This window comes from Lonchura striata, chromosome 13, assembly GCF_046129695.1.
Source record: "Lonchura striata isolate bLonStr1 chromosome 13, bLonStr1.mat, whole genome shotgun sequence".
Classification (NCBI taxonomy): Eukaryota; Metazoa; Chordata; class Aves; order Passeriformes; family Estrildidae; genus Lonchura; species Lonchura striata.
Window position 1 is genome coordinate 12529380 of NC_134615.1, and position 144179 is coordinate 12673558.

Genomic DNA, 144179 nt, shown 5'->3' on the forward strand with positions numbered 1-144179 from the left:
CAGGGCTGACACTTGCTGGTTTTAATTTTCATTTTATCATAAGCAGTTTAAGATTGTTGCCAGTGGTAATTTGCAATTTTTATCAAGACCTCTTCATTATAGCTTCTGACAGGACAGATGCTGTAATTAATCATGCCAGACAACTGGGGATAGTGGTCAAACTGCACTCGCAGCACAGATACTGCAGGAGAAGAGAAACAAGAAAATAGAGGGTCTCTCCTTTCTGTTCAGAGCAAAAATATATGAACAGCACTAATAACCTGACAACACACTGGATGTTAATGCTTCCAAAGTCTTCATGTGAAAGACCTGCCCCCTCCATCCTCCCCACTCCATCACGTTGTACCTTAACGAGAAAATAAAAGTCAGCCAGCTCAGGACTGGCCCAAGGGAAGAGCCAAGGCTTACAGGGGGAAGCCCACAGCAGTAACTGCGTTTACATCTGGAACTCTCAGATACAAAGAAAGAATTTGTGCTGATTTCCTTTTCTGAAGATTACAGCTGAGAGACAGGTTCACTTCCCTGCTCCTGCAGATCACCAGCACAGGGCAGCAGGGCTGCTCTGTGACTCCAGCACTTGCTTTCTCCCTCTCAAGTCACAGACACCTCACAGAAGTTGCCCACAACTCTTCAGCAGAGCATCTTGGAGGGTACAAGGGCTGAGTGCTTGCTCTGTTCCCACTGGTACCTGTTCACCCAGAATGTCTGATAAAAATCCAAAGGAGTTTTAAAAAGTCCAAGAAAGCATTTGCAGAAGGAAACCTTTCTGGTTTCTCTATCAAAGACTTACAGCTCGTCAGTTTTACTGAAATGTGTTTATTCTATAGCAAGATAAAAGCATTTATTTTAGATAAGCAAAATACAAACAACTTAATTGCTGCTATCATAACTCATAAAAAAGTATAAAACAGCATAAAAACACAATAAGCAATGTAGCAATTAATAATTCATGTTACCAGTGTTTACATTAAAGCCTCATTTATGAAAACTTTACAACACATGATATGAAAACTTACAACTTTTAAAGAAAATATTTACATTGATTATTCGGTTGTGGAGTTTCATTTAAATATTCTACTGGTTTTACAGCGTATTAATAACTTGCATTTCTCATCTTAGCTTTCTGTAATAACAGTTTTATTTAAGTGCATTTCCCTTTTAAAAATACAGTGTATTAAATCTGAAACTCATCACTGCGACACAGAATATAATATTCACATTTGTTCTGTAATTGGAATTAAAGTAAGAGGGTAAATGTCAATATATATTTTCTTGCAAACTATGGCAGGTTTATTTGGACAAATGAAGTGAAAAGTTGGGTCAAACATTTACGTCCAGTTACTTGCTATTGTTTTTCTGAAGACATGTAGGAGAATAAAAGAAAAAAAAATAAGAGCTTTGGCAAAAATCTGTGATTTACTCTATTTTTTCATGACAAAAAATGCCATCAACTAACTCATGTCATACAAGTATGATTGTATGAAATCCAATCATAATTTTACAGGTAGTTACAACTGTGCTTTAAGGGCTTCATGAGTTCACACTGCCTTGAAGTGCATTACTCACTTTTAGAGAAAGAAGGGCTATAGCATATAACTCTGAAAGGCCATTTTGCAGTCATAAGGTCCAGGTATTTATTAGGCCAGTTGATTCACATATTGTAGGTAAAGCTTAAATAAATTAAAAAGGCATCACATGAAAAAGAGAACAGCATTTTTTCTTTTAAACAAAATGATTTATAGTCAGCTAAAAGATGATACACAGCTACATTGTAGTTCTTTATTGCCTATCTAATAGACACTTTAGAGGATCATTTGATCTGTTATGCATCCCTGCATAACTACCATCAACAATTTACAGTTTTCAGCCAAATATGGTTTACCCCTACCCCCTCCATCAACACAAAGCCATGTTGCAAGATCGTTTATCTTCAGAAAATACTGACCTGCGACAATACTTGAGTCTGTGTCTGAGATTGTATTTGTGACTGGTGCTGCTGAGGTGCTGGCTGAGGGCTCCCAATGGCAGGGATGGGAGAAGTGATCTGCGGGGCTCCCGGGGAATGCTGCTGAGGAGAAGGCTGGGACTGGTGTTGCATATGCTGCATTTGCTGCTGCTGCATTTGCTGAAGCTGTATGTGCTGCAGTTGCTGTTGCATCTGCTGTTGATTAATCTGCTGCTGGAGATGCTGCTGCTGCTGCAAATGTTGCTGCATGTGGTGCTGAAAATGCTGCTGCTGCATTTGCTGCTGTATTTGCTGATGCATTTGATGCTGATGTAGTTGCTGCTGTTGCATCTGCTGCATCTGTTGCTGCTGGAGCTGCTGCATCTGGTGCTGCTGGCTTTGCATGGAGGGGCTGACTTGAGACGAAGACGGCGCTGCCACCATGTTTGTGCCCATGGAGCTTATCAGCGGAGCTGCAATGTTTGTCGGCATGGTCGGGGCAACGGTAACAGAAGCTACAATCTGATTCACTGGCAGTCTCATGGTCAAGGGTTTTGGAGCAATTGCTCTGGAAAGGGGCTGTTGAAGAGTTGGGGGAGATGCCGATACCGTCGCGTGTTGAGAAAGAGAGCTATTCAGAATGAGGGAGGAAGACAAATTTGTGGATGCCAGTGTTTGCTGAACAGAACGAATTGTCTGGGCCTCAGCAGATTCTGCAGCAGCCTGTGTTTGGAAGAGAAATTAATTGTCTTTTCAACAGAAAAAAACATTGTTACTGTTTACACGGTAATAAAAGTAACGGCTACTCAGAGACCTTTGCCATCTTGTGTTTTCTATCAGAGGAGATCAATCTGCAGTCTGAAAACAATCACTGATCAGCAATACATTGCATCTGCCTCCCTGTATGGTACCTCCAGGTCTTACTTGGACAAAATCTAGCTTGTGCCCTTGATCAACACCAGAAAGTCACAGATGTCACATACATTTTGTCACTGAAAAAGCTAGAACAGGCCCAACACATTCACATGTTTTTAAAAAAACCCTGCTTTTTGGGAGTCAGCAGCACACACACTCCCCACCCCATGAGTTATCAACCAAAGAGCAATTAACTGACACTCTTTAGACCTTTACCTGAGCATGTAATAAACTGTGCTGCACAAGTTTCTATCCCATCCCTACCCTGAGCAACCATCTCATTTTCATGTGAAAAAGCTACAGCAAGGATGTCTTAATTTAGAGGAGATGAGATACAATGACTTTGAGTGTCATTTCCACCTGCAATCTACCCAGAAGTTACTTGGCAGTCCTGGTCCCATGGATTTGGAGAAAAAATATGATTCCTGATGGTTTTGAAAAGGGAACTTAAGATTCACAAAATAATATTCCTCAAAGGTATTTAGAAATCCTGCTGATCTTGCACTTAGCATTGTGACACTAAAGGCTTTCAGAATATTATCTAAGTCCCAGAGGCAGCAGAAAAACACAGCTTCTTAACACGAGAAGAAATCTTCCAGCTTTCAAAAACATGTCTATAATTTCTGATGTTGTATTTTTAATAATTAATTAAGATACACAGCAACTTTCCATACGATTTACTAATGTTCTGCAGTTGTACATTCAAATAAATATTCTCAGGAGCTAAGACATCATGACCCTCTTGCTTTCTTGTGATTGAATATATTTTTGTAATTGATCTTTATAAAATATCATCAGATAAATAACCACCTTGGTAATGTTTTACCCATATTTTAGATGTCTATAGCACATTTCCATTTATGATATTCAGATGCAACAGAACTACAACCTGCATAGTGCTGCTGTCTAGAAAGGTAACTTCTCAACTAAGACAGCAGAGCTTTGTTTTCTTCAAAGGTTTTATTTTAACTCAGGATCCATTAAAATACTCCTTGTGGCTCACTGCCAGCTAGTCTGTTTTTTAGCACTCTCCAAATTCAGAGCCACCATGCATTTCTTTCCCCTCACCTGCAAGAATACTTGAGCTTTGTCACACAACAACTGCTCTCCAACTCCACGCAAAGCAAGCCTGTCCTTTGAGAAGCATCACTTGAGGAAAAACAAACCTCTGCAAACAGCTCGCAAATATTAATGTCAAAAGGTCAGTATATTTTTCATGACTGAATTTTATTTTTGTGGTGAAGTGTATTACTTTGCCTCTGCAGTTCAAGGAAGATGTACAATTACAAAGATGTTTTCTGGTAATCATTAGTATGCCAGTAGAGAGATGAAATTATTTTTGCAGAGACTAAGCAGGGTTCAAGCAGCAGCACAACATCTTGTAGAGCTGTATTACAGAAATCCTAGGATTCTACTTCTACTGTGCATAACATCCCCCCCTTGCCCCAAATATTTCAATATCACTGGTAAAAGCTCGCTTGCATTACATCGACGGCTTACCTTAGAAACAAGGCTTGCTCTGTAGGCAGCAAGTGCCTTTAGGTATTCTTTTTTGGCAGCTTCAGTTTTTCTTTTATATACCTATTAAAAGAGACCACAATTTCACCAAATTAAACTATAAGGATGTTCTTGCCAGAATGCTCTCAAAATCACTTGCACGGAAACAAAAACCATAGAGCAAAACCCCTGAAAACACTGTACTGTTAGATGTGCTTTTTCTTCCTTTAAAGTTCCAAATATTCTTGCAGGTGGTTACAGGCTTTCAGGCCTACTTGCAGGACTTGTAAGTACTGTTTATGTTGATTATAATATAAACAGGAATAACAAAAGGCTGCTATTTGACATGAGCCTGAGCAGCCAACTGATTGAAAAGACTACCTATGCACTCTTTTCTTGCCCGGAAAACAGTGTTTTATTGATTCCAAGTAGCAGGGATGTTAGAAAATTGGCTATTACAAATGCCAAAATGTATAGCAGTAGTCTAGAATAGCAAAATATGCCTGTGCATTTTTTTTTTTCAAAACAAATATTTGAACTACATATAAAAAAATCTGTACACCTTTAAAAAAAAGTGGATCAAAGAGCTTGGACTTGCCCCAAAACCCAGCATGAGAGAATCCCATTGAGATAAAAAAGAACATTTAGGAAAAAATTACTAAATCTGTATTTTTAATCATGAGTAAATTCAAAGTTCACCTTTAGATCATGTTCATTATCATCAGACTAAAAGCTCCTAAATGTATTTCAGTAACAAGTACCATTAATCTCTTGCCAAAAGGTGGGAATCTATTTTCCCATACAAGCTTCTATTAACTGTTACTGGGAACAAAGAAAGGGTATTTTTTAACCCCCTTCAATCCATGTGCAGCAGTTCCATGTGTATAGAAGAAGAATAACCCTCAAGGAAGTACAAGACTCATCACTCTGTACCCAGTGGAAGTTGGAGATAGCATTTCCCACACAACATTGTAATGAGACTCAGAGGATTGGCTTCAAAGGTTAGAAATCAACACGCTTTGTAACAAATTCATAAGGCAGATCAAAGGAAATGGTAAATATGCTGTACCTTCCTCTTTTCTAACTTATTAATAGGAAACAAGGGCTTTGAAATAGGAATCATCAAAAGATGGTTTTAAGAGGACTCTAGGACACTATAACCTGAGCTCTTTTACAAACTGTCCTTTAAAATTTAAAGACAAATACAGTAATTTAACACTACCTCTTGGCTCTTACCAAAAAATAATTCTTATATGCCAGGTCTTCAGCAAGTTCAAAACTCAGTTTAGCTCTACAGAGGTGGAGTTCTACATCAGCAATTAGTATGGTCCACTCAGAGAAGAGGTAGGAGGATTTTTTTTTACAAGGATTAATATACTCTTGTGAGACAACCTGCATCAATTTACCTGTTTTTGTTCTTCTCCTAAACTGTCCCACATAGATGCCACTATTTTTGAAACATCTCCAAATGTAGCATTTGGGTTCTGTCCTTTAATTGCAGCTTGTGTATCCCTGAAGAAAAGGGCATATGCTGAGACTGGCTTTTGTGGCTCATTGGGGTCTTTCTTTTTCTTCTTCTTTGGGGTCTTGGGCTTCTTGCCAGAATCTGGGGCAGCTCTTTTCTCCCCAGTAGCCTAAGGAACAGTAAATGAAATAAATTAGATTAATTGCAAAAAAATATTTACAGTCAGTCGTAATATTATATGCATAAAGCTATTATGTAGGCAACACTTAGGAGAGTCCTGTTATGCAGGCTCTTCTCTCTAGTCTCAGCATAATCTCATTGGATCTACTGGAACTAAATGCATGAGTGGTTACTACTCATTTTAAGCATGGCTCTGAGAGTCACAGCTTACAAGCTTGACCTGAAAAAGGACACCCTAATGCTAATTTGTATTAAAAAAATATTAAGATTTAGTTCATAGCATATTTTGAAGAGGCCATTGATATTTTTCTATTAAGATACAATCTTAGCAGTTGAGACTCAAAAGGCAAAACCTTGGAGGCATTTCCCAATTCCCAGGCTTAGACTGGCAACTTAGACATGGGCCAGGGGTTAGAAATCCCACTCTTCAGGCAAAAAGCAGCAGCAGCACTTGGCAGCACGTGCCCACTTGCAGGAGCACTGGCTGTGCCCCCCAGGCCCCCAGGGCAGGGCAGGTGCCCGTGGGGGAGCACTGGGAGCTCTGGCCAGGCACCAAAGCCCCCTCTTCCCTCCAGGATGGGGATCTCAGCAGCTCTGCCCCCTGTGTGTGCCTCATGCCCTGGACCCTCTTTTGTTGAACTATGCACAGATTATTGCAACAAGGAGATCAAGTGGCTTTAATATGATATGTAATATGATATATATCTCTATGATAGTAATTTACTCTGATATTTTGAGGATCCTGTACAATGAGCTTTCCACATGTATAACTTCCATCAGCTTAATGAGAAAACCTTTAGTGGAACAGTCTTAAATTAGGCTTTTACATATACAGCTATAACAACATTTGTTCTTCATTTGGTCAATATTTTTTCCTTTTATAAGATATTTATTTAAAGGATGATATAAGTTAACTAAACTTTCAGTTCAATCAAAGCTTATTTTACTTCTCTCTAAACACATCTATGTTTTACATGACTCCAGAGAATACCAAAATGACAAAACTGTCCAAGAATGATGCCTGAAGAGATTGAACAGATCTGAAAACCTGAGTCAGTTTAGACCAAAAGAAATATATACGTTATTATGTAGGTTCATTATTATGCAGGCAGTATGGAAACTTCTTAAGTAAAGAAGGTAATCAGCAAATTAATCATATTCTACTTTACTGTAACATTTGTATTTTAAATGGCCACACTGCAGCTGAGCTGATACTGGCACATCCGTGAAAACGCAGCGTGTGGATGTGTGAGGCTGCTCGCTGCAGCACATGGAATAACTTACTCTGTTTGATTCATCTGCATCTTCTTCATTGATGGAGCTAGATGGGGAGGGAGTGGCTGATTTACTTGCAGGAGGGGAGGGAGAAGTGTGTGGCAAATTAGTGCCTCCTAAATTTAGCCCCAGCTGCGCGCTCAGCTGAGACTGGTTAATGGTGGTGAGCTGAGATGGAGGCATAATTCCCGAATGAGCAGCATCAGTCATGTGGACAATAGATCTCATAATCAGAGAGTGATCCTGGCGGTACTGGGAAACTTGGGTGTGACTCTGATCCTAAAAGAGATGGAAATATTGGTTAGATATTAGCAGTTACCATACAGCAGTAGCAGGTGAAGTTATTTTCACAGGCTTACAGAAGCAACACTGTCAACATGCAGTTTTCTTCCTTCCATTTTAATGAATTAAATATATTTTTAAGAAATTAAGTGCAGCAACAATTACTATAATTTCCCCAGACTTCACTTTTCCCCTGACTGGAGCTGCTAATTTTGCTCTTTGACTAAGAATCCCATTTCTTTATTTTTAAACATTTCTTCTCTTGAGGTAGTGAGAGATACCCGCATAAACAATAGGGAAACAGGATGACTGAGGATTCAGGAAAACATTGCAAATGAGGAGACACAAACTGTAGTCAGAAAGTAAACAAAATTGAGGTGGGATGAGGGGATACGTATATATAGAGAAAAGCATCTTCCTTTACTGAGTTTCAATTATTCTTGGCCATCACAAGTAACAGCAGTAGGTATGAACCAGTCCTCTCTGGGTGGGATTTTAAAGCTGTTTTAAATACAGAACACTGCCCTGCCTGTCTGGAGTGCATTCACTGCAGCATGCTGGAGAACCAGTCCAGTAATCCTAAACACTCCTAAGGTCCTTCTTGGCAAGTACCACATCAAACTGCACATTTTTATCTTTAATCCAACAATCAAACATGTGGAAGTAGCAATCGATGTACAAATCACCGACTTTATTTTCTTGTACTCCACGTCTCAGAAACACAAGCGCCTGCATGGTTTGGTTTCTACTGTATCTTGAGGGCACAAACTCTGTCTCCTACATCTGCACAACATTTACCACATTTGTAAATAAAAAGAAGCAAGACCCTGAAGGTAAAGTCAGCTGCAATCTGCCTATGAAAACTTTTTTTTTGACCACACACAGATCAATACACAATGAAGGAACATGTAAACAGAAAATAAGATTTTTTAAGAAGTTAACAAGATAATAAATAGCTCACAAATTGATTCAGCAACCTGATTAATCTACAGTCATTGTTTGAACAGCCAGAAACATGAGAAATAAATTAGATTTTGAAAACTCTTTCATTATTAATAAGCCACATTGCAATTAGTAGCAGGTGCAATGATCCTTAATGAAATGACAGAGAACAAAACAGCAATTGTGAGAGCCCACTGGACTTCCACAGCAGAGTCTGACCTTCCTGGTACTCTCTTATTAAGTATGGATAAGTACAAACCAGTTTTCAAAAATCTGTGTCAGCATGGAGACAAAAGTTTAGCCCAAATGACTTTCCTTCACTTTTTATAACTTTGCCCTCAACAGAGGCAGTGTTTCTGTGCTCCTGGAAGCCTTTCCTTGGCTGGGACAAGGGTGGCCATACAAAGAAGCAACATGTGTTAGAGGAGATGCACACCCTGCCTCATGGATCTTTATACACAAATACTGCAGCTCACTGCTTCCCTACAGCAGTAAATCACATTAATTGGGAATCTGACAGTTGTGTCTCTTTCTGCTGAAACCTATACAGTAAAATTAAATCATAGTTTAGCACAAAAATGCACGTGCAGCTGGGTCCAGTACAGATCAAGTTAACCTCACAAGCTCACGATCCAGATCCTGCGCCCCAGGGCTCATCCTCATTTTCCCCAAGCTTGCCCAGCCATTGCCAGCTTGGCTCAGCATCCACACCATACCACACTGCTTTTCCTACTTCTTAAATGCTTTTAATATTTTCAGTAAAGGACTGTAGTTCCTTAGAGATGAGTGTGTGTGCCAAAAGTGGAGCACTTGATACAGAAAGATCAAAACATCAGACTTATTGGCTGAAATACCCATTTGCTTCAGGGCACTTTTCTGTGAAAATCTACTGCTGTTAACTACAGGGTCATTTTGATTGTGACTTGTATTGGCAGTGGCATCTGGAAGTCATTCAAAGTCTTTTGTGAAACGATATCACTCTCCCATTACTCCAATCATTTTAGCTTACTGACGTTATTTTATTGCATGAAGAAAAACTCTGCTGGTTTTCTTCAGCAAAGCTGAAGATGATCAGAATAACCTTCTCTCACAAAAATAACTTTCTTTGTTATTGTGCACACAGTACTTTCTTGGAGGTGTTCTACCCCTAAAAGCCTTGCTTTTGTTCTCCCTTTATTGCTGCACAATACAGGCCTTTCTGGCCTTTACACTGAGGCAACAAAATGTGATGACAAGGGTTACAAACCATTTACTCCAAGTCTTGTCATTTCGGTTGCATCTATGATTTTATTGAGACTAAATTCTCTTGACTTGCACTGACCCAGAATCTAATTTTATACACAAGCCCATGAATTCTTAACTGTCCCTTTTTCTGATACTATCTGATGCTTGTGTGGGTTTTCTGCATCCACTTACTTAATTTCTGTTTTTCTTTTCTGCATCTTCTCCTGATTTCTTAGCCTTTTTTTTTTTTTTTTCAGTCTTAAGAGCTTCAGTAAAATCTCCTTAGGAATGGCAACAACAATAGTTTGTAACTGGCCATTTAGAACTAAACTGATAAGACATATATGAAAGAAAATGTTTCATATAATATCCAATCCCTTATTGTTCATATTATATGTCCATATGAAAACAAAAAACAATGTGTTTTCTGCACTTTGAGTTAAACTTATATGACTGATCAATATTTAAAAAGAAGAAAGTAACAGGGTTTTCATGTTTTTCTCTGTGGTACAGTGCTGTGGCCCTGAACAACCTATGGTACCTATATAAGAGCTTTCAGACAAAGAAGTATAAGCCATTTTTAATGTGTGTACAGTGGTTTGGAAAGAAGGCAGGGAGGCTAGTTCATAGCAATATTAAAGTCCATGGCATTTTCCTATAGCTCCTGAGCAAACAAAAGTCTTCTGAGAAAGGAGCTAAAATCAAGAAAACAAAATTTCCACCAATTATCTTCACTCTTATTTTTTCCCTGATACTACCAAAGGCCAACACCAAACAGAAAGGATCAGTAGCATTTCATTATGCTTGAGATGTTTATCAAAGAAATGTTTAACAATGAAAATCATCCTATATCAGAAGCACACATGGAAATAAATACAAGTGCACTGAAGCACCCATTACATCCTAATTAAATTATAATATGAAAACTGAAAAGCTCACATATCCAAAAATAACCCATTGAGAATATTAGGAGAATATTACCAGCTCTTTTACATAAACTTTAACCAAAGTAAATGTGATACACGAGTATTAAAAGCATTCAAGATTTTTGTAACATTAAGCAAAAACAAAGAGATTATTTCTGGCAAAAACTCATTAATTTCTCAAGCAGACAGTAGCAAGTTTTGATTGAATCTGTTCTGTTTTACACCCTTAGATTGAAGTTAGGCAAAACCTGGTGATCTTAAAACAAGTCAGGCAAAGCTCAACCACTGGTTTACTCAGCATGACAATCAAACAAGGACATGATGTGTGGAGCCAAAACCAAAAGAGAAATAATTTGTCTAACTCTTCTGCAGGCTGAAATGGCTTTGACTCAGATCAATCCTGTCATGCTACATGAGTGCTACAAAGCCCTCAGGTACAGAGACATTTATTGAGGGGAACATTGGCCACCTCTCTGGGCTCTCCAGTGACAGGGCAAGGGGAAAGGCTCTAAACAGAGAGCAAGGGGGTTTGGATAAGGTCTTAGGGAGCAATTCCTTAATGTGATGGTGATGAAGACAGAGATGCTCAAGGCCAGGCAGGATGGGGCCCTGAGCACCTGGTCTGGTGGAAGGTTTCCTGCCCATGGCAGGGGGGTTGGAATGAGATGATCTTTAATGTTGCTTCCAACCCAAATAAGTTTTACCCTTCTATGATTCTAATTATATACCTGGATTTTAAAAAAGCAAAATATAGTCCAAAATGTTTTCCCCTTCTCAAAACAACTTTATGGTGACTGTGTAGGCACAATCTCTTGCACAGCTGTCACCACCCTGTTGCACACATTATAAAGACTTTCAGCACTTTTCATAGAAGGCCTCATCAAAGGAACCATAAAGATATCTGTCCATCAAATTGTCCTGCTCTCAGCATTCTAATCACTTTAGACAGTCATGCCATAAAAGTCATATTTAGTCCTATTGCTAAAGGACACATCTCACAGCCTATGACAAATATATAGTTTATTTTACTTTGATTTGTAAAAGAACAAGTTTTCAAAACTATATAAAATATCAATGCATCAACAGACACTGGAGAGCAAATAATGGAGTAAGGAGACAGGAAAAAAAAAAGAAAAATAAAGAAATGTGTAAACTCCCATGCTTTAATTTATTCAGTTTTATCAAAGGTGTTTCTTGAAGTAGCATGGAATACCTAAGTGAAAAATTATATTAATAAAAGATAGTTTGCTCTTCTATTAGCAACACATTAAGCATCCAGTACTTAGTATAGCTTGCAATAGAGTTAGTATTTATTTTGACAGAGAAATGCATCTAGCCATTACATTGAGAGATGTCCTAATTTCCACTTACTTACCCTGCATTTTAAGAATCATTTCCATACAGTAATTCTATCCTGAATTCCTACCCTGATATAATTTTAATCTCTGGGAACATTCAACAAGACATTTAAAAATAAAACTAGGAAATTACTTTTTAGAACATTTTTGAGCAACACTGAAGTCTTGATTAAAATCAATGTCCACAGCCTTCCATCATTTAAATATGTAATACCTCCAGTGAGACTCTGGTGATGTGAGGACTGATGGAAGTGCCCCATGGAAGTGCCTAGAGGAGGATGTAGGGCTGGGATCTCACCCCGCACTGCATGAGATAGTAAGGGAATTGAGAAATCTGCCAACCAAATAAATAAGAAATAACCAAGCAAAATCCAGCATTTATGGTTATGTTCACTGTGTCCTGGTTTCAAAAGTTGACTTAAACTATTATATATTCTATTGCCTGAGGAATTCATCACTGTCAATGTAACATAAGCTGATGCAATATTTTAAAGGATGTATTTAAGTTGAAGCAAATGCACTTCAATGTAAAGAGTGAAATCCTCAGTTGTCCCTGACTGTAAATTACTCCCTTTACTTTTAGTCAAGTCAGCATATCTCTAAAAGAAATCCTCAATATTCTTTTTCTCCACAAGTAAAGCATAGATAAAAGAATCCATTAATCTAAATTTTTACAGGATTGGACTTCACTGCCAATCAAAACAAATCAAACTAACAGGATGCTTTTCTCTGTCAGAGATTAAATCCTTACTTAATAGAATACAAAACAGTTGTACTTGGTGCTGCCACCACTGAAGAAGTGTCCTTCCTCTCCCCTCCACACACACCATCATCACTAATAGAGCTGTCAAACTGCAGTTATCAGGAGATCCTACAAGCAGCAGCTTCTTTTCTCTGGCAGTGAAAAAACTCCCATGTTCCACTCCATGTCTCTGTAGAAAAATTACCTAATTTGAGTCCCAAAAAAAGCGTACAAGAAACAGTACATGTCAATTCATTAAAAAAAAATGTGTCTTCATCTGGATCTAAGAGATGGGTTGGTGACAAGAAGTTCACACATGTTCTGTTTCCTGAAGAACATGAAGAACATGTCAGTTTTTGGCCTGTGTGCCCATCCAATCCCTCTACTCTCCTCTGTTCACACATAAACCACAGAAGAGACATGAAAAGAAAAAAACAACAAAAAAAAAACCAAAACCAAACCTCAAACCCAATGAATATGAGGGCCCACTGATTTGTTCCTTAAAACTGAGTAACTTATTTTGTGGGTCATTGGGGACTACTATGGGGGGTCATACAAGACAGGAATTCTCAAAATCAAGTCACTCATTGGTGGCACCACTTGCACATATAACATCCTGCATAATCTACTGCATATATATACTGCATATATAATGGCACCTGGCAGTATGAAGTATCAGTTTTGTTCCTGCCTACTCCAGGCCCAAAATTTTGTCCCTTTGTAGTTTGTACATAGGCACCCAGTATGTTTCCTGCAGAGATTTTCACCGAGCACTTGTTTAAGGCACATACTGCAAATGTCATCAATGCACCACTGCAATAGGAGACCTGCAAACCACAAGTGAAGGTCTCTTCTGTGGAAGCAAACCCAGGGGCTGGGAGCACAGTGACCCCAGGCAGTGCAGCACCCCCAGAGATGTGATTCCAGACAGGGAGGTGCCAGGGCCACCCCCAGGTCCCTGCCAGAGCAACACAACTCCAGGAGCCAGCACTCACTACCTCTGCAGTGTGGGGCTGTGGCCGTGCGGGAACCAGTCATTCACAGCACGCTCAGCTGTGCATCTCTAACACACTGTGTCACGTGGAGAAAAAATACACAAAGCTCACAGCAAGGTCAAACTCACACAACCACCAAACTATGGGACAAGGACTTGTCTCTAAAATGCTTACAATTCTTAATTCAAATTTAAATTCTTACTGGAGATGCCCCACCACCCTATCCTGGCGTGTTTTCTCTTTGGGAACTTTGTTCTTACCCAGTTACTGTCCTGTGAGCCTGCAGATTCCTCACAGGATCCCCAGTGCAGGCCAGAGAGGTCACACTTCTTGGTTGATCATTTGCTATCAAGTCCTTCTGCTCTTGCAGACAAGGACAGGCTGGTCACAGCCCTCCACCCACCCACAGCAGCTGCTGCTGCTGTTTTAGCACCACCTAATTCACAACTTCTTTATAATTTAATTTTTACACTATTTTCTTGAGGCATTTTAAACAGACTCCCTACTCTATTCCTCTCAGGCTTCTACCATACTTTAAAGCATATTGAATCACACTCCTCTTGGACAAGGCACCCAACAGCATGATCACAATACATGTGTGACTCAGATCACAGATCTGGGCTCTGATCTGATGAGTCTCTTGGCATGAGGAGCTTCTCTCCAAATTAGCAGTACAAGCTTAGGTCTGCTGTATGCAAACAGCGACGACACATTGCAAACAAATCCTGGATAGTTGAAATTAAGTCCCAGAATGTCAGATAAATGCTGTGAGCAGTTTTGCTACAACCTCCTCAGCTCAGGTGCTTCAGCTCCCAAATCAAAGGCAGACTTCAAAGGTCCTTATTATGCAGTGAGGAATGTAGGGAGAGTGTGAGGGAGCATGACAACTAACAAACATTATCAAAGGTAACAAGAATTCTGCAAGGAATTGCAGAGGGACAGACTCAGGGCTTACATGGCATTTTTATGTTTAAAAATGGCTACAAGTGTTGGTAGCTATGTTCTGGGATAAGTTTTCTTTAGGTTTTGGGGGATTTTTCTTTTCTATGAGGTTTGTTAATTTACTTGTTGGTTTCTGAAGTAAATCAGAAAACTAGGTCTCCTTATGTTTTTTATTACCAGACACAGGTATGTTTTTCTTCCAGCTACCTAACAGAGTAATTAAAAACTCCAGAGAGACTTCACATTTCTTCAACACTTGCAAACTCAAAGTGGAAGCTGAGTACTGAGTAAGCTGTCCAAGGGAAAACAGGAGTGCTAACAGCAGAGAATAGCAGGAATTTCCAAGTTTTCAAATTACCCAAGAGCAGGCATGGCTGGACCCAACAAAGCCTTTGCCCAGGTACAGCACATGCAGCCCAGCTGCAGCATCTGCCTCATTCAGCTGACTTATGAGAACAGCACCTGATTTTAGAGTTTCAGGCCAGGATGCAGAATAGCCTGAAAGCACAGTTGGTGTCCACAGCCACAGACATCTGAGTTCCTTCCGAGCTCAGTTCTTAGGAATATCAGACACCCAGCTTTTGCTCCAATTTCTGACAGCTTTCCCAGTGAGCTGTATCCTTTCCCCCAGATTCATATGGCACCTCACAATATTTTCTGGAGCTGATGGATCTTGATATAGGTGCTATTATTATAAAATAGTCATAGTCTATTTTGCTGGACTGGTCTGCCTGTTACTGTGCTTTCACGCAGGAAGCATGAACATGACCTCAATAGGCAATAACCTACCTGTTTCAATTTCTAATATTTTTTAGCTTCTTTTAGTGCTTGCTATTCAGACAGGCGTCTTTGGCAACTGCTGCCACTTTGTCTCCTATGGACAGCTCCTTTCTAGCACTTACTATGAGTGGCCTATTTTTAAGAACAGCAGAAGTCATTTCCCTCTCTCATTAACAGGGGCCCATTTATTGGTCTGTACCAATGAGCGATGAGAAGTGAGTATGTCTCAGAAAAATGACTCTATTTCATCCACACTGAGAATTACAATGTCACTGAGGATATGAAAGTGTTCACACTATTGTTTAGCAGGCCAGCACCATCTTCCCATCAGCCCAAGCCACAGCATGGCCCTGTGCCAGAGCCACTGCTGCTTCCAGGGCTCCCAGCCTGTTCCCCACTGCCCCCAGGGCCCTGCAGCTCTGGGAGGCAACTGCAAAATGCCAACTCCCTCATCAGGTGCAGAATAAAGCATTTAATTCCACACCAAACAAAAAATAAGTGTGAAAAGACACCGAAGTTCATCCACAGAGCACCCAGCTCTGAGCTGTGTCCCAGCCCAGCTGGGAGCAGCCACCAGAGCTGCCAAGGGAGTCCTAAAGGTCTCAATTTCCAGAGCGTCCCCCTTGTTCTGTTCACGGCCAAATGTCACTGCTCGGAGCCGCCCAAGCATCCTTTCATTCAGGGCTGCTTCAGATTAATTCTTCCTGGTACCACAAATTCTGCAAAGCAGTGGCAATAACAGCTGCCATTTCTGCTGGGAAAGGCCAATACAAGCCAGACTAACACTGCTGGTTTAAAGCCCGAGCTTAGCAACTCAGCACAGAAATCTAAGAAAAAATAAAAGACTCTGTTTTTCTAGTAACAGTAATTGCTACTTCTATAAGCTAATACCCAGAAACTTGTGAAATTTGTTGTACATTTTGTATCACAGATGACAATAAACACATTCATAACAATAACAAGGGCTTGTTTTAAGAAACCATTCCAGGCGTTAAACACATTAATGACCCATGAAATAACTGTTTCATCTGCGACACATTAAACAATGTTGTTATAACATTTTATTAATTGAAAACCTACTCCATGCTCTCCAGATAGGAGATTACTGACTGGATATTAAAAGAGAGATGTAGAAATAAGTTTCTTTGTAAAGGAAAATGAAACATATAAATGAGAGGCAGCCAGCCAGGTGAGTATTGAAATAACTATCTTTTGCCAATTTCAAAGCAACCTTTTTAGCTTTCAGTCTTCCAATTTTATGTTAATCTATTCACTTAAAGTTCATTAGTAATTTGGGAATTTAAATTACAAAAAAAAAAATTTGAGCTATCAGTAAAAGGCACCACTGTTCTGAAACATTGATAATATTTCTATTGTATGCAGCCTTTAATAAGCTCAAATTTGCACCTCATCTTTTTAAAGTCACATTCTTGAGATGTTTATTTTTAAGTTCTCTTCTTCAAATAAAAGCAATAGTCACCATTGTGTTTTTGATTTGAGCACAGTGCCACTCCTAAGGAGTAATATAATTAAAGATGAGCATATTCCACTATGAATTAGCCTTATCTCTGCAGAATCCTGACTGTGCTGGCAGCACTGCAACAATTATAAAATATAAACAGGCTGAAATCTTCATCAAATAGGAAACACATTTTCTCTAGCAGCATAAGTAATGTAGTGAGCAATATATATAAAACTATCAGTCTGTTTTGCTAACAATTGTACGTTTTTGAATAAAAGAAAAAATCAGACTGAAAAAAGACAATTATTTTACTGTCTATTTCTTAGATATCAGAAAGACAATTTTGAAATTCATCAAAGCTAACCTTCTGTTATGTACAACAGGCTAAGCTGAAAAGAATGTTAACAAGTTCAATTTTCATTCAATCAGCACTACTGCTCTCTGAAATGTTTCATTGCAGGAAAGAAATAAAAATAATCTATATGGTAATTATGAGGATGAATCCCCCAGTAACTTTCAGCTACATGAAAGGTCAGTTCTATTCAAGATATTTTATCAGTCCCCTGCACATACTCCTGTCCTGTCATTTTAAATCTGAACAGCATTTTATTTTCCCATTTACAGCTACCTGCAGAATTAAGTACTTAAGCCAAATAAGAAAAAAAAAAAAAAAAAAAAAGAAATGTTGAATGCTGGCAAAGGCTATAATAGCATGGAGATAAATCGTTCAGCTGCTCTCTCTCAAGCCTCTGGGGCTGCAGATTTTTCTTCTCCTGGTGCACTGTGGGTATTCAAAACTTGTTCAACATGATTTCATTTCATTTCAGGCACTGCCTGAGAAAACTAAATTACAGAATCAATCATACAGAAGGTCAGAGTGAGACTTCATTACAAGTATTGCATGCTTGCATGAATATCTTTCATTTATGACTGACCCAATATGTCACAATAGCTGTCTAGTAAAAATAATCCACTTTCTGAAATTGATGTACTACTGATGTCAATGCTACTCAGCAGGCTGGGCAGATTAGAGAGAGGTGTTAAAAAAAGGAACCCTCAGGAGCAAAACTTGTAGTTTTATAGAATTGCCACAGTTTGCAGATTAAAATAATTTTTTATGGGCAGCTCAACAGAAAACAGAGCATTAATATAAAATATCGGGGGTTGATTTTTAATAAGGATATTACTGTTGATTTCTGCTTATTTATATTCAAGTATTTATAGGGATAATATTTGCATCATGTAAATCCATGCATTCTTTGAAGTCAAATGTACATCAACACTCCATTTTTCAGTGACTCTTTTTTGAACATTAGAATTTTATTTGCATGTTATTAAAATATTAAAATTAATCAAACTGCCTCCGTTTTATCTCCTCTTTTTGTTGCTGTTGCCTGTTTTTGAACGTTAAAAAATGCTGTAAAGATAAATGTGTTGTGTTTGTTGCCAATAATAATGAAGTTAATCAGCATTGTGACAAATTGTCACTCTTTCCACAGAATGTATACCATGATAGCATAAACAATGGTTAACTCACCAATAACAATCTTTAGTAATTCCTAAGTCACATTTATGCTGAGTATAAATATATAAATATCCTTCTTGCACTATGAATGCTATTTTCAATATAATAGTACATAAAGGATATGTTAAACCTTTTTTCTTTCTCTTTTTTTTTTTCCATGCGTGTGTCTTCCTGTGAGTAATATGTGAGATCCTTGCAGAAGCATTATGTGGTACCTAGCCAACTCCATACCCTAAGGGAGACATAGGAAAACCTTGACATAACCTATTTTTAAACGTGCCTCTGGCGATTCTGCATTCAAGTTTATAGGTGAACATGTCAGGTAGTACATAGAAAAAAGCCAAAGACACACAGTATTAATCATAATTCTGTCCAAGCCCATTTTATTTTTTCAACATTTGTGATTTAAAATCTCATGACATTTCTCAAGGTGAAATTCTTGTACCAGACTTTGCAGCAGGGTAGGACTACATTTACCTAAATTAAATATTGCTTACAGTAAAGCTTCACAAGATAAGGAATAAACTCAATGCAGTTAATATTAAAATTATTTAAGTTTGTATTCAGCTCAAGAAGCTTTAGTGATTAGCAGTACACCATTAATACAGCATTTAAATAAGACTATCCCAGTGTCGCTGGATAAGAACATTGTTCTGTAAGTGTATACGAACATCATAATTATTTTACAACCCCATCTTTAGTTCTTTCAGATATAGTAAATTCAATTGACCATGAAATGAAATTTCATAGTCAAAATGCCTCCTTTACATTTTTTTATTACTGCAATAAAGTTTTTATAGCTCCAAGGCAAGGTAATTCATGAAATGTCTAATTTAAGGATGAATTCTAATATTATTAATAAATATTTACCAGTTTAATAAAGTGCACATTTTCAACATAAAATATGATATAATGTTTCCATTTTTTATTTTTGAAATACAGATTAACTGCTGGAAAATTTGACTACTAAAGAGAACTATGTGAGTTCAGGGGAAAGCTATGTAAGGACCCTTGGTTAATGTTTTTAAACTTCCCAAAGCTACCTAGCATTTATGAGCAGATGAGAAAAAGTCTAAGTAGAATACAATGGCAGGGCATGAAACAGCATGAAACAAATCAAGTAGTTGTGGGCAATGTCTGCCATACAAACCTCCCTATGTGCCTCCTCCATATCAAATAATTCCTCATCAATTCTCTGCAGCAAAACTGTAGCACACAAGTTCCCAATCCATAGCTTGAACTGGAAATAACCCTAAAAATGCCACTGGACTACTGGGGCAAAAGGCAGGAGCTTCTCTACATCTTTTCACTGACCTGTATGGGAACAAATCCTACAACTGGAGTCAGTCTAAACTGTGCCATTAATTTCTACATTGGGAAATTAGGGAAAGGGAAAAGGCAAAGATGTGAAGCCTCCCTTTGAGCACCAGAAGAGGTGAGTGAAAGAATACATAATCTAGAGGGTTGTTCTGGTTGGAAGTGACAGCATTTACTCATGGAAGAATCACATTCAGTGAAAGGTTGCAAAACTAAAGGGTAAAACTGGGTCAGGCTACAAACCACTCAAGAACATTGAGGGGATACTGGGACACATAACATCACTCCAGCCCACAATACTTTCTGACCAAGTTGCATTGTATTCTGTGCACACACACTCCATTACTTTTGTTTTCAGGCACAACATTCCTAACTCTCAGGTTTTATTAATCTGATCTTCTTTCAGAAGTTACACAACATGTACAGTGCAAAATGAGATTAAAACAAATACCACATCCTTCAAGGCCTGTTTTAGGCAGCGCCTGTTTTGGATCCACAGAATAACTAAATTTTGTATCTCCTAAGTAGTGACCAGCACGTGATTCATCCTGAATTAGTACAAGCTACACTTTATGACCTCCAAAGAAATATTAAAAATTTGCAATGAAGTCAGCAGCCTCTAGAATTACAGAAAAATATTTACTGCCTGTTGGTTTGTAAATCTTTAATTAATTTTCACTTGCCATGATAATAAAAAAGAAATCACAACATAACAACACAACCTTTATTACAGTCCAGCAGTAAATATGTATTTTCACTATGTCAAGTTCAGCAAAAGGTCCTATATAAAAGGGCTAATCAGAAAAAAATACAGTTGATGTAAAATATCTGTTCAAGCTAAACATTCACTCGCTCTTCAATATGCAACACAGAAACTAATTCTAATTGTAAGCACTGAGTTTAAAATGCTGAGTAGGATGAACTGGCTCACAGCTGTGTCTCATGGCTGGCTGTGTGGATGTTACTGCACAAAGCTCTCAGAAACCCACACTGGGAGATCCCCCTGAGCCCAAAGGGAAACTCTGCAATAACACTGCAATAACCTCCCTTGGAGACTGCAGCTCTACAGTGTCTACAGGTTCTGGAGGAAACTCCACACATCCCTGCTTCTGATTGGTCTAATTAACTCTGGAATTAGCCTCACAGTCCCCATCACTCAGCTCTTCCACACTCAGATCATGCCTCCCTATTCTTGAGGACCCAGACACAGCTCAGGAAGAGAAGACCACCCTGTCCCAGCCTCTATGGCCAGCAAGAGCACTGGACACATCAAAGCTTTTTTATGGCCCTGTATTTCTGAGTATTGTCAAGGCAATACATCCCTCTCACTTCTATTAGGAGTTTGAAAAAAATTAGTGAATTCCCTCTTATAAAGATTTAGCCCATGGAATATACAGGATAGAGGGAAATACACTGCTTTTTTCCTGCTGCCATACTGTGTCTGGCTCTCCTTCTGAACTACTCTCAATACTGCACTCTCAAAATATCCTGATGGATGTCAGATCTGGGTCCTACACTTCAAATACAGACAAGCAATTCATTCTAAATGTTGTAGTTCACCCTGGCCAACACTATGGTCTTTCAATTCTTGATGCCAGTGCCAACTGCGTAACACATTTTTGAACTTTAGGAGCACTTGGGATGCACATGATGCCAATGGATATGGTCTTCCAAGTCCATTCTCAAAATGAAAATACTGTGTTTGTAAAGCCTGACTGCTTCTTCTCAAGAGATCTGTTCACAAACAGTATAGCATGGCACTGTACATTAACAAACATGTTTATCTTGCTGAATCCACCAGTATTTAACCCTTAACCATTTGGCAACTGCGTTAGGGAGCTGAGCAATAGCCAATCATTGTTTGCTGTGTAACAACACATGTGTCATTGTTCATCCAGAACACGCCTGTAACATGACACAGAACAACAGCTTGGTCAGGCACCCAAGGAAACACACAGATCTTCTGAGGGGTCAATGAAAATTGAGAGATGGCCCAGATCTAGTGAGAGGTCAATGAAAACTGAGAGATGGCCCAGATCTACATGCGACAGACACCATTAGGCAATGGGAACACACAAAGAACCAGACCTACCATATGCAATCCACTGCTGTGGATGACTCCGTCTTGCTCCACGAGATTCCGGGATATTGTAATAGAGGGAAGATCCAAGCTCTGGGGGGGAAACTGAGGCGTAAATTCATTTCCTTGTGCAGGCAGCTGGTCACCAAGGCCCTGAAAGGGGAGCAGTATGTCTGCCATGCCCAGTGAGGGGTCTGACTCAGGTGGGGGGGTAATGGGTGGGATTTCGAACTCCTCATCCCCAAGGCTCGGCGTATGGAACGTCTGCTGGAAAAGGACACGACAAGGCAAACAGTGTTAGGGCACACAGGGCTCAGCAGTCACCTCCACACCTGAAGTCCAAATCTTAGTTTTTTCTCAAAAGCAAACTCTATAATAACCAGCAAAATTTTAAAGTTTCGTATGCTGAATGAGTCTGTGGATCATTCTGATTAAAGATTTAAGTCTCATTATCATATGGCTTAAATGGAGTATCAGTATTAACAGTTTTTTAATGTGCACTTAATTAGCAACATCTGTCTGTTGTTAGTCCGAATATCAGCTACATTGGATTTGGCTGAATAACAAACTGCCACTTTATTGATATGTTAGTAAAATAGCACAAACAGCTTACATTACTCTCACGCTTCATAAAACACTGACAATTTCGTAGCATACAAACAACAGGAAGTCAGCACTGACCATTTCACATCTTTTGTTTGCTTTTATCCACTAACAAACATGAAATATTACCATTCTTTATTTGTTTTCCATCCCCAAAATATAGTGAAGCCTTTTAAACAGAGGTTGCAATTTGGAGGAGAGACATATGAAAGCGTGAGGGTGATTACAGCAGTTTCCAGTGCTTTCTGAAGCAAGCCAGCTTTGTTTGAACAGTAGGTTTGTTATGAACTAAACACCTGTTAAGATGCCTTGAGCAAAACATTTACTGCCAGTTATCTTCAGGGTTTGTGCATGTCTGTACGTGTGCATGTGTCTGTCAAATATAATCTTTATTCAGAGTCTGTGTCTGGCTTCAACGTTGCTGACTTTTATTTGGGAAACAAATGAGCTACGCTTATTCAAATTTTTTGAGAGTTAAATGAACTTTCATGTATTATTTCAGGTCCACTGCTACTTAATAATTGAAATTCAATGCTTGAAATTAGGCCATTTCAAATGTACCCAAATCAGGACTGCCTTGATCAAATTGGGCAGTTGGCAATCCTAAAATAGGCACTCTTGTCTTGTTCTGGACATGCAAGGCTGCTCTGGGATTTGTTTGTTTGCATTAGTTCAGGATTCAGGTTGGGGCGGAAGGGAGAATTGTTTTATGTATTAATTACATTGTTTGAAAGAGTGACTTAATGCCACTTAATTTAAAAATGATAAGTTCAGTGAAAGATCTCATTAACTGCTGCAAATTGTCATCCTTCAAACTGTTAATGATGATATAAATTAATAACCGCTTGAGAGAAGATGGAAACTGAAACACAAGAAAAACCTTTGCTTGCATATAGAACCTGTCAGCTGTCATTATTGGTCTCACACCAGAAATGATGGGGTCCCAGATTGCTGCAGTCTGCAGCACTGTCAGAGTCTGCTGAGACTGTGCCCATCTCGCTCCAACTGCAAGGCTGTAACTCAATTCTGGATGTGAAGGCTGGGCCTGGATTAGGGAGATGTTTGACTTCCCCACTGCTATATTATAAAAGGTGTGAATTTTTCTTCTCATGGACCCCGTGGTTCACAAACACAAAGGATGGATTGGCCAGGAGAAGTGGTTGGCTAATGAACATAACCCTATGGCTGCATTTGCAGTTATTTTGGCACTAATGTGGTCTAGTAACAGATGCAACTGTAATTTGTGACTCATTTGCTACCCCATTACTGCTTAATGAAATCTAACATATCACATTAACAATACGGATAAACACTCATTCTTGATATGTGGCATTTGGCTGTTTTCATTACCACTGTAATTAACACTTGAAATATTATTTCAATAAATATTTAAGGTGCTTTAAAATGAGTCGTAGTAATCATGACATAGAGACAGGAAACATAAAGCAAATGTGTGGCTTCTAAGCCTGAATGTGCTCTAAGATTACACTCTTAAGGCATTATTTACAGAAATAAATGGGATTCTAGCTCAGCAGTGCTCAGGCCCAAAATAATACCGAGAAAGCTACATTCATGTTAATGCAAAACCACTATAATTAAATACATTGTAATGCAGTAATTGCAAAGTAAGGTTCACGCTTTAATACGAACAGTAACACTTAATCATATTTTTATTCCTTGTTCAAGCAAAAGGGTTCAGTGAAATCAGTATTATTATAGTACATTTGAACCTCTCTTTACTTGACATATTTATGAGATATTAGTAATTAGAAGAACTAGATCTTTTTTCCCTATCTAACAGAATAATTCCAGGACAGCTGCAGAAATATATAACACAGCTAGATAATAATACATTCTTTTACTTAGAAAAGTAGCATCCATCTTAATACTTAGGTCAAATGGGAGAGTAAATTGATGGAATACCTTAAGATTTTTAAATCTGAATTTAATTCTGAGTGTATAATTTATCCTGATATGTGTATATCTTTAAAAAAAAAACAAAAACAAAAAACAAACATATAACAGGAATAAGATTGAGAATAAAATAGATGTAATCTAAGAAGAAAGCAACCCCCTTAGTGAAGTAGCCTTAAATCCAAATCACTGGGCTATTCAGTCTGTAAAAAGAGCCTGAATAGTATGCAATTTGGGACTGCAGAAAGGTGGTGTTATGACCAAAAGATGGTATAACATTTGTGAGATTTATTTTACCAATCATATTTTTTTAAGTTATTAACTTTTCAAATATTTATATCTCACACATATATTAAAAAAAAAAAAAAAAACAAAAAAAAACTGTGTGCATGGTTAAATGCCATCTGTACTGAAATGTTCAAAACATTTGTTCCTTTTGATAAAAATGCAAATCTGGAGAACTGTTGTATCAACATATAACAGCCAATGTCTGACACGGTGAATTATCACAGCTGGAATTAAATTGTCTCTGAACAGCTGCTGGCAGCAGAGCTTTCATCAATGTTTGATTCAAATGTAGGAAAGAAATTCTACAGAAAGAAACATCATGTTGTCATTACAGATGGGGTTTGTGTTCATTATCACAAATAACACTGGAGCTAGTGCCAAATAATATTCCCTTATCTAAGCAGTCTTGCTGGGTAAAAAGAGATGGTGACCATTGTATAAATGATTCATAAAATCTTACCCTAAATTCTAACCTTTATATTTATTGTTACACCTTTTTGCTTATTTTCTCTGAGGTCATTGTTTTAGAAGTGCACAGGAATACCTGTGACTGAGTCCCCACTTACAACACAAAAATCAGGGCTGCCTGGTTTTCTACCCTTTCCTCATGTTGGGCAGATCATTTATGACATGCAGCCTCTAAACAGTTCTTGTTCTCCATATTGCTGTGTACATGCAAGGCAGTGCACGGAGTAAGAGCTTGGGTTCCATGGATGAGCAAAGGCAGATTCTGTCTGCACTGGGGTCAGGATTAGTGTGATGATTGTCTTCTATAAGGTGGCCCCACCTAGCAGATACATGGAGCCTGGAGTTCCCACACTTTCTCCTGTCTCCATTCTCAAAGGCAGTGATCAAATGCATCATCTCCACAGCCCAGCCAGCCTCCATCAGCCCAGCCTCTGGGCTTGTTGTGGACCCTGGATTCAAAAGATTCCTTGATGTCGCACATAAACTTCAGGCAACAGAGCTGGCTTTGGTTTTCTATCTCGTATGAGTATTGAGAACCCAAATTAAACCATTTGTATCTATAACAAAAATTAGAACATTAGCTAGTAATGACTATTACTAAGCTTGCTTTCAAAGTGTACACCTACTGTGCCTTTTATTTGTTTCCTTCTGTTCATAATTTTTTTCCATACATAAAGCAGATTTGTTTCTATTGACATGCTATGTAAGTAACAGCCTTATGGACAGCTAAATTGACTAGTAATGGAGAGCTGTCAGGTTATTTTCTTTCTCATTAAAGTCTTTATTTTGTGCTCCATAAAACACACAGAAATTCGGCACTTCACTCTTCATCCATTCAAAGTCTGTTAAATTATCACCGCAAACCGCAGAATATGAGCATAGATAAAAAATAAAAACATCTACCTCATTTGCAGCAAGAAATGCATTATTTGCCTCTGCCATGTTCATGTAGTTGTTATTGTTTCCAAACTGAAAGAAAAATAAATATTTCGATTTAATGTATGCCAAGATAAACTTTTCTTTACCCCATCACTGGCATAGAAAAGGTTGGGGTAAGAAAAACAACAAAACCAAAACAACAAACAGATAAAAAGTATTTGCAGATGTTCTTTGAAGTCAGAACTCAATTGGTTTCAACAACATCATCATCATTATTATTATTATTACTATTATTATTGTTATACATACTCTGCATCCTCCAGCCTTTACAAGGAAGATATTCATGTGTATCTCTCCAACATTTTTTGCCCACACAGCAAAGCCACCCCAGAGACCTAAAGGTGACTTTGGAAATTAAGAATCTGTTAGGAAGAGACCCCCAGGAAAGATATTTCTACTCTACTACATGTCTTTTGATGCACATTATAGCATTTCTGCCAGTGATCCTGATTGCTGTAGCTGCTGTATTCCTACTCCAAGTAGACCTGGCTCCAAGGAGCTGAAGGCCAGTAAGGGGAAGAATGAGAATCTGCAATGCTGTTCCTGAAGTCTCTTTCTTTCCGCAACATTGAAAAGCCAAACAATCCCCCTTTGTTTATCTTTCACTGCAATGGAGCTCCCACTCTCCCAGTGAACATTAACACAGAACATTTTGCAAATCAGAGAAATTCTCCAGTATGAACACTTGTTGAAGAAGATAGGTGCTTTTACTTCTACAGACTGAACACAGACAAGAAAGAGAATATCAGCATAATACTGTGCCTTATGCCCTTGAACAGCACTTCCAAAGGCTTTTAGGCTCATAACCAGTCCTATGCACGTTCCCAGAGGAGGGAGGCATCCAAAGTCTTCGCTTCAAGGAACAGACACCAGGCATGTCAGGCACCTACAGCAAAACTTTCCCATGTGCACATCGCTGCTGCCAGGCACAGAACAGCACAAAACAGAGTGTTGAGGGAGGGAAAAGCCCCTGTCCCTACCACATCACTGCTGCTGAACTCACACTGAGCATTCTTCCCTTAACTCCCATTTTTTTAGTTTAATAAAACTAATATTTTTAGGAAGACTTTATCCTATCTTGCCAGATCTTGGTGGACCTGCCCCCCTCAGCCCCACAACAGCAAACACTCCCCACAGCAGTACAAGCTCTGTAAGCAGTGCGTGGGGATGGGTGACCATGCACTTGTTTTTTCCAAGCAAGAAACTCTGCTGTGCTTTCAGAGCAGCTGAACCTGTCCTGAAAGGAAAACCACTTTGCTTCAGCTCTATTTGCTACAGCTGCACTTGTGCCTGACTGTTTTTAGCAGTGAAATGTTTCAGTCTCTCCAGTTTCTCACTGGAGGGACCAGTGATCCTTTCAAGAAAGGCTCTTGCTCTGAAAACTCATTCACTTCTGGCAATAAGACAAAGTTAAAAGGAGATAAAAAAAAAAAAAAAAAACCAAAAAAAAAAAAAAAAAAACCTGGAGTCTTGTGTACCTGATGAATTGTCAGATTGACTAAACAGGACATCAACCAAATTAAAAGACACTCATAGGGGAGGAAAGGAATACAAGATGAGATCCCTCATTGTGAAGTAACAAATTCCATTTTTGTACTTATTATTCTGAATCTTTCAACCTATAACACATGTTAAGCAACAGAGGCCTTAGCACAATATGTAGGCTGCCTCATAGCTATTAAAACTCTGTTATCCCCAGCTATGCAGATACTCAAGTAATGTCATCCATTTTTTAAAAGCCCAGATGTCACCCATGTTTGGAGATTAAAAAATTCAAGTAAAATTGCACATTCAAATGACTGTTTTGGCACTTGGGGATGTGTGTGTGGATTTGTTGCACAAAGACACTACTTCAGCTCAACAGTGCGATCGACAGGATAGAATTTTTCATGTCAGTTAGAGGCAAACCAAGAATGATTTACATGAAAAACTCAAATGGCTCAAATAGAGCTGTTCTTTCTACAGTAACAAAAAAAACAAGGAAAAAAAAAAGAAAAAGAAAAAAGAAATTAAGTTTTCAAAGGATAACTAAGGGCATGATGGACATATATTGCTCTCAGCACAGCTACTGCTTTCTGATTGCTAGGGTGGTTTTCTTATTTTTTGTTTTATCAAAGTAAGACAAAGGGGACACTGACACTTTAATTTTCCATTTTATTAAGACTGTGGAAGCAAATGATATAACAAAAAATGTCAAAGCTAAAAGTTACAGGTACATATCCTTCAAGTCATTCTGTTCTTAGGCTATAATATTTAAGACCCCATTGTGTATGACTCAGGCAATGATGTCAGAAACTGGAATATTTCAGCTTTTGTTAGTATGGATCACAACTAATATTCTTCACATTTATTTTTTGCCTCTAAACTAGAAATCCATTGAAGGCACATAACAATTATCAGTGAGTATTTCTAAGATTAAACTTCCATATTATCTAATGGTACCTATAACAACAAAAGAAAATAAAATGGTTATTATCTTAAGGACCTAAACAATTCAAAAAACAAATTAAGCTTAGAGTGAAATAAGAACTGGGTTAGAAATCCTCTTCTGAACAGTTAGTGTGCGAATGTAATTACTGAAGAAACTACAGCTAATCAGCTGTGAATTGTATCCATTAATTAGTATTTGCCCTGGAGAAATAAGAAAAATCAGTAACAATGTTAACACTGCAATGCACTGATGAGTACTGAAACACAGGGCCCTCAGCATTTAGTCAAGCAGGTGGCTCCAATGGTCCAAGTAATTTAAAAAGCTCTCACCTGAAGTGCAGAGCTGGAATTACAAAGCACTTCTTGCATATCTTTGTATCTATATAAGGCTATAATTAATGGCTTTTAATTTAGAAACACTTTGTGATCAGCTGGGAACAGTTATAAATCATTCTAAATAGAACAACGGGTCCTTGCCTATTTTAGTAAAATAATTTTTTGTGAAAAGATTCTTGTTGCAGACAATATTTTCCTCCATTTATTTTCTTAAGGAACATAAACAGCTCAGAGCATCGGTATGGTTGCCAGCAGGGATCCAAATTAAAGGGGAGACCCAGCAATTTGGCTGGCCCAGGTAGACTCCCAGAGGCTCCCTCCTGTTGGGTTTCCCTGGGACAGAAAAAGATTAAGATGCAGCACCTAGTACAGCTGTTCTTGTGTTGGGAGGCTTTGCAAAGAACTTTGCCAGAGCAGTTAGCAAGGTTTTGGTTAAACTTTTTCATCTAAAGAACCCTTGCTCTGTAACTAGGAAAGAGTAAAATGTCTCCAGCTTCCTTTGGCAATAGACACCATTGCATTACAATTTTTTTCATTTGGTTCCAGTTCAAACTCTCTGTTCAGTTTTGATGAACACATTAAGTGGGAGTACCCAGCTGACTGCCACCACCAACCCATGGAAACCACACGCATCTGCCCATTTCAGGAAATGAACTGCACACAAACAAAGCCTCTTCTGAACTTGCTGTGAATCACAGCTTCATGCAAATCACTGCATTAAAACCACAACAGTTCCATACCCTGCTCTTGTATTTTGGAAGGGCACCTGAATCTTTGCACTGCTGAAATTCCCCTGGACAGACAGGAAGACTAGAATGAGACTGGATGCTTGGTTTACTAACTATTTGTATAAAGCATGTCCAGAAAACTCATTCATTCTAAAATATCTGGTTGAAGCTCTTCTCTTCTCTTGCCAGACCTGAAGCCAAACACCTGACCTTACTGAGCTTCTCTAGCAAGGCTGTATATTTGTAAAGCAAGGGGGAAATTCATTCTCTTTCATTCCTCACCACATGCTCTAATGAAGACCAAATCAACTCCTGCCCAGCACTGGGGATATAAAAACTGTATCACTGCCACACTTCTACCAAATGTGTTTTCTTAGACCAAACCTCTGGGGCCAAATGTTAGGCTATTTGTTTGTAATCAAGGAATAAGGCACTTGGAACGGGCACAGCACAATGCTATTTGGATTTTCAAACTACTCTTTGTACTCACCAGAGCTTAAAAATTGGTTGGTTATGAAAGCTGAGACTAATGAGCAGTTGTTTTAAGGCAGAATTCTGATATGATGAATGCCACAGAAAACCCTTGGCAGCTTGGGATAAAAATCAGTGATTAAATGTCCACTGAGTCTGAATTCCAGCTAAAAAAGTCTTCAGAAAATTGCAATTGTGGCCACTCTCTGGACTCTTTGGCAACTGTGATTGACTCATCACAGCAAGAGATAAAAGACAAAAGAAAACTTCACAACACAAAACTATAATAGTTTTAAAAAAGCTGCAAGATTAAAGCAAATAACATTTGAAGGTGTTACTATTATGGACCCAAAGAATAACATTTTGAACTTATAAAAGTTAATCAGAATTTTGCTACTGATTTTCATGGAGAAATCATTTTACTACAATGTTCATTCATTAATATTTTTTACAACCTGTTTTTAAATCAACTGACTTATGGTGGAATTCTAATCTGAAAAATGTTAGAACTCACATCCAACTATCCATTTGCTCAAGTCAAATACAAAAATACATAAGCTACATGAAACCACACATAAAGGAGCACAGACTTTTAACTGAGCATCTCAACAGAAGAAAAACTGAATGTTTAAAATAATATTTTTACACTCATAAAGAAAATTTAATTCAGCAGGTAAATTTGTTAAATATGCCAAATAATTCTTTTTACAATACTGCTGTTTAATAGTGCAACCCCAAGGAAGAAACACAATTGGGAAGGTTATTATTCCAGCACAGGATAACAAAACATGAAACGTGAATAAATGTCCCAAATGAAAAACTTAAAATATATATCCAAAACAGGAATGAAACACATTTTATCATCTACTCATAGATAATACATCAACTTACATTTTGCTTAAAAGGAATGACTGCAATTCTATGCTCAAAGAAAAATTACATATCATATATCTGAGAATAAATTTTACAATGTATAGTTATGACAGAATCCACTCCCTACTGCCCTTTTTTTTTTTTTTTTTTTTTAATTAAAGGGAACTTTATCCCAACCCTTCCTGGAAAACAGAATTTGAACTTAATTATCATGACACCAGCCATCCCTTCATAATTATTATTTAATGTCTAGTCAAAATACACATTAAAGTTTGTCAGGATAGTATTTGTAGTCAAAATTCTCACTGCCTGTAGAACAAGCTCTAAATCAGTTCTGTCACAGCATTACATGACCTCCTGTGTATGTATTTTAGATAGTTACACATCCAAATTCTATCATTTCTGATGCCAATTTACTGCTTATGGAAAATGGCACCCTCAAATGATCACACAGTATTTCTGCAGTAAAATTAAAATCCATATTTTTTTTAAATATAGCCATTCATAAAATCATTATTTTATGGTGTGAGCATATTTGTGGTTTTCAAATACCAACTAGCACAAATATATATTATGGCAAGAATCTCAGTTTTATCTTCATATTTGGCAATTTAATTCCTCTGAGGTTACACTACCCTTATGAGTAAAATGAAAGATAACAATCCCAAAAGATGTAATTACAGACCAAAACTAAATTACTTTGCAGGTCTAAGTACTGTATCTTAATAATTTCACCAGAGAACATCTTCACTGCATTTGGGCAGATTTGATTTTGCTGCCTGACCAATAATTACAGCTCTGGCAAATACAATGTCTGATAAGGACATCAATTAAGAATGAGCATTGTGTTATTTAAAAAAAAAAATTCATCATGTTCACAGCCTGTCTGATTGAATGAAATGCCAAATTAAATTAATGGAGATTGCTAAGTCTAGCTGGCTGGTGGGGAACCATGCAGAAAGTGGGACAGCATAGACAATAAACTGTCTGTAATTAAAAGATGAGAAGCTGGACTAATGCTACTTCAGCCTGATTATTCCAAACAAAACAATATACACTAAAATTATTCTGGCAGAAGTGGAAGGAGTGGGAGGAGGGCTGGGATAGGGGACTTTTTTTTTTTCAATAATATTAACTTTTTAAATTTTTAATAATATCACCATCTACGAACAGCAGTGTCCTCACCAGATGTATTAAATACTGGGGGTGTTCTCATCAGAAAACACAAATTATTTTCTCAATTAACATAGAAAAACATACAAGAATTCTCCAATCCTTTCTCTTCTAGATGGATATCCAGCTAATCTCTGTAGAGGCTTTACTCCTAAGTTATTATGTGTTCATAGTAGAAGCAGAGAGTTCTTTTCTGGAAGAGCATGGAAGTTTCAATACTTCAGAAGCACTAGACAGTATCCATATTATTTTATAAAATACAAGTATTCTATTTTGATTTTGCTGCTAGAAAAAATAAGGCAGAATATTGAGAGGTGCCACACCAGCAACGTTGTTAGGTATTCACATCATTTTAAATGAATGAAGCACTGTTTTAAACCTTGCAAATGAAGAAGACATTTTATTTCAGGATAAATGCAAAATGGTAGCCTTGATTTTGACACTGCGTCAGTACCCACAGAAATTTTGGGACTCACTCCTCTGGCAGGATGCCAACGATTCACCACAGACAACAGGCAGCTCTAGGAGGTTATGGGTTGAGTCACTGGGCACAAAGGAGATTGAGAGTTGGACCAGAAGACGTTTGGGTCAGCCTCTGACCACATATCAGTGAGCACATAAGGTATCTCAGTTCATCTAAAAGCAAACTCTCTGTGTAAACACACAAGGGTAGGGACAGTGTTTCTGTCAGCAAGAGATACCATTTTGGAACACTTTCATGAAATACTGGACCATTAAGTAACAGATACTATATGTGCCAAGTTTATACTTGGGACTTTCTGTTCAAAATTTTAGAACAAATTTAAGATTAGTTATTTTTATAAAATAGTACAGAATCAATCTGCTTTCTGAGACAGATTGCAGTGTTTTCCTATTTTCAGTAGTTCATGTCTTCTGGAAGAGGGTTAATTTCCTGCAAGGTTCTGCCTAGAAATCTGCTAGGACATGTCTTCATGGACTTGTGAAAAGCCACCCAGGAAGTGACAGCCTTGGTGACTTTGGCCACCAGAACCTGCTATACAGCAGTTATTTCTCTCCATTTCTTCCCCACCAGGATTCTCTATCACACCATATCATGATCCTGCAATGGAGGGGGGGGAATGCAGGCCCTGTAGAAAACCAAAGGAGTTCCTATAGGGGGTCTCATGCCAGAAAGCCACATTTGCTTACAACCACATCACTGATGATCAACAAGCCAACACACAGCAGCACAAAAGTTTAAAGTATGAAGTACCCATCTTTACTGTCACATTCTCAATCCTGAATTTTAGGCAAATGAATAATCTCATTAGTGTTTCATTAATTATTGAATCTGTTCATAAATATGTGTAGAATCACACATGTGATGATCTTTTGATATTTAAAATCTTAAAGCTTTTAATTCAGGGGACCATTTAGATTCCAATTTTTGAGTCTCAAACATCTGCCACACTAATCATTATATATATCCTTATATAAGTGAGGCTATGCCTGTATATATATGTATACATACACATTCTCTAACTCTGCTTAGAGCCAAAAAAATTCTTAGTGGGATAAAATACTTGAGTAAGATCTGAAAGAAAAATAGTCATTTATATTTTGCTTATATAGTCTCAGTATCCATCAGACACAGTTTGCAGATAGTAGAGATTTAAATTTTTTGGAAAGCAATTAGAATGGAAACATTTGAAGTTACTTTAAAAGCTTTCAGCCAGCAAATAAAAACTTTGACAATAACAATAAAAAGCACTGACTTAATCTCTGTGATTCCAGCCAAAAGCTTTAATATGAACTCCTTCAGTGAATTCCACAGCCAAAAGCTGTAACTGAATAATATCTTGCAAAGTGTGATACTGAAAAGAACAGTAGTGAAAGGAATATTTAATGGTCTCATGTTAGACATTTTCAGATCTCTTAACAAGGACACATTCTATAAATGTTTTTATATGCAAGAAGTAACTTTGTATGAATATGCACAGTATTATTCTGCTGACTGACAGTCAAGGCAATTCAACATACGCCAGACTTTTAATGGTACTTGTTCCATATTTCAATGAATGCATATTTAAAGATGGTTCAAGGAGCAGTCCTGGTCCTAATATTAATACAAGATTAAGGTGTTATAAAATTCATCTGAATCTTGATAATGTTCTCCAAGACAAACATACCAATAAGTTTTCTGTTGCATGTTCAAAGAGTTTCAATTCACCATTTTGACTCTTTGTAGACAAGAATGCCTATCCAGAGTCTGTGCAGTTGTGCATTCAAAGATAACAAAACTCAAACATAGATCTGTGTCTTCCTACATACGCTAAGACTACTTCTCCACTGTACAAGGATAATGCAAATATCAAACTGAGACCAACCCACTGAGTTTCACATTAAAAAGACCTTACAAGATCTACAGATGTTACTTCCCATAGTTCTGAATTACATTCCCTATTATCATACCCTGTTGCTGCCTGAAGCTTGAAACACAGAAAGATACCAGATGTTAAGATACTCAGTTATAATGCCAAGAAGAGGCCACTGAAGTTATTCAAGTCTTTGTTTAAAAATATATGAATATTTAAAGAATGTGTTTTCTTGCTTTGCTTTCTAACCTAGATGTGTTTGCAGTGATGAACTACAAAATTATTTTCCCAACCACTCTCATGAGCACATACTTGTTGCTACAACAAATAAGATTAGGCATAAATGTCATGGAAGGGAAATATTGCTAAAATGCAAAAATAACTTACTTTTATTGCTCCTGTTTGTATGTATTTTTCTATAATTTTGTGGCAATTTTGATTCCACATAAGCAAAGGACTTCTCACACATGCAGTTTTCACATCACCCATTTGATGTACATATTTTACATTATTTTAAACAGCTGAAATTCTACATAAGACTTCATTTCTGATGACATCTGAGGACATATGGCAGTTACAATATGCTCTTTTTACACAGCTGCTCTAAAGAATGACACAAGGCTAAAGCACAACTGAGCTTTTCCATGGTCCTGTGAGAAGATGGAAATGTCTCTTTTCTCCATTACATTTACCAACAGAAGATCAACAGCTTCTCAGAATGGCCTCCAACACACCCACAAAATAATTTGAAAAAAGGACCCAAGCTAAGTCTGTGGCCCTGATGCTGGGGTTGCCCCTCCTATCTGGTCCCCTAGTCCCACAGAGGTTGTGGCAGGAGCCCTGGTGCCGTGGAGCACTGGTGATGTGGAGCACTGGTGCCATGGAGCCCTGGTGATGTGGAGCCCTGGTGATGTGGAGCACTGGTGCCATGGAGCCCTGGTGCCATGGAGCCCTGGTGCCGTGGAGCACTGGTGATGTGGAGCACTGGTGCCATGGAGCCCTGGTGATGTGGAGCCCTGGTGATGTGGAGCACTGGTGCCATGGAGCCCTGGTGCCATGGAGCACTGGTGCCATGGAGCTCTGGTGCCATGGAGCCCTGGTGATGTGGAGCCCTGGTGCCATGGAGCACTGGTGCCATGGAGCCCTGGTGCCGTGGAGCACTGGTGATGTGGAGCCCTGGTGCCATGGAGCTCTGGTGCCATGGAGCACTGGTGCCATGGAGCACTGGTGATGTGGAGCCCTGGTGCCATGGAGCACTGGTGCCATGGAGCTCTGGTGCCATGGAGCCCTGGTGCCATGGAGCACTGGTGATGTGGAGCCCTGGTGCCATGGAGCCCTGGTGCCATGGAGCACTGGTGCCATGGAGCACTGGTGATGTGGAGCCCTGGTGCCATGGAGCACTGGTGCCATGGAGCTCTGGTGCCATGGAGCCCTGGTGCCATGGAGCTCTGGTGCCATGGAACACTGCTGCCCTGGAGCCCTGGTGATGTGGAGCACTGGTGCCATGGAGCCCTGGTGCCATGGAGCACTGGTGATGTGGAGCCCTGGTGCCATGGAGCCCTGGTGCCATGGAGCACTGGTGCCATGGAGCACTGGTGATGTGGAGCCCTGGTGCCATGGCTGCAGCCACAGCCTGACACAAGAGGAGGACAAGAGTCCTCCAGCCCCCCCAGGACCTGAGAGCCAGCGAGATCCTGAGGGAGCAGCTCAGGGCACCAAGGACAGCATCAAGGGCCCTTCTTCGACTCCCCTCCCACACCTGTGAGCCCCCTTCACCTCCCAGCAGCTCAACAGCTGCAAGGGATTTTCCTACAGGGAGTTTTGTTCGGTTGGGCTTTTTCAGGAGGTAAATGCATGAACACAGAACTGGTTTTGCCATATTAACATTTCTGTTTCACTTCCCTCTTAGAGGCATTAGAATCATACAATCAAGCTGTTAATCATGCCTACCCCCCTTTATTTTATATAAACTGTCTAAGCATTGAACCTAAGCATTTCTTAGCATAATGACAGCATTTTATACTTAGGATCCCAAGAAATACTTTTACATCACTATATTCAAGATTACTGTAACATTTTCGCACACGAATTTAAAGTGATGTGATTATACTGCAATTGGGGCTGTAAGTAGCTTTTCTTACAATCTTCTATCAAATTTCACTCACTTCAGTGAAAATTGTAAATTCCATTCTAGACTGTGAATCAGCTCTACTACACTAGCAAATTATATCAAGTTTTAAATGTAAAATTGATAGAGAAAGGGTGAAGCAGATGCAGACATTTTATAATCATAATGGAGGATCAGTCAAGATACTTTCGGGCTAAAATCAGCACATATATAAAATCTTAAATATTTCAACTCTTAGCCCTGTTGACACCATGACTTCCTGCATTTTTAATGAAATTAAATACTTTCCACTTTAGAAGCACTAATCATAACAAAATAGATAAACAGGATTTTTTGAAGTCTCCATTAACTCTACTTCACCATGTGCAAGGCTGTACAAAGCAAGTCATTGCAAAGACAGCCTGTGGGATGTAACTCCTCTTGTTAAACACACGCCCCAAGGAGAAACGGAGGAAAGCCACTCAGAAATGCCCCAGCCCCAGCACCACAGCTGGAGTCAGTCACCCTCAAATATTCCTCAGGTGACAACATTTTTCAGTTTGGAAAACTTGCATGTGTTAATACACATGTATTACACAGGTCACAGCTGTATTTTGTAAACATGCTCAGAACACATCACTTCCTCCTGTTCCTTTATTTCACATCAACCTGAAACCTGGAGGATTTCTCCACTATTTTTAGTTGGGGCATCATTACAAGTCCCACAGCAGGGAGGCCTCTGGAGAGTCTTCAGCAGCATCTGACTTTATTTAAACATTCAAGGTGGAATTGGATGCAATGCTCTGAAATAACAGTACAGGAGAATTAAATTTAAAAGTGGAATAATCCCTCACGGTGGTTTGTATTCCTAATTTATGCCACAGAGACTAATCAGGCTTAATTTATCCATCTTTAGCTTCCCACTGTTTCATTCCAACCTAAAGGCAACATTTTGGGCAGCAGAAACTTTATTTTGTAGCTGAGTAACCTACTTTAATTGCATTTTCATCCATTACTACAGCATAGCATTTTCTTCACTTAATTGGGTCACTGTGTTTCTTCTTGAAAGTGGGCACAGAAATTACTTCAGATATTGATTGCACCCCCTGAGTTTCAGCTGGGAGTTGAGGACACACAAAGGGTACACAGCAAATTCCATTTACGATAAATGAAATGAATAAAGTTTCACTCAAACCTTCATATTAGGAAAATTCCAGATGTTAAAATATGGAGATTCTCTATAAAGCATCTCACACATGCAGGGCTGGAAATGCCTGGCACCATCACAAAACCAGGCCTCTCAAGTCTTCAGGTTATCTTCAGCATTGGTGTGTCAAAATACTAATGAGCAATTAGTGTTAGAATTAAGTGCATATTAAAAAGCATACCAGTAATTCCTTCTCTTAATTTTCAGATGCCATAGAAAAAACCAAAGTTTTTAAATATAAAACTAAAACTGGTAATAAAAGCTCACTTGAACAGTCAAGTACTATCCTTCATGTCTTGATGTAAGCAAGCAAGAGCTTTGATGCATGCAAATTCTTGCATTTCTTTTCTTGAAGTATGAGAGACACCAGATCCTAGTGGCATTTCTGCTGCCAAGCTGTTCCACAGCTCACAACTCACACTCTGAATATATTCTCCTACTTTAGTGGACTGAGATAATTCAGTCTCATGCTATTCATATCAAAGATGTGCAAGAAGTTGAACACTTCTTAGTTGAATCTAAAATGATCAGATGTAGCCTTATCATGAATTCAAAGTAGATGCATGAATTGTAATCATAATCAGTAGATGCATAAAAGCTGTAATCTCTGCATGAACTTTCTTTGTCTTAATGTTAGAAACTATGCAACATATTCCTAGGGATACCTGTTAATTCCAATCCATGATAACTGGATGTCAAATCAGAAAAGTCACAAGCTTATATACATTTGGAACTCTTTTTCTTGTCAGCTGATGACATGACCTGAGCTCTACCAAAAATATTTCTTTGAGTGTCTCTGAAATTGTATTTTTGATACAGAAACCACTCTGACAGAACCAAGTAATACTTTGCACTATAACTACATGCTTCTGTCAGGCAGATGCCTGCTACAAGTAACTGCAAACTCCTGGGAGTTCTCTCAATTTTATTTTATATCTTGAACCCTACCACTCCATCCCACTTTTGTAATGGAAAATTCCCCAGAGATCAGAAATCTTTGGGCACTAGAAGTGAGTCCAGGTGTCAGGGCTCTCTCACAAAATCGTGTCTATTCAGGGTTTTGTTTCCCAAACACTCAGGGCTACAGCTGTTTCATTACTGTATTATATTTTGGATCACACAATTAACTTTAGCCAAGATTTATAACACAGACATTGTGTTGCTTCTGTGATATCAAAGCTGTGTGAAGGTCCAGAACCTCAAATCCCACATCCAGTTCTAGTAAGCCAATGAAACAATGCAAAGCCATGCAAGGGAGCACAAAACATCCAAATTGCTCTGCCTGTTCACAGAGAGAACAAATCACAGGAAATCCATTCAGTTGATTGCTACATCACCTGCCAAGCTGGGGTGATTTTGCTCTGCCATAAAGTTCCTCAGTCACTTTTTCTACCTAAATTGGGAAATGCTACACAGTGTTAGTGTTAATGTAATGGAGAAGGCAAGAACGGGGCAAAAGCATGTGATGTTCTGGCAGCTTTTTGCTACCAAAAGAGGAAAATACTAACAAAAGGTGGGAAAAATAACTAGTGTGTCAGTTATAAATAAAAGGTAATATAAACAATGGCTTTATTTTCATTTGTATAAGCATCTAGAATGGTTTCTGATAATAATTGTCCAGTGATTTTGGAGTTAGAAAATCCCAAAACCAAGCCATCCTCACACTAATGGTTTGGCCTCTTATTCCTTTTCTGATCTGCCTTGGAATAATAGCAGTTTTCCAGTGAAAGAGTTTTCCTTTGGTAATCAAAACAAAGTCGCTCAACTGTATTTTCAAAACTGGTGAAGAACAATAAATGCATTTTAATTTAAGAAGTGAGTTGTCAAATAAAATAGACATAGTATGGTTTGAAGAGGAATAAAAAGATATACAAGTGGTATGAAATGCTGTACAAGTGCTCAGTACTAGGAGGCAGATAAAGTGCGGAATAAATACCCATAGAAATGCATAGTAAGGCAATGATTATCAGAGGAGGATAATAAAAATTAGCTTATCAGATAGATAAAGAAAAGATAAAATAAAACACACAGATTAAAATGAGATTAAAATAACTTGAAGAAAGATTAACATGAAAAGGAAATATTTTCAAAATTAAATAGAAAATATAGTATTTTGTAATACCCTGTAAAGCATGATATTGAGAGCATCTAGTAAAAATTTAAAGGATACATTTTTACACCCACTTTCATATAAATGCCTTTTTTTTCATAATTTGAAAAAATGGATAGCTTGTAACAACAAATATGAAATTTAAATTAATCTCATCATTCCAGACCACTAGTAAAGAAGTCTAGAGCAAAGAGATCTCTTTCCTTTGTCATCCACACAATCTTATAGTTTTTTCTTCTCCAGCACATGAAAGCTGTCCATGTCTAAGTTCACATACAGCCATGGGAAATTCTGGGTAATATGATGTGATGACCCTTCACACATTTCCACATGGGACCTTCTTTAACACCACCCAAAACACCAAGGACAGATTCCAAGGACAGAGGAAACTCTACAGTGCTATAAGCTCACCTTCATTCCAACCTTACAAAGCACTGATTGTAAGAAACTCCTCTGCTTCTGTTTACATACCAAACCCCCAAACCCTCACACCTCTCATCAAATCAAAATTCAAACAATAATTTGTATAAGAATTACCTAGGAAAAACAGAAACCTGCTGTGGTATTTACTGGGGGGAAAAGCACTGAAGAGTTATTTGCCAGCATAAATCAGGCTGTGCCATTTGATTCAGATGGTGGTGCTGGTTTTGTGCCATATTCCACTAAATGGAGTATCAGCTGTAGCTAAAATAAGTACTATAAGAAAATAAAAGGGTTATCAATTTTCATGTCAACATATAAATATATCATCTTCTGAGACACGAAAAAAGTTTTTGCATATTGTTACACCATGCATGTGTGAAAAGGGGCTAAGGAGTATTAACCCTTCACCATTCTCAATTGTAAATTCTCCTTCTATATTCTTCACTCTTCCTATGTTTTCCTTCATAAACATAAATTTAGGGAAATTCAGGCCCATTTCCAGTTTGCTCCTCCCCTCAGAAGCACAGCTCATGCTACTGGCTCAGTAATTCCTGTTTGCGTCAAAGATATGGAATTTTGTTCAGCTTGAGAATATCACAGCCCTTCAACTTCATTAATAATTTCTTTTATTATCAAAATCTTAAAGTGACAATTACACACACTCCCCACACCAGAAGTTCCTGGGTCATATGAACAGAATCATCAACATTTAGAATGGCCATCATCAACAAAGGAGATTCACAGCATTTTCTGCTTCAAAAAAAGATTAATATGCCATGTAACAATAAAATGGTTATATCAGCAGCAGTGGGAATGAAACTAAAAGACATTCCAGTGACTCAAACTCCTGATGTCAGCACTGCCACCAGCAGAAATGATGCTAAGTGACCCCAAGTGCCAGAGAACATCTCAGCATGCATCATGCTTCAAACCTCCACCCACTTGCTTATTTAGTTATTTGTTCTAAAACTCAGTACACCTTGCCTTATGCTGATACAACTTACTTCAGGTCCCACTGCAAAAAATGAAACACAGAATATGGGGAGTTAAATGCAATTAAAGATTCTTTTTAACATGGGGCAGAAATGAAGAGTTGATGAAGGAATGTGTTGAACTAACAGCAGTGACAAACATGGCACATTGTGTGAAACCACAAACTTATTCACCAGTAGAAATGGTAATATTTTAAATATTCATCTCACTGCCATCAGGGGACTTTTTCAAAAAGTCAGCTTTTACAAGCTGAATCATTAGAGAAGAAGCTGAATCATTAGAGAGATGGTCCAGAAAGGACATGCTGGACGTACAAACCTGACTTACTGAAGTACATCAAAAATTACAATGAGGAAATGAGGAAAAAGAAACACACATGACCAAATGGAAATAGTGATTATTAAGATTTATATAACCTCTAGATAAATTATACTTTGCTGTCATGCACTAGCAAGAAGCTTACAGGACAGAAGCAGGATTAGTTCAGGACAAGGGAAATTTTTCATGCAACATTGAAAGCTTAAGAAAAGAGATCTGGTTTATATCAAGTTGAGGTTTCAGATAAGAGACTGCATTATAACAGGTTATAGTTGCAAAAATAATTTTGATTGGCATATCATTTATACTAACTACTGCTTGGAACCCACCCAGAATGCGCAGCATATTATAAACTGCTAGGAAATATATCTGTCTATTGTTCAATATTTACAATGTGCTTTATTTTGTAAATATAAGACCTTGCAGAAAAATTGTAGAGTATTAAAAATAGTTCTGATTAAAAAGAATGCTCCTCTTTTTCCTACAAAAAGAAGTATTTCACTAACAGTAGTTCATAATTCTGTTCAAAAACATTCACAGCAGAGCTAAACAAACTTTCAATGAGGAAAATTTGATTGCTTTGTTCAGCTGCTCACACAGATTTCTATCTGTACTTATTTGCATATTTCTGAATATTCTCTTACAGGCCCACACCACTTTTGTTAGCAAAATCAATTTTCAGTTGGACAAAAAGTGAGATTTGCTCTAAAGATTTTAAGCTTTTAAATAAACATGAACTGAATGGTGTAAAGAGCTCGCCTTTTGAGAAAAGATTCTTGCTGTTTGGAAAGAAAAGAATTCTTTGCATTCACAGGTATCAATTGACAGCAACAGATTTTTACATGAAGAGAGAAAAAAATATACAAGGGCAAAACAAAAATGCAATGTAATTATGTAGCTGTAACAGACTGATGCTAAGTTTCATTTTTAAGGAACACATGTCCATATACAAAACATTAAAAATACTAAACTCTGATATAAAAGCTTTATTATTAGCTTTATTATTGATTTTCCAAAGCTCAAAGAATACTCATGATTATAAAATTGTATTGTCTGCATCTGAAGAGATGGATTGTTCTAAAATCCAACAGTTCTGCAGAATCCTCAGCAAACACAATTTTTTCTAGGTCTCTTCAGCTCTGCTAATAGTTATTGTTTGCACAACTGTAACTAAGTACATTACCAACTAGTTGTTCAATCTATATAAATTTAAGAAACACACATTGCCAAGGAGTGACTCATATATCAGTCTATTATATGCTACAGAGCTGACTGTATTAAACAAATCACTTTCCCTACAGCTGAAGAATAGAAGCTATATACAGAGCAGAGGTTATTGTCTAATTTAAATCTTGGCTCCTTTCCCAGAGCTGTACAAGATTCCAATTTGTGGAAATGTTACTCTCTGCTACTGCCAGAAAGGCTACAGAAAATGGTATTGGGTGCCTTCCAGAAATATGTCTGCAAAATGCCAATCAACAAGTCACTAAAGATTAACAGTATGACTGTACCAAATTAATTTAAATTATAGAAACATATGGCTAGGATGTTTGCACTGCACTTAACACAACACCTGCTTCACAAACAGCTAAGTTTTCTTCCACAGTATAAAATAATATATGTCAAACACCTTGAACCCAATTCCTAAAAATGGAAAAAAAATCAGCAGTAACCACAAGGTACCACTATCAGCTATAAGCCACCATTTTGTAATGGTTAAATCCCTTATTTATTTTAAATTCTACACCAACCCAGACTAAGTAGAGTCTTTTCCCATCACAGAGAAAGTAATTAGCAACAACAGAAATTAAGGAAAAAAAAAAAAATGACAGAAATAAACATCTTTATATTCCCTTTTAGAAATCAAATATCTTAAGTTGATTTGGCTAGACTACTTCCAGACTTATGACAGTCCTTCCAACACAATGTTATTGTGCCTTCTCTCTCCCCCTTGTTGACATTCTTAAGCAAAAGCCTCTCCTGAAAGGCTCTATAAGCTCACAGAAAGTTAGAAGATTAACAATCACAACCAAAAGTCAAATATTTTGTATTTCCTCAGTGTGTTTTTTCTATTATTTTTTAAATTCCTCAATATATATGATCATGTCATCCAATAAAGAAAAAAAAAATAAAATTTGTGGCAGTCTCAAAAATATTTACACATTAAGGTATGCCATATTTCAGCTGAAGAGGAAAGGAGCTGTTTTATGTTTCTCTCCACTGCTTTTCTATTATTGCCTAGCTAATGGAAATACATCAAACAAATGTTCTACAAGAGCAATAAATATTAAAGTTGACCTATCCATCTGGAAGAAATGAGAACAATACTGCTCACTTTTAGCCCAAATATGACACTGATAAATGAAGCTGTGAGATTCCATCACACTTTCAGCAACCTGGGCTAAGCACCCACCACGTGATTCTTGTACCAGCAATTTTCTCCATTCATCTTCATTAGGCAGTCACTTGACCTGCCTCCTAACATCCCTGTCAGATTTGAACCTTCAGGGGGCTGCTTGGAGTTTTTAACCACACACTCTAAAAGCTTTACTCCCTTTTGGGAAAAAGCCCTCAGATGAACATAAAAGAATATATGAACCATTTCTTCTGGAGAGAGAACCATGAACTGCTTGTCACAAGTGAAGCAGGAGATAACAGGAACACATTGGCTGCTGTGTCCTTACAGCCCAGAACCAAACCACGGCCTGGCAGGAGGCACAAGTGGGCAAACCATCACCCTTTCAGCCATCAAAACACAATTACATGCTGAAATCAGAATGTGTGTAACCTCATGCCACAAATGGAACGCCCTCTACCTCCTCCTTCAATCACTGCTTGAAGAAAGCTGGGACAGGCAAGCCAGAGCATCCTTTACCCAGCAGAGTAAGAAAGCTTCATCACATTAGCAGTGTTGTTACATTACATCCTCGTTATTTCCTTTTTCAACTGTAACAGCACAAATTTGATTATTCTGTAATAGTGAAAATGAATACCAATTCAACATGAATTTGACAGTGCAATAAAAAGCTCCTAAAAGGATTTTTAGCAACTTCCTCAAAAAACTTCATAACTTTATGATCACTTAGAGAAATCAGAAAGGCTAAAAGCACCAAAAAGCATTAAGCTTTTGACATTAAAACTATCTCAGACATTCATGCAATTGCAATACCTTCATTAGGGTAGCTCTGCAATATTTATCTGACAAGCATCTGATGTATTGACTCTTTTCTATTGCATACAAGCAGCTTATCTTTCTGGTTTCAAAGAAGTCTTTAGAATTATAAATATTGTAGACTGTCATGGTAATGTAGCAATTAAAATATACCCACATAGATTTCTTTTAGGCAGTAAGTTCTTCAACCCTTTTTCATGTTGATCAGGTCTTACATGAGTGGTTCCATGCAGCTGCTAAGCACACCAGGGACTTACTCATCCAGGAACACATTGCTGAGTTCAACTAAAGACTGCAGAACCAAACAGAAGATAGGTACTCCTGACACAGGGTTGAGATGGATTTCACTGTGATCACCAAAACATGAACAGAAATTACTTTCATGCAAACCAAATAGAGTGCATTCATGGACAGGCACTTCAGTCATGCTAAGCTGGATTTATACCACTACATTTTTTACTTTTCTTTTTAAAAGCAATCAAATATCTTATTCTCTGTCATAATTTCAATGGGTTCTGCAAGTATCAGAAATGTTGCTGGCAATGTGAAAATACTGCCAAAAGTATGGGCAAGAAAAACTACTGAGATGTGCTATTGAAAATCAAGGCCTCACACAGGCGTATTTGTGGTAGGTACATTTGACTTCCTGACCACAGAAGACATTACAGGTAATAAGTAATTGCTGATAAGGTGTTGTGCTTTCCATGCACCATACAAGAAAAGCTTGAGTCTAAGCTGGACTGCTGATCTCAGCTTCTTTTTAATCACAATTACATGTTCCTACACCAGCATTAGAGCAATTGCACAACCACCCCGGGCCAGACTGTCACCAGGCTTTTCTGAGGCACAGACAATTCCCAAGAAAGCCATCAGTGGCATGAGGCTTCACCCGAGCCAGTATTACACTGTACTGGTATTACCTGCCTTATCATCTGTGACTGCAAATGCCTTTATCAACACCCACTGAGCCTCTCTTTGGAAAGAAAATAACGAGCTGGGCTCTTGTCGTGCTCGTCTGAGACGCTGAAGATTTCAGCTGCTCTGCATCAATTCCAAGCTCAAGGTTTGTCACGTTTCCTTCACTGATGACATGGCCTCGGTCATTTTCTCTGAATGAACACATTATTCTCAAGAATGAACAAAAGTCTCTGTGATGACAGAGATCTTCACAGGGGGTTTTCACAAGTGGGTCAGTCTATAACTGCTGCAGAGAGCTGATTCTCAGCACAAAGCAACTTGGAAAGATGAGCTTGTAGATCCAATGCTCTTCAAAATCACCCACAAGTCCATTGTCTGCCAATTCTCTTTGTCTGAGTGACTTCCTCCAAAAGATTAATATCAAGTTAATAATGAAACAAACTGCTCTAAATGAAGTCTCTGTTTACAGGATGACAATGACTTTTCAATATTTTACTGTAATCAGTTCCTGAAGGGGCCTGATAGTGACAAGATTGAAAAGAAAAATTGTTTTGCCAAAGTTGGGAGCTATAAAAATCAAAGCACAATGCAAGGAAAAAGAGAGGACTGAGGCAGTTTTCAAAGAACTTGCCAACAAAAACAAAAGTGAGAGAGATCTCAACGCAGCATTAAAGATGATCCTATATGTAGCAAGAGATAAAATGTACTGAGAATTCCTATCTGTTGGAGTTGAGATGAAAAAAAACCAAGCAAACAAGAAAACAACAGATATTCCAAGAAGGAGAGTCAAAGAAGTGAAGCAGTTTCATCTGTAGCTGATGTGTGCTGGGGAATGTCTTATCCAAAGTGATGATGATGTGCTATGATAACGTCAGCTTTACCCACACCATCATCTGTCATGCCAGAATTATTCCCTGGCTCTTGGTGATGAAGAGGCTCTTCAATTCTTCAGGACTGAGTGACACTGAAGCAACCTGTAAAATTATTTGCTAAAGACTTTCAGAAAATGAAGTAAAAGTATTCTACATTGCATTAAGCTATGCACACGTTAGCACAATATTCTAGTTGGAATTAGTCTTTCTCTGGGTAGAAACTTCAGTAAGTAGTTGTACCTCGACCACAGGCAACTCATCTTAAATTTCATTAACTTTTTACTAAGTTACTTTCTTAACTTTATTCAGAATGCCCCTTCCAATGCAGTTCAGTCATGAACTCTATCATTCACAGTGCAGCATTGTTTGTGTTGAGTCTTTGCAGCAGGGTTATCACGACAGGTTAATGGATTTGTGTTCTGAGAAGCCATGATTAGAATAGGTGACCTGTGTTCTGCATTATACAGTGAAAAACATATCTAGCAGCACGATTGCTATCAAGTGTCAAAAGAGATACTGAGAGCTGTGTGTACAGACAGCACTAAACTCAGATGGTTTTCTTACTCCTAGGTATTGTGCAGTGGTTAAACCTGACATGTACAAATTGCTGAAGTGAAGATTTGCAAAGAAACAGTATATATCAAGGTTAATGGCTTAGTTAAGAAATTATGTGCAGGATTTCAAGCACAGCATGAACATGCATTTAAAATATTTCTGACACTTTAATGGACATTTTTATTAGCAGGGGTTATAACAATGGCAAAAATCTGAAATTTTAAACCAGGAGTGATGTTATTACAATAATTCAACAAAATTCAAAGAGATAAATTCTTACTGTTGGAGAAGACATTAAAATTAAGACCCTTGAAGTCCCCTTCCAACACAGATATTCCAATAGAAAATTCAAATACAAATAAAGGAATAAGTTTTATTGACCCTTCTGTTAAAATGTTTCAAGCACTATCAAGTAGAAAGTAGTAGAAAACTTAAGCTGTCATGGCTTATCTCTTCCTTTTTATCATTACAATACATGAGCTGACATAGAGGAATAAAAACACAGAAAACCCATTTATACCTAAAGTGGACTATAGAGCTGCTTGCCATGCTAGCAGGGCATCAGAAGTGGTCATTAGGAGAGAATTTAATAGTAACTATAACATTAGAAAGAAAAAGTAGCACATTCAAGGGAGAAGGCAAACTAATCACCTAGTGAATACTAACTTCTGCCAGAACAAACTGCACATATGATGCAGTCTTGGACTTTCAAACCATTATGTATGCACAGCAACAGCCTTTCCTTCCTCAAAATTGGCCTTTCACACATCAACTCTTTTAGCAAATACTGTCATACTGCATTATGACACTGAACCCAATCAGTTATGAAATGTGCATCAATAAAAAAAGATGCAAGGAAAGACTTCAATGGACACATTCAAAATTTAAGCACTTTCATAGCATTGTGCCTAGAAAGTCATTGACTTTCATGAGAGCTATACCTAGCGTGTTTCCAGATCCTGCAAAGGAAAGAATCCTTTCCAAGTTATGTTCAGCATGCTTGGAACAGCCTGGGCTACAAGAAAGAGTGAACTCAGCCCGTCTGCATCAGTCTCATTCACAGATATGGCTTAGGGAAGCCCAAGTTTTAATAATTGTTTGTCCACTATTTCAACTGCTTGCAGGCAGGCATTGCTGCACTCCCCAAGAGTAGCAACGATGTTGTGCTCCACACCTTCTGTCCACACAGCTGAGTTCTAACCATGACACTTAAAATTTCAGGTTCCTTTTTTTCCTCCCCAGTAATCAGCCCTGAATCGCCAAACCACTTAGTTAAGCCAAATGTTTATTACGCTTAAACAAAATTTAAAAAAAACAAACAAACAAACAAACATCAAACAAACAAAAAACCAAACCAAAACAAAACAAAACAACCCAAAAAAACCCCACAACACACCGCTTCCCTTTAGAGGCAGTAATATATTAGCATCTGAACCAAGTTGTCCTCGGGATATAATTTTATTGAGCAGCTCTTCCTCATTTATTGTAGTAGCTTAATCTGTCTTAGCTCTTGTTACAGCTTGTTTAAACTGTTCTCAAATTTTTTTTGCCTACCTAACACTTCCTACACTGGCTGTAGAATACTTTTGACATGACATGCTGTGCTAGGAGTTGCTGGTGATCATTTCCAGGGCTGTCACTGACACAATGTTTTCAGTAATTCTCATAACAGCACTTTAGATGGAGCTGATCAAAAACTGCTAGAAAAGGTCCTTTGTCCCTTGCATATTTTGTTAGCAGGGATTGGACTGGAGTCTTCATGCAGCACAACTGCCAGCTTTGAACCAAAACACCTGTTTATGACTTCCAAGACAGTAACACCTTGAAGCATCATCTCCCAGACTTGCAATGTGAACCTCTGCTACAATGAAATAATGATCTCTGGGATAATGACTACAAAATAATAACCTCTGTGAAATACTGAAAGACTGAGCCATTAAGTAATTGTCTCAACTTCTACAGTTACCACAATCAAGTAAACTGCCCTAAAGGCTCTATTTTCAGAGCCTGGAATTTGTCACACCACAATTGGTGACAATGTGTTCACCATCACTTGCTCAATGGGATAGTACAATTCAAACCATTCCACTCAAATAAGCACTTTCAGCATTCTGTTCAAAAGTCATTACACTCATTTCTGTAGCAAAGATGGTAAGTACTGTCTACAGAAGAGCATCTTTCTTACTTGGAACCACTCTGTTTAAAAATAAAAATAAAAATCAATGTGAGTGATAGAAAATTAAGGCATTTGGCGAACTGAAACACCAACCACATAAAACTTTTATTATCCAGCTATTTCCAGGCTGAAAAGGCCCAAGATGTCATTGAGTATGAAATATGGATTATTTTTAAAAATCCAGATGCTACAAATAAGCTGCTTTGAAAAAAGTGGTATTTTGAATGCCAAGAAATCAATTTAATGCAATGTGAAGTAGAACACACACTTCAGTATTTTTTTCAAGAAAACATTCATTAACATTACCTTTTCTATTAGGGCTCAGTGTATTTTGAAGTCTACATAAGAAAAAACCTCATAAACTAACAATTTGATTTTCAAAGGGTAATGTATTAGTCTTCTACTGCTTCAACAAAATATCTGGTAGTTCATCTCTCTTTTTATTTTGGAGAAAATTAATTTGCAACTTATTAGATGCTAAGTTCTGTTCTTGAAAACAGGATAAAAGAATATTAAGAGCACCTACATAGTGTCCAGTCCAAGTAAATGCATTTTACTAAAAGTACAAATACCCAATGAGAAACTCTACATAACGTGGATAATTTGAATCTGTATGTCTATGTTTGCTCATTTTGAGCTTTTTTTCTTTAAACAATGTTAAGTGCCATTTAAGTTAAAATCATATCTGAAAGCATTTCTATAATTGAGCAATAACCAAAAGGAACATATTCCTGTGTATTTTTAATTTTTCTGGCAGAAGAAGTACTCTCACATCTGTGAGGACTGATTTGGAATCGCTACTCTTGGAAGACAGATTATTTTATTTATTTCTTCAACATAATTCCCTGAAGAGTTAGAGAGGCTTCAGAGCCACAAATGGGGTAACCCAGCAAAACCCCAACCTGTGCCAAAGGACAGGGGAAAATAGTTTTAACACCACAGTGCAGTCTCCTGAGCCCAGGGAACTGTAACCAGCCTGGGGACTTTTACTGATTATAGTCCAAGGCAGCTTTTTAATTTCTTCTCTGGAAGCCACTGATACACATTTAACAATCCCAGTGGAGTTACCTGCAGATTTTTACATCTTGCTAAGAAACACTCACTAGGAGAGGGAGGATGGAATTACAGCTAAGGAAATACATGTACAATTCCTGGTTCTGCCACCTGAGTCTGCCTGACCTTGAGCAAGTTACTTAAGTTCTCTGTGACTCTTGGCCCTGAGCAATTAATGAAAACAGTAACATTTCTAACATCACAGGGTATAGATTTGACATAAAATCTAAGTAGGAAAACTTAAAGGACCATTGCTCCAAAGGCAAGGGGAATAAGCCAAAAGAACCAAAATCTCTAAGGATAAGGAGAAATGGTGGCATTGCTGGCTACCTGTAGAACACAGGAACTTTTTTCTAAGTATAAAGACTTTTAAGAAAAATTAAAGGTTCCTATGGACTGAAGGGAAAAGAAAACTGAAGCAGAGAATTTTAAAGCTCATACTTGTGGATTTAGACAATTTCCCTCTAGACCTCAGTCCAACACACTAGGATATAAACTTTTAAAACATTTAAGTTTCTAGATGGCAGAAAAATTATTTGGTTAATTAGTTCTTGCCCTACAGAGTCAGCACTCATAAGAAACAACTGATGGATTTTATAGTAGCAACTGATCTGTCTGCTTCAATTAAGTTAAAGCTTCTTTTTTTTCCTTAGTACAAGGATGATTGTGCAATGCAGGATATTAGGGAATATGAAGCTATCTTAGCCATACATGCAGTATTCATGTGCAATTCAATATCTCCCTATATATACATATATATATATTTATATTTTTATATTTTATATATATGCACTGAGTAGCAACTGCTGCTGCTGCCTATGCCAGCACTGGAGAAATCTTCAGAAAGACTGAAGATTTATGTTCTTTAAACATTTGCTTAATTCTCTTTAACAGAGACTTTTTTCCATTATTCAACTTGATGATTTAAAGTAAAAGTGATACTACCACTGCACTTCGAGTTAGTGAATGTAATGAATAGTTTATAGAGCTTAAGAATGGCTGCTCCTTTCAAGCCAACAAAGAATGAATGTTAACACTGGTGTGAAACCAGTCAATGTCCACAGCCATTGCTTCATGCAGGTAAGAATTCCAAGCTCACTTCACTACCACTTAACTTTATTCTGGCGTGAAGCTGCTGGCATTCTTTTAACCCAGGAAGAACAAAAAGGTCTATGTCCACTGCACAGCCCTGCAAGGAGAACACAGAAGAAGCCATGCATGTTCAGTGTGAGATAAAGTTTGTATCTAAAGCCATGGCACTTGCATGACATGTGTTATCTATTCCCACAGATGCTGCCACAGGGGCTCTCCTTGGGCCAGGACCAGCCCCAACGTGCCACATTCCTGCAGATGAAAGCCAAAGCTTGCCCGGGCCAGGAGCTTTCCTTTCACTCCTGTCAGCTGGATAAGGTGATGCTGAAACTTCCAAAAGGTTGCCAAGGACAGAGGAAGGAACAGTAGAAACTGCTGCGCTGGAAAATTGCACTGCAACAGAATAAATCATAGGAGAGCCACAGGAGTTGCATTTTTCTCCTTCCCTTTTTTTGCAAAGAGAATGAGACAGAGCTTGGCCCAAGAGACAGACTCCAGACTGATTCCTCTATCTAAATGTGAAGACTCTAACAGGTAAAAACAACTCCCTCTTTTAAGATGTGAGAAGTTAGCGTTTTCTCTTCAAAACTGACTTTATTTGTTTGGAGACAATCTTCCCAACTGCATTTGGAACTAATACTCAACACAGAACTATTTATACTGCTCTAAATCCTTGGCTTGCAAGGCCTGTTTCCTTTTTGAACTACCTGCACTGCAAAAGGAGCACTGCACAAAGAATTCTTCCCCAGGAAAGCAAATCAGAAAGCACAAAATATGCTACCTTTGCAAAAAACGCACCATTCAGATAAGAGATTATAATTAGGTTTCTATTTCAAGTGTTTCAATGCACAGTTAACCTTAGATGACTGTGCATAAACCTTTTAATTAGCATGTTATCTTTGGAGCAATTAATATCTTGTACCTCATATGTTATCTTCAAATTAAAACTTTCAGTTGCTCAGCATTATTAATTAATCATTGTGAATCTGAGATGAAATAGACATCACTCAAGAGAATGTCAGTGTTTTTGGAATGTCACAGGCACTGACATTTCAGAACAATTATTTAGCTGTCTTCCAACAGCACAAGGCTATTGCCTTTAGCTTACACTGCCTCCATAGAACATACACAAACCCATGACACACATAAATTACTTAATTTGTTTTACATCTCCAAACAAATTTTATTGTTGCATTTTACAAAATTTCTAACTATTGCAGTCAAGATGAATCTTAGTCAAAAATGCAAAAGTTCATTTTTTTAAATCCTTAATAATCCTCTCAATACAATCACAAATCTTCCCCTCTATCAGGGCCTGCAGAAGAGCATATAGCCAGTAGCAACAATTCAAAGTAAGAAGCAATATGACTATTTGACCCTGGAGATATCAATATAGATGAAGATCTTTTATAAGCCACCGTGCCAACCTGATTTACTGTGATGAATGGATAAATTCATAGCCTTATAGTTTCTCTCTATATGTTTGATTTGAGATATTAAAAGAGGAAATAATTTCAAGAGGTGAGCATCGTTATTAAAGAGTTTAAACTCTGGAATATTTAAATTTTTATGTATCACATATCGCATTTAATAAAAGTAAATACAAACCAGTGTAATGAAGCTGCTCTCTATTAACAAATAAAGCTATATTTTATAACAATAAATTTCCTGTGCTTAAGCTAGAAACTGTCTTTTCTGTTTACAAGCAAATAAATCTTCATCTATATTGCACCAAAGGAAATCAGTATATTTCAAAGAAAACACAACAGGAATCAGTTGCAAAACATTGTGTTTTCTTGAATTGGCTTAGACAGTGAAGAGCATGACCTATAAATATTTAACAGACAAGATGAACATTTTCTTAAGGCTGCAGCTCATCTGATTCCCAGTTTTATTCCACAATTACATGACTCCATACAGACTTAAAAATGAAAATTTTCCACAGAAATAAATGTTCTGAGTCAAAACACCCATGGATTTAAGAAAAAGAATTTGCTCCTACTCCTCATACCTTCATTCTACTATAATCACAAACAGAAACAAAAATTTCAGTAGTGTCAGAAGATGCCTCATTGGTGAGTATAATTATACAGGATTGTGGTGAAACCTGCTGATATAACACACCATATATACCTCATCTATGCCAAAATATATTATGCACAGTTATAATATGCATGAAAGTGTAGCAATGCCTGCAGAGTCCAACATAACAGCCAGGAACTGAGCTTCAGAGCACTACCAGGAGGTCCCTATACATCATCATCATCATCATCATCATCATCATCATCATCATCATCATCATCATCATCATCATCATCTCCACTTTCACAGAACAAGTCAGTGAGGGACAGGCACCACAAACAATGCCCAAGGTCACACAGCCATGGGATCCTAATGGGAACCCTTTTATTTTTACAAATACACAGTGTCCCTTCACTTCTGTAAAGGACAGAAACAGAACATGTATTATTTTAAGAGAATACACTTCCTAGCTTGAAGTAATCAACTTTAATAAGTTTACCTAGAAAAATCTTAAACTCCATTTGGAAACGTAGGATGAACAAGAACAGGACAAAAGACTAATAAAAACCACCATGAATTTGATAAGAAGTGAGCTAGATTTATATCATATCCACATCAATGTAAGTGAATTTTTTTTAAAAGATACAATCGTTCAAGCATGAAGACTTACAAAAAGTTTTACCAAAATCAATATATTTTAAATTTCCTACCATGAAACTAGATAGCTTTCACTAGATGTTCATAATAAAATGAAGAGGAATTCTGATGGTAGTAGTTTTAAATCAAATATAATCTCTTTTTAAATGCATTTTCTTTTAAAAAGTCACTCTCTTCACACAATAAACCCTCAGAAATACATTTCCTGCTGAAATTACTCCACATCTGTAATGCCACAGGGAGAAATGGGAGTAGAACAGTCCAAATGAAGTTCTATTCACTTAAACCACGACTAGCAAAGCCCAGAGCCCGAAGTCACTTTACTGCTGCCTCACACCCATGCACATCCAGAACTGTCTGTTTGGATACTGCTGCCTTTCAAACACCTAAAAATCAGGATAATGGCTTATTACTAATTACTACAGCACAGAAACTACAGATTTTCAACTGCTGCCTCAAAAGGAAATCAATTTTCCATTGAATTAATCAGTACAGGTAGCAACAAGGTAGCAAATTCCACACGTAACTGAAGGAACTGGGGGGGCATCAAAGACACCTCTTTTGTGGTCTGCCAAAGGAAAATTGTTTGGAAGAACCAAACCAGAAAAGACTCGAGCCCTCTGCCTGCTGTGCTTTGGAGCACAACCTCCCCATGACCCACACTAGAACACATCCCACCAAATTCCCCTCTTCAACCATAACCAGAAATCTTCTCCACGGTGTAGCAGTGCAGATGGATAGAGTATTTGGTTTTGCCCTCACACCTGATAATTGGTTAGTCTTTTTCCAATGTTTAGTGAGAAAAATCAGCATTTTTACATGTCTCCATTGAAATTCCAAAGAATTGTATCACAAAATAACAGGAGCTTCATCAAACCCAAAGCTATGCCAGAAGTGACTCCTTTTCCTGGCATACCTATAAACATTTCAATTCTCAGCCTAGTGAAATTGTCACATACAATAATTTAAATCTAATCTTAAACAAACCAATGTTGAACTCTAGATGAATGGTAGACATAATATATTTTAACTTTATTTTTTTCTTTATTTAATCTGCAACAATTATTCTGTATTTTCCTTTCCAAGGATATGATGACTCTGATTAACAAAAGAAATTTACAGAACTTTTTAACAAACAGTTTTCAATTACCTTTAAAAAAATCTTTGGTATAAATGCGAATACCTTCTTATGCAGATGAAGAGCATTAAATAATGAATTTAATGCTACTGAGCAAATGTCATTAACATTTTTTGAAGACTGGATGAACATTAGCTTTGTTGGTAAATGACATTTTGAATATTTAGGGTTTTAGAAAGGTGGTTCATTTCTTTATACAGCAACAAATCAGACAGTACTGGTGTCTGGTTGTAGAAAACTACAATTGATATCTTTTCCATATATACTTAACCTCCTACAGATTTATTTGATTCTCAATAATTACTATTCTCTGGTAAGAGGCATATGTTATTACAGCACACTGCACTCCCACAAGCTGTCCACTCAGTGTATTTTAATAAATCTCTGCCAAAGCTGTATAAATTTGATCCTGTTTAAATTTAATAAGGATCAGAACATATCAAAGCACAGATTCCCATGAGAGAAATAGATATTTTGCATAGTTATTGAGTGCCCTATTCATAAATACAATGTGTAAGACCTAGACCATCAACCTTGAATTAAAAAGAAAAAGAGATTAATGTGTGCAAAGCCAGCTACTTCTTAAATAACTAGTGAAATTAGTGTTTAATAAAACATCTTCCCCATAGAACTGTTAAAGACAGCAGTACTGCCACAGCTTTAGTTTTGTGGTTCTAATACATAACTCGAATTTCTGCAGTATGGAAAATTGAGAGCACCTTCTCAAGTACCTTTTACAATTCTTCCATTGAAGGTTTACCCACAAAAGGACACAGATTCCTAAACATGCTACCAAAGGTTCCTCTTTGGGGCTGTGCTTCACCCTTTCTGTTCCTTGGGAGCACTGCCTCAGGCAGGAAGCAGCTCAGCCACCAAAAGCCACAGCTATTGCAGAACCTGAACTACTTTAAGACAATGAAGAGCATACACATGTATTTGACATCCATTTCCTTCCATTTTCTGGAAGGATGTCTTGAGGAGGAAGAAATTCTCAATGCTCTATTAATTCTAGGTAAATTTCACTGATATTATGTAATAGCCTACAAAATTTTATGTTCTATTAAGTAGCTCATGTTTCAGAACCTGCCAAAATACCAGGACACGTAACTATGCCATTACGTGCTGATTTAGCAGCTTATGAAAAATTTTGAAGATCACTGTCATAAACAAATACAGCATGTATTCCAAATACAAATATATAACTTCAGATTCCAGTGTTTTCTTTGTTTTTGCTTTAAGGAAAAAAACTGCATGTAAGGAAAAAAACCACCCAAACACCTAAACCAGATTTCCACTAACACGTGTAGAGACCACACCTGATAGCTGCTAGTCACAGAAAGAATTCAACAGTCTTCCACTGGAAACCTGCTTTCTTCATCATCAGTTTCAATTAGCAGTTGTGTATATAACTATACATACAACCTACCACTTTCAAAATAGCTCCACTTTCTTTTATCACCTTTGATGTTTATATGCTCACAGGTATGGGAAAGAAATCAGATTGTATTTAACCTGAATTAAAATTCATATTTTTAGAGCACGAGAAAGAAAGTCAAAAGACAAATCATTTTACATAGAGTAGAGCTCTTTCCCAAGGGGAAAAAATGTACTAAATCAATTTGCCATTGTTTTATAAGTCAGCTACTGAGAATGAAATTACAGACGGTTGAAATTAATGTGAGCTTTGCCATTGACTTCAATGAGCCAAAGATGTCATCCTCAGTGTTTTACTACACACAGAAGCCTGATGTCAGAACTGGTACAGCTTTATGAAGTACATTACAACATAATTCAATCCATCAAAGTGAAGACAATCATACCATCACTCAATCATTGGTCCCATTCACATCTATGCTAAGATTCATTCTTATTTTCTTTTTCCCTTACCATCATGCAAGTGTTGGAGCTGGGAAACACCACAGCCACGTTTGTCAGCAATATTCCTTTAGTCAATGTTATGGTGAAAGTGCAGGTATAAAAAATTAAGTTGAAAATTCAAACTATACCAACTGAAATGTGTGGAAGCCATAACACAGGAAATGTAGCTTTGCAGAACACTGTCATCAAAATCACAGCACTTACGGCACAATTATTTTGTGATCCTGTTTAATCTCAATTCAATTTACATGTTGGATAAACACATGTCTAGGCCTTCTATGTACCACCTGTAGCATAGGTCTTTGTTTCCAAGAATTTTTGAAAATTGTAGAAAATACTGTTGGTTCCACTCATTTAAACATTCAGTGTTTAAGTACTAAGTTAAGAGTATGGTGACTTATTTCCTTACTTTTACAGGTTTGGGTCTTTCACCTTTAATGTTATTTCAACAAAGGGCCTTGTGTTTATTATAAAGATATTCTGTTGTATTTTCCTTCTCTCAGTTCATGAAATTTTTAATATAACAAGAAAAAACAGCTCAAATTCTTATTTTGAAAACCATATTGTCATTTTTATTCAGCCTGTATTTTAATATAGCATCAATATTTAACTACTTCATTAAATGAAGTGTGACTTTTATAGTGAAAATGTCAGACTTTACAGTTCATTAAATTCATTTAAAGTATAGCTGCTTGATTTTTTTTTTCTGAAGGAATAAAGGACTATTAACTGAAGGCATAAACTTAGCATTAGCATGTACTTTTTTCTTCAAATTAACATTCAAGATTTGCAACAGTCTTTACAAATTTAAGAGATTGTTTGTATCCTTTTGCATTATCCTTATTTTTATAATAGATGTCACTTTTATAGCACATACAACTGTTTATCACAGTTGGATATGACCAGTAGGATGTCACAGAGGATATTAACATATCACGTGCTATTATGAATCTGTAGACTCCTTCAAGTAATATTAAAAATACATTATTTTTAACTGTGTCATCTGGAAAAATAAACTGCATATGATGTAAAATGTAATAACTCTTGGAATCCAACAGGGTTTATGAGTTCTCTTTTTCTGTTTCATAAAACATTCTTTGATGAGTATCCTTTTTCTTTCAAGGAGGTTTTCTATTAACTAATAGAAAAGAACACAGGGAAAGCACCATTTCCACAAAGGTAGCACCATGTTTTTTCCATATGTAAGAAGTCCTGGTCCATGCTCTCTAGTGTATGTGATTTCTGGGACTAATGTCTCTAAAACTGCAAAAACTAATCACTTCTGATTAATAAATTGATGTGATTATAAAATGTTTTCATAAGAATAAAAAAGTTTATTTGACGTGTACTAAGATATAAAGGTGGTGATACTTTCTCTTCAACCTACTACTCTTTAATATTTGAAGCAGGTGTTAATGACAGTGAAATCTTGGGTTTTGGAAGACAACCATGAGTTATTTTCCATTTTAGTGTTTAGGTTCTGTCCTTTCCTGCACAACAAAGCAATTCCATTAGGCCACTCTCTTGCAGTAATGATCTGAATCACTATCTTGATGAGTCTCACACTTCCTATTCTCAGACTGCACCAACCAGTCAAGGCTTAATTTACTACAATACAGGTGGTGACTCGGGACAGGTTTGGCATGTGACATTTTATTCATTCATTGCCATAACTATAACATCCATCCTCTGAAAATCAGACCGTTTTTCTAGAGTCTTAAATGCAAAATCCAAAACATCCTACAATGAACATTTTGGGTACCATTACATACCACAAAGGTTCAGGTTGGAACTAGGACTTTGAAAAATACCAAATTATCCAATATACGATTTTAAAGTTCAGCACATTCCCTATTCCTATCACACATGGGCACTTTCGTCAGTTCATGCAACCAGCACTTGGCACCAACTACAGAGGAAGAAGAAATGTAGAATGCAGTAATTAACATCTACTAAAGTTAAAAGCTTCCTTCAAAAACCTTCTTCCAAGAATGCTGAGCACAATAAAGTTTTATTTTCTAGGGAAACTACTTTACATCTCTCAATTTGTGCTGCTACTGTGATTTGTTTTTCTGTGTATCAAAAACAACAGGATTTCTAGGAAATTCTGATGTTTGAACTACCTTCCTTTGGATGAATTTCTCTAAAGAGTACTATAGAGAATAAAAACTGAATTATCATGTGGATGGAATTCTGAAGAAGGAAAGAAGAAACTCTAAAACTTTATTATAGAAGCAACAGCCAAGTCACATATATGAAAAGCTAACGGGTACCAGTGACACCTATTCCAGATTGGAGTTTCAAATAAAGTCTTTACACACTTTTTTCCTACACTGTAACAACTGCCAAACCAAACTGATGGGCTCCATTTTAGAAATCCCTTACAGCAAGACTACATGGAGCTAAACAAAAATGGTTTGCTTTAGGATGTCATGAGTTAATATGCATCTACAAAGGCAGGGGGACCCAGGCAGCTGTATTGAATCACCATGGGCTGACCGGTCACAGTGACCAGCTGACTCCCCCTCGAGAGCCAACTCCTCCCCAGCAGAGCAGAGATGGTTATCCTGGATGTGAAACAAGGGCTTCATTCTCCCTCTGCGTGGCCCTGCCAAGCAAAGGCTGAGGCAATGCCACCCTTCCAGAGCTGTTTTTCTACAGCAGTGCAAGGAGGATCAAATTGATCTTTGCTGCCTATTCACCTTGTGCAGCCCTAGGAGGGAACATCAGGAGATCTCTAATATGACCTCTGCTCAAAGTACAGCCACACCAAATTGAGAAACTTCTTGCTTGGGGCTTTTCTTCAGTCCAAAGAACCACCAAGGATTTTGGACAACCTCTTCCAATACTTTGTTATCCTCAAAGTGATTTTTTTTTTCTTTTCATCCAGCCTGAAACTCTCATTTCAGCTTGTGCCTGTTACCATTGAACCTCCAGCCATGAACCATTGTGCAGAGCCTGTCTCATCTCCTCACAGGTACAGGGGATGCTGTCAGTCCCCTGAAGTCTTTCCTTCTCCAGGCTAGTCCAGCCCTGGTCCCTGAGCTCCTGATCACACAGGGCAAGTGTTTCAGGCACTGACCACTGTGCAGGCTCTCACTCCAGGTTTTTATGTTTCAGTCCACCACTGATCCTTGCTAAGAGATGTGCTTCCCTACCAATCAGACCCCAGCCCATATCTCTCAAACCAGTACACCAAAATCAGTGTTTGACCCATTAGACCAAGGGTAAATGCTTTAGCATCGAGCTTCAGGGGGCTGGGATGCTACAAAAGCCCCATGTATTCCGTTTTTAAAGTCCACTTAACAAGAAAAATAATCTTTCACTCAAATAAAATACTTCCTTACCCATGCTGATACACAAACATAAACGAATAAAATCCCACTGTTAGTACTTAGCAGCCAAAGTAGGAAGAATAATTACATTGGACAATTGAGGTTTTGAAGAAAACTTTTACATCAGCTACAGTCACCTGCTTTAAAGTTTACCTTTCAACTATTTCAGTCTACTCCTCAAAAAATGACAAAGTTAGAATCTTATTAAAACAAATCTACACTGGTTTTTAATCACATTTTAATAGCACAAAATGAATATAATTTTCTTGGGACATATTAAGAAATAGCAGCAATTAAATTTGACAATAAGATTTTTGCAATTAAACTGCCTTATAACAAAGCAGCACATCTTCACACTATATTTCAGAGGTCAGTAATTCCCACTAAATCATGCTGCAAATGCATGAGGCTACCAGTGTCCAGAAGGAGCCATCTAATTCTTAAAACCTCACAACTAGCACATATTTACTATTGTTAATTTTTTCTGAACTTCTAATATTAATCTACAGGGTTTTTTGAGTATGAAACACAAAACCAGTTCAGCCAAATGATCACTTCCAAAAACACCAGTGTGTCACATCCAGTGCTATGAATGAGAGGCTTTCAAAGTGATCTGTGATCTACCAGGTCTTTGTGCCACGCACTTGGGCCCTCTCTGTTGGAAACAATAACTAAACTGATTCACTCCAGCTGAAGAATTCTCAAGATACTGTTTGTTGACATACAACTTCTGCAGCTTTACTCTTATTTCATCTGATTTTTCAAAGAAAATTACTTGGATGAAGTTTCAATTTTATATACTCCATCCAGAGGACCATTTCAAGAAGTCAACAGATCATCTTTGTTTAAAATGAAAAAACACACTGACCACATTTTTCTATCATGTAAAAGGCCTGGAAAAGGACATACAGGTTAAAAAAAAGTCATTACATGAATAAGAAAGATAGGACGTTAATAAAAATGATGGCAATAGAGGACAATAGAAATTTCCCAAAAAGGGTAGATGAGTAAGTATGCTGTTATTTTTTTTTTAACACTGAACTAAAAATATAATACAATGAACATCACAGGATCCAGCACAAAGCTTATTTCCTGGGAATGCTGTGTTCTAAAAAACAGAGACAGCTACCAGTTAGCAGAGCATGGAGGTGAGGAAGCAGATGATTACCTGATGTGCACTTGCACAAGCCAAACTATCTAATTATTTAATACCACACTTCTAGAGATTGACGAGGTTCAAGACATGGATTGTTCCACCACCTCAGATGCTTAAAGGCCTTTCCCTCCCTCATCACCACCAAGGAAAAGCTCACCACTTCTGAAGGAATAACTGAATAGTCTGTCCACATTCATTAAGAGATACTAGATAACTACCAACAATCTATACAGCTCATTTCTAATTGTTTTCCATTACATAATTAGACTTCAGACATTAATTTCTTTCCTAGCTGTTATGCAATACTCTGAAGTCATTATTAAGTGTATAAGTAACTATCACATCTGCGGTTGCCTTGTCCAGTCTCACAGACTCACTCTAAGACTCACAGAGTGCATAACACAAATTCAGTACCACATACTTAGGAATGTAAAGATGAAACCTAAAACAACAACATTAAACAAAACTAAAAGCACAGCCAACCCCATGGTCTGTGTTTCACCCAGCCAGATGACATCTAGCCATCAGCCCTGAGCCTTAAAAGTGACTGCTGCTGCTTCCCTATGCAAAGGCTGCCTCAGCAGCTCAGCCCTCTGGGGAGAAAGGCTCTCCTCTCCTTATGTCTTAGGCTCTTATGTCTTCTTCTCACAAGAAAAATAAATTCTCCAGTGTAACGCACCTATAAAAAAAAAACTTAAACTTTTCTGCCATACATGCAATTTTGTGTGTCAGTTCTTTCACGCTTCAGACATGAAGACTATCTACACCTTCTCAGCTGAATGTAGCATTTTCTTTCATTTTTGTTTGGTATCTAAGCCAGAGAAAACATAATAATCATTATGTTTTTACAAAACCAGTGAAGCCAATGTGTTGCTTCTGGTAAGGGTGAGAGGCCCAGCAGAAGTGGTGTTTTCCACCAGCCAGAGTTAACACTTACCAACACTACAGCCTGTCCCCACAGCAGCAGCACTGATTCCTTTGTCTTGTCAGCAGCTACAAAGAACTGGCTTTATCCTTTTAGGAAATGAGTGGTTCAGTGCACAAAAATTATTATTTGAAAATACACCCTGTGAGTTGAATTTTTCCCAGCAAGTTTATGAAGCTCAATTCAAAAGCAGATACAACTCTCTTGTTTAAAGAGAGTATATTTCTATGTGCAAGAGCAGGATTGCACCCTCTCCTTTTGAATCCACAGATTTTCTTACAAAGTAAGGATGAGAAAGAAAAAGCCGAGTATGTTTTAAATCAGTTCTTACATGAAGTTCAGTTTGTCTCACTGATTGATTATTTTTTTAAGATAAACATAAATCAGCTTCACAGGGAAAACTTCAGTAACTGGGATCAATAAGCAACTGGCCTTGCTCTAGCATACATACTGAGATTGATCATCTAAAATCTTATTTCTTACTTCTGCATTCAAAGACCCCTGGATACTTGAGTTTTGGGGGAAAAGGCTGCAGATACAAGCTCCTTTGCCTGGATGCCATAAACAAACAACTGAGAAGCAAAGATGAACCTGCCTCTTTCTTTTGATCAAATGAGAAGGAAAGATCAGTTTAAAAAATGTAGGGAAAAGTTTTAAATGGGAATAACAAGTATTTTCATCCCCTTCTACTCCTGCTTCTTGCCAACAAAAGGAAGAAGTTTAAGATCTCAGGGAGACTGAAAACACTTGATCCTCTAATTGTAAATATTTAGCAGTGTTCCCAAGGCACTATTCCCTCTTTGTCCCCAAGGTGTTTCACATCCCTTTTTATATCTTTTTAAATCAACAAATGGCCATTTCCTTTGGCAACAGATAATGCAAAGACTGCTTCCTACCACAAAAGTGTAGAAGATAGAGCAAAACTCTAAGAATGAGCAAAATAAGAAGAATTGGGGGAAAAAAACACTAAACAGAAGAAGAAGAAGAAGAAGAAGAAGAAGAAGATTTCTCACTGTTAAAATTCTGTGTAAGATTGGTGGTGCATTGGTTGTACTCACTGCAGCTGCAAAGTATCAATCTGATTTCATGAGCCTGAAGGTACAGAATAACTTTCCTCCATGGATATTGTCTCTTCTTCTACCTTCACATTTATTTTAAAAGAAAAAAGGTTACATCTGGGGGAGCAGAAAGAAAAATGATGTATCCTTGATATCAGGTGTCACCCACACAGAGAATAAATGAAACTCAGAAGATCTACAAATGCTTTATTTAGTCTAAAAGTGTATGGATAGATACTTTTCCTATTATGATTTCTAGACTTTATCCTTTCATATGCATTTAAAATACTCCATTGACGTCATGGTATTTTAATGGAGCTCTTTTTGAGTAACAGAAAGACTCAGAATGAGGAATAACAACAGTGTTCACCTGCAGTTAGTCATAATAAATCAAGCTTTTTATCACTGTCTCTCACTTATGCCTCATGATGGAATAGCCTTAAAAGCTTCTATTTAGAAATAATTCTGCATAAACACACAAATGACACAGAATATGATGCAGAGTGCTCTATAATGGAACTTGGCTAGTTAGCAATCCAAATGTTACATCATTAGGAGCCCCATGATCTCCAAAGAAGATGTTTGTATCCTAATGTAGGTATTCTGTGCAGGAGCAAAGTGCCCCTCCCCACATTTTCCAAGCAGTGGAACTGTGTTAGAACTGGGGCAAACCAATACACATTGTCTGAGCTTTAAAAATGTGTGACTGTCCAAGAGTCACGTTTTCAATTTCACATTTATTAGTTACATGTATTACAAGCAATAGCTGCCAATTTTCTTTACAAAACCCAACACAAACCTCAAAAAAAAAAAAAAAAAAAAAAAAGCAAGCCCTTTAATATGTTATCAAGCAAAGAATCAGGATTATTTTCTGTTATGTAAACTCTCGACCGGACTATTAACAGAAGGGCAAATTCTGAGACCTCCCTTGAAAAATTGCTATTTACTAGAGACAAGAATAGAGGAGATAGGCAGCATACTCCTATGATATGTTATCACCAGCAATATATTTGTGCTGATAGAAGTCAAAGCCAATCTTCACCATCCCTACTCAAACACTTTCTAGCAGAGAAGACAGAAAAAGGCTGCTATCCTATCACAAGTTGTTTGCCAACTAAATTTAGAAAAACAGTTTTCTACTTAAACTGGGCAAGCTATAGCTGCAGATTGAGGCAAAACAAACACAGAAGCTCACACTACCATTCTATAGCTGTTTGTTGTGAAGAATTACAGGTAGAAGAGCAAGATTGATCTCTAAGCTGCACACTGAACATACCACACACCTGTGTATGCACAACACTGAATGCTGTTTGTTTGCCTGCCTGAGTAGGTATTTCATGAACATATTTTCCTTTCATATGATCACTGATTAATCACACTGAGTCATATTTAGCCCTAGATTAAACTGCCTGTCTTTCACCTAATTCAGCCTGAGCTGCAGACAGGCTGAGGTTGTGTCCCAGCTGTGGTGGCCCCAGCAATGTCAGGGTTTTGGTAGGTGCCATCAGCCAGCCCAAGCCAGAGAGGCGAGATCAGAAGCCACCCAAGGAATGTGCTGGGGCAGAGCACACTCCAAGAGCCCTCTCACAGCAAAAGGCACCCACAAAGCTGATTCCAGGAAGGGAAAATCTCAGAACAAGCCATTGTCTCCATCAGGCAGGCCAGGCGTGGCAGGGGGCACTGAACCACAGCCACCAACACAGCGGGACAGCTGCCTCAGAGTGCTGGAACCAGAGCAGGTGAGACAGCCCTGAGAGCTGAGACTGCACACACTGAGGGCTGGCACATCCTTGGAACAACAATTACAGAATAAATACCCAATGCACCTTACCAGCATCATCCAAGACCCCAGCACAGAGCTATTAGATTAAAAGAGGCTTAGATGAAGGTATGAGAATGAAACAAAGGCACTTCTGCTCTGTCACAAACAGCAGGTAGATCTCTATCATGGAAGCAGTGATGCAAGCCACTGTTTAGGAAGCCTGGCTGCCCTGTATGACATAACATCTGATTTACCACTCCACATGCTCTCCTTGGGTCTCAGCTGCACCACCACGGGAGCATAAAGATAGCTCTAAGTAGGATTTAAAAACGTCAGGAGGAAAGGACAGCAGAAGCATCTGTTAGATCCTTTTATTTAACAATATCCTGAAATTGCAAATTATTTGGAAGGACAAAATAAATTGATACAAATGACTTCATCTTATCATTTGCAACACAGCAATTGGGCACTCTCATAAAACCACAATCAGAAAGTCACATAGGCATAAACATATTATTTACTCTCATGATTGCTTTGTAGTGCAAATCTATACAAAGCTCTTGTGTCTGTACCTCACAGTGTATTTACATCTATGGTCCAGTATACTCTTGAGATCAGTCTTGTTTTTATTTAAAAGTTCTGCAGTGAAAAAGAGCAGAAAATGCATCATAAAATTCTGGGGTTTTTACCACATGTATAGAATAGGCTTTTTTTAAATGTAATGTATACTACATATTTCAAACTGTATCAAGCAAAATAACAGGAGAAAAAAGAACCATGTTGGGTTGTGGTAGGAAACCACAATTACGAAGTTTTTTTGCTACAAAAGATCAATAGCACAATAGCCACATATTTACATGGTCATCACCTATTATCATCATCATCATTTCAGCCACATGCTTTTCAGGAAACCACAAAAATAACAGTATTACCTATTAAAGCAAACCAAATTATTATTTTTCCTTGCCTAATAAAATTCTTCTTTATTTAAAGAATGCAAATAGAGGACTGTTAATCCCCATCAGGTAAACAGTTCACTGATAAAAGTACAGTTTAACAAAAGCAGTTTATTAATAACAAATTTTATTAATAACAAGTACTGAAATACAGTATCCCAAACCATTCACAAATTCAACTATTTATGTAAGCCTTACAACCATAAAGAGAGTAGCATAAAAAGAGTGGCAGATAAATATGATCTGCTCTGAAAATAAGCTACTCCAACATTCAGCAATTGATTTTTACATGGTTTTAAGACCATTTTCTTATCAAAATTAGACAGTTAATCAATACTGAGGTGTTTAAGTATGTCCTGAACCTACAAACCTTTATATAATTCAGTGACTTTGAATACAGGCATTGTCCCATTGGGATAGAAAGGATGATTCATAAAGCTTATGTTGTTTCCTTGCAAAAAATGTACAAAAACCTCACAACAACAACAAAAACAAATAAACAAAGCCCCATCCCAAAACAAACAAAAAAAAAACCCCTACTTTATTAACTTGGATGTCTAAAATTATTTAGATTTCAGGTTCCCATCTAATTTCTCTCATATTAACTGCTTAGAGAATTACAATACTAACTATAACCACTTGGAATGCCAAACACAGCAGAGATTCTCCTGACAAAATTTCTTAAGGAAATCAAAGGGAGAGATGAAGACACCTCACCTCAAATGATCTCAAACATCTGCATGGAGACTTCATTTTCCACATATCCTATCATCCTGGTAATTTTATGTATTTACGTATTTCCAACTTTTGGTTAGGTTGTCCAGCTGATCAGAACTCTTCAGAATATTCACTGTAGAGAAGGAAAATCCAGATACAAATGTATCTGTCTGAGAAATGTTCTGCTTTACCATAATGACTTAACATAACCATCACTTACATACGTGGTAGAGCAGATCAGGAAAGTGAGGAGATCCCTGCACTGCTGCCTCTGCAGCTCTCACCCCAGCAGCTGAGACCTCTGATCCCTTATTTCAGAGGTTACTAGTCCAAGTCCTGGTATTTCATCCCAAAACATCCTTTGTTTTTAACCTATGTCACAACCCACTCTTTTCCATGTTAGCCTCAGTTCTCTCAAGTCTTTGGCCAGGAAGGGTAACATGTGCCTCTAGTGACCCAGACAGTAAGAAGGGCTGTTACTTTAAAACAGTGAAAATAAAACACTGAATGGATAAAAATTTCTCCATGAAATACCAAGGTCAGGCCTGATCTAATGCACATGTAAGTAAGTGAAAGATGTCCACACTGAATGGGTCTTCTATGGATGTGAAAAACTACTTTGATACAAGGGATACTTCCAACTTACAGTTTTTGAGAATGGATTGTTTTTCTTTTCCCCCTTGATATGGAGCTTTTCCACCAAATGTGGCTGCTGGGCAAACTGGTTGTGCAGGAATAAACAGCAAACACTGATGCCAAGAGATGGAACATGAACTATACAAACAAACTGAAAACCAGATGAACTCTTTGCTTAAAACAATTTTCATTTTCAATTATAAACTAACATTATCTAGTTGCAGTAGCACACCTTTTGCAACACAAGCCAGTCTGCAGCACTGGCCAATCATGCTGCCAGCACTCTGCTCATAAGACTCAGTTATTTTTAATGTGATGAAAATAATATTTTCAGCTAATCTCCCCATTACCATGAAGTGAATGAAGAAGTTCATGAAAACATCTGTTTGGATATTCAAGGTTATCCATGGCAGAAGCAGCTGTGTAAGGACAGTCTCCCCTTTTGGTTTTAATATTTCAGCTGCCCTGTAATGCCTGTGATTTTGAATATATTGTTTCAGGTATAAGCAGAGAGAATACATTCAAAACAGGATTTGGACTGTTTTGACACATGCTAACATCAGTGGAAAAGATGTGAAATACAAATCTTGTTACAAAAATAAATAATGAATAACGTGGCAGCAAGTATGATCTCATCTAAGTCTTCATCTGAACAGAGCACAGAGGCAAAGACCAGCAGGCTCTTGTGTGACATTGTTATCTAAAGTCCTGATTAGATTTTCACCTCAGAGTTCTCAATTTTGGTAGCAATCATCACAAAGATACTATGGTGACTGGCACTCTATAAATACATCACACAGACAGGTAACAGTACAGAACACAGCTATCAGATAAGAGTGTGAAGCATTTGAAAATTCAACCCTGCCATTAGGTCTGTATAACAGTACTCAATTTTATGGCAGTAGAAAAGTGATTACAGATAAAAAGGTAGGATTAGTGCTGTACAAATTCTTCTCCTCTTAAATTTGATCAGCATCATCCAATAGCATTACTTAGGTTTTTAAGGAGTATCAGAATTCAGTAAGTATATAAGGATGTATTAACTGTAAATTTAATAAAAACTGCAGCACAAACCACAGGTCACAGTTTGACTGTCCTCACTTTGTCAGACACTGCACAAAACTGCAACAAATGAATCAAGCAACTGAGAGTCTCCTCTTGAGTATCTGCCAAAGAATAGAGGCTGTTATTTTCTGTGCTTCTATTTTAGATTTTATTATAAATTTGTGATAATTCATTATAAGGCTGGGCTGGGTACCTGTGTGTGAAGTACAACGTGGTGTACTATGGGTGGTGCTATGGGAATGAGGTTCTTGTCATCCCAGTGGATTTGGTCAATGTTTCCTCACTCCAGAGCCAGAGGTGTAAAGTGGAGCTCTATGTCCATGGCCCACACACCCCAGAGCTGCCATTGCTACAAAAAATATCACTGTTTTAAAAACTCCACCTACAAATGATTTCCACACATACCTAAAGTACTGTTAAGTTTCTCCTAAGCATTACATTCCAACTCTTCATGCATTACTGTACATTATTGCAAGCATCTTACTGATATGGTTGTAACCCACTGTAATGAAAATATATTAAAAAAAAAATTCTAAAAATTGACATCTACAAAGTATATTTTTTATATTATCAACTTTCAGCCAACACATGGTACATTCAGTATAGGAGCTGCATTATGTGAGCAACAGAAAAATTGTACACTGCACAATCCAATCAGTATCCCCATTACAGGTGTTCATTCTGAGCACCACAGGTTTTGCACAGTTGTGGCATACAGGGGTTTCCTGTTTCACAGCCAGCTCTTAGAAAACCTCAAGAGTGACTCTGCAAGGCGGGGTGATGATACAAATTGTAATTTTCATTTTGGTGGATATACTCATATGACCATTTCACTTCCTCTTCCAGGGACTAGAAATTATATATCCAACAATTTTGGTGCTAGACTAGACAGACAAATATTTTGGGAACTTTTTTGCTCCCTAGCAGTAGTTGCCTACACAGTCCTGAAGTTTTGAGGTATCCAAGGCAGGGGCTGGCTGTTCTGGGAAAGAAGCAGTTGAGCACACTTGCCATATGGGCCAGAAGCTTAGTGGAAAATACTGGTGATAAAATGTAATTTACCGAGTTGATACTGCAACAGAAAGTTCACAATCCCCTGCCTAAACTGTCTCCAGCAAGACCTGTATTTGTGTTTGTGCTACACATCTGTACTTTTCGGGAGCTCGCTGGTGTTTTGCGGCCCTGTCCCATCGGCGGGGCAGCTGTGCCGTGCCAGGCTGGGCACACAGACACGAGCCCAGCGCCGAGCAGCAGCACAGCCCCGATGTAAACAAGCGCACTTGCAGGGCAGCTGATGAGAGCATGGAGCTTTTTCTATCTTAGCAACATACACGGACCCATTGTCTCCCACCATCTGCTGCAGGAGAGCAAAACCTATGCATGTAGAGCCACACTACATTTGCAAGAAGAGTAGTTTTAAATTATTTGCATAACTGTAATCCACTTTTTCCTAACAACACACTCTAATAGGAATGACTTAGAGCCCCAGTTTAGCTGCTACTAAACTACTGCTGTCTTTGCTTTACCTCTGGAAGAACAAGATAAACTTCCTGAGCTTCCTTTGTAAAATGAGAAATATTTCAGCCAAAAACATCAAGCTCTGACAATCTCATATGTATGGTAGCGCCTAAATTAAGGTATGTATGTTTGAAATTTGTATCCTTCAAGGACAATCTGTGTAGTAGAGATAAACGTTATAAAATGCAGGCAGCTAAATAATGAAGTAAGGATTCTGGAATTTAATATGATAACTCAAGCACTGAGCTGTATGTATTTAGGTTTTGGAGTTTTCACTTTTTCCAAAAGGCATTATAAGAACTACAGCTCCTTAAAAAAAAAAAAAAACAAAAAAAAAACAAGTATATGCCAGGATGAATACTAGTTCCCTAAATATTTTTAGTACAAGACATATAATTTACTCAATAAGTGAAAAAGTTTGTTTAGAAAAAGCTACTCAACTGTACTGAATGTCCAAAATCATTCTCCATCTGCAGAACCATAAAAGGGCTCAAAACAGAAGCAGAATGTTTTACAACAGCTGGTCTCTTTCAACTTTCTGTAATTTTTATAGCTCCTTTTCAGTGAATTTTTTTTAGTATACTGCAGCAGGATTCTTCTAGAAGCAGGCAAACCATGGTTTTACTTGTGCAATTCCATGAAGCAGAAGTGGATCGCTGTTATCCCAAACCACCACCAGCCAGACACATGCAGGGTCAAGTAATGTACTCTCACATCAGGGCTGAAAACTTATCAAATATGGCCCTGATCCAGCAAAGCACTTAAGCACATGCTTTACTTTAAACATGTAAGTAATCCTATTAGAGTAAATGAGATTCAGCATAAACCACTGGACTGAATCTCAGAATACCTTGGTTGTGGCCCTGATTATGTCAGTGACCGACTGTGTAACCTTGGACAAACCACTGCACTTCTGTGCCCATGTTTCCTCCCCTGCCCTCTGCATGTCCATGCCATGTTGCACCACCTCACCAAAAGCAACCCCAATGAACCTCCTAGAAACTGCTGTACTACCAGTGGTGGCAGGGATGTGAATGTACATCAGTCCATTTCAAACACTTGTCATGAACTCAACACTAATTCTTCTCCAAAAAACCCCCAAGATGACATCCCTCAGCCTCAGGTCTTCTTATCCAGTATTGTGCACCAATTTCCAAAGCACAGCATTGCACTTAGAAAGCAATTGGGGTGGAATCCAGCCAAGGCAGCAGGTCAGGGCCAGCACAGCTCCTCAGCATGCCTGGTTCCACACCCAGGGCTCAGGATGCAGTTCCCACCTCTGACCCTTCCTCACAGGGCACCCTGAGATCCTGCCTGTGGTCAGTCTGCCACATTCCTGCCAGTGCTGCATCCACTGAAGAACAAAAGCCCTACAGTCCTGGGAAATTCTGTTTAAAGCACACAGGTGGAAGGTAGCATTGTCTCACAGGGTGCAATGTATTTACACTAAAAGGCTTTCTATTTGATATTTTTAGACACTATGATGCAAGATACAATTTTCCACAGGCAGGCCATACGCCATCAACTCTATGTCTTAATGATCTTGAGAATATTTTCACATAAATAATTCTGCTTTTGCACATATATACAACCACGTAGTCTGTTTACTCTTGCCGTCACGCTGCTTCCCAGCAGTTGTCACAGGCAATGTCACTGTCACAAGGAAAATACGGATTCAGCTCCTAACAATAAAGCGGGCATGGATGAGTGGGCAGGACACTCAAATGAGTTTCAGAAAGACTTGAGGTGAAATACTGTCCCTAGTGAAATCAATAACAGTTCTCACATTTACTTCAGCAGAGTAGATATTTCAGCCCTTTTTTTCAGTGTCTTCTGGTGATCTCAGTACCTAACAGAACAATTATTTATTTTCCTTAGAAACACAGGGAAAAGGACAGACTACAAGGAAAGCAAAGCAGGGAGGCAAGATATCAAAACAGATGTACTCTCTTTATCAGAATAATTAAAACCCCCACAAATTTACAATGACGCCTATTACAGATTATAAACAATGCAGAATATGAGATTAGATTAACATAGTTAGGACTATCCTTTCTAGGAACTCATTCACAAATTCTTCTTCTGTCCTTGAAACACCTGTACACCACGTTGCTGTTTTCCCAGCTGAGCCAATGAAGAGCTCACAGCAACAGCAACACAATTCTGCGTGTGTCAGCCTGCTCTGGATCAGGCCTTTTGCATACAAAGATATCTATTATAAGACACCAGCATCATGAGCTGTACTCTGTTAATTAAAATATTTTCTGCTGCGGACTGGAAGCCTGGCCTATGAGATACTTGTCAAAATTATGTTCAGGAGTATAGCAACTGAAATGTGTTTCTGAATAGGTCAAAAGTAAGTTACTTTTGACTTTTTCTGAATTCAGGCAGCTAATAACTCTGTTCTCATTGTACAATGATGGGAAATACAGTTAAAATGTTATAGATAACTGTGAACTAGCAGCAAGTTAATGCACAAAAGAAACTACCGGTATTCAGAAGATACTAAAAATTTTGGACGTACAAAAAAAAATGAGAAAGAGCCTATAGAGTAACCTGTACCTAAGCTTGAATTAAGTGTCCGCCGTGCACAACACAGGAAAGTCACAGAACAAGTGAAATTTACAGTAAACACGCCGGCTGCCAGTAAGCGCTGCAAGTTTCCAAAATTAGCCGGTTTATCTGCCAGCAGCGGACATTTACGAGGCATTTTGGAGCTGCCGGGGTCCTTAGCAGCGCTGGAAGTTGGGGCTGACATTTCATCTCTAACTCACGCCCCCCGCGCTCCGCGCCGCGCTAACAAAGCCGCCGGCCCGCGGGCGCGCATGCGCGGCCGTGCGCGCCCCGCTGGCCACGGGCCGGGCAGCGCGGCCAGCGGGACACGGGCGGGACACGGGCGGGACACGGGCTGGACACGGGCTGGACACGGGCTGGACACCGCCCGGACACCGCCCGGACACCGCCCGGACACGGGCCGGACACGGGCCGGACACGGGCGGGACACGGGCTGGACACGGGCCGGACACCGCCCGGACACGGGCTGGACACGGGCCGGACATCGCCCGAACACGGGCCGGACACGGGCTGGACACGGGCCGGACACCGCCCGGACACCGCCCGGACACCTCCCGGACACGGGCCGGACATCGCCCGAACACGGGCTGGACATCGCCCGAACACGGGCCGGACACCGCCCGGACACCGCCCGGACACGGGTTGGACACTGGCCGGACACCGCCCGGACACGGGTTGGACACGGGCCGGACACCGCCCGGACACGGGCTGGACACGGGCCGGACACCGCCCGGACACCGCCCGCCTGCCAAACTTCTGCAGCGGCGGCTCCGCGGACAGCAGAGCCACACGCGAGTCCACCCACGACAGCCACCCGGGCGCGATTTCTCCGGGAGAAAGTTTTCTCCAGCTACTGTATCTATTTAACGCACGTTACTTCTCCCTCTGAAAATGGGCTTTGTATTTCAGCGAAGTTCATCTCTTCTTTGGAAAGGATTGTTGAAAAAAAAAACGGGATTTAACGTAAGTTCAGTCTTCATGCAGCACCCTTCTTTTCCCCAGCATCTCATACAGCGCCTCACAAAAGGCCCCAGAGGTTGGACAAACATAGCACCAGGAAAAACACAGAGTGAAAGGGATCTTTATGTGCATGTGTGAGGGCCCAGTGCTAATAGCTCAATGTGCTATTGACACATCACAGTGCAAACAGCTAAGTCTTTTACAAAATAGCATGAGTCACAGTGCCATTCTCAATTTTGGCTTTCCCAGATTTGGGTAATTTGTGGTAAGTCATCCCCATATTATTAAAACATATTTCTTTAAATGAAGGTAAGACACTGGGAAATTACTATTTCTTCTGACTAACGTTTACTCCAAACACTGCACATGCCGCAGAGGTGTGAATAGACAGAAGTGGTACTGCAACTTCTGTGACAGCCCTCGCCAAAGAGGAGCGTTAGTTACCCTTCTGTACCAGCAGCACTTTTAGATAATCCTCCCGTTTGGATAATCCTCTAGTTAGGAACTGGCCATAACAGAGCCGCGCTGAGCCGAGAGAAGAGAGCAGAGGGAGGCTCCGTCCTCTCCTCACAGGGCATCCGAGCCCACCGCGCTCTGCCCGACGCGCCGGGAGCCGCCGCTGCTCCCGCCCGGGGAAAGTTCGGCAAGTCCCGACCCCACCGCGGGCGCTGCGCGCTCGGGACGCGCCTTTGTTCGCCGGCCACGGGGAGCAGGATCGCCTGCCCGAGCTCTTCCCAGCTGTCTGCCGCTCGCACCCCTCTGAACCGAGGGCAGGTTCCCCGGGGCGAGCCCCGCGGCGGCCGCGGCAGGAGGATCCGCCCGGCCCCGCCGACCGCAACTTTCTGGGGCCGGGCATCCTCCGGCCCCGCGGAGAGAGGCGGGCGCACCCGCCCCGCTCCGCGCATCCCCCAGCCCCGAGCCTCCCCGCCCGACGGAGCCCCAACTCCGGTCCGCGGGCACCAGCACGAGGAATTAACACCCGCGGGAATAATCACCTTGTTGTAGTTGTAGTAACCCAAACACTGGGCAAAGTCCAGGTTGGAGGGGTCTCCGGGGAGCGCGCTGCCCGCCGCAGCCGGGTAAAATCTTACATCCATGCTGGAGATTTGGTCCACTTGGAGAGACCGCCGGGAGGTTTAATAGATCCACCTTCAAGTGCCTTCCCCGGGGTAGGGGCACGGGCAAACCGCCGAGGGAGCGGAGCTGCGGGGCGCCGAGCCTGCCCGAGAGCGGGGACGAGCGAGAGCCGGGGGGCGGCGGGGACAGCGGGGGAAGAAGCGGCGGAAAAGTGCAGGTAAACAAGGAGGAGAAGAGAGGAGGATGAGAGGAGAGGTGGGCAGCGGACCCCAGGTGGATGCCCGTCCACCTCGGCGGGAGGAGGGGAGGGGAGGGAAGGAGGGAGGGCAGGGGAGAGGGAAGGAGGGAGGGAGGGCTGTTGTTTTTTAAAAGCTCAGTGCCAAGCCACAGGCTTTGCCTCCGCATTCAGGAGCAGCTGCTGTACACAAAGGAGCCACGCGCCCGGCGCGGACGGACTGACGGACGGACCGGCCGCCGCTGCTGCCCGCCCGACAAAGGCGGGGGGACCGTCACCGCCGGGGGAGCGGGGCACGGCGGGGCCGCGGCCGCCCCGCGCTGCCGGGGAGGGGGCGGCTACCCCGGACTCGGTGCAACAGGGCTGCGCCGGCCGGGCGCGCTGCGGGGCGAAGTGCCGAGCGAGCGGCGCCGCGCTGGCAGCGCTCCCGGGCGGGGCGGCCGGGCCCGCGCCCCTCCCCGCCCCGCCCGCCGCCCGCTCCCCCCGCCCGGTGCGCGCCCGCGCCGCCGCTCGCCCGGGCCGGAGCGCCCATGGCTGTCCTCGCTCCCGGAAGGTTCCAAGGTTCCAGGTGAGTAACTTCCACGGCTTCCACCAGTTTTCGTTTCTTTTCTTTTCTTTTTTTTTTTTTTTTGATAATGCACTTTATCGATTCACACCGCTGCCTTGCTGCGTCAGGTAGGTAGCAGAAGAAACAAGATTTTTTCTAACCTGCTGTCAAGAGCATGACTTTAAACCACAGTAGCCTGCCTCACAGAAACCTCCTCACACTCTCAAAGTGTCCGGGTGATGAGTCAAGGCAACCTGCTAATAACCCAAATTTGTTTTGTCAGTCGCAGGCACAGCCCAGCCGTATCTGGTCCCTTGCATGGAGCTTTGCTGACCTGAAAATCTGCTCCAGAACTTTTGGAGAAAACACTAAAGCAGCACAAGGCCATTTAACCTTACAACTTGAGCCCTGCAGATAAGGTGCAAGGAAGAAACATAGAAACATGCCCCGGAGTCAAGGTTTGTGTGACAGGGAGAGAATTGCTTTTTGGATCTAGGCTGGATTCCTGGGCAGTTGTCATGTGGCTGAAAGTATGCCCCAGATGGAGTTTCCTCCATTTGGCTGCAAAACAGCAATGGTAATGTAAGTATACGAGGCTTAACTGTACAACAGCAGCAAGACATTCTCTGAAGGACAGACATCCTTGGGCCCATGCTCAGTCCTATTTCTTATGCCTGCCTCAGGAGCTTAGTGCCCCATACTTCATCTCTAGGCATTCTTCACTAAAAACAGTGCAAACAGGAGCGAACTGTAAAACAGGCCATAGCTACATCATGTAGAAGGGAACATCTTCCCAATTCTATTCCTAGAAATCTTCTGTTCAGTATTTGTGGCACATGTAGCTCCTGGTTGCATAGGACATGACAGATCACCCTTATTCAGGTTTTTGATTCTGAAGTATCATACTTTGAAGCAAACATCTCTAGCATGGTATTTTGCACTAAGAGCAGAATTAAACATAGTACAGATACATATTTGTATTTCCATAGAGTATTCAGAATTTAACTTCCTAGAAAACTGTGTATGAATGGGTAAATGCCTCAATAGCAAAGATAACAGGCATACACTATGAAATACCTAATCCAATTTCATATTCATTATGGCAGCTCTTTTTAACCGAAGGGAAAAGTCTGCAAAATGTACTCTGTTACTGGGAGAGGAGTGGTTAAGGAACATACAGCACAGAATACTCGCACAGGCACACCCTATATCTGTGGCAAAAAATTACTTATGCTCCTGAGAGAAACAAATTGTTCAGAAAAAGACAATGAAACTGTTTCAAAATGCAACATCACATTAGAGCGTTTCTCCAACACGGTGATGGAAAAGTGGTAGTGTACAGGCACAGCAAACATCTTTCAACTGAGGCAGAAAGCAAAAGTAGAATTCTACCAAGTGCACACATTACATTAAGCAGATTCTCGGGTATAGGAACAGATCGTTGCCCTCAAGTTCTGGACTGCTCTGCTCTATGAACACAGCTATTTCCCACTGCCTAGCTCTGGGTCACTACACTTCCAATGAAATCTGAAAGCATATTTCCACTGAATTCAGAGGAAGACTCCATGAGTGAGGAATGAACAGGAAGTGATTCCAAGTCTGGCTTTGGTCCTGTTGCTGCACTGCAGGCAGGCACTGTGGGGCTGCAGACCTGTGTGACCCGTGGCCCTGGGCAGTGCCTGGGCACAGCTCAGCTCTCTGTCCCCTGCCCGAGCAGCAGCCTCTGCTGCAGGGCCAGCTGCAGTGGGAGGCACAGCAGGTGCCCCGGGGGACTGGCACCACTGGTTAGGAGACGTGGGGTCAGGAGATGAGCAAATAATGGTGACGTAAATAGTGATGATTTTAAGTATGGCTCAGAAAGTAAATCAAAACAGTCAGCATTAAAAAAAAAAAAAAAAAAAAAAAAAAAAAAGGATTACATTCGAATTAGGCAAAATACCCCCAAAATATTATTTGGTGAAAAGCTTTGAAATACTCTCTGTTTACACTATCATGAAACTAAAGCAGAACTTCAATATTTTCAACAATAAAAGAATTACAATTCCTGGCTATGATCTACCTAGTGCCCAAAGTAAGTCTCTAGCAGAACTAGTATGACTGCAGTGAAATGAGTAAGTGATCTAAAATTATCTAAGGAGAAGGAGAAGAGAAACTGGCATATACATGCTAGTTTATTTTTATTTTTAAATAAAATATTATTGTTTATGTGTTACTGTACCAGAGAGAATTGTACAAACTAAAGAATTAGACAAGTATGTGTTTTTCTTTCTCAACACCTCTTCAATGTAGTATATTAAATAAGTAAACTTGAGCAATCTCTGCTACACTTTTAATCCATATACATTATGTCGTTATGTGTTTTTTATTACAATTCATTTAAATGCATTTATCTCAGGAGTACCTTAAAGGTGGAAAATGAGCCAAAAGTATTTATAACCTTCTATACATGATGCTTGAAAGGAATCCAACAAATTCTTCTCTCAAGCCATTCTCTTAAAGGTCCTTCAGTACAACTATGGTTTTGAAATTCTACTTATATATTTTTTTCTTTCAGAAAAATGAAGTATTTGCAATTTTGAGTAAGTATTTTTTCCCTGCTGGTTTAATAAAAGCAAGTATCTATCTACAGTAAGTGGAGTACTCCAGTAATTTCCCTGGTCCTGGGTAGCCTCAGTTTCAAAGTAACTTTTCAAAAAGCCTTGTTTCATAAAGGTTTGAATGTATGCTTACTGATGCCAACAATTATGATTCAGGAAGCAACACACAAATGGTGACTCTGTTCCATCTTCAGCTATACTTTCTTCTGACTCATCGTCACAATTCAATTTTAAAAGCCATTAAGAACACTCAAACTGCTTTTCTGATGTAAGAACAGAAATTGTATTGAGTGAATCAGTCATATACAGACTTGAAAGTGTGCCTGCACAAATTCTCACTGCTGCCCAGAAACATTTCAACTTGCACAGGTAAATATGAATGTTCCAAGCCTGGTGGTTGAGTCCCACACAAGCCTTGCAACCTTTTTTTTTTTTCCTCCCATACCAGGCCAAATTTTTTATCCTTAGAGCCTTTGCAAGCCCTGTGTCCATTCAGTAACATGGAAATAGTATCTGAGGCTCAGTAACAAAGGCACTGGAAGATTTACTCCAGCAAACCACAGGGTCAGGAAGGAACCTCAGAGATAAGAGCAAACAGACCAGATCTCTAACATCCAAATTCTCAGGTAAGCAGCCAAGTCCTCCACAAGCACCACACCTGAGCAAGCATGGGAGGGGTAGGAAAATGAGGGAGAAGGGATGGAACGAGCCAAAGCTGGACTGAAACCCTCTGCTCCAGTTTTACAATGCAGAGCCAACATTACAAAGAGCTGACATTCGCTTGCACAGTGCAGGGTGCACACCTATTACCCCAGCCCTGTCCACAGGTTTAGGGGTAGGTACTTGGATTTATCCTGGGCAATGTACAGGAGAAACACACAAATTCTTAGGAGGTTCAATAATTTTTTACCCACAAACTTTAGAACTCTTAAGTAGAAAAAGGTGCTTCGCAAATTTTAAAACATGCAGATGAAGTACTGCACTTTGCAAGCTCTAACTCAGCAAACTTTAACCTATCCAGACACAACAAGGTACTTACTGGAAATTTTTGGTTCAGCTTTAAGAAGAGGAAGGTAGAAGAAAGAGGGAGAAAGAGAAAGAAAATGGAGAGAGAGGTAAATATTCAGCATCCTAGGACCCACTATTCCTTCAGTTTCCTACATTGTCTTTTGGCTTCTATAAGAGCTGGAAGGAACAAGAGGAAAGGGAGGAATAGGACATCTCTACTGTCACCTGTTAAGACTCACTTAACCCCTTCCCCCCAGAGCACATGTGGACGATGGAAGGGCACAAAACAAAAAATATGGAATACAGAAGGAGAAAAGAAAGAGCACCAAGCAGGTCTGGTTTAGAAAAGAGTCTAAAGCCTCCTGAAATCAATAGAAAGTCCCTTTAATTGACTGCAATGAGTTTTGAATTAGACCTATATTCTACTTATCTAGTATAGCTGCTGAGAATCAACAATATTTTGATTAACCCTTCAAAGCAACAACTACACTACTAACTTCTGGCTAAGAAAAAGTACAATTAATAGCATATTAATTCATTAGAATTTATCTCACTGAAGTCCTCTTCTCATCAGGTGGTAGAGTCAGATGGCATTTAGAAGTGATCACACATGCATGCATATCCCATATAAGTGAGGCAATAAAGAAAATGCTTTTGTTCTTAACATTAAGTCAGATCAAATATTCATTTATATCTACATCTCTTAGCAAGTATCTCAAGCAGAGATCAATAAACACTTATTAGTCACTGACTACATTTCCTGCAGTAAAGGAGGGAATTTCAGCCAACAGATTGGAGAAGCCAAACAACTGGGGGAGCTGGAATTTAGTGCTTGCCTGCCAGATGATCATTTACCTTCTCATTGTCTCAGTTGCCACATCTAGAGAACTGCAGATCAAAGGATTATTTAAAAACTATAATCATTCCTTTAAAATACAAATCATTGTTTCAAAATACCAGTATGGATTGCTGCAAGGGGGAAAAAATCACAACTGCAATAGTTTGGTTTGTGAAAATTCTTCAGGCCCAAATTAGGAAATACATTACTTTGTGAAATTGGGACTTAAAAAAAAATGATTAAACTTTTCATGAGATTTACATGTGCCTCTTTGATGTTTCTGTGGGTTGCAGAAGTCTCTTAGTTTACTTGAAGTATTTTACCACCTCAAATCACATACAATATTTCAAATAATATTCTACCAGAAAACCAGATATATGAGTTGTTTAGAGAGCAGAGACAACCATTAATACTGTTGAACTATGTTACAGCAAAAAGGTTTCTGCTGCTTTAAAGAAAGTATTCCATAACCTTCCAAAATAAACCTGTGTATAATGGACAATATAGGATTACTTTTTGGCAGAGGGAATATCCTGTTGCTATTGACTGCAGTGTTACAGTATCCTCACATACTAGTACACAGTTATTGTGGGATAAAGACCACGTTGAAAAACAAACTGATTGCAGCACTGAAAACAGTAAAAGAACTGTCCAGTAATATGAAAATTCACTTATTTAGGAGAACAATGACTGGAACAGTGTCACTTCTAGATTAGTATTAAAGAATAAAAGTTTTAACTGAAAAGAAGAAATTAATGCAGTGTATTCCTTCCTTCCAGGGATGCCATTTTAAAGCAAGACAGGAAAACTTGGTTAGAGATGGTGCTGTATATGGTTTTATAGATATACAGATATATATATATATATAATTACATGTACATATATATAATTTATATCATCTGTTGATATAAAGCTGTGAGGTATGTTTCTGGTTTTCTCCTCCAGCTCGCTCATATTCATACATTTCTTGAATATAAATGTATAAAGATGTAAATAAATGTAAATGTATAAATACATTATATATGTATTTCCCCCTATTATGAGGGGGGGGAAAGCCACTGGCATATACATTTTACAGGGAATTTACAAGGATAATGTCTACAGAAAGAAAAATATGGTCACCATGAGCAATCCAAATTCTTCTCTAAATGTCTCTGTTAGTCTAGAGGAATGTGATAGGCAGAAACTTTCATTTTACAGTAGAACCAAATCTACTGAAAGAATTAATGAAAAATCTTAGTGAGACACACTGAAGAGTTTTTCCAGGTGAGAAAGGTTACATTTAATCCTTTTCTCTGCAACAAATTCACTCATGCATGTCTCTCAGTTTTAATTTCATCCAATGTTCTTTTAGGCAATAGTTCAAAATACACACATATGACCTCTGATATATTTTGTGTGCACACATTATATATTATATACATGCAATATTAAGCACCTAAAGAAGGATGTGGGGATGTTTCTGGAGCAATCAATGACATGTCTTTGTGAGCTTAATTCAACAATCCCCAACTCAAGGGCATACTCACCCTTGAGAGCTGTGTGGTACCCTGGGGGAAAGGTGAGCAGCAGTGGCTGTCCCCAGAGCTGGGGAGGTGGCTCTGTCCACCCTGTGACCACAATGCACATCCTTTGTTGGTGGCTGATGAAGGGATGGGCTTTTGGTCATCTCTTGGAAGCCAATGAAGGACTTGATGAGACACTGCTAAGGTACAAGGTAAAAGCAGTGTACAGTTTCACAGTCATGCCTTAAAAACAAAAGTAATTATTTAAAAATGCTGCTGTCACCACATCCCTTTCCAACATTACAGTGACTTACCATGGTATTAGTGTCACACCATCTACCAGCACAGGTTATAACATTAAATAATTAGTGACCAATGCTAGGGAATGTGAAGATATATTAAAAAAAAATTAATAGGGCTGTAGACATACTGCTTTATTTGCTTTATCAGATCCATACAATAACTGGGAGTAGTCTTCCAAAGGGCCCATTAGTTATCCTTTAGGTCTTCTAATTAATGATGTCGTCTTCTGAGAGCACATTAATAACTCTGATATTAATAGCAGCATAATTCTAGCTGAGAATTAAAAAAATGAAACACTTTTTTATAAGTACTTGTACAATAGAGCTTGGGACTTAGTAATAGACACATACATAAATTCATCAGATTGAAAATTAAGGAACAGATTTCTGAAGATGTAATTAGGGACTGCAATAACATCTCTAAATTAACTGCTATACTTTCATTCTGGACATGCTCAGTTATAGAGTTGAGGGGGTTTTTGTTTGTTTTTTTTTTTTGTTGTTTGTGGGGTTTCGTTTGGTTTTTTGGGTTTTTTTGTATGCCTCTGTGGCCGGGTTTTCAGTGTTGAAAGGACAGATTCCAGTTCTCAAGACCATTTCCTGAAGCTCATGAACAGTATGTGCCAAACTGGTCTTAAAGAATCAGTCCACATTACCATGAATAACTAATATTTAATAAAACATCTGATACAAAACCAAATCTAAAAAAACAAATCAGTAGTAAAATAACACTCCGACTTGCTACTAAATGCAATGTTCTTTGATATAAGTCTATTTCAACTTCATTTATTCCAGGGTTCTACAGCAGTCAAAATAATCAATGCAGAATTTTCCATGTGATTTACACATTGCTTTTTAAAATGAATTGTCTGAAACAAAAAATGCTTTTTTCTGCTGCCTTGCTTGTTTTCTAAAACATATTCTCTTTCTTTTAAAGTGAGAGAACGACCTCTGCTTCAGGAACAATTTTCTGAGACAGTGTGTTTATCAAATGGTTTCTCTGCTTTCATGAAAACAATTTATTTTCACTGAACTCCTCAAGATAAGCATTGAAGTCAGGAAGAATGTACAATGACATTTATAATTACATTCAAGAAACAAATATTTTGCTAAAGAAAGGATTTGGATTTTTATTGATTTTAGAGATAAAAAATATTTTCTTTTTTCCAACATACCATGTAATGATATTGTCTCCCTGAAATTACAAAGTATGTTTTTATATGCATGGAAAGAAAAGCCCAGGACAGTAATCTTCTCACAGAAAGGCTACATATGCATCCTAAACAATGAAAGCTGTAGCATAATCCTGACAACCAAACTGGCCTCCTGCTCCAATCTTTGGAAATAATCTGCAGAAAAGGGCAATTTAAGCAGGTGGATACATGCCCCTTGCAGAGCCTCCTCCAAACAACCCCTCTATGCCCAATCTTAGAAAAGAGACAAAACAGTTGTCTCTTGGGATGGCACATCCTTCTCTCCAGCTTTCCTCCCACGCTTTCCCCTTGCTCAGAGACATTTCTTAGGCTCCAGAGCTCAGTGCAGAGCCAGTGGACATGGGGCATGGTGCCTCCCATTCTCTGGGGAACTGGAAGACCTTGCTGAGAAATCTCCCTCTGTTTCCCTTATGGATTCAGCCCTGGACCTGTTCTCAACCACCACCAGCTGAAGCTCAGTCATGCCAGACAATTACTGCTTCCTGCTATAGTCTCAAATACCCCTAAAATCAAGGTAGTCCACAGTGTATCTCATCTTTCAGGACAAAGCAGCCACAGATTTAGCCCTGCAGTGCCAGTATTTTGAAATGCAAATTCAATAACTACCTATGCAAAAGCTGCCCATGAATATATTTAGGAGTTCCATTTGGGCTGCCTGGAAACGTGGGGTTTACAGGATTAAAAAGACATACTGCTATCACCCCAATGAATGCCCTTTAATTTTTGAGAATTCATTTTAGAATAAAAAATTTAAGATCTGGTTTATTCCTTGTCAGTCAAACATCCTAGCTTTTCATTATCCCATTTTTTTTCAGTGCATGTAGGTAGTTCTCATCATAAAGATCCCCTGATAAAGTTCTCCTCCAGAGACATACTCTTTTTGTAGGCTCAGCTAGTGAAGAAATATCATTCATTTGTAATACTCAAAGAGAAGTTGAAAAAAAAAATCAAAAGCAGCTGAAAAGAGATTGTATTTCACTAATATACACCAAGGCTTTATTTAAAATATACAGTGTTAAATTTGATCAAATATCAATCCACCATTCAGAGTTAAATAATCTCTTTTAATTTGCATATATCTGTGTGTGCCAAAGAGAAGTGTGTTTGCTTTCAAGCAGGTGCACATCCTGCTATGACTAAATCTCTAACTCATCAAATTGCTTTACCAGTGTGGGACATGCCCTTTTTCTGGAACAGCTTCAAGTATTTTCCCCAGCATTTCAGCCACCTGTTTACCCAGTTCATACTCCAAAGGAGATGCATGCAATTAGAAACAAGGAAATGAAAATAAATGACCTTGTTTGTTATAAATAACAAAGAGACTCAGCAAAATTAATGCAGTGAAGCCTGACCTTCTGACCTGAAAGAAAGAATCACCTCATTCCTTTGTAGCAGGCTCACAATGCTCCAGGACCAGGCATTGTTGTGCAGCTTTGCCTCTTTTGATGAATCTTAAAGGAGCATATTCTAAATATTAAATGTTTTACAAGTTAGATTAGGAAATTTGCATTAAAAAGAATGTTGAAACAAAGTCAAGAGAGCAATGATAAAGATTATTGCTGCTTTATTTAGAGAATTCAGGTAAGCTGTGTGTATGGCAGTTCACTATAATACAGTTTTTCAACTGAAAAATAAATATGGCATTCCAGGTGCTAAAAAGCCACAAAATGTCTCCTTCAGTGTTCAGTGAATTGATGAGGGAGAAAGTTTTTAATTAGCTAACTCCAGGAAAAGGAAACATTTTTCTTTTGTTAATTGTTTGTGCTATGATGATCTGACTTTTGAAAAAAAAGCAAAGTATTTCCACAACTACTGCAAAAATATATACCTTTTTTCTCATCCCTTAATTAGGCAAGTAGAAACGCTTTCTTTTATATGAATCCTACTGAATAATGTTTCTATGGGTTACATTTTCACTTTTAATTGATTCATGTCAGTCTGGAACTGTGTCCAGCTTCAACAGAGGGCAAAGTGTTAGAAATTTGTTTCTTTGCTTGTCTTTGGAGAAAATGAGAACACAGCGTTGTTTTCATGGCAGTCCTCACGAAAGGAGCAGTGTGTAATTACAGTGCTGGTTCCCATCTTGTCAGTCTCCCAAACAAGTCTGTTATTAATGAAGCAGCTCAGAACCATTGCAGAAATGGAAGGAAAATGCGTTTGCATCTCACTGAAAGCAGTTCCCACAACAGGTATTGTTAGATAAAGATGTTTCTAAAACTTGTTTTGTGGGTTTTCTTCCCCTTCTCTCACTTTCAATGACATCCATCCAGCTGCTGAGGTAGAGCAGTGCCCTTCACAGCAATCAACTCTGCAGGTTCCCCTTTTGCCCAGAGCGCACTGATGGCAGTGGGGATGGGGCAGCTCCCTGCAGTGCCCAGGGTGATGGGCACAGCCTGGGGACACAGCCAGGCACAGCCTGGGGACACAGCCAGGCACAGCCCGGGGACACAGCCACAGCCACAGCCCAGGGACACAGCCACAGCCACCAGGGCAGGGCCACAGGAGGCATGGCAGTCACAGAGAGGCACTGAGAAATCAGTCTCGCACACGGGACAGCCAGAGCAGCAAAAGTCACCTCATGCAGGACCATGACCAGGATCAGGAGCATGAGGGGGCAGTGGGCCTTCTCCTCCCCACCCCCTCACCCTTCTTCCATCATTCTGCATCCAATGGAGCCATTCCAGCCCCTTAAGCTCTTGGCATGCCTCACTCCTGCTCCCAAACTTTTACAGTAAGAGTGACCTGAATGAATCATTTCCAGCAGAAAAAGAGCTGATCAACACAGCCTCTCCTTCTGCTCATGTAGTCTCATGAGCAGCTTGTGCTTCTGTCCAAATGTGTGTACCATTAAAAACTAAATACTCCACATGGCTGAAGATAGGGATTTGTTGAAGTGTTTGATTGAATCCGAGACCTTTGAGGTTCTGTCTTCTCAATCAATCTGCATTTGTCCACACAGATTGAAACCAGAGCATTCACATGTCTAAACATGGAGCTGTGAGGCCCTGTGTGACAGGCCCCATCTGAGAAAAGCTGCATGACAAACAGGTTCTGAGAGCTGAGCCCCACCAGCAGAAACTCTGCTTTTGTGGAGCATGAAGTCACAATCTCTATCCTGCTCTGGGGCTCCACATGGTCCAACAAATACCCAGGCTGGAGAGGGGCTGTGGATCTGTGCTGATCCACTTCTGTATGGTGTGCAAGGGTTGGAAAAGGGAGAGCAGAGCTGGGGATCCATTAACAAGGCTCATGCTTAGAGCATTACTTACACACAGACTTGCACTGCCTTCTTCAGCTGATCACCTTTATTTTTACTGCAAACTGTGCAAGCACCAAAACCATGCTAATGTGCAGTTCCAACATGCAAGCTGGTTGTGCAAGCACAACCATTTGCTCTGCACCACCATCCTTGAATGTCCTTGCAATACCTGGGTGAGACAGACCTCACTGCTGGGAGGAGTGGTCTTTTCTGCAATGACAACCTAAACCAAATACTAAGAATGACAAAGAACACAGCAGTGTTACACCCAAAATCAATGCTAGAGATATGCAAATAAAAACAGCACTTCAAAAGGCTTGAAATGAGTAGCATCCAAAATGAATGATATTGTAAATTTGGTTTAAAAGCAATTTTCAGGAGCATTAGTTTACATGAAGTTACATGCGTAACTGGCTTTGAAATTCAGCTGAAGTCAAGTCTCCCTGGAAAGCAAATGGTCTAGTTGTACTTCTTGGCTTTTTCACCAATTCAAGAAGGGTAGCTACCCACACTGGAGCAGGAGAGCATATTTTTTTTTTTCCAAGAATACAGGAGACACATGCTGACGAAGAAAATAGTTGTGAAGAAAAGAGTTCCTACACAAAAACCAGGGCTCACTGAACTGCAGCTCTTGCAATTCACAATTAAAGGCGCCACATGGTCAAAGTTATTGGCACTGGCACTGGGGAAAACCTCAGAATTAACAAAAGTTTCCTTCTCTCTTCCTCTGGTACCCATCTGAGGAGAGAGCAAGCAATACCACAGACAGCTTGAGGGGACAAAGAGAGTGTCAGGGCCAGTATCCCTGTCTCAGCACACCAGCCCTTACTGGCCATGGCTCTGTGAGCTACTGCTGAGCACATAATGATTTTGCACTGAAAGGCTAAGCCAGCCATTGCTCTGGACTGAACAGCCACAATTCTAACTCATTCCTTCATTAAATGCTTTGCCATTCCTTGAGAATGAGAGGGTCTATAGAAAAATCACATTATCCTGTATTCTACTGGTAAACAATATCTTATATATATTAAACTGTTCTATAGTAGTCATCTGTTCTTTCCAAGCTGTGACAGGACTTTGAATTATTTGCTCTATCAGCAACTGCTGCAGTAAATTCCCCAGTTATGCTGTGCATGGCAGGCTTGAGGAAACACGCGTGACAATGAAGCGAGCAGAGAACTCATACATGATGGAATCCACTCAGCAGACTGGTTTTTGGGGACAGTTGGGCCTCAACAAACAATCCTTTCTTCTCAGTCTATAGAGGAGCTGCACTGAGGCCTGCTTTGGCCATTAGTCTAAGGAAAGCCTTTGTTGAACATATAGCTGCTTCTCACATTGAAAGAATAAATCACATTCTTATTCTGGGTATGTCTCCACTGCATTCACTGATGTGAATGTTGTTCCATGGCTGAAAAACTGGGTAAACAGCGTGCCCTGTGCAGCTCTGAGCTGCTGTGGCTACATTACTGCCTCAACAACCTCATTTACAGCCAGCCTGGATGTGCCTGTAAGAGCAGCAGCCCTGGCAGAGATCTGTTCTTCAGACAGCATACCCCCTCTTTGCAGGAATATTTAATTCTTCAGGATGGATTACCAGGATTTGAACCACTTTGGAACCCACTTTGCCTGAGAAGGAGAAGGGAAAATCCTATCTCTTCTATGTGCCTAGGGAAGAAAAACACAAACTAGCCAAGTTTCAGGAATCGTTCTGAATCTATAGGGGCTTTTTAGGGTTATGCAGATATATGTTAATTTCTCAGGCACACATCCTAGAAGTACATATATAGTGCATGTTCCCCTTCTAATACCTAAAATCCAGAGTAATTAATGTTCCTAATTGCTTCAATGTACAGCAATTCAATATTTATTCACCTTCACAACAGGACACTGCTCTCCACACTTCAATGTGCTTCATCTTTTACTCTTACTTACTTTTTTGTCCATGTTCATATCCTCAAAAGAAAAGGGAAGCTCCAGGTTTCTGCAGACCATAGGGACCTCTGCTGACAGCTTCTACAGAGGAGATCATTGCTGGGTGAATAGCCATGGTCTGCATCATACCTGAGCCTCAGTTATTGCAGATTAAGTTTTCCATTTGACAGAATGACTCTGATGATCCATCATCACTCTGGTGCAAAGGCTCCCATTTCCAGGCAGGATGTTACAGCTTCACCTCAGCCTTTGATGGACTCCTAATATAACAAAATATAGCACTGGTTAGTCCGTGTACAGACAGAATTCTGCATTTTTACATTTGAACAGGAGTTTATTTGTCTCTGGCAAAAAAAAATTCCTGTGTTCTTTCTGTCCCCCATTTCAGTTAGCACTTTTCCATGAAGTGTGTTACAGAAGAGGGAAGCTCCTGGTTAAACAGGGAGGCTCTTGGGAAGCATCAATCCCTGAAGGGCCCTCACAATTTTACTTCAGAACTACAGAATGAAATTTTCTGGGTTATGATACCATATATATATACAAAAATAAATATATATATGTGTGTGTGTGTGATGTGTGCGTTTGTGTACTCTTCTGCTCAGATATAAATTTAAATTATTTTAAAAAAAAGACAAATACAAACCCAACCAAACCCAAAATCAAGTAACTCCTCTGATGACAAAATCCCTTCTGCTGTACTTGTTTTCAAACAGGACAAATGGTAGACAAAGAAGTATATCGAGTAAAGTAGTATTTACTCCCTCTTTTAACACAAAATTTACATGTGCTGTTGGGGAATCACTGCAGGAAAATTTCCAATAACAGGAGTTATTATATATATATCATATATATTATATATATATGAGATATATATATCATATATAACCACCTCTAAATTAAAATTTCTATTTTTAAGGTTTTCGACGTTCTTTTATTAGTTATTACAATAGAGCTGCCTTGCAAAAAGGTTATGTGTAATTATTTGCAAAGAAAAGAGCTCATTTTAAATGCTAATGTTAAATGTCTGTATTTTTAAAACCTTAGATACACTAACCCTTTAAGTTATTTTTTCAATTGTTTCTTCCTCTTGCTGCCATTAGTTAAATATTCTATATATGCAATTGCTCCCAGTTTGTTTAAGGAATTCCAAATAAATACAGTGGCCATTGATTTCTCTTAGTTCATCTCCTTTGTTCTTGCATCTCAAAAGAGTTCAACTAACCTGGTAGCATTTATCCTGCCTATTCCCTTCAGAATTATATCTGACTCAATGAAATGACCTCCTAATTTCCTCTGTTCTATAGACCTGCTTTCTCTAACAAATAACTAAGGTCTCTCTGCCCTTGTACCATACCAGCATTGGGTTTGAACTTTTTCTAATTGTACAATAACTTTTTTAAAAGATAATTAAAACTGGTCTTTTGAGCATTATGATGTTACTGTCATGCCTCACCAGTGTCAGGCTACGTGAAGCCTTTGTATTTGCATTTCATACCTTGATGAACTGATTCTTTTTGCTGTTTCCCCTCCCTCCCTTTTTTTTTTTTCTTTTTTTTTTTTTTTTTTTTTTTTTGTTTTGTTTTGTTTTGTTTTGCTGCTGAGAATTTTTTAGTCTTACTGCTCTCCATTGGTCTGGGCTATCTTTGAAAGCATGTTATACATTCTTTACCTGATTGCAAGTTTTCCTATTCTCCCATTCTCCTATCTACCTCATGGTCTTTCCTATTCTCTTAAGCACAGTTCATTGTGTTTAAATAGCCTGACTCAAACAGAGTGAGGATGTGGCCTCTCACCACTGCTCCTCCACATCAACCTCACCTTGGTCTCATCTTGGTGCCCTTCTCCCTACTGCAAACTTGAAAAAAGTCCACAGAACACAAGGATAATGGAAACTGCTGTGTAGAGAATTATTTTCTTGTAACCACAGACTATCCAAACTGTAGGTCATGACTTAAAATCTGCCAAGAACTCACCGTCCAGGACTACAATTCAAGGCTTTAGGCATTTCTAGCCAGGCAGTATTTCTGATAACATTGTCAGCATGTTCATGTCTCCTCCTGAGTGTTTCAATTTCTCCCAGGATTCTGGGTTGATTTTTAAAGTGCTAATTTTTTTCAGTATTCAGAGTTCATATTAACTCCTTTTTCTGTTTCAGTGTCTCTCCTTTGTATTATCTTTATCTTCATTGAGAAAACTGACTCAAAGAATTTAACATCTGAAAAATATATTTTTCTCAACCAAAGGTAGGTTACCTTTGCAATGTCTCAAACTCAGCTGCATTCTCCAGTGACCTCATTTCTTGTGTATTCAGAAAATCCCTTATCTTAGCCTTCACACAAACTTCTTTTATTTTCTTCCTTTTACTTACACTTTCCCCTTTGTTCTGTAATCTTTCAATCTTCCCCACTTGCTTTATCTTACAGATGATTGATATATGCATTTCAACAGTCTCAACTGCTATTTTATTTATCCCAAATAAATATCCACACTGGATGGCAGGTAGAATTCTCTAGTTACAAAACTTCAGCTTTGAAAATCTCCTATTTTATTTTCCATCCATACTCTTCCATGATCCCCTCATGCTTTTCAGAGCTTTTCTTTCTTCTTGAATTTTCTATCTCACTATAAACCTAGCTCAGTTAAAACACCTCATATCAAAATATTCTCCCATTCTTACATCTCTAGTCATGCTAAATTTATTATGCACACCTATGAAAAGGGCTGTTCACTTTTTAGTCCAACCTTTTAAAATTGTGCAAAGCAATATTATAGCATTTAATCTGTGATTTGAGTTACACACCCAGATTGATTTAAAGCTAGATGGAGGGGCAATTCAGGCATGTAGTGTGTTTAAAGGTCTCTGTGTGAAATAAAAAGAAATCTATAATGTTACCCTCAGGATTTCAGGCAATGATATCCCAAGTCTGAAAGAGAGGGAATAAAGAAACTGAGAAAGGATACACACCACTGACCAATCAATTGAAAAGTACAGTAAATGGAAAACAGAAGCCTCCCTGGATTTGCCTTATGGGCTGACAGCAATGGCTTTGTATAAAAAGACAGAGCACTTATGATCCACTTTCTACTTGAGACATTATAAATTAGTTTTTCTGAAGGCATAATCCACCGTAACAGATTCTAAGGTGGTGTGGAAAAATCCCACCTCTCCTTGATATGAACACTAAATGATGCCCTGTCTGTCGTGGATCCTGTGTCTCTTTGCTCAGGCAAAGCCTGTCTGGAAAACTCAAAAGTTATTGAAATGCACCAACCTTTATTGCAAAACTGAACACACTGAGAATGACTGCAACCTTTATTAAAACTCAGGGGACTTTGGTTAGGCCTCACAGTAGACAAGTTACAAAAGGCTTCTGTCTTTGTGCCACTCAGTGCAGGAAAGAAACATCCTAGGGGCTCTGAATGAAGCTGAGAGGAGCTGCCTACACCCTTTTTCCAGCAGGCATCTGCAGTCCCAGCTCCTTCCCAACACACGGTGCCTCGCCACGGGCAGCCAGCTCCATCTCCTTCCATGCACACAGAGTCCACCTCATTACTTCTGGACCCCAAACAGATCTTGGGGACCTATTCAGTGAAAACTCAGATGTAAGAGAGAACCTATCTGGGGCCAGATTCCCCAAGGTGCTGTTACATGGCTGGAAAGCCACAGAAATCCCAAAACAATAAAAGTGGAAGCACATAGTGTCAGACCATAGTGATAGACAGAGAGAACCTCTCAGAGGATCAGTGGTTTTAGAGCTGGGTGGTGATGCAGGGAGCACTCTCTGACACCTTTTTAAATCTGTAATACCGTTCATTTCTCCTGTACTTCTAATTTTCTCTCAGCTCCAGAAGTATTATAGTGGTATCTCTCCTAATATATTAGGCTTATAACAATGTTAAAGAATTGTCAGCAAAAGGAAATGGAATTACACACTAGAAGAGAAAAAAGGACATCAAGCCTGTCAGTCAGGCTTCCTATCTCCTTCAAAAACTTCTTTTGGAAACATGGTGGAGAACAAAAGATGTCTGTGCAGGCAACCTGGGCCACTCCACACTCATTAGCACTGCTCTCCAGTGAGCAGCACAGTTAAGCTCATCATGACTTCTCTAAAATACTAATCATGATTATTTTCAGTAGGATTCCCTGCATAAGGAAGACCATAGGAGACTTTGCAAGCACAGTTCTAAAAGACAGTAAGTGAAATACTCTCCTCTACAACACTTTTCTCAAACAAGTTGAACTTATTTTACGAACCCACAACTCACCTTTCTAGTACAGGGACACTTCAGGCAAATATTAAATGAGGTGACTCAAATATTTATGCAAGCAAAACCACTCTTATTTTGTCAGAAAACAAATAAAGTTGAAGTTGGCAGAGTTTTATAAGCCATCACACCTCACTTTGTTTTTCTACTCCATTTTCATGGCCCAAACTTGAAAGGCAAGGTAACCTTGGTGACTGCTGAGGTGGCACACAAGTGCTCAGGACTGTCCACCACCCTCAGGACTTCATCAGGTCAGGACATGCAGACACCAACTCCTCTGCAGGGACTGTGGGCAACAGGAAGCAATGCATTAAAACTGCATGGTGGGCATGTGATTGGGATAAAGAAAGGATCAAACAAAACCCCAGCCTTTCCTCTCATTCTTGCAGAACATGAAAAAAAAAAAAGCTTTGTTTCCTAAGTTCAATATATATAAAAATGTAATGAGGTAGCTTTTGTTTATATTACAGACATTGAAAAATCCTACCTCAGCTTCTCAGCCACATCATTGTTTTGCTAGTGGGGCTCTCAGTAGGTGGAAAGAGACAATGAAGTGATAAAATCTAATGGACAGGATAAACACCTTCCTTGGAAATAATGCAAAAATTATACAGGGACTATAAAAAACCTACTTAGTTTTAATGAAATATTTATTTCAGGACAAATCAAGCTTCATTGAAATGCTTAGCTTAGCTATTTTAGCTCTTTTTGTGTACAACTTCAGCGATCTAACTTGATAGGGAAGACATTGACTGGAGACTAGAAGGAGATAGCTCTGTTCCAAAATGAGGCATGCAAAGGTTGTATGCATGTTTGGTGGATAGTGCCCTAATTCATTACAGAATGGGATTCATATACTTACACAGTGAAAAGCTTGGATTAGGCACACAACATAATTTCCATTATGTTAATGTTGCTTTAAAATATATTGCACAGAGTGCTGCAACAATCAAATTATCAATTATAATGTCTACTCAGAGTAGAAAAGTGTTGCAAACAGAGGGCTGATTACTGCTTCAGTACTTCCAATCTGCATACTCATTGTTTAGTACAGGGAAAACAAATTATCTTGTGTTGGCCCTAGTTCAAATTTAATTAAATGAGTGCAAAGCAATTATAATAAAGTACAATAGTATAGTAATGAAAGGAAAATAACTCATTAACCTATTAATCTTTATTTATGTTCCTCTCAAATAAGTATGTAATTTCTTTATCACTGCATCCCATAAGAAATAGCAGCTCTCACTGCTCATGGCCTGCTTTAGTGGGGCTTATTTCGCTAAAGATCATTGTATGATTTCACTGTTACTATTTATATAGATTTTATTTAATGTGTCTGATTTTTCTCCTCTTCCTTACACAGTGTATTTTAAAACCCTTTCCCACATATCTGTGATGTAGATTATAAACCTGTTCGCACCCCCCATTTTCTTTTAACACTTGTCAGCTCTGAAAGGTAAACCTCTCTAGGAGCATTGCTATGCTTCTGTCATTGCAGGAGGGAGGGAGCACTCCCAGAACATCTGCTCCAAAAGAAGCTCTTACATTAAGACATAAGATGAAAGCATATTATTTTTCAGAGGACCTGACACAGATATTGCTTTACAATCTTTATGGGTATAACAACATACCCCATATTTTCAAATGTGGTTTTTTGATTCTTCATTCTGACGTTTATCTAAACTGCTGGATTGTTTTGTGATTCTGACAAATCTCAAGTTTTAGGAAAACCAATATTTTTAGATGATTAGTCAAATATTACACTGTGGTGTACTTTAATTGTGCTTGCTGTATGCTAGCTCTTACTATTACCTTATCTCTCCAGAACTGGTTTTGTTTTCAATGACGTCTTACATTCTAGTGTGTACATTTAATGTCACACACCAGTGCTTAGCTTATTGCAGCCAGTCAGGGCTGACTCTGTCCTTTCACTAAGCTGTGCCACTAACAACAAAAAAGAGAAAAAAAAGACAAAGCGCAAAAACTGCACCAGACCATCACCAAAACTATGCCATAAAGAAGCAGCAAGATTACGAGCAAAAATGCATTTCAAAATTTTTTACTAAATAGCAGTTTTGCTGACTTTAGACTGAGGAAACTAATAACATTGATTTATTATTTTTTTCTACTACATGAAATGAAGCAGAAGTGGTACTGTACCATAAGCAGTGACTGAATGCTATCCTGGAGAGTGGGACAATTGGTATCTGCTATATAAACTAGAATGAAAATCAAATTAGAAGAACCACAGATTTAAAATACAGTTTCCACTTCTGCTTAGATGGGTTCAATCACTGGCACTTACTGAAGAACAGAGGTACCTGTAGGAAATATTTATTCAACAGAAATACAATTCTGAATATGCATAAAGGATGAATGAAGGCTGCTTTTGAAAACTGGGAAACAAAACTTTCACAACAGAGTTTACAGTGTCACCTGTCCCGAGGCTTCTTCTTTTCCATGCATGGACCCTGTGCAGGCAGGACCCAATGTTACTGCCTTATTGGATTCAAGCAGAATAGCTTCCAAAAAGTTATTAACAGATTCTCTGAGAGGATTGTAGAGGTGCAAATTTACAGCTCAGATGGCTGAGAAACATACAAGTTCACCATATCTTTCCTCTTCACACATAGCAAAAAACTTCTGCCTTGCAGAGTGTATTTCTGGTTTCACAATCTGCTGCTGAGAACTCTGTTAGCAAGAAATGGAACTCTTTAATCATAATGACACTTAATGAGTCACTCTATTCTTTGCACATTTTTAACACTCAGTTCTTTATTTCACACTTACTGCTCAATTCTTGCTTTTATATTATTGCAGCAGTAGTACTGCATTAATACAAGCAGGCACAGAGCTGTGTGTAGCCCTGTTGTGTGGCATGGGACAACTGGCATTGTTCGTGGTGACATTGCCACTGACCTGCTGGAGAGCAATCAAGAAGTGCAGAGGCATCACCAATAGGTGGCACATTCGCATTTTGCAGAGTATAATGCCATCATCCTTTTTTGTTTTTGTTTGTTTGTTTGCTTTGACAATGAATCATGTTTTAATTACAGTATTTCAACATGTGAAGTAACTAAATCATTAAAAGAGGAAGAAAGACAAATAAATAAATTTCACTATGTACAACCATCAGAATCTCATATGAATTGTCATCTTTTTCTGTCCAGAGTTAAATACTTGTCATCAAGCTAAATCAATGTTTATTCTCTGTGTACCAACCACTAGAGGGGAGTTTGACACTCACATTGCAAGTTCACAACAATATGTTAAACTGCAGGGAAATGTAGATCAGAAATCTGCAGTAATTAAAAAAGACCATCCTGCCAAACTCATGACTTCTCACCATCTTTCCAGATTACTGAGTGAGATGATTTCTATCTGACTTAATAAAAGTCTAAATCCTGCTGCCAGTTGAGCTTTGTCCGGCTTCCTGATACATAAAATGAAGCAATGAAGCTGCAGTGAGCCGAGGAAGAGAATATGAAGCATGCTCAATAATGAAGACAAATATAAAATAGAATTGCCTGAGATGAGACTAGACTTCACAGTCACTGGACTTTTTGAGCCCTAGGACAGTTACACAAGGAAAGACTCTTCCTGTCTTACTCCTTCCTGCAGATCACTGGCTAAATGTGATATTTGGTGAAAATATACAACTTGAAAATATACAGCTTGAAAATATACAACCTGAAAATATACAATGATGTCTTCTGTGTTCACCTAGACCATATGGCCAACGGCCCTTGGTGTTTACTCCTGTGTGTTTCTTGCTTTTATTTAAGTGAACTGGTACTGTACTCTGTCGGTCTCCTTTTGCCATGTGCAGTGCACACCACCCATGAAATTTTCCCTTAATGCAAACACACAGTTTCACTCAAATCAGCTTACACCTGTAAAAGGTTTGGCCATACCCATATAACCATAAAGATACCTGCTAGGACATCAGATATGTTTCAGAATGCTTGGTGGGGGTGGGAATTAGGACACAACTCCCCTAGTGCCAGGGCACAGGGAGCTACAACTGATGCATGATGACCTCTCCAGGCTGATCCTTTGTACACCCACCTCTTTAGCCAGAGGGAATACTTTAAATCTAATTGATTTAACCTATGAATCATATGCAATCTCATCATAACACTAGCTCTTGTACTACACCACCATACACAATTCCTGTAGCAAATAAAACCACAGTCCTGGATTCTGCAACGTCTTAAAACTGTAGTTTGTATGAGTGTGGATATTTTCAGGTGCAAGCATATATCTGTCACAAGCAGAAAAAAAATATATATAACATAATTTTTCCATAACTGAGTCTAAATGCACTTCTACTGATCTTCAGAATACTGGAAGAATGCAGATTCAAAATAATGAAAAAGATAATCTATCTTCTAGAAGAAAGAAGTGAATGCACTGCACATAGCTTGTCACAAGGAATGTATTTAATCCATGCTCTTATTTATAGCATCTAAATGTTTTTTGACATAGCAAGGAGAGTAAAAAGTCAACAAACATGAGAAAAAGACTAAACAAAACTGTACTCAAATTAACTCAAACAGTACTTAAAGGGACATCAATAATGTAAGACTATATAAAGCATACATTTAAAAGTTAAAGATGTTGTTTATTAAAATGACACTCCTAGTGTGCACCATAACACCCCATTCACCCGATTTACTCTAACATCTACCAGTGTAAATCAGTGGGTTTTTCCATTGACCAAAATGACATTTCTGTAGCATACAACTGATGCAAGTGGAGAATTTGACCCTATATCTGAAAAACCTTCCATTAAATAAGTAATTAGTGTACACAGGTGTTGTTTTTCCCTGGTAATTGATGTGCAAGTCTAACAATTTCTAAAGCCCGGCCATTTGCTTGACAGACAAGAATTTATTTTCCTCAGTAATGAGCACAATTTTGTATGGATGGGCTTTTTTTCCTCCCCAAAGTAGAAAGACCATCTAGATTTCAGCATTTAATCTTCCTCATGACAAAATCTCAAATGGCCCTTAAAGATCTTCTGCAACTCCAGTGAGTTTATGCAAGACACTGTAACTAGTCCAACTGGAAGGCCTGAAGATCTGGAAATGTGCTGAGAGTTACTGGAGACTGCTGCCTTCACCATTCATGCTGGACAGCTTCCAGGAATCCATAGGTAGTTCAAGGCAAAATGACCAAAAACTATTTCTTCATGTTTTCAACTTAATGACAATATTTTGCACAACAGCTCTCCCTCCATGTGGGACAGGACCAACCTTATAGAAGTGATCACACTCTGGCTGTAGCTCTTGCAGCAGAGAATCAATACTTCTGTCCATCATAAGAATTATTCTTCAGAGATTAATTCCCAACATGAAAGTTAGGCGTGTCTAGTTAAAAATAAGATTTCAAGATCAGTGAAAGATCATGAAAGGACTATAAGTTTCCACTGTAACACTTAAAATTATCCCAAAGACTTAAAATGATCCTAAAATACTTCACAAAAATAGTTGGAGCAGCATGTCAATGCTTTCATAAATACACTGCAAACCCTGCATCTGGAATAGTCCATAAGTTTTATTCTGTTCAATATTCTACATATCAAAGATCATACACATGACAATAGGATGAACATGGACATCAAGACCTAAACTTACAAGGAGTGGTTAGAATTTGCCAGCCTCACCAAATAAGTAGCTCTGGAAAAAAATTCCTAAAGTCACTATTTACAAAGTGTGACTCCTCTGTTTAATGGTGACACAGAATTCAGTATGTAGTCCAGATGGTTGGTCACACAGATAACAAATCCAGCATGGCTTTTTGGTGCTATGGGCAGGCTGTCTGACTGACTCACACTGTGACAGATAGATTGATAGACAGACAAACAATGACTTTCTCTTTTTCAGTGTTTTGTTGATAATACACATACTTTTAAAAAATCCAGCTATGCATAGACCTTGCTCAGTTACAGAACTACTACAGAAGAGACAGGAAAACATCAGCAGAGTTTCATTTTAAGTTTACAAGTTCAGATGTTTCTGTTGTCCCCTTAGGAAAGAAAAGGGCAAAGACTGAGTTTGAAAACCTATTCAATAATAGATCTTAAGCTCTTAGCTAGAGCAGGACAATTCTGGGCCAGCACAGTGATTCCCCAACAGCTGGTATACACACTTTGTAGTACTACAAGCTTTTGGCAGAGAAACTCAACTAACACTGGATTCTATTCCCAGTGCTGTCTTTCCCCAACTTTTAACCCAGGGCAATTTAGCTAACTTCTGTCTGTTCCTGGCTAGCCATCTGGTAAATAGATAATATAATTGCATCCTTTATAGGCTTATTGTGGGACTTAATTATTGAAAGTCTTTAAGATAAGTCAAAGTTCTTGGTGAAGACTTGTGCAAAGCATTAATAAATAATAATGGTGGCAGCACTAAGAGGAGGGGAAGCTTAAAGATGAATTGTTGCATAAGAGAAATGTGCCCAGCTGAGGCAAGAGAAATATAGACAAGTGATTAGCTGACATGATGTGAAAAGGAAGGCAGTAAAATCATTCAACTAATTGCACTAGAAAATGTAGAGAAGGAAAATGGGCTAAGTTGAAATGACAAAAAAAGTCAAAAACACTTGGACAAATGGGAAAGGACAGACCTGGCAAAAGAGAGTAAGTTACGTGTCACTGGAGAGGTGTCAAGATTGGACAGAGCCAGGAAGCCTAAACTGACTGGAAGGAGAACTTCTCTGTGCTTTACAATTCATGTTTCGTTCTGTTCCAGTTCTCTCATTTCTTTAGAGCCTGGCTTTCACAGATTGTCCTAATGGATGGCACTGCCAGGGGCATTTGCCCTGCTCTGCCTCCTCCGAAGTGGGCGGCTCCTGAGGGAGCTGCCAGTGCCTCCGGAGCGCGCGGCGTTTCCAGGACAGACATCTGCACAGGCACCTCCAGAACCGCCCAAGGGAGCAGCGCTGTCCCCTCACCAGCCTGATCATGTGCAAATTACATCATCCCCACTACCTTCATTTCCTAAGCATAATTGCCCTAAGTGATCCATTGATTGCTATCTGACACTCAGCTTTTCTGCTCTCATTTCCCAGATGTTCCTGGTTTTGTCATGACTCTCAACTCCATTTTATCAGAGATGTGACAACGCATATTGAAAGGACATGGTCGTATGCAAAGAAAGAATTCTATCATATAAGTACAGTACAGAACCATAGTGTTTAAACAGCATTATCACAAATTTAATAGTTTGCAAATTAAACACAATACTGTTTATTCAGCTTTCATTGGAAAATTTGTTTTATATACTGGATTTCTTTATTGCAAAGGCCATGAACTTTAGATAGCATGGTATCAAACAAAACCATGTCCTTTCTTTTTTTGAAGCACCTGATTTTTTGGGGGGAGAAGAATAAGTATTGACTTAAATAGTGGGTTTTTTTCTGCAAGTTCGTCTTTGAACTGGAAATCTTTAGATAAAATTATATTTATAAAACCATTAACCATATCTTCGGTTTGTTTCACATAGTTTTAAGGGACAAAAAAGTGGGGGGAGGTGCGAAGGAGGCATATGGACAAAAGACCTTGTCTACTACTGTCAATGGGCTCTTCTCCCCTAAGGTACAAAGATAACCTTTGGCTTTCCAGAATATTTTAACCATATTGACAAACACCCCTCAAAAAACCAGAAGGAGTCATTAGGTATATCATAAAGAAAAATATTAACCAGTAAGAAGGAGAAAATATGGTAGAAGGAGGACTTTCTGGTTATTTTCCATATTGATGAGTCCATAGTGCACACTTTGAGGTGTACTGAGCAGTTAAGTGACTTTGCTCCACACAGTAAGTTTTGAAAAACCATTTGGCCTCCTCCTCATTTGTTGCTAAACACTGGGTGCTGCTCAATCTTGCTCTTAGAATTATGAATTACTCAGAAAAAATCCATGCCTTTTAGCAATAAGATATTAAATATGAACATTGAGCTTACCTTCTGTCACTCCACTACTCATTTGCCTGTTACTGACAATGAAAGTGCTTCACTTCCAATAAAACTTCATTCCAGCTTTCATGTTTTTCTCTAAAAATAAAGCAGGTGAATCCTTGATCTGTCAAAGACAAATGTTATTTCGCTTTAGTCTGTCTGACCAGTCCATCAATTACAGTCATTCATCTGCTGTGGAAAAGTGAACAGAGCACCATGAATTTGCTAACATTGCATCTGCCATTACATTTTTCTTTGATAGTAAGTGAGGCATAATAAACCTTGATCTTTTCTTGTATGCTGCTTTTTGTTTGAAAAGTATGATTCACTGTATAATACTTGCTGTTCCTCTCCAGAATCACATTCTACAGTGAAAACAAATTTCTTCTTTGGATTCAACAAAAACCATAATTTATTGTTCTTAAAAAATAATAATATAATAGAGAAAACTCCATGTGAAAATTTTAGGCCTACGTTTTCAGTGCTGACACCTGCTGAGTGACTCATCAGAGAAAGAGAACCTATTATCACTGTAAGAACTCAAGAAAATTCTTTCTGAATTCCAGTAAATATCTTTCTTTTCAATGGTTCATTCAAAATATATGAATGCGATGAAATTCTGTGTTCTTTGTGAACATTTTCATTTTCATTTGGCAAATAATCTGTAACCCCTAATGACATTAGAAGGATTATTTGTCTTTTGAGTGCTCCATGGAAGTCATTTGAACACCTATGTCACAACTTTTCAGCATAAAAGCTACGCTGGTGATCATTTACACACACACAGTTGATCATTTAGGGGCTGGAAAAATATTCTTAGACCTTTCACTGACAGTGCAAAGGGATTTTCTTAACAGTACAATTTCAGTAAGCCAAAGAGAATGCTCAACTGAGCTGCATGTTTCCTGTAACATACTCATGACTCACCTTCTCCTATTATGCTTCTCCAGAAGAACAAAAAAGCAAGGACAGCACCATTCAATTCTTGTCTTTCACTCAAAGATAAACAGCTATGAACTGTTTCACAGATTTCTTTCTTTTCAGATGTTTATTTACATTGTATTTAGAAGCTTTCCCCTACAATCTGGGTAAACTTTTGCACTTTTTTTAAGAAAAAAAACACAAAAGGCAGAGGAAAGGGCCCAAACAAACATAGGTAGAAATAAGCCTATACATGGGCATAATCCAGTTCAAAGAACAAGTTTCAGCTTGTGCTTATTGCTGTGTCTCACCTGAAATTAATGGATTCACAGACTCTTATGAACCCAACCCAGTATGTCATCTGTGCACAGATGAACTGACATTAATTAAATAAAATCACAACAGAAAATAGCAGTAATGCCCCTGTTAAATATCTTCTGCCTGGATATATTCAAGTCCCTATGAAGATTACTTTGACCCTACTGCTCTTTCCAATGCTGAAATGCATGTGAAAAAGATTTTTAAATAACACAAGATAGGTTTCTCTCACCCCAAAACTGAGATTCCTTTAAAAATTAAGTGAATGGAAACATTGTTGTATGACAAAATATTAATTTTTAATATATATTGTTATTATACTCCCTGTGTTGTTTTCTTATCTTGACCAGTAGAAAATTAGAATCTATTATATAGAAACAAACTTAGTATAAGGACATAAAACAAGTAGGTACACGACAAGCTGAGTAATGCAATGTATAATTACTGTATATAATGAAAATGAATAAATTTTATATGTTTCATGGAGGAAACACTTTTTCAACACTATGCTAGTAATTTCTTGCCCTCCAAAAATTGTGTCTTCTAATGTGTACACTCTCTAGAGGGAGACTCTAGCTGTATTTATAAGTACACAATGAAACACAATATTCTTAATTGATTTGAGTCAGGAAAAATATTTGGAACAGCTTAGTTTACACAGTAGGTACATTGTGGTTATTAAAACCCTGAAACATAATGAGAATTTAAACAGTAACAGAAGATCATACACACAAGCTTTGCTTTCTCAGTTAATACTAAAATTATTTCATGGAATCACAGTGAGATACTTTAGTTTTCCTTTTATATATCAAAAACTGGTGAACTCTTTACCCCCTAATGTAACTTTGTATAGTCAGAGCAACAGCAAGAACAAGAGAGAAAATCATCTTTATAAGCTGAAGGCCCCATCTGCCTTATATTTCCAAATTACTGTGAATATTGTTATGTAGCTTTCATTTTATGGCAGCACCAAGGAAATCAAACTCTGAATCAGTATTCCCTTCCACAATGACAAGTACAAACAACAGAGAAGCAATCCTTGCTTCAAAGCCATTACATCTAATCAAATTATTAAAAGTAGTAATACTGATCATTATGGTCTGTCTGTAAGGCTGCATTTAAATTCATCAGCAGATGCCACATCAAGCACTATGCAGTCATAAATTGTTACCTAATCTGCTCAAGGACACGAGACCAACACTTTTGATCCACAGCTGAGGGACTGTGACTGCAATGAACAGTACTTGAGAAAAATTAATTCACAGAATGCTTTAGTTTGGGCCTCACTCCAGTGGAGTAAATGCAAAACATAAATATCCTCTTGCAGGATGACACAGCTAAGACAGCCTTTAATTTTAAGATATACAAATATGAACTACCTTAGGCTGCTACCAAGTTCCTAGAAAGGGCTGGATCTGTTTAGAATATTAATTGGAGCTTGTGCATTTTCTGAATTCCATCAGGTCTGTGGAGTTTTACTTTAATAGTACCATTATCAGTAAATTTCACTAAAAAAAAAAGAAACAAAGGGATATTTATATCCATTTATATCCTTAAAGTAAGTGTTGCTACCTAAGTTTCACCATGATGTGCACTTTTTCTGAGTCACCTTAACTACATAGCCAAAGTGTGTGTGACAAGGCAGACTCCATTATAATTATGTAGAATTGCACATTCCATCTTGCTTGTGCAGTTCTAAGGCTTTGACTCAAAATATTGTTTGGGTTTTTTTTTTTTTGTGTACAGATGTATAATTTCTCACCACCAATAAACAATGTTTCCTTAAACTACATGTTTCCTTTCTTTTCTAGACTTTTCACATATAAAGGGACAGCCATTAACCATTCTCACTTCAATAACTGCAAGGTACCTCTCATGGGTTAATACAACCCATCATCGAAGCTAGCAGAAATACTCTATAAAACATCCAGCATCCATCAGTTTTGAAAATGCTAAAATTTATACAAATGGTTTGCTGTAATTTAAAAGCTGAGAATTTTTTTTAAGATTAGGGGGAAATGTAGTAAAAAAACTGACTAAGGTTCATGCTTTAATTGACATCCGTACTTATATTCTTACCAAGAACAGGTCAAACAATCATTTCTTGGAATTAGACTGTGGTGAGTTCAGATAAAGAAAGCGAATCATGTAGCTCAAAATGCTAACCAGTAACAATTATTTCCAGAATCTGTTTCTCATGGAAGCAAGCACTGGTGTTTAAAGCCATGATTACTTTAGCTCTGAGTTACTTGTACCACAGTGTGTATTGTTCTATTTCTGAGCAGCTCTGGGAAGCTGAGTGAGTAGGCCTATAAAACTACACTCCATGGATTTCATATGAGTCTAAATGTAAACAACAGAACTTACAGCTAATTGCCTTTAAGATAAAGCTGACTTAAGCAATTGAGATAACAGAATCCTACAATACTCTGGATGCAACATACTAAAAATGTGAATTAATAAGTTAGCTGATATTGAGCTCCAGATGTTTCTTACTTTGGCAACGTTCCTTAAGTGATGATAAGCAGATTTACATACTTAACTAATATGCTTATTTAAAGAAAATTTCCAGATCCAGACTAGCATCCAGATTTTTTACTTGGCTTCAGATCAAAATACATACTATCAAGAAGGATGGCATCCAGGAAAACCTTTTCAACATCTGCTTAGAACTAAACAACAGATATTTGATTTTCTGCAAATTTAATTTCAGGCAAAATTTTACTCCATCCAATAATTTTTATATCCTCAAGACAGCCTGACCTAGTCATTTTACATATTCAAATCTCAGAATGCAGCTCATACACTGGAAAGACAGCAGTTGCTACAGAGAAACTCTATTAGTTGTAGCTCACATTTAAGATTGCTATGAGCAATTACACTTAGAGTGAGACAAGGGTTTTTTTGGAAGCAAAGCTCTTCCCTCACCAATAATAGCAATGAACTAAAGAAGCAGGTTCAAAAACATTTCATATCTTACTTATAATCTAAAAAAATTTAAGTTCTAGCTGAAAACATAAGCTCTACTGTTTCAAAAGGCTGAGGAATAGAAAATAATTTTATTGAGTCATAGGTGGCGTTCTTTGAAATTCTTATGAGATGTGCTTATTGTCACATTTAAGGCATGGTAAAAAAGGAACAAATCCAAGCAAAAACTTAAAAGAAAATACTTGGAGGAATGCATACTATTCCAAATTTCTTCCCAGATTACAGAAAGTAAAACACAAATATACTGGGAAGGAGAGTGTATATTCCATGGCAGAGTAAAAAGAACCATCCAGGAAATACAAAAGATGGATTTAATTTTCAAAATAAATTATTTTAGAAGAAAAATAAAATGAAAAAAAAAAAAAAGTTTCCAAATAAGCTGAGCACTGGCATAAACTTCTACTGAAAGCTAAGATAATGATTATATAAACGCAAAATAGGTAAATGTTAAACAATGCTTTGTGCCAGTAGATGTGCAGACTACTTGAGGAATGACACCAAGGATTAGGAGAGAGGAGAGTAAAAATTATCCAGTTTTTCTTGTGGTTCCTTGGTGTACATGAGAGAACAGACCTACCAAGGACTTGGCACAGAAGAAAGCCCTCTGGATATGGCTCACCACATTGCATGATTGGTCTCTAGTACCTCACACCCACAGCTCTCAGCCTGCTTTGCAAAGCATGTAAGTGCAGGAAAACTGCTAATCTGGATCACCCTGCAGGGCCATGGCAGATTCAGAAACACAACAAGAACCTGCTGCACACGTTGATCTTACTTTAATGAGAAAATATACTTCTACACTTCATATGCTGTGGGGAAAAAAAGACAAAAAATGTGACAGGACTATTCCCTATACTGTACTCATGAAAAGAAAATAGAGGGAAAACAATAATTTATTATTTCATTTAGTGAGTGTGATTTTTTTTAAATTATTATTATTATTTTTGTTAACTGGCATTGAGACTTGGGAACACCTGGCATTAACACTACTGCTATCAGATGAAGTCAGACTTTACCACTGATATTTGTTTTGCCACTGAGTCCTTTCATTCCATTCACTTCCATCCTGAAGACCATGGCTTTTCCCTTTTTAACATCTATACACAGCACTGCTACTTTTGATTTAGCCTAAGTCCCTTGTCTCCTTGCCTTATTACTTGAATTCCCCTTTGCTCAACTACAGAATTAACGGTGGATGAACCTGCCCACAGGGCATGCATCGCAGTGCGCCCGAGTGGAACAGCAAACAGAAACCAGTGGGGAAGTTTGCAAATGGTTCAATTATTACATGAATTTCAAAAAGCAGCTTCTGATAAGATTAGCTTCTCAAATGTGTTCCATGTGGTTTCACTGAGAAGGCATTGTGGCACATTGTCCAAATCTGATCATGACTGGGGCTGAAGCCTGGGCAGCGCACTAGGGCAGGCAGAGAGAGGATGACAAACATCTGTGCTTGTTCTCCATTTTCTCCAGGATCTATGTAACCTATGCAACCCTGTGAGGTTGCACGAATCTGTGGGATAACTGACTCATGAGAACACCCTGCTCCAGCTCCTGCCTCATCCCTTGGCCTCTTCTATCCAGCATGGCACCAGCCTCGAATCTTGGGGGGAAATTCTGCCTGAGGTTTGCTATTTCCTTGGAGAACAGGCCTGTTTTAATCTGTACTAACCTGCTTGGAATCAGCCAGCCTGTAAGGCAATTTTTTATCTCAAGCCCTGAGGAAAAGTGAAGGTATCACACCATTAGAGAAATGTCCTGAGTGAAACTAGCAAGCTCTGGTTCTCTTGTTGTTCAAACTCCCCAAGGCAGGAAACCTTTCATTTGTGAGCACCCCAAGACATGATGCTGCTCTTTTAATTTTGCAGAGTCAGCCAGAATTCCAAGATATGTAAAGCCATGTATAATGAGTCTAATCAGATGTGTTCTGGTACCAGAGTCATTTATCTTCTCATACCCAGGCCTCAGACATGAAGGAAAACAGAGCTCTGCTCCTTGCAAACCATAAAACATTTCTATCTAATTATCCTGACACCATTAGACCCACTCAGTCACCCATAAATTAATGTAAATCAGGTGAATATCATCTACCATAAAACATACACCTGCAAAGCACAGTAAAACCCTCTTTCCCCCCTTCTCAGGCAATGACAAGCATTTCAATCAGTCCAGAATAACATGGGGCTGATATTTAATAATCCAACACTGTGGTAGTCTGCTCTACGACAGACATCTGTGTATAAAGTATTCAGCATAAAATAAATTCAATGGAATAAACAAGGACTGGTACACATTTCCCAAACTATTTAAGTGATGGAGGAGCTGCATTCCCAACTTTCACAAGTGAATTAAGACACATACGAGATTTTGAAAGTTGTAATAAACTGACAATAATTAGGCATTTGTGTGAATTATACTTTTTATCTCCATTTAATTATTCACTTTTACTCACTTCTGTGATTAATTAGGTTTTGTTTTGAAACATTACTCCTAACAGCTAACAATAAAAGATATACTAACTACTTGCAGCATAAGGAAGTTTATATAAGTCCCTTGACAGGGCTTAGAAGAAATGCAGCCTGAGGAGTTGCAGCAGGAAAAGGTGCTTACAGTGGTGGTCTTCTACCCTAGAGGAAGGACAGCTGTGAATTAGGAATGGGAAACCCATAAAATAATGGCAAATAAGAAGAAATACTTCTTTTTTCAGGTTTCAGGAGGGCTGCAGGTGCTGTTGCTTTCTGAAGAAGTTATGCAGGAGCTAGAAAGAAAAAGAACTGTAATGAATAGGAGGAGTTTTGTTAGCTAGCTGCTGTGGGAAATGAGCACTATGAAATCACTCGGGCCATCTGATCAAAAAAGAAAATATCCTAAAGTGGCAGAGAAATTGAAATGAGAGCACTATCATGTTGTCCTGAATAACTAATGGAGAGGCTAAACCAGCAACATGGGCAGGAGGAACGCACGTGGTGCATGAGGGAGGGGTGCTCCTCCTGGGCAGTGCCTGGAGAGCTCCTACAAGGTCATGAACAGCCCTGGCAAAGAGCCACAAGCCCAGCAGCACCCTGAGGTGGCTGTGCTCAGCTGAGCAGAGACAGCTGTGCTCTGCTCCCTCTCCTGACTCAAACCAGGGCTTCCCAAAGCTCCACACAGAAGAGTCCCAACTACAGTGTGGTACCCCAGGGATCTCTCCCTTATCCCTGTGTGAACGAGCCTCTCCTTCCTCCCCTGCCTTGAACACATTTCCCTTGTTCTTTCCATTACTTTTATTGCTGAAGGTGCTTTATTGCTGAAAAACAAGTGATAAAATGGAAATAAAGTTAAGAATTTAACAAACCAAAATGATTTCAGTATAAATCTGATAGTTTTACCAGCCTGACATGCTAATATATGAGTGTTCCTTTAGTATTAAAAAAGTCATCAAGCCATGATAAGGGAGACAAAATCACTTCCAGTCTCACCTGGGAACTTGCAGCTAACAGCACAATTACACATGATACTACATCAGAATACAGTAAAGCAAACATTAGGGGGGTTTTATTTATAAGCATTGTGTCTGTGCAGCAGTGTCAGAGTTGACAGCTCAAAAGACTGCTTTTTCCCCAAACTCCTACTTTTAATAATCTGCAAACATGATTGAAGGAAGCAGTAAGAAATCTAATAAAAATGAATGCAGAAAGGATTAAGGAGACAGCTTCATGACAATTTACAGTTCTACATAGCAGTCTCTTGCTACGAGTTGTGATAAGACAAATCTTGTTTACAGTGTGTTAATCCCATGTCCCAGTACTGCTGGTGTGCAATGGATTCAACTCTTCTGCAGAATGGAGATGCTGCTGCATTAAATGAACAGCTGCAGGTAGCAGCAGCCTGAGTGAGAGAGCAAAGGCCAAGGGTTAGTCTAGATTACATTTTCCAATGAGTCACTCACATCTCCCTCAGAAAATGTTTGATGTAAGTTGTTTGGTTGTAAATTATAAGTAAAGCTTTATTTGAGCTCTTCTGGGTCAATGATTGACTTTTATTGTTCTCTAAAGAGGGAAATTTGAAAGCTGGCTTTCAGGGTTTTTTTCATATAATAGAGATTTATGCATTTTCTATGACTAAAGAGGACTCTCACATCGTGAAATACCTTTAGCTATGAACAGTGTGTTTATATAATATCAGGAAGCCTCCTAAATCAATTCCCCCTAGGAATGTAAAATTTAGTAATTCTCTTTGCAGAACTGGTAAAAGATCATGGACTATTACCTTTTTATGTCTGCACAGGTGTTAGGTCCTATAACTGCTTACTCATGTCCAATCTCTTCAAAATATTAGCTAATTAGACATTCTCCAAGCTATTGGCCTCAAAAGGTAATGGTTTGACCCAGATAGGACGTATGTTTGTATCTCAGAAATCACATTATTTTCCTGATAATTTTCCTGATCTGATATTTAATTTTCTGGATACTTCAGGCAGCTTACTTCATCTTCTGTGACTGTTTAATCTTTGATCTTTATTACTGTCTGTGTCAACCCTAAATCACTCTCTTTTTCCATATGGATACCTCTCCTATTTTGTTTGGCAGCATCACTATTCCAATAGGAAACAAAACAAAACAATGCATGAAAATTATTTCAAAAGTTTCAAGAATACCACGCACAGACTGGTATCTTCAGTTGCTGCTTATTGGTAATAATCACTACTCGTCTGTTTCAGTGTTTAATTCAAACATTTGAGAATGTGAAAAAATATTTTTCTCTAGGCTGTACTTTACATCAGTAAGGGAAAGTTAGCTGTCCTTTAGTCAACTTTTATTTTTTTTCTGGCCAGCTTGTTCTTGGAAACAATAACCCAAGTTTCTTGTCTGCCTGCCACTGGGATGTGAGCATCCTGGATCAGTGCTAACCAGTCCCAAAGCCTGGAGATGCATTGTGTGTAATCACATCTGTCATGACAGGAGATGGTCACCTTAACAGAAAGATCACTATAATGGGTTGCTAATGGGCTATTAAGGGGCTTTCAAGTATCAAGATGATCATCATAAGTAAGAACTGAGAGTCATTCTTTATTTCTGTTAAGATTAATTTTTCCCAAGTAATTCCGTAGATTAATAATGCAAGGTTTGTGCACCTCAGGAACTGCTTCACAGTTTCTTACCATATGCTATGCAAATTCAATAATTAACTCTTGACTTCACTATTTAAAAATAAGGTGCTACTACCTCTATTTAGGCATGGGGAAAATACCAAACTAAGCAGGCATTCTGAAAGAAACAATTAGATTATATACTAAAAAAGGGACATGATTTGATCAGAGTTTTCTTAACCACATTAACACACACCCAGTTATAGTCCATAAACATTTTAAATGGCAAAAATTAAGAAAATATTTGTTACCTCAGATCAATCTTTATCATTGCTTTGTTCTCAGATTAATTTCTGGATACTGATACCTCTCAGAGCATTGCAGACTATATCAAAATATTCTACATTGTGCCTAAACTGGTTCTTTTAGAGTTGATACCCTTTCAAATGAAAGCAGAAAACACGGAAAGCGGCGTTATATGCTCAGATGTGGAATACTGAATTAATTTTGGCTTATATAACAAATGGAAAGGGAGAATGAAGGTTCTTTCCAGTCCTAGCTGGTTATACATCTTATAACAAACTGTCAAACAATCTGACTTTTATGTCAGAGTTTTTCCTAGGTCTAGTTCCCAGTTTCTTGTGAGTTGAACAGGTACCTGTCACTAGTCACTAACAGACAATAGAATAAAGATGTTTACCTGTACTTACACACTTGAGCTTTACAGGTTATCATTGCAAAGCTGTGTACACACATACACAAGTAACACATAGAAAAAGCTTGGGGTTTTTTCAGGGTTTTTTTTGCAAGCAGTATACTTATTCTCAAGCCCTTTGCAGTTTTCTGCCTTCTTTTGGATCTGCCACCTGATCAATATAATCAGCGTGCCCTATGTTTAAAACACCTTTTTGAATTTGCTCTGGTGATTCTGTATTTTCTGACAATCCTGAGCTGCCCCATGTTGCATCTCTTCCTCTCTTTTACTATTCCAGCACTATCTTGGAGGATAAGTGTCAGCAGGTGTAAACAGGAAAAAGGAGACAAGTGGCACCATTATAGCACTGCTTTCACTTGAAAGGGGCTACTTTTAGAAAAGAAAGCACTTGCAGCAACTCTTATTTGATTGGCATCATTGTCTAGTGAAGCTGGCACACCATCTTGTGAGCAGGCACAATGCCATGGGAACAGATGGGCATGTGCATGGGAAGCCAAAAGATAATGTACAAGTACCAAATGTGTGTAGTGGAGGGCAAGTTTCCCAGGCAAGGAGCATCAGAATGGCAGTTTATAAGCTTCTGCACCTATGTTTGAGGGAGATAACACACACATTGAATCTTTACAATACATGCATGGGTAAAACATTCCAGAACAATAGACTGGGACCCAAGAGTCTGGAATTCAGTGACTGCTGAAGGATTGTCACATTTGCAACCTCCTGAAGTAAAGGAGCCATGTAAAACCCCAAAGTGGTATCTTTGCAGGTGCAAACTAGGATCCTGTTTCTGGCCTTGACATTAACCAGGAGGAGATAACTGCAGACCAGGAAGCAGGGAAGCATCCTCTCCAAAGTATTCCTCCCAAGCAAAGCTTTCTCAGATGAAGACTTCATGTGGACTTGCATATTTAATAACAGCTGGACTTAATGCCATGAACTTGTGTTACATCACTGTGAATCCATTTATGGCTTTAGTTTTCACAACACCTTAATGAATTCTACATGTGGATTATTCATAAAATGAGTGAGCACTTCCTTTAACTTCTGTTAAACTTGTCCCTTGACCAGAGTTATAGGGTAGCAGCATAGTCCTTATGTTGCCAGAAATAACTGATTCTTATTCCTCTCTTCTAGGTTCCATGTGAATATATGGACTTCTACAATAGCCCCCTCCTGCACTAAGTCATATTTGTATTTCACAGCTAGCATTTCAGGCCGCCCAGATTGCCCAAAATGGACACAGACAGTTCCTAAGGTCTAGTGAGAAATCTGGTTTTGTCTATAATTTGATCTTTACTTTTTTCCTGCCAACACCACCATCACCACCACTGATCTGCTAAGCAGCAATATTATGTGGAATAAAATAGAAAAAACCAAATCGGAGACATGATAAATATTCATGAGTGTTACCAGTCAACTCAGGCTTGGCAGAATTACACATCTTCTTTAAATGGGCATGGATGACAAGAAGAAACAGATCACATCAAACAATACCATGTTGCACTTCAGTATGAAACCACATTTTTTGGACCCCATAGCACATGCACTTCATCAAGGACTAAAGCACAGTAGCAGAATATAAAAAAAAATAGACTGAGAATACTGATCCCAAGATGTGATAATGGGCATTTCTCAGCATCCTTTCCTGTCAGTCTATTGCAAACCAATAAAATTAAATTAAAATATCCATTCATATTCTCAACTCATTGCTAAATATTCTCTTAACTGTAGCCTTTCCCCCCCACCTCTATTAGGAACCAAAGGGTAAACAAGGATGTGACTATAATCTGTTTCCATACCAGCATGGGGATTTTTGATACTTCTAACAGTTATACCTCTAGACATACCTAAGGTAGGACACAGCAATGTTCCCTTTGATTCCCAAGAACAACAAAAATTGAATAACTGCTCTAAATCTAAATACTTTGTATTTTATACCAATGCAATTTCAGCAACCTCACACAGCATAATTTTCTTTTAATACAGATAGCATGTAAGTGATATTGGGTTACAGATAAGGCATCTCTTTATCAGTGTAGCACCTTTGTAGGATATTGCAACACAACAGATCAAGCCAAAAAACTAAACACTGGGTTTGAAAACACTGTAGTGTTTTCTCTAGTAACACCACTGGGTTTAAGGGTTTATGCTCACCTTATTACCTCTGTACTGCTGAATACATGCATCGGAAAGCTCTTTGTTTTAACAGCACTGATTGCTTTCAAGCCTTCTTTATTACACTTTTATATATTTTAACAAACATTATTAGGCTTCACATCCTAACTTTCTTACCATTCTGTGTACTAGAACATTATTTCCCCCCAGTTCTACCAAACTAGCTTCAAGAGTTTCAGAAAAACAAGGTAAACAATTATTGTGGTAGTGATTTTCGTGATTTGGCTATACAAATGTTCACACAATGCCCTTAGAACCATGCCAAATTTTGGCATATTTTGAAGCTCATAGTATCTAGTTATATACACTCAAAATGTCCTTTCTGTGCTTTTCTCTTTTGCAATAAGTTCACTTTTCTGGAGAAAAGGTGTATTAATTAAAAACATTTTTACCAATATTTCTGCCACAGAAAAATGCATATGTGAAATATAAAACCTGTTATTTTTAGCATTCTCATTTTGTTCCAAATTTACCACAGAGCATTCTTTCATAATAATTCTAATGCCTTTATGGGGAACTTGTTTGTACCTAACCCAATTTTGATTCAATGTGAATTTGGATAAGGTAAAGTGCTGTTCACAGAGTGTACCTGCCAGAGTATAAATTGCTCAATACTAAAATGCCTACCCTCTAGAGAACAACTTCTGCAGGTACTTTATAAACAACTGCTGAGGTTACTCAACCTGTTAATTACCGCTGAAAATTCAGCCTGGTATCCAAATTATGTCTGTTACGAAGAATGTTTATGCCAGAATTGTCAGCAGCAAGCTGCCTTCTACATCCCACCCCCACTGCCACTCTGCAATGCCCTTGAAACTAAGCAGATACAGTGTCAGTGAAGAATAAAATGAGGAATTCATGGGAGCACTCATATACTGCAGGTACACACTCTGTAACGACACACTCCTGCTCTGTAAGCAGTTCTTATACATCAGATGCTCACAACCTAAGTTACACACCTAAAAATAACTGCTTATGTCAGGAGGTTGTAAAGCAGGAGGAACAAGTTCTGCTTGCACCCAAGTCCCTAAAACCAAACGGATAAATACTCCAGCTTTAATAATCACAACAAGCACCATTTCAGAGCACAATTGATCTACTGATTAGACTGGGTTCAGAAAAGGCTACTAACAAAAATCCACACCTCAGGGTAAAGTTAATGAGGCTGTCGAGAGAGCAGCAGGGCCAGATTTAGTGCCAAAAATGCACCAGTGACACTAGAGAGTCGAGGAAGGTGAAGAAAAAGAGTGCTAAGGAACAGTGCAGCTCAATGACAGATAGATTTAAACCTCTTAAATTCAATAACCACATGACAAAGATTGTTAAATCAATTCATAAGAATTATGCTGAATCCTGACTAAGATGCACATCAGACAAATAGCACAGCATTTAGAGCTAGGAAATATACGTAGTCAGGAAGGTAATCTATGTGTCACAGGAAATATGAACAAGGAAGGGGCTCTTGGACTACCTGTGAGCAGTTCAGTGCCTTCTTGCTGAGCTGTAGCAAGTTTCTACCATCGTGCTGAAGATACCCTGGCACCCTTTCACTGGCTCTCCAAATGTAGAACACAGGAACAATGGCAGAGGATGTCAAGCTCAGAAAGGGCCCTTAATCAGGACACACTCAAAGCTCAACACTAAATTCCAGTTCTGCTTCCCAATAAATAAAATTTGTCAGTCGCTGTGCTGGGGGTAAGAAATACAGAAATGTGGTGGAATATGCAGTAAATCACAACTTTCCAATGGCTCATTTACATAACATACAGTTCAGAGATAAAGTCCAATCTGGCCATTCCAGTGAAATCCTGAGATCATGGCAGTAGATGGTTGTTTAGAAACCCGGAGTCCCCTCTAAGCAAACCAAACTGGACTGGAAAGTCCATATTGGATCTCATCACTGTAAGGCCAGAGAAAGGCCTTTTTTTTTTAGTCCCAGAATGCACGTGTCCAAATTCCACAAAAGATATTCCTTCTGTGTCTCAGTTAAAAAGTTATGAAAGAATTGGGAATTTTTCATAATCGTCTCAGGCTTCAAATCTGTTTGTCTTTTTATTTTGACAAAATATTATTATTGCTAAAGGATGACAAAATCTGGTGTTTGGTAGAGCTATTGGTATGTTTCAAATGGTTTAATAATGTAGGTCAAAGCCACTGCAAAAAAATTCAATATTGATAAATGAAAATTAATGTACATTGGGGAGGCAATGGGAATTAATCATTCATCTTAGCAAGTTCTGAGCTGATATAAGCCAGGAAAGGCATCTAACCAATATTGTGAAGACCTGAAGCATGCCTGCAGCAGGAATGGGAACTCATACAAAGAAAAGAAAGTTTTACTATATGAGGAAAAGAATGAAATAATGTGAATTAAAACACCTGGAAATCTTCTGCATCTCATGAGGGATATTGAAGAAATGGGGTTCACAGAAGTCACAAGTATGATGGAAGAAAAAAAACCCTCTTAGATAAGGATAAATTACCTTTTAAACTTATTTTGTTTATTTTCTTCAAAAGAAGACAAATAGGGACAGACATGACAAAAAGTATATTAAGAAGTAATGAAAGCTATAAAGAAGGTCAACTGGGAGCTTTTCTTCTTCTCTTCCATAATACAACAAAATGAGTTAGTTATTAAATTGGAGTGGGGCAAATTAGGAACTGATAAAAGGAAAATAATTTTTCTCACACAACACATAATTAGATTTTGGGACTCCTTACCATGGCATTTTGCTAAGGCCATAAATTAAACAAGATTCACAGAAGGAATAGATTTCACATAGATAAATTCTTGAGATACACTGGGGCTGAAACAAAGAATTTTACTTAATGCTGACAAAGAATTATTTGAAGTGGTTTAAAACTCTGGGTTTTAGATATTAAGACAAACATAATGAGCACTTCACAGATGACCCCTATTAGTCAGAATGCTGGACAGCAAATCTAGAGCTCTCCTTCAGTACAGTAATTGCTATGTACTTGTTTCAAACATTACTCTTCATGGCTATAAAGCTGAAAGTATGAGTTTACACTGACCAGGGAATAAAGACAAGTCTGGGGTCAGGGAGTTGAAGGGAAGGGGATAACTCAGGGAGCAAACTCAGGGGCTTCCCACTTACACCTGCTTGAGATTTACAGCCACAGCTGAGGAGAGATTCCATATGGATGGAGCTTGCAGATATTGTTTTTACCTCCTCCATCTTTATTAGCTACTTTTACTGTCATCAGATCATTTTTAAATGCTGATTGTGGAACAATCCAATGTGGCAGTTTTCATGCTAGAAAGTACAGTAATTGCTTTGTTTAAAAACTGGAAAAAGGTGATCCTGCACATAGAGACCAAAGGTCTGTTACATTTCCTTCCTAAAAGCTGTCACAGTGACCAGAAAGGTCACTGGACATGTCTCTTTCCAGCAGTAGTGGTGCTCAGGAATGATGTTTGGCCAATTCTAGAAGAGTATACAAAATTTACAGCAGTTAACTTAGAGACATTTTTTTCCTGAAAACACTAATCATTATAGGAAAGGCATTAAGTAGCTGCTGGAATGATTTGTCACAAAACACAAATGTGTTTGAATCAGAGCATTTCAGTTACTGGGAAGAAGTGACCACTTATGGGGGCAATGGCAAGAGAAGAGCATGATAAACAAATTAAATGGAATGGAATCAGAAGAAGGAAAAAAAAAAGTATACAAATTGCAAGGACATCCAAAACTGGAGAGATGCTCTGACAGTTTGACCTAGCAGGAATATAGACCTTTTCAAACGAAAATAAACATCTCCTCACAATTATACATAATTTGTGTATTAGGCAACTTTAGTTGGCCTGTGCTCAGTGATATATCTCAGGTGTTTAGGTCCACAGAATTTCATTTCTTTTTGCTCTTCTAACTTACAATTCTTCATTGAACTTCAGTATTGATTTACTTCCAAATCACATACTGTACCTTCTCACACTATTGCTTTTTAGGTAAATGTTAACAACACTACAAGATGGAGCTGATCCAAAGTGTTTGTTAATTCATCAGTAGTGGGAAACCTATGTGTTTTCAAGCAATGCAAATTGCTTTGGCTTCTGCACAGCTCCTACTTATCCAAACACTGATGGCAAAGAACATTTCCCAGGATTCATATCAAGTATTCATTTTAACAGCATTAATTTATGATGTAGGTTATTCCATTCTAGCCTGAACAACATGACTTATTCAAAAAGCAAGCAATTTTCCAAAGTAAATACTCATTTTCCATTCTAACAGTGGTGCTCTTTGTGGAATTTAAGTGAAAGGGGCTGGGTCTGGAAAACATCTTCTCTACTTTTTTTTCTTGGGAATCATTCATTGTACTATTAGGATATTTTAAATACTTAACCCTTCCCACAAAATTTTAAAACTGCCTCAGTGCATCTATTGTAGAAATGGAATTATGGAGTAGAATTACCTTTCTAAAAGAAAGTTCTTATTTTATTTTTACTTCTACTATTTTTTTCTTCTTCTCTAGCTTCAAAATTCTGTAGATGATTATAGGATCACTCAGCATAAAAAGAATAGTATTTTTCAATACAATATTAACCTAATTGTCCATGAGTCACTTAACCTCCCCAGTGATTCAGTGTAACTGTGCCCTTTGTGCTGGAATGAATTTGTCACCTGATAGAATTGATAAATAAAGCAAAATTGAAGTGTGAGTTGTTGGCAGTCGTGCCATGGGTGCCTGTTCACAGACTGGTATGCCCAGGCTGATGTTAACTCTGCCAGCCAGTTTTGCTTTGGGATTATCATACAGAATGCAGGGAGAAGGGGTTTTCTGCCAAACCTAAGTCCTGGATTTAAAATCTGTCACTTGAAAGACCAATTAAATAAAAAACCTACAATAATATTAGAAGAAAAACATATTTGGACAGACTCTCAAGGGCACTGTGGATTTTGAATGTAACACAGCAAGATTAAGAATTACCCAGGCAGTTAAACTGAGACAACTGAAATGCTGGGGTGGAAAACTCTGAGTGTCTGAGGACAAAAAAACATCTGTGATTTTGAACAAAATATCATGAAACATTTTCAGAAAAATAAATGTTTACAATTCTAAAAACCAGTTTATTAAATAATATGTTCCCTTGTTCCCTTGTTTATCCCTACATTGACCTGTTATCTCAAAATTATTAACTGCCAAAGAGAAGGCAAAATACAATAATTCTGTATCTATGAATGAATACTCATACTCTGTTTTGATAACTAATAATGTAAGATCAGCTAATTAAACAATCTCTTAAAATGAATGCTTGAATGAATTTTTAATTCACTCACTGTTACCAGCAGAGTTCTTAATAGAACAGAGCTCTGTAGTTTATATCTAAATGGATTTTCGGAGTCAAAATTATGCCCTCCATCAACTAAGAGGGAAAAATGTGTGGATTGTATGCATTGTGTGTCTGTGTAAAGGGATCAAAGAATCATGTCAGTGGCTGAAAATTATCAGTAAAAATCATCATAAAAATTAAGCAAGAGTTGCCAGAGACATTTTTTCTAGATTGTTGATAACACAATATGAGTGTTTCTACTTGATGTCTTACAATAGACAACTTCAAATGCTAGGAAAGATAATTATATACACAAGCAGGGGAAATGTGATACTGTGACATGGTGGGAAGGAAATCATGCAGCTGTGAAAAGACAGGTGCCAGGACAGCTCTACACATAAGAGAAGCCAAGCAGGTGATAATGCCAAGCCTTACTACCACCCAGCCTCTAGTGTGTATTACTGTGATATCTGGGGTTGTGTGACACTTTCTCTCGGGAATGATGTCTTAAAATTGTAGTTTCAAGCCTCCACTACAGTTGGCACTGTATCTGATTTACTAATTTATTAATACTACTAGCATGCTAATAGAAATTGATGAGGAAGAGCCTTGGTGTCATTCACACTGACACTGTGTCCAAGGACAGGAAGGGGTAAAAATACACCACAGGCATAAAGAACACAAGTTCTGTTACAATTGTTCAACTAAATCTATGAGCAACTGATCGTTTTTAGAGAGAATAAGCCATGTATTTCTCCAACCACACCAGGGAGGCTCTAGCTATTAACATTTCTGTATTAATAATATTTGTTTGTAGGACTGAGTACTTGGAAACACTTGTGCTGGGCTGCTACCACACACTCCTCAATCCTGCAGGGTAACTACTGGCATCAACCACCAGGGTAAATGTAAACTTGAACCCCAAACTAGCAGCTTCTGTCTGAGCTAACTCAACTGACAAAAAAAAAAAAAAAAAAAAAAAAAAAAAAAAAAAAAAAAAGCGATTAAGCGATTTAGGATAGCAAAAGTAAAAATAAAAACCTATCAAAAAAAAAAAAAACCTCTATAAGGGTCAACAGATCAGAACATATTGCTCTTTCATTTTCACAGCACACACAGCTTGCATGAAGCTGCCAGTATTCAGCATAAATAACACTTGGAAAATTTCAGAAGACAAATTTCCTCCTTCAATGTGACATCAAGGTGGTATATGGAATTTTATATTCAAACTTTGCTAGCTCAAAACATATTTAAGGTATAGGCCAGAATGTATAAAGGAGTTTGTATTGAAAAGAAAAACCAGCATGAGATCATGCACCAAATTATGTCTAGATAAGACATTTTTGAGAAATAGGCATTTCTTAGTTACTACAAAAGCTTCTGGTGATAATTAAATCAGTATAGCATGTATAAGCAAATACCATGTGTAGTTTTAAATTACAATCCTTAGACAAAAATATAGTTTCTGGAAAATTCATACACAACAGAATTTTCAAATACTGGCAGAAGCTTCCTATAGGTGTTTCAAACTTCTACTCAGCAAGGACAATTATCTCTGTTTGAAAGTTCTTTTCTATACAACTAACATATATTTTATTCATTTTGAGTAAAGGAAAAATACCAGGCTAAACAGATTGCAACATTTTTGTTCCCTATACTTATTTTTCTGCCTTTAACAACATTATTTTAATTCTATAAAACAAAAGATAGTTTTCCTTAGCAGTGTTTGCAAAACTACGTACTGAAGAAACAGTTTTGGTTTTATCTACTCAGCTTTTTTCATGTAAAAAACTAGTAAAAAAAAAGTAAATAAGAAATTAATACAGCTTTCCTTTCAAAGCAAAGCCTAAACAGCAAAACCTTAATAAAAAAAGTATTTTCAACATTTTGAGTTATGTACAGATAATATTTTAAAACATTTCCTATGAAAGATCACCTTTTGAAATAACATCTAAGAAAAAAAAAAAACTCTCTGTAGATATTTTCCTTTTTAAATTTCATCCTGACCTTGAAAAAATCTGAATAAATTTGATGTGGATGAAAAGTGTACTAAAATAACCCTTTTATAAAGAGGAAGCTACATAGCCATAGAAATATTTATAAATAGATGGTGCATATAGAAACACAAAAACTGATTTTGCAGAAAAAGCATGATTTTAAGAGATCTGCAGCTGTTCTCAACCTTTAGCATTGCCTGTGTGAGCCAAGAGATTTTTGTCTAGTACTGAAGCTAAATTAACTTCATGGCTTGGATTTATCCCCTTGGGTAAACCCCTAATGTACACTGTACCAGGCAAAAAGCTTACCCTCAATTTCATTTTCCAAAAATTGAAATGCTTTAAAAAATAAGCATAAATGTATTTCAAAATCCAATTGCTTTGGCCCTAAATCTATCTTTTCTTGGCAGAGTGCAGTTGTTTTTAATCTGAATGCTAATATTTTGCAATGTGGCATCAGATATAAAATACTAATTTACATTGTGCCAGAGATCTATAGTATTTCAATACTAGTCAATCAATAAATGATTAGAGTAGTGGGTTTCTGAACAAGGTACCATTATTTAAACTATGAAATAATACAGCAAATTATTCTGTAGATGATAGGCACCAAAATGACTAGAGCAGATCAACTGCATTCATTAAACTGTGTCAAAGATAGGGAAAGCAGAGTAGAAGAAAGAGCTGTGTGATTTTAGATCAACCTGTTAAGTAGGTGTAAGATCCAGAGGTGCAAAGGCTTTATCAAAGGAGGATAAACTTAACAAAATTCTGAAGTAAAATGTAAGTAAAAATATCTTCAATAACTGAAAATTTGAAGCATTTGCAGACAGAGTTTCAATTCCAACTTTTATTCCTGCCATCATACCTTGCAGTAAGTAGGGAAAAAATTTAACTAGTTTAACTATAATGTGAAATATACTATTTATAAAATCAGTCATTTTTTTATATGCAGACATAGGCAGAATTCCTAACTAGATTTTTTTGTAAGAAATATAAAACAAGCTGTAGTATTAATTCTTGGTGTTGCATTTTTTTCTTTCATCTATTGGATTGATTTTCATTTATCAGAAATAAGTAACCTAATACTCACATTAATCAGGCTAATAAACCTTATGCAGTCATTACTCATGTTACAAACTGTAAGAACTAAAAGAATTTTCCCAGTTATAGCAGGGAAAAGTCTTTATGGAGATAAAAAATTCAGCAGGGAAAAATATGCACATCTGACAGTTTTTTCAGCTAATAGTTTTCTCTGAAACCTTCAGGTTTTTCAATCTAATAGAAAAACTCTTTACAATGATGTAGATGAACTACTAGAAAAATGAATGGATACACTACTGCTTGGAGAAAGCTTTTTTTTTTTTTTCCTTAAAAACTGCACATTTTTCCTTCTTTCACCATTTTAAACAAATACAGCCTTTAATTATCAGCTGAGTACTTCCCCACTTACTGGACAGGTGCATTTCCTGCAAATAAAGATTTTCATTGCACATTCCACAAAGCTGTTCTAGTCCAAATCCTTTCACTACTGCAAGCCAAAACCTTCCTTTTCTATCAGCCTGAGCTTAATGCCTTTTCCAGCATCATTTACCTCAGCACACCTTCCGAGCTGGCCCAGAATCCATGGAATATTTCATGGATCTGCCACACAGCCAGAGCACAGCAATGTTCTGGTCAAGTCAGGACACTCCTCCCTGCTGTGCCCAGCCCTTTTCTTGCCTTCCCAAAAACCTGAGATCGCATCTCAGGGAAGGGAAGCTGTGGCTGAGGGGAGGATAAAGCTAAAATTCCAAGGGCTACATGACCCTCCTGTGCCCTGTCCCCATGCAGCAAAGGACAGGTGGCAGTGAGGTGTGTGACAGAGAACACACAGAGGTTTTTCCTCACAGCAGCGTGTCCTGCTCCATTGCAAACACTCGGGAATTAGGAATACCAGACTTGTGCTCTACACAGAGGAAAGGGCCAAAGGGCCCTGTTAAATAGTGGTGTTACAGCTCAGGAACAGGAGATTAGCACAGCTTGCCTCTTCCCTTGACATCTGCAACCAGAATGATTTAAGAATCTGCTGAAGAGGGCAGGGTGGGGTCGTGAAACACAGAGTGGCTCTGAAGCACTTAAACATTTTACACTGCTACCACAGCCAAACACCAAATTTCTCCAGAGCTAGGGCTGGTTTTCTGCAATTTCTATAGATAGGAGTTGTGCAGGCCTAAGGAATGGCTATTATGAACCAATAGTAATTTTAATACTAGAAGATACATATTTTTGTATTCTAAGTATTATACTTGAATTTTTCCATTTCTGTAGTCTTTCTTTTGCTATGTAGGGATTTACAGTATACTTCATTATATAGCTACTCTGATAGTAGTAGCTTAATGTATGTATTTTATATGTATTTTACAGAGCAGAAGCTTATTTATTTCACATCCTTTTACTGTAGATTTTTACTTTAATATTGGGATTTGGTTTGAAAAAGTTAATGATATTGTAAGCCCAAGTAGCTGACCAAGGATTACTGAGCACAGAAATAAAAATACTATCACTAGAGTGCAGGATCATAACTGAACAAGAAAAATCTCTGGAAGTTTTAAAGTCTGTCTAACACTATAACGATGAATCCACAAGAAAATTCATATTCCTGCACTCCATCTGTAGAATGTGCATGGGAAACAGTTTTTTCAGTGGTATTTTTGTAAAAGAAGCCTTGTCATTTTTTACTACAAAAGAAGTTAGCTTAACTTTCCTTTGAGTTATATTTCTTATCGTTATATATACACATATTCAGTATCTGCTTTAGTTTTAATTCAATCATCCATCACTAATATCTGGAGCCCTACTTACATCCCTGTTTTCTCTCTGCCCAGTACTACTGTACTTCATATTTAGTTTGCTGATCATAAATTTAAACATCTGATTTATTTGAGCCCAAGAATCCAAAATTATCTGGATTGGTGAAAGGCAAAGGCCTTGCCTAGCTCCCTCTGCCACCAATTAGGAAGAGTTGCTGTTTTCTTAATGTTGGATTTTATCCTTCAATATACCCCAAATATAGAGGAACAGGGCCAAGATAGGGTGGAGCTCTTGTCACGTGTTTTATAAGGGAGTTAGATTTTCATATAAATTAAAAGATCAAATTTTAAACTGGGGTAACTTTAAACAATAGGAGAATAATACTTTACATTATTTTAGCTCTTCTATCCAATGAGTTTCTCAGTTTATTCATATAATTCTGAGTTACACGAAACACCAGCCACTTGGGGCATAAAAGTTGAAGAACACAACAGTCCTTTGGGAAATTTTATCTGGAAAGTTAGGGGAAGAGGTGCCCCTCTTCTCCCTGATTCATTCAGTTATCTGTTTGCTACTTGACAATAAATGCAAGTATTGAGTTAAACAACTGCTTTACTTTATATCATGTACTTCTTTATTATTTAGTCTGTTCAGAAAACCACTGTGTAGTACATTACATGCCTTCCATTTCCATTCATAATTGCCTGCAGTATGCCAGCCTAAGTTCTCCACATAGATATCTCTGCTAACAATAACCTCAAAGTCATTGTTTATATGGTTAAAATCAAGGACATGAAATGAAAACATAATCAAAGCTGAAAAAAGAAGACAAAGCACCAAACTGCAAAATGGAGTGGAGTTTAAAAGCAATCAAGGAAAATAAAGGTGGAAAATAAAAGGAACATCGTAACAGCATTTGAGATAAATTATGACATTTTTTAAGAACAAAGAAACCAGAGGTTATGACAGGAAACAGTATGGCTTCTGATGCATGCATATTCTGGTGGCTGAAGAAGTAAACATACGGTAGACACTGCTTTCAGTAAATTACATGAATCATTCTGTGAAGAATGAAATCTGCAGGAAACACAGAGCACTGAAAAAATTAGACATCTGAAGATACAAAAATGTCAACATCAGAATGCTACTGAAGAAAAATCCTTTGCAATCTTAGAATTATTTAATTTTAAATGGCAAGACAAAGAAACATGAAGAAATATCTTTGAAAGCAAGATGACAGGTAGCAACTTTTAGCACATAACATCTCTCAATTACCCCATGCTTCGATAGATTACTTCTTTTTCTTAATTAAGGTTTATTTGAATATAAGTAAAAGCAAGGCCACTAATACAGCAGTTTATATATGCAAAATACTGTAAAATCCATAATGAAGAGTGATATCAGACTACCAAGATGAAACTTAAGTTCTCAGACCAATCTCTGAGGCAGTGGCAGAATATAAGAATTCAAGGACTGGTCATTTCCTCCAGTTGGTGAATTTTAGCCTTCTCCATATGGTATCATTATCTTGCAACAAATGAAATGTAATATTTTGGTATAAAGCACTGCAAGTAATTGCAATCCAGAGCAGCAATTTCCAAGTTAATATCCCATGTTATAAAATTGGTGGCCACTTTGGACTTTTATTCATAATAAGCAACTTGAACTGGCAGGAAATGTGGGCAGGCTTGAATGCTTACCCCAAAACCTGAAGATAAACCCACAGTTTACCTGTGCTGAGGCTCTCCTGTAAACCATGCTGCTGGAACAGAGGGGAATCTAAGCAATAAGTGGATTTTTATAGAATTTTGCTTTTACACTGCATTCTTATTCTTCAGCTGGTTTCTTTTACCACCTACATCTTTAATGACAATTGACAGTTAAGAACTTTTATGATCTTGATTCTCATTTTTATAATGGACTTCTGGAGGAAAAGAAAACACGGTGGTTTGGGACAGCCTGACCTGCCAATGTATGACAGCACCAATGCCTGAGTCAAGCATGTGATTTATGCAATGTTTTTAGCAGTCAACTGAATACTCTTCATACTTTCAGGCAAGACAGCAATTACAGATTGCCTCCTGTGTTTAGAAACAGAAAGATTCCTGCTTTTGTGACCATTGTTTTCTGCTGACTGTCTGAGTATCTATCTCACAATTTGAATGCAGTAATTTCTGAATTGCATATCCTATATTCTTGCAACTTCACTGTAACTTACCTTACAGGGAAAAAATAAGTTTTAAATTACTGACATTTTGCTTGAGATTTAGATATTAGCTATTCACAGATACCACTAGTAAAATTTAATTTTTCATCGATACATCTGGATATTTCCTGAAACAATTATCATCCAATCTTTACTTATGATTTTATTCAGACCTAAAAATCACCTTGTTACAGAACACATACAGCTCCTTGCATATCTAGGGCCTAACACAAGGCACAAATGCATCCTTTTTATTTCTTCCATTTCCCCATGTTGCTTCACTTGAGACACCTAGAGCCAAAGCAAATCAATGCCACCCTCTGCGTCAGGACTTTTCCTTGGCTTTAGCATGATCATAATCAAGATGTTGCTATTAATTACACAAAACTATGATTAGAAACTGACATATTCTGAAGTGCTCAAATATTTATAAAACTCTAGAGCAAAAGATAGGCATGGTATCTGCCTTATGTACAGGCAGGGGAAATATGCACAGAGAACAGTCCGAGATCACTAGTCATCTGAAAAGTAATACATTTTGTTTGTCTGTATTTTCCAAAAAAACCTATTGCATTATGTTAAATACCCGGAGGGCTTAGAGTAAAACGTGACTGGAATGAATATAAAGACAAAACTTTCTGTCTCATTAGATGATCTGAGTTTCAAAATCTGTTCTAAAAGTGTTGTAAAGTGTATAGTGTTGTAGATTAATGCACTGAATACATTTCCACAGTGCTTGATGTGTTTCATAAAAGGTCCATTTCAGAAGTGTGCTGTATTATAGGTGAACAGTCGCAGTAAATAATCTTGTTACAGAAACCTAAGCAATTTTTACAAGGCGTATTTCTGGCTGACTGAACAATTTATTCTCCAGATGTCACATTGTATTTTTCCAATATAAAATGAAACAGCTTTTTTTTTCTTTTCTCTTTTTTTTAAGGCAGACTCTTTTGTTTGGATCAAAGGTACTTCCTTAAATAGAAAAATCTATTATTAAAACCCATTGTGGTATAAAATTTACACTCTATGTGATTACTATAGTAATTTATAATTTTATTTGATTTAGTGGGATAAAAGACCACACCAAAGTGTGAATATTGCTGAGGATAGCTGTGTACATGTTAAAAATAGGAATCATTAGTTCTCAAACAGATCATCTCTGTTGATCCTAAAGGTTGCAGGCATCTTGACTAGATCTATGTTTATTTAAAACTGTGTCACTTCAGATGTTACCCAGTAATAAACCCATATGTCACATTATAGGCCCTGGAAGATTACACGATAATGTGATATGATAAGAACTGCTGCTCTGGAAGGCAAGGGCAATTAAAAACATTTTCACTAGGCAGACATCATCAGTAGAGATAAACAAAGTAATTTTGCAGCATATATTTTCTTGGCTTCAGAAAAGAAATACTTTCACAGGAAGTTTTCTCCTAGGAAAATTGACAGAATATCAGCAACTATTCTACTGACGGGAAAAAAAAAAAGGAAAAAATAATCCTATGCACTAGTGGATATCACACACTTCTATTTTCTTATCCTGTTTTCTTGATTTTACAAACAGACAATTAGTATCAAGGGATACATTTCTTAAAATATTCCCCACTTTACTCTTCATTGTTTTTTAATCATTTTTCTGTTTCTACCCACCAAGCTGTATATTCATATAGACTTATATAAGACTACCAAACATTTGAATCTAAAAGTTTATGTCTATTAATATGCAACTAGTTATCTAAATCCAATTTCACCAAAGATTTAGGATATTGTTTTTGCCAGTGAGTGATTTGTTTGATCTGAGGCCTAACTCCCTATTCTGTATTTAGGTTTTTGAGAGATATGGACCTCAAGGGTAAGAATTTTAGATGGTGTGGAGCACATGGATCAGGACTGTTATGGATTATCTCCAGAGAAGGAGACTCCACATCCTCTCTGGACAATCTGTTCCAGTGCTTGGTCACTGCACAGTCAAGTTCTTTTTCACAATTAAGTGGAACTCCCCATGCAACAGTTTGTGCCTGCTGTTTTTTTTATTGCTTGGCATTACCAAGAAGAGCCTGGCTCCATCCTCCTACACCAGATTAGCAAGGTTGCCTCTAAAATTACTCAGATAGATTTAAAACTCTATAAATTTGTAATGCAACTTCATTATAGCCTCTGAAAAAGAGATTCTTTGCTTAACTTCACTCTTACGATGTTTGGGGTTTTTTTCCCTATCGTCACTTGAATCTCTACCCCTGCTTCTCATGTGGCAGCAAAGGTCACAAAAATTGAGATAATCTATGCAATATGGAGAGGATATTAATTTGGGAACCAGAGTGTTGATCACAGTACTTATTGCTGGCCAGTGTGTGCAAAGGCCAATGTGCAATGACAGTGGTTCACAACTCTTCAGCTTCTCAGTCACTTCCAGGGTCCATTAGCAGGCTTTGGAATTTCATTCAAGTCCATTATTTTTGTGGCTCAATCAGGATAATTGGCCTGGTCTTTCTTCTTGCCTGAGAGCTGGAAGGTCTCTGAGTGTCTTCTTATTAAGGTGATAACCTGTCAAACCCATGAATGTGCTGTGATATCTCCAGTCCTGACAGGCAGTCCCCTCTGCCCTACAGTGGGCTTGTATTAGAGTTCCCTTTTGAATGCCCAATGGAGAGGAATGAGAAAATTATTTTAAGGCTATTCTCTGCAAGACCCTTTTTATATACTGAGATACTGATAAGCACCATGAAGAACCCTTCCACTAACAAGTTATGAATGACTACAGAACAGCTATTTTGACTTTTGCTTGTTACCTAAGTTCAAATGAATTTCAATGAGTTTCCTCATTGAAGAGGATGTAAGACTGACTCCATTCATGATCAGATGAAAGTAAAGCAGTGTCTTCTGGATCTTTCCTGGTTAGGTCTTCAGTATGAAGATCAGTACCAGCTGTAAGGCCTTGTATTCCCTGTGGCTGGTTCATACCACAGCTATTTAATATACCAGACACAGTTACTTTGGTTGGAATCCTTTTTTTTCCAGGGATGTGCTGTTCCTACACTGAGAACAGCACTGCTGAAGGACACCTCAAGCAGAGGAAGGTTACATGGAAGGGTGACCTGGACCTGAGATAGAGCTTGAACACTAATGAAAGGTGCCAGAAACAGAGGAGCTACACAGTAATGGACTAGACATCCTAAAAGCACTTCCAAAAGCCAATGAAGTTAAACATTCTTATCCTTAAAATAAGCTCCCTGGGCTGTTTTTGCATGCCTTTCCTTCTTCCTTGCTTTGGAAGAGGTGTGGAAAAGAAGGCAGACCTGTGATGTACTACTCAGTAGCAGATGGCATGGAAGCCAAAAAGAGCAGCATTATTCATTTGAGAGATCGAGGGACAAATATGGTGGTCTCACAATAAAGCTTTTTTTCCCTCTGCTTCCAGGTTTGGAATGCATGGAAATCATGCCAACATTAGGTAGATGATGCCAGTAAGAGACGGGGAGCACGAGGATCAGGTAAACAGGGTCAGAATTTTCAAACTCTAACACAATTAATATCTTCTTGCCTTAACAGTTTGCAATGAGCAATCACCAAAACACCATAACAAAATATAATGGCAAAAGCACTGAAACATACTTATTAATTAGTATTTCTGATACAATTCTTAAGGTATTGGTGAACTCATAAAATAAGAGAAAGCTTCAAATTGAGGCAAATTGGAAGGGAATCCTTTCCTAAAAATACTTTTAATTGGCCATCATTTCCTCTGCTTCTATTTTGTCCAGCTACAGTCACTTGTGTTCCTGTTAACTGCCTCCCACACAGTCCAGTCTTTGCTTTTTCCTTATCCTACAATGAGGCAATAACACTGTGCTCATCAACTATCCTATTACCATAGAAATGATAGCTACATCACAAATTCAGCAGTCTGATTCCTTGACAGGGTTGATTAGGAATAGAATATGAGCTGGAGGAAAGCTGAACCCTTGATTAAACACAAATAGCTCTTATAATGAATAGATATGGGAATAAAATGTATTTAAAATCAAAAGAAGATTCTTCATATTCTACATGAGAAGTATTTTGGCACTTTTAAAATTTTTTTTAATTGTTTGGAATTGTTTGCAAAGTTTCCTAACTTTTTTTTAAATTACTCCTATACACACAGTTAGTTGTCATGTGTGCTCCAGAATTCACTGAAAAATCAGTGCAAGTACAGCTTGTAAAACACTAGTTAGGACTTTACATTTCTTTCACAATAAATACATTTAGAATTGGAAATGCACTATAACCAGGTATACACAGCCACACAAACTCAGGCAAACATGTAGGTTTATTATTTTCAATCAGATCTACTTGAATTCAAAGGCTGTGTAATTTAGGGACCATTCTGGTAAGTTCTGACTGTTCCCTTAATAAAACCACCTCCCACAAGGTGTTCTGCATCTTGCCCCAGTCCCAGAAAACCAAATGAAGCCCTTGGCTCAGTAGGACACTGACCCTCTCCTCTCCCAGAACTCCAGTACCTTAATGAATGAATCAAAGTTAGATACTTCATTGCCTCCTGTATCAAGACCCATATTGAGCCTACAGCCACTAAAGCTGGAAAAATACTATTTTTATCATTCAAACCATTCATCCCAAAAGAAGAAATACCATATATGAAAATAGAAGTGTTCTAACAGTTCATTTTTCAAGAGATTGTCTTTTCGAGTTCTCACACTAAATGTAAGTGCTAAATCCTCGATTCATATTTTACTGGAGACTTGACAACTCCAATTGCAACCAGTTTATTTTACCAGTAAAAGTGTACAGTAGGGTGTGCAAACCCATTGCAGGCCATCTTTATTCTCAGGCCTGCTGCAGTGTTTCTTCTACTTCAGACTATTTAGTCAATGCCATTAATCAAAATCCTATAGCAGAAAATGCATGCATAAGTCCTACACATTTATTGCCATGGCAACAATTCAGGCTCTTGTTCATATGTCAAGCTACATCAGTGGAGATAAATTCTATTGTTTTCACACTGACAGTTCTCTCTGTGTTGGACTTAATCCATAGAAAAATATAGCTTTACCTCTTATTAAAATAAAACACAGACCACCCAACCCTCCAAATTCTCATTCCTCACATTGTTTAAGTAAACAATCTGAATAGTTATAAAATTACAGTTTTATATTCAGTTTTATGATCGTGATTAAATTGTAAAAAATGGCCTAGTACTCATGATATTGTCTTAATCTGTGGGATTGGTTAAGAATGTAATTCTTCATGAAAAGATCAGCTCATTTCTGTGAAGCCAAATAGCAATGATACCAGAGCACTGCATTCTTGAATTAGATTCCATTATTTTAAAATAAATGCCTTTAAGCTTTAAGTGAAGTTGATATAGTTTATTTTCCAACTTAGCTGTGATACTGTGGTTTTCATAACATAAAAATTAATGATTAATGAATAATATCCTGAAAAAGACTTTATATTTCATTCAGCTCATGATAAAATACACTGTCATATGGGTGACTCACAAGTGCAAAAGAAAGATAAGAATCATTTTTCATACATAAGCCTCTCTAGATTTACTTTTGCATGTTCTATTATGAGGAAATCTTAATGCCCAATATAATTTTATATTGTTTTACTGTGTAGTAGATCACAGTTTTGATTCCTAGTTCCATAGACACAGTATGCTTCTTACTATCACAGACTAATAAGAAACCAGTCTTTCATTAATAAACTACTTCTAATGTTTCATACTCTTATTATTCCCTGTGTACAGAGCATCAAGCTCCCTGGAAAGGCAGAAGCCAGGCTGTCTGAAGACACATCCTTTTCAATCTGACCCTTTTTCCACTTCCTCATGCAGATTTAAGTCCCTGCTTTTCCAGCATGCTTCATATTGACAAAGCCTATTACTGTGATATACTACACTGGAGTTCATTTCAACTAATATCCACAGCTACATCTGTTACTGTCAGTGCCCAATCCAAGTTGCTGCCTCAATGAAGATGAAGACAGCCATTATTATTTACTTATTGTCACCCCATGTTATGCCAGTATCAGAAACTGCCTCACATCCACACCATGTGTGACTTGCATCAAATATATATATTTTTAAATGGGGGGCTTTGTGTAATTTGTAAATATCCTGTGAACTTCATTCATATTAATGAAACAGCGTTTGCACTTTACAGGCATTTTTATGCAAATTGCAGTAACTCTTTGTGTGCCATGTCTCTGTACGTGACACAGGCCACAGCTCTGGAGGCAAGACCTATTTCCTGGATGAGCACACAGGACAGAGCATGCCTTTTCCCACCATCTGAAAGAGAGAACCAGGGGTTCTGAAGAGCTTAAGCACAGGATATGTCAATTAACTTGAATCTTGCAATGTTCTTAAGAAGAAGAACTAACAAAATATATTTCAGGGTCTGAGCAATTCAGAGCAAAATCCCTTTTCTGAACTCCAACAAGCAATGCTTTACCATTCTTTTCCTTGCATCAATTAAAATCATGATGTTTCTCATTGCTCCTAAATCACTCACATACTAGTTTCAACAAAATGTTTTTAAATAATAATATTTGAAGCAGAACAAAAGCAGCTTTTCCCCATATGCATGAATTACACTTCAAAATAAAATTTTAGTTCCCAGTTTAGCACTGCCCTCTGGTGATACATATCTTGGATATGTATGTGACCTATTTAATCTCAGTGCATCAGGCCCAGATCTGGACAAGACTAAAATAAAATTTAGGCATTTAGGTGTAAGACAATACCCTGTATTTCTGCCCACCATGTTCCCAGCCTGAAGCTTGCTCTGTGCATAGGCAGGATTCCAGCCTGGGATGGGCTTTGGATGGGGTCTGCTAAATCTCACAGATTTGTCCTGCCATCCCCTAGAGGAGCCTCTCTCAGGAGTGGGTTCTCAGCTTCCTAACACACATCTGCAATACAGACAGCCTCAGCCATGCTTTATCTTCCAAAGCCTTCGGTATCTACTATCAAACAAGTGTTCTAAGCCATAAATCTGTCTCTAGGTGATTGTATCTGAGTTGCAGGGAGTCATCTTAATCCCCACAGGGCTGAAATTTATGAACTCTGCTTTCAGCAGAGGGTTTCCTGCAACATTTGCTGTCTGTTTATGTATCTCATTAGGAGGCCCCCAGTTACCATACTATTGTTATGCAGCTCAGTGTTTCCTAGCATTTTTAAATCCATGAGGTTGTAAGATTTTTGAAAAACAAATCGTGCACCATGATGGCTTTTAGTTACAATTGCAGAAATTTAGGTTAATTTTCAATATTCACTGATTATTATCAAAGAATACAAATTTCCAGTCCTAACCTAGAACACTGAAAAACATTAGTCCATCGTTCCTAGCATGAGACTAACGAGCAAAGCTCCACTCATAAAGGGGTATTTTGTGTATCTGGGATGAAAGGTTGTATGGAAAAATGGTCTGCACATTTTTGTCATTGGTGTGAAAATCCTTTTCAAGGCTCATTTAGGGAAGCTTTCAGGTGTTGAGCTCCTTTGAAAATCTGACCTTTCACGTGGGTAGCTCCTGTTAGTGTTGAAAATGCACAAGGAATAAAACAAGGGGGTATTCTGAATACAATGTGGTGGTAATAACTGAGAAGTGTAATGAATGCAATGAAATATTTTAAGTATAGGATGATTCTATAATGTTTGGGGTTTGTTTTTTTTTTTTTAAACACCAATGAAAATTTATGCATTTGAAGTCTGGGTCACAGTTGTAGGTAAATAAATATAGAAACCTCATGTGTCTCATGTAATGATAATCAAAACAAAGAATGAACTTTCACTACGAGTTCACTGTGCAATACTTCATATTATTAATCAGAATTATGTCACAAGATTATTACTTTGCTCAATAATGTGTTTAAGGAAAATTTAATGTAAAAGATCCATGATAGAGGCAGTCAAAGCTCTGTTAAAATAATTTTGCAAGGTTCAGCCACTGCATTAGTAGCTTTAGTCTAATAGCCTAATGTTAATTTGGATTCAAATCCATTATTTTGCATGATATTTAATGTGGTTTTGTAATTAGATTTTTTTTTAAAACAATTCCAGAAAAAATCATATGGGTCAAAGTGCATGACTGTCATTATCTACAGAGCATTTCTGGGACATGTATAATCATAACAAAGCTGCTGCAATGAAATAGTGTAGATTATACTCCAATCAACAACCCGTGTCTTATCCAGTAAGAGAAAAAAACACAAGACAATGAAGTGATAAACACCTGCAGCTGTTCATACACAGTGACCCCATTTAAAAGGTTCTTACCCTCTTGGCTGGTCCAGAATATTAATTTACATATTCATCCCTAACTTAGGTTGACACAAAAAGGCATTATATATTAATACACTTCTGATAAACTTCACTCCAAATAAGAGTTTGAGAGCAATTATACAAAAGATTGTTCTAGGAGAAGCAATGATACAAAAACCTCCAAGAAAATGACACAAGTCTACCCAACACAAGATTGGTGAATACAGCAAATGTCAGAAGCTATGGACAGAAAGAAGGGCTGTAAAGAGATGCATGATCTTTTATGAACTTCCTTCTAAATTTCCAATAAATCTGTACTAATCTTAAAACAATGACCTAGGATTATAAAATATTATTTTTTTTCCCCCTAACTCTCTTAAGCTTTAAATTAGTTGGCAGTATGGTAAAATACTATAAAGTAAAAAAAAGTTTATTATCTAAAATCATTCTTTAGTTCAAAGGTAGCCTTCAGTTAAGGTGAAAATAAAAAAAAAAACTTAATTCAAGCAGCATTTGATTGCTCTTATTTAATTAAATAAAGAATATGTACACATTTCTTAATTTTTATCTTGCTTTTTAGGCCATATGGCCAAATCTTGCTCTTGTCAGCAAATTTCAACCAGTTTTCCTTCTCAGTGGATTGTCCTACTAAAAATACTCAAGAATTATTTCAATTAGGCTCTGTGATATTTATTACAGCCTAATCTGACACACCTTAAAATTTATAGAGGTAAAAGTACAATATAACAAAAAAACCTCTTCACTTCTTAGGTCCTCCAAATGCACAATATTCTTTTTTAAAAAAGCTACAGGAAAATTAATAAAGAGTTCATGGCTCTCAAAGCTGTTTCTTTCTCATCAGGACACTGAAAATTATCCACTGTGATTGAAACAAGATTAGAAATCAGCATCCTGGTCCAAGATCTACTGTTCACAACTTGGTTTAACTATACCTTAGTTTAGCATTAGTAAAAGGCATTGATCCTGTACACACCATATAAGAATTAATTTGTAGTTGCCAAGTGCAAAGATATTTCCACAAAAAATGTCCATGCACATGCCTATAAAGAAGTGATTACCCTGCAACTCACTTGCTAAAAATGAAAATAGAAAAAGGAGAAAAAAAATCACTTGCATTTTTTCTCAGGGGGCAGTAAAGGCAGCAGAGCCATAATGCATCACAAGATAATTTTCATTAAGCCTTAAGTTCTCTGCACACAAAACCCAAACAAATGGGATCCGTGTCAGAAGACTATCAAGAAAATACAGAAATAAACAATCCAAACCCATAGCACCTATGATGTTACACCAAATCCAAGCTGAATCCCAGCACTGGTGAACGTTTGCCACCAGACCATCAAAAAACATATGACAGTACAAAAAATAACTCTAATGTGAGACTTAGCAAAGTACTCCACTAGTCAGTTCTATAAGAATAATTATTACATTTTATCTCATGCCCTACAACCTGATGGCCACACTCTCAATTGTAAGGGGTTGCAAGAACAAAGGGAAAGAAAAGAAGTTCTGTAATACTCTGTCTCATTATGCAAATATCAAAAGTAATCACTTAGATGAGAAAGCCTCTAGGAGTATCTCGGGATGGAACAGCAGTCTGGGATATCTACTCTTCACTGCTTTTAAATTCCACAGTTATAGACCCACCTGGGTTTTCCCCACCCCAGACTCTTCTGCAGTCACTGTTTCTCTCCTGGATGTAGCAAGGTGTAGATTCCCTCTTGTTCTGTGTTCCATGACAGCACAGCACTGCTGGTGTGCTGGGAATCATCTGAAGTCCTAATGACTACTGGCAAAGTTCTCCTTTTAAAGACCTTGTAGATGTTAAAGCTCTGTCTTGCACTTAGAATTAAAATTATATATTATAAGTGGTTTGTATTGTAGCAATTTAATCATGGTACAAATCTAGTGGAACAAACATCATCCAGGAAATAACCTTTCAGATAAATACTTATCTAAAATAAAAACCTAAACAAAGGTCAAAGGCTGGAAGAGGGAAAAATATTCCAGAGTGAACTGTGCAGTTTTACATAAAACAGAGCTATCATGACTGTAATGTAACTAAGTCAAGAAATATACGATTGATTTATTGTATTGGAACCCATTAAAAATATTCCATTGCAGTTTAAAACCATATAGTCATTAAATATCTTTGAAAACACACGTTCCCTACTGTCATTATAAGATACTCTTGACAGCACATCATTTTTAATGGCACCATTATAAACAGGATTCCTAATGGCTCTGTTTAGTATGTAACAGAATTGGAAGTCAGTAATATACAGAATAGTATTCAACATAATCAGATAACAAAGAGCACTGAAGAAAAGATGAGTGCACAATTAATAGTTGAATAATTATTTTGTGTAAAATGAAATGCATTTTAAATAGGGTGTCAAACAGGCATTATAATGGAAAAATGGAACAGTGGAATAGACTTGATGTACATTACTTACAAGTACAACATGAACTACTGGTGCTGATATGTGATCTAAACAGGAGATAGAAGAGGGAAGATTATGCCCAAGGCTAATTGCTGTGATAATGCTGGTTTACAATTGCAGCAAACTGTTCTGTGCTTAAACCAACTCCCCAGTCCAGTACATGTGCCTTAGAACACGATTTCTACTTCACCCTTGCTTTTGTTTGTGGTCCTTTCTAATAACAGGACATTCAGTGGTCAATTGTTCACTGCTTTTGTCCCTTGAAGTTCATGGGGGTAATGAGTCTGCAAGTGTGATTAGTCCTCACCATCACAGTATGGAATTTGTGAATCTTAAAAGACCTCAGGAACAATAAAGTTCATCTTTAGTAAACTATAGTCCAGGAAGCCAGGCATTTAAAATGAAAACCATGTCCTAATTCAGTACACAATAGGCAAGGCAGATTTATATGAAGCAGAAAGGAAAGGAGAATTTTCCCAATGCAGCAGTATCCCTCACTAAGAGTGGTATGAAGAAAATAGGTCTCCTGACTCACCATAAAAACTAATGGGACTGTAGCAATGCTCATCAGCACAAAGTAACCCAGGTACTTCCTGCCTACAAGCCTGCAAGTTCAGGAAAAAGGAGAAGTAACTGAAAACAAGGCTTTGCAAAGAGAGTCTCTAACTGATCTTTGTTGCAACACAGACACATTAACATAAAGCCATAGAACATTTTAAATTATTTCTTACAATGTATGGAGGTATAAATTGATATTCAGGAAGATCCTAACCAGCCACCAAACTTGTCAAAACTGAAAAACTAAATGAGTGTGTGTGAATGTAGACCCATGGGTTCATATACAGATATCACCCATTCCACAGAATCTCCAGTACTTGGGAGAAGGCCTATGGAGAGATATTAAAGTGGATCACCACAAGTTTAATTTCTTTCATTATGTTATTTGTGCCAATGCCATCCAAAAAGAGAAAGTATCTATATACAGTAATAAGCCATTCAAAGTGACAAAATCTATTACGTACCTCTGTATTTGTAAAGAGCAGGCTTCCAGCCATACTGACTCAATTTAACATTATGCTTATCTACAAGTATTAATGGATGCATAAATTTGCATACTTGTATGGTTTTCAGTGATCTGTTCCTAATCAAAATCGGGAAATACGGACTTGCATACAGAGGATCACCTTAACTGGTGCTGTTGTGATGTTCATCTGATCTTTCTAAAATACTCAAGATTTGTGAATGCTTAAATTTATTGTAACATTGGAGCATTTGTGCTTTGACGTGTAACCATTAGGACTGATTTTCTGTTTGCCTTTTCTACTGTTAGAAACTATCTATGTAACTAAAAATCTATGCTTTCCCCTTTTACACTAATTATGTAATAAGGTAACATAAAGAAAAATATATTAAACCTAAAACTAATGATGCTGTGAACAACTACATAAATGTTGATCTGTGTCAGTACTTTTCCCAAACTCCAGTCAGGCTACTGACTGTCAGAAACTACAGTTTCCCCAAACTCCATAAGTTCTGTTTGCCATTTTGGTCTCACTTCTTCTCCACTCCATCATATCAAAAAAAATCTAAACTCTCCCTTGCATTTGTGAGGATCTCTGCACTCTCACTGGTGTTATTACTTTGCACTATTACTCAATGTCCTATGCAAATGAAAAGGCACTTTATCTATAAAACAAAACATTTTTAAAGCTTTTTTACTGATGTCTACTTTTCTGAAACTAATGTAAAAATATCTGTACATTATAACACCCCATTTTTTTTAGTAGTTTAATGCTGTCAGTTCCACAAGGATTTCAGAGCTAACGCAGCCAAGTGATAATAAGCAGTACATACTCTACCTCTGAAATCTGGCACATGGGTGGGGGGCACAGATCAGGTTTTAACAGTCACATATTACAAGTTACAAAGACTTTGATAGCCATGGAGACTAAGATGCAAATGTTGAGGGGACAGAGAGTAACTCAGAACTCTGCTGTCCTGCTGCTGCCAGACAGGGCTGTTGCTATCTAAATATCAAGGTAGCTCTAGACCAGTTCCCCAGAGGATATTGCTGACTGAATGCTCTTCCACAACCCAGCAGCAGCTCACTCTGAGCCAGGTCTGCAAGAGCAAGGCTCTGGGCTGCTCAAATATCACACAAGGTCAAGTATTAGGAAAAAAAATCAGCTCATGGAGGATTCTAATTTTACTATCCATAAAAGTATCAATCTTGAACTAATGCTATTTTAAAATAACTGTAAAATGGTATAACTGTCCAAGGCTGCTGTGAGGAAACATTGTATCATGTGCATAAAGGTTTCCAAAATACAGTGATAATTTCTACAGAAAAGCCCATCAGAAATATATTTTGTCAAACTATATCAGAATTTTAATTTTTTGTGGGAATTACTGATTGTTTAAACAGACTGAAATAAATAAATATACAGAACACACTTATCTGACTTAAGATTTCATCATAACATATAAAAAATACAGCCTGAATTTGAATAATCTAGTTTTTGAATGCTTGAATTCTAAACCTTGCTAGCCCTCTATTATATACCTTTGTTGCATCTGCAATATATAACAGAATGACCTTCATCCATTGCATCCTTGTAGTAGAACAGAAGCATTTACTATAGATTTTATTATAAATGCCTTAATGAAATTCTAATCAATAATACTTCAGAGAATGGTAAAGAAATTGATTTCATAGATAAAAGGAGATGTTATTATCTCAGTTCAGTAACTATGAAATAGAAAGATGAAAAAGTCTGTTTTTCATATGAGAACTGAGCACAGCTGTACAGTTATATAATAAAGTATCACTTGTATCCATGGCAATAGGGAATAATTGATGCACCACAGTTATTTTTATAAACCCAAAGAAAAAAAAATCAACTGGAAATTTCTTTGCCAGTTTCTTGGCATTGTATGTTTTTATCTGTACATAATGTACAAATTTATAGTCTGAATACACTCACTGATCTGACTCGTTGAATAAAACATGCTGGGTTTTGCTGCATATTAAAGAAGATGGGGATCTCATGCCCTACAACCAAGTCTTTCATGAGGGATTTAATGAAAAACATTTCTTGGAATAAGATATATTGCTACCTTAAATTCAGATTGCATTGGATTTGGGATCTATACACCATAGAGATTTTTTTTTTTTTATGAATAAAATGTTTTGCAGCTCTCTTACAGTGGCAAGTTTAGGGATATTTTAGTGAAAGTCAGTGGATGCCTATAATGTAAAAAAATCTAATGGAGACCCAAAAGTTTAGTGTATATTGTCTCTTGGACCTTCCCTGATACAGTTACATCTCTTAGCCCTTCTTGAGGAAAAAAAAAATTATGTCAAAATTCTTGCCATTTTAAAGGAAGATCCACACTTACACATTGAAATTATATGAGGAAAGGATATTGCTAATGTTTGGGCTTTATTGTAATGACAAGATGAATATACTAGATGACTAAAAAGAGGGTTCAGGTGCTCCCATCAGTCTCTTAACACCAATCTTGTCTACAACAGAAAGGAGTTACTTTACTTCCCTGTTTTTTCTTCCAAATGCAGATCCATTTGTTCATAACAGGATTTGCATTTGCAATCACCTCTGTTTACTTTGCTTCAAGGGATACCAATGTTTTGCTGTAAAGACAAGAATTGCATCAAATCAAACCTCTCATACATTTTCCTTGGCATGTTCTATTGCAGCATAATTTTCCAGTATCATTCAGGTGACCAGGACAACAAGACCTTTTGTGATGAAACTTCTTGATTTCATTCTCTTTAAACTTGCTCAAATCAGAATTCTAATTGTTATTTCAAATGTAAGATGACCATGCTACTTTGTTGCTGTTTTTATCCATTGCTGAGTTCTGAGGATGATTAAATAAATTGTGTCTTTGAAGATGCATCAAGACAATGGACAGGCAAGATCTCAGAACTTCTTGTTAAATGCTAAAGCATAATACATAATCCTTCACAAGCATTCTCCAAAGTATGTGGAACATTTGTGTATGCAGTATTGTATTTCCCTCCTTTACACACCATGGCATCATCACCTTTTCTCATTTCTTTTGGTGCTCCTTTTCACTTTCCCCTTCCCTGGCATCTTTAGGAATTGTTTTCCTGAATTATCAGATGGATATGAACACAAGCTATTTGCTTTTCAGAGATTAAAAATGGATAGTCTCTTAGAAATACCAGCTGCAGTTGTTTATCAGGGATTCTATTATTTTGGAAACTCTGCAGTACCATTTGCTTGAGCAATAGTCCTGTTACAAAATTTTTCATGAGACCAGCCTGAGAGTTCCTTTAAATACTTGGAAAGGAAGGAGGCAAAGATGTATATAAAATCCACATATCCACAGTTTGTTTCCTCCACGCTGGAATTTATAAATTTATCTGGCAATAAAATTTATCTCACTTCATGGTAAGTGAGCTTGACCTGGACCTTCACTGGGCAGCACCAGGTACAAGGTACAGCACACACACTGAGGAACACTTTACCTAACAAAAACTAGTTTTAGCTATAACTTCCCTTCTGCCATTGAAAAATTACAGCCACTTGTAATATAATCAGCTTCCTTACCAGCTAGTGACCGTCCTTAATTCTGTTTATATTTAATGACAGCATCTAAAAATAGTTCTTCTCCATTATTTTATCTTTTTAGGCTATTTCTTTTCCTCCCCTCCTAATATATCAAAATGCCTTTTTGTCCAGGGATACTGAACAGGGAATTAAAATGCATTAATAAAAGAAAGGTTATGGACTGTGAGTCAGCAAGAACAAAAGAACCAAATACATCATGTAAAAGCTAATAATATTTAGATAGGGAGCCCAGAATTTAGCATTTTCATTATATTTTTCAGTTAGCATGAAAGTTTAATCTTCCACTAATCATTTAAAATGTAAAATAAACGGGGCTTGGGCATATCACAGTCTATACTCAGGTCCCCAGGAGAGCAAAAACCACAAAAGAAACCTAACAATATGATGCTATATATTCTGAGATATTGCCATTCAATCTGATTTGCCACATGCCCATACATTTTAATGCTGACTTCATTACGAAATCTCTTCTTGATTAATCATTGGTGAACAATGACTAAATTGCACTTCAGCGTCAGCTTGAACTGGGACATTGTTAGGAGCAACATTCATTTGAAAAGCAAACCAGATGGGCCAAGGAAAGGTCAGTGTGGTACTACCACAGTCACAATGGACAAAGCTCATAAACCAGTGGCAGAAGTTGTTGAACTGAGACTACAGTAGCTTTAAGAACATGCTGTGAGACTGTTTGCATCCCAGTTCTCTCCTCCAGTGTCTGTTAGGTTCTTGCTTTTTATAGTAAAAACTTGCCTTTTCAACCTCCAACAGATGTTTCTCTTTAATTATCACCTGCATCACCCTCACTGCTGTGGAACAAAAGGTGTATTACAATTTTCACAGTTTATAAATAGACAATCTATTTCTAAACACACAGCCAAGAGATTTCCAAAACAACAAATCCTGCTAAGGAGATGGAGTACAAAACTGCCCTAAAAACTTCCACAGCTGCCAATTCAGCATTGAAAGTGCCACAGAGCACTCCTGATCCACCTAAAAACTGTGTCAGATCTCCCTCTGTTTCAACCTTATCTCACACTTGATTTTGGTCACAATTCTCAAGGACAGCTCTCCAAAAACCTGCAAGTGTCTTAATTTACACAGCATACTCAGAGAGCCCCCACTAAGCCTCCTCCTGGGCATTGACCAGGACACCTCATCAGGCTCATTTAGACACTAGGGGAATGAAAGGGAAAACCAGCACCAAACCCAAGGAGCCACAAACAAAGTGAGCCTCAGGCCTGCTTTAATCTCCCAGCAGAACACTGTCATGAGTGATGAGTGATCAGAAGTATTTAGCCCAGGTATGCCACTGATAGCTCTGTAAGTGACCATCTACAAATGCTGTTTATCCATACTAAAAACAGTATTACCACTATGTCTCTACATTTCCTTCAAAATAAATACTGCTTCTTTATTGACACTGACCTGTCATTTGAGCAAATTTAAAAGTAAGACATCACTTAATATTGACTTTTTTAACCATGATGAGAATTTGTATAACATTATGGTAGATATACTCTATTAGAGATGACATTTGTCAAGTTTAGTAAGTTCTGGCAAATTGGTATTTTGAATTTACTAAAGAAAACGTCATAAAATTATCTTATATCTGATATACTAAGATGAGAAAAAAAATCTCAGGAAAATTGCACTACATGGCTTCTAATCATCCCTTTTTTTCTAGTATCAACTGTGAGTAAATATATTCTTAGTGTTCAATTTACTCTTTCCTCTACAACTATCCTTCTTCACATCAAATTCTACCTCATGATTCCATTACAACTGGCTGATAGACTGGATTTCTCTTTTTAATGTTTTATGTCCAGTGGTACAATCTACACGTACACAGTATTAATCTTGGTCTTGTTTAAGAAATACACAATATAAAAACTTCATATGTATAACAAAATTAACTATTGGAGTGGTACAAAACTATGCAGAAACAACTGGAAAGATGTATTTTTCTACTAAGCTCTGAAATTCTCACATCTGAATCATGGCAGTAACAAGCCAGGAATGAATAAAGCTGCCCATCCAATATCTTGTAATTTAACCCAGTATATCTATTTTTGCCAGATATATTTATGGGTCTTAAAAATAATACAGAATACATACAGTACTGCTGAGATACTCCTTTCTTCTTTGCTCAAGGGTTTTTACAGTAACAGCAGCACAAAATATGAAGCAATTGTGTTTGTTTTTAATAAGGTTAATGTCCTTTCCTAGAAGACCAAAAAGCCTAAGTCAGATGTTCAATTCACAAGCAATATCCAGGGTCATCTGCAAGACTGCAATAACCAAAATCTTATAAAGGAAAGTCACAGCTATATGAACTTCATATCCAAGTGACATTCAAATTTTGCACATGAGAGTTTTCAATAATAAATAATATTAGCAAACCACTTCTCAGATCTATTTTATATTAAGGAGGTATTGCAGTAGGTGTGGCAAGAGTTATAATATATAATTTCATCAGAACAGCTTCTAGGACCACTGTATTCCCTCATGCCAATCCTAGAGGAGCCACCTACCCGAGATCATCCCATGCCCGTGGTAGCAGTGGGAGCTGTATAAATCACCTTCACCAACACTCATTTCACCCATTTCCTAAGGAAAAACTGATCCTCCCTACACTGCTTACAAATGGATAAACTCCCAATTCTCCACTGCAGACTAAATAAACATTGCCTTTGTCACATGGTGCTGAAATTACAAAAAGAGAGAGAAACACCTTACCTGTGAGCTCACAAACAAACAACAATACAACCTTGCTACGTTTATACAAATCAGGGGTAGTTCTCAGTAGATCAATATATTTCTGTGACTTTCAGTTGATGATGTGGCCTCTAGTGCAGGCCAAATGAATTTCTTACTTCAGAGGAGACACATGACACATGTGACACTCTCCTCAGTGGAATCTAACACAAGGACAAATTCTAGCAGCCCACACATTGCACTTTTGGTCTCTTTTAGCTGATGAATCAATACTATAGAATTGCTGTCTCTGGTTTCTGTGCTGGTTGTGCAGTGTCAAATAGATTGTCTTCATTCACCCCTGAGTACAAACCATTCAGGTTTTGGCATCACTTGCCTTTCCACAATTTGAATCTACTTTTCAACATGACATCCTCCTGTCAGATAAGAAACCTCTGCTTGGGGTATGGCAACATCATGTCTGTCCAGCTCTGCCAGTAAAGACAGTCTTTCAAGTTTCTATAGAACTAGAAGGAACAGGGTAAAGTGTCGCTGTCGAGGCAGGGCGGGATTGAGAAGACTGACTCAGAAGGCTACTGAGAGTAAAACTCCTGTTTATTCAAAATACACTGCTCTTTTATACAGAGCTCTGCAAGGTGAAAATCCATTGGTTTTGAAGTGAAAACAACGCACAGCACTGGTGCAGAGTGCTTGACGCACAGTGATAGAACTTAACTATAAACAATGTGAAAACAAGAGAGATAAAGAATTATTTACATTCTTTCCTAGCTCTTTCCTAGGCTTTTGCCTGGATAGAAACTCTCCGTTTCTTTCTTTGGCTGAATCTGAGACCCACAGAAAAGAAGTATTTTAAGCTTCCAGAAGATTAATTTCTTATGGTTTAATTTGGTACTTACTGGTTTGAAAAACTGGCAGAAAAAACCTGGAAGGTACTTGTGCACAGGGGGTATTAATTGGACAGGGGCTGCAGGAAAGAACAGGTTATAAAGTTATCAGAGAAGTGATTGGTTTGTCAGGAATTTTTCTGGCAAGCAGGTGGATATTCTGCACTTCTCTCTACATCTCACTAGCTGAGTTAGATCACTCTGCTGTGTAGTCACTCTTTCATATCATTGGGGAGCTGCAC

At 38.1% G+C, this 144179-nt stretch overlaps 1 protein-coding gene and 1 long non-coding RNA gene across 3 annotated transcripts; one reads left to right on the forward strand and one right to left on the reverse strand.

The window, feature by feature from the left end:
- Positions 1 to 800: 800 nt before the first annotated feature.
- Positions 801 to 75387, reverse strand: TOX3 (TOX high mobility group box family member 3). 2 transcript variants are annotated; one of them, XM_021555056.3, is made up of 7 exons: positions 74760 to 75387; positions 26029 to 26094; positions 21865 to 22116; positions 7287 to 7556; positions 5764 to 5991; positions 4361 to 4441; positions 801 to 2668 (listed from the first exon to the last, which is right to left on the reverse strand). In XM_021555056.3, exons 1-7 carry the CDS (start codon positions 74859 to 74861, stop codon positions 1931 to 1933), a joined length of 1737 nt encoding a protein of 578 aa, XP_021410731.1. In that variant the 5' UTR covers positions 74862 to 75387; the 3' UTR covers positions 801 to 1930. The 2 variants fall into 2 exon arrangements, with proteins under 2 accessions (XP_021410731.1, XP_021410730.1); XM_021555055.3 differs by having other exon boundaries at positions 21865 to 22119.
- Positions 75388 to 75546: 159 nt separating this feature from the next.
- Positions 75547 to 76912, forward strand: LOC110484418 (uncharacterized). The gene is made up of 2 exons (XR_002467750.2): positions 75547 to 75644; positions 75907 to 76912. It is a non-coding gene; the product is annotated as an uncharacterized LOC110484418 (long non-coding RNA).
- The last annotated feature ends 67267 nt before the right edge of the window (positions 76913 to 144179 follow it).

Bases quoted from the DNA above. Each gene is read 5' to 3' on its own strand.
- TOX3 (XM_021555055.3), bottom strand. From the start codon at position 74,861: ATGGATGTAAGATTTTACCCGGCTGCGGCGGGCAGCGCGCTCCCCGGA. The intron at 26,095-74,759 runs GTGATTATTCCC...TTTTTCTTTCAG, and splicing joins GTTACTACAACTACAACAAG to TTTGGAAACAATAACAACTA. The intron at 22,120-26,028 runs GTAGATGTTTTT...GTCCTTTTCCAG, and splicing joins CATTTCTTGCTGCAAATGAG to CAGACGTTCCATACGCCGAG.